The sequence below is a fragment of the Anabas testudineus genome, chromosome 9 (assembly GCF_900324465.2).
Source record: "Anabas testudineus chromosome 9, fAnaTes1.2, whole genome shotgun sequence".
NCBI classification, from domain to species: domain Eukaryota; kingdom Metazoa; phylum Chordata; class Actinopteri; order Anabantiformes; family Anabantidae; genus Anabas; species Anabas testudineus.
This window is the reverse complement of record NC_046618.1, coordinates 5690288-5824470: the sequence shown is the minus strand read 5'-3', so window position 1 is coordinate 5824470 and position 134183 is coordinate 5690288. Positions and strand designations below refer to the sequence as shown.

Sequence of the window (134183 nt, the reverse complement as noted above, 5' to 3'; positions counted from 1 at the left end):
GCAGTGCTGATTTATCCAGCGCTTTTTGATGAATGAGGGTAATATCACAGTTAACTACAAGATGAATGTGTTTCAGTGGCCTGGATGATTCGTATTACGCTTGAGGAATACTGATGAAGCTGGAGATCAGGGGAGGAAATTGTGATCACATTTATATTGTAATAGAGCCATGCTGACATTACAGCAGATACTGGATCTGTATTCCACTTATGTCTGACACAATTTGTGAGAACTATTTTGCCTGACAACGTTACATTTATGTGTTCTGACAGGGCTCTGATCTATTACTTAAAGTCTTTCTCTCAAGAAAATAAACGACTTGTTCATCTTATTGTATTTTCAGTTAATCTGGCACAGCAGGAGTAATTATGATAGGAATACATCTGCAGTGGGAATATTAGTCAGTTAAAGTTTCATTCGTGTTGGCTGTGACGGTTTTGTGCATCCTCATGCACAAACATAACGTGGGATCTGAGCACTCGCAGCTTCTTCTTACCGTGTGTGATAACCACTTGAAACCTGTTCAATTGAAGTGCCATGTTTGGCTTTGTGCCACTCACTGACAAACAGATTATAGAGGTGCGCAGGAAAAGCAGCCCAGTTTTCATATAAATGTCACAGAGTCATGTGACCCAGCCTGTTCTATAAGTGAAGTCTTAAGACTGTTGCTTATTGTGGTTGTCACAGCACAGCGCCGTGCACCACCTGTTTGTCCTGACTGGGGGTCAGGCCAGTTCACAGGGTCCTTTTTATGATTTAAAACTCCAGAATATAGAAGAATCTGTGTTAAGTTTGTGCAGAGTTTAGCTTATGGTGTTTAGTGTATAGCCCACAGAGTCTTACTGTTGCATGATTGATTTGCTGCAGGGTAGCCAAGCAATTTCCATGAGTTCCATCTACATGACACGAAGCTCTTACAAATTTCATAGGATAAAAAAAAAAAGCTACTGAAAAGATTTTTTTAACTCTGACACTCACATTTTTGTGATTGAGTTTTTTACCTAAAGGCAAATTCGGATTGTTGCTCGTACTTGGTTTTTCATTTGCTAAAAAAGCACACATGAGTGGAGATATTTACTGAATGCTGATTGAAAGCCACTGAACAGTGAAAGTGAAACAGGGTCAGGTTCTTCTAAAGTCCTGATTCCTCAACAGGTTTTATCATCCCACTACAACTGAATCCATTTTATTGGATTTTAAAAACAATGTGTTTAAGCGAATAATTTTTTTTTTTCACAAAGGATTTATATATTGAATACACTTATTTAACTTCCTGGTGCTTGTATTTAATAACCGAAAAGCTTACCAACATGAAATGAACTGTGAAGTGCAGTGGATGGAGCATCGTCATTCGTGTGCTGGTGCTTTGTAGAAGTTGAGTAATACAGCAGGAAAAATAACCTAAATAACAAAATAAATGTACTATAGAGTGCCTTTAAAAAAAGATCCACCATGTGAAGTGGTCCAGTCAGAGCTCAGACCTCACCCCAATAGAGATGCTGCGGACTGACGTCATGACAGTTATTACTACTAGACACCCTATAATATGTAAAAATAAAAAATCCTCCTAAACTTTATGCAGATCAAAGGCTGTATGTGCTTTTTTCATCAGCTGTTTAAATATTTAATGTCTGCAGGATTGCACATGTACTGTAACAGCTCATATTTTACAACAGAAAATTATAATAATTATTATAATTTATAATAAAAACAGGTAATTCAGGTTCACATACTTTTTCTTGCCACCTATGTTTACCTATGCACGTGGCACACCTTTAAAGATGGGACTGTTGAATAGCCGGTTGTACCACTCAACTGCTGCAGGATGGGTTGCCATGAAGTCTGACACATCAGCAGATCACAGTTGGTTTATTGTGTCCAGAGCTTGTGACCAAATACCTATAATACTCAAGACATGTGCCTGAGCCTCAGCTTTACTTTGGTTTAGCGCTATCTAGCGCATAGTGCAGGCTATACCTGCATGAAAACATCAATGTAGTTATAAACACAACACGTTGGCCTAGTTTATGAATCAACAATTAAAATAATTACTGTTTGTTAGTCTGTCACTGAAGCTTTGGGTCATTGTGATACTGTCCATGCCCTGGATAGAATTTATTAAGCACACACGAGGTTCAGTATTAACACTGAGGAACAAACCCTAACCCCAGACTAAGAGGTACTGTACTTTTTTGTGCCTGATATTCTAGTACAGAAACAGCCCCGTTTCTAGGGTAAAATACAGCATCTTTGTCCAAAATGTTTAATAACAAGCATAAGAACAATGCATGTTTAGAAAAATATATATGCAAATGTATCTTTCAGAATACACTATACATTCATTTAACCCCTAATCGATATTAAAAATGTACATTTCAGAAATTAATAGTTTCACTATTGAAGCACGGTAGAAAACAACACAGTGAGTTGCCTCTACATGAAGCTTGTTTCATTATGAACTTACATCAGGAGAAAGATGTAGGTAGACATTTTAAACATGTTAAAGCAGGCAACAACCTGAGATGTGTTTTAGGTATACCTGCTTTCAAGTCTAGTTTCCAATTGGTTATTAACCTGTCTGATGTACAAATAAACCATTCTGTCCACTTATTAACAAAATGCTTCCCCAGACAAAAATAAACTAAAAAAAAGACTAAAATAAATAAATGAAATACTACAAGTACTACATAGAAAACCTACAATCACTCCGATTCTTACCTAAGAACATTTCTTAGAATGACATGATCATTTGTCTAATGTTTGGTGCTTACGCCATTGTATTTAATATGTTGGATACTGTGTTATACTGTACATAAACAGGAGTCAAACTAGGTGCCACCTCTTACTTTACTTCAAAACACAGAGATAATGCCAAAAAGTAATGCTGTATATAATTGGGTTTCAATAAAAGAGGTATTGAAGTCACTAGAGTCATTTTTCCATGTTGGAGTAAAAGAAATTCATCTGAGAGGACTTCTGTCTGAGTCTCTGTAGTGTAAACACAGCTCGAGCCTTCAGTGCAGGAACCTTTGTGTTGTGGCTCTATCCCAGTGTCTTTTAGGAGACTGTCCAGACTGGGAGAAGCAGAGGAGGGCCTGAATGCACGCTCAGTATCCTGCTGGATAACCTCCTTTCCTGGGGTCAGACTCTGCACAGAGACGCTCTCCCTGTCGTACCACTGCTTGCACCACAGAGTCTGGAATCCTCAGCAGCTGTGTTACATGGTTCTTCTGGGCCAGACCCTCCAGAACACTCTGGTATCATAATAACACACACATACAAAAATATATAAAGTTTCTGGTCTTCAATGACAGTTGATAAAGATATAGATGTATTAAAAAGAACAGATTTTTTATATTGCATACCTCAGTCTATTCATTATACATCAGTATTAACATTTTTAATAGTTGTCTGATGAAATCTAGTTACTGACTTTGTTATTATCCCACGTCTTTGCGAATTCATATTCACACTGACTCTGAATCTTTAAAATCTTTTCAAAATACATGTTTGCCCGTGGGGTAGTTAATCAATCAAAGTGAAATCAACATCCAAGGCTGTTTAGCAATTTCATATATTCCATTGCAGATGTTGTTAAGCACCACAAGTTGTCCACGTGTGACCCACCTCTTCAAAGCCCTGCTCCACCACCGTCATATTAGGGTTGAGCTGATTGTGAAGTCGTGGTGCTGTCACAGCTTTCTTTAGGTCGTAGTTGAAGAACAAGGAGTTTAGGATGACCTGTTGTTTAGTCAATAAATAAATAAATAAGACGTCAAGTGTCACATTGTTAATGTGTGAGTCTACAGAAAGGAGGTACATGTCAGTGAATCAGACTTACTAAAGCAGTGGCTGTGGTGATCTTTGTGCCCCCAGATGCTCCTACAACCATTTTTACTCTGTTTTCTTGGTCAAAGATGATCGTGGGACACATGGAAGACAGCGGCCTCTTGCCTGCAACAAATAAACACAATGTGGCCACACCTGCGTTATGGATAAATGTTACCTTGAGGTTTAATGGTCCCCGTGCTGCATTTAATAGATAAAACTGCCACATTAATGCAACACATGTTTACAATGACTGGAAACTAACCAAAGAGTAGCACTGAACCATTGAGGGAAGTTAGGGATTAACCTTGTAGCTTTAAAATTAAGGAAGTTGATGCTGTTTGTGAGCTAAACCTATCATGGATCCTGACAGTGACAAATGCAGGAACCAGTGAAAGGCTGATGGAAACATCACCTCCGTGTCCTCCTCACTAGAGAAAAAGAGTCAAGTAACCTCCTCTTTCTTGTCTCTCAGTAATATAGAAAAACACCACTATCCATCAAAACAGACACGTGTTCAAAAGCCGTAACCTAAACTGGGGGTTTAAGTCATGCAGGTGTGAGAACTCAAACCATTCACACCTGGTTGAATGAAGTTGTTGGGAGAGGGAGGGACTCCAAACCCGTTGGTCACGTATGGAGAGCTGAAGTCGTTCATTTCATCGTTAAAGATTATTCCGGTGGATCGGGACATGACTTTGGAGCCAAAGCTGAGGAAATAAAACAGCTTTTTAATGATTAATTCAAAGTCACAGCTAATAGGCATCAAAATGGCTTCCTGCACGCTGGAAATGTATTTTATATTTAACTCTAAGGCTACATTTCAAATAGTTTTCAAATACTCTGACAGGTGGACTTCTTACTATAGATTAATGGTGCTTGTGGCCGCCACAGCACTTCCATCCTCAGCTATGACCGACAAGTGAGCTGTCCCGTGGTTTTCTGGGACAAAATAGTCCGGCTCATAATAGTTGTCTGGGTGCGTGGTGTCGTCTGTAATTTTACTTCTGATGCCATCAGCAAAGTAGTCTGAGGTCATGTTTTGGATGAGCTGAGGAGAACAAAAGAAGCAGCAGAGCCAACAGTGTGCCATGCAAATCATAAATGATGCGCCTCTCTTGGCCTTTGTGACAACACAGAAAATCCAACCTGAATTTTTCTAAATCAACATACAACAGTGATCAAGCTGAAATAAAATAACAAAAACATTAAGGCTTACGTCCGTAATATTGAGATAGCGTGGGTCCCCGAGTCTGCTCCTTTTGGCATAAGCAAAACGAAAAGCCTCTACGATGCGGTGGTATGTTAGAGTCTTTTTCTCTGCTGTAGAGACACTTGTGTCTGTGAAGTTGTACCCTGCAAAATATCCACAGGAAAAACATGTCTAGAGGAAATGAAAAATTCCATTTTCTTGGCCTAATCAGCTAATGAGGCTTCTCCATCATTGTGCTAAAAGCCCATTTCAGTCAGTGGCAGGTCATTAAACTCGAAGTCAAATAATAACACGAGCCCTTCCAGCAGATATAAATCTGTGAGAACGTGTTCCTCCAGAGTCATATATGAAGACATTAAATCTTATCCCTCATTTGAAATTAATGATGCCACTTTTTATTTAAAGCATGACTAAAGATTCTCTGCCTGAACAGATGGGGACTCAACAGTGAATTAAATCTGGCAAGCAGAACTGTTTTCTGCTTCCCAAACTGGCTGAGACACATTCCAGGGACGACCTGGGGAAACCTGACATCCTTTCTTCTGCATGGCTGCACAAGCACTTGGCCAGGCTGCTCACCATCCACTATGTTCAGTATGAGTGCCAGCACAGGGCCACTGGAGGGGGCGTCTGGGACATGCATGGTGTATTCCCCAACGTTGAGCTTCAGAGGGTTCTCATTCAGCACAGGCTGATACTCCAGCAGATCATCCAGGGTGATAATGCCACCTGGATCAAAGGCGGTAATGTAATAAGAAATTATTCTCACATGAATGTTTGCTTTATATTGAGGTATTTCTAGAAAAAAATACTTTGAAGTTGTTATCTATTCACTATTCACAAAGACAACAACGGACAAGAAAGGAAGTGGTACCTGCCGCCTGGATATCCTCCACGATGCTCTGTGCCAGTGACCCGTTGTAAAACACATCAGGCCCCTCCTCTGCTATTCTTTGATACGTGTTAGCTAGCTTTGGGAATCTAACAATATCATTTTCTTTCAGGATGTTTTTTTGGGAGTCACAAAACACCTCACTGGAAGAAGAGAAAAAAAGATAGATAAATATAGTCAAATGTAACATACTTAACCAAGTGAAGCTTTAAAGGTCTTGTTAAACTTATTTACTGTCATACAGAGATTTACAGGAGAAAATGTACACATGTAAACATGAAGCTGCTATGGATGGATTAAGAAATCTGGATTTGTCCCAGGGGCCACTCGAGGTACTACATCTATAACTTTCGAGGAGGCACAAAACACCACCAGAGAAAAGAGATGAGTTGACAAGACATCCATCTGCAATTATTACTCTGCTTTTCTTTTTAAAATACTAAGGTTTTGTATTCAAAATACTTTGCCTAGGAAAGTAGTTTTCATGTGTGTGTGATGTCATCCCAGTGTAAAATCTCCAGGGCTGAGCAGGTGGGGGTAGGGACATGTGAAGTGTATAACTGCACAGGTGTGAGGCAAACCAGGAAGCAAGGAAACCTTTTTCTGTTCATGCACTGGACAAGCAATTTTCAGTCAAATGAATGGGCACCGCTCTTCTCTTGTAATAAATCCATGATGGCTGTTTTCTGTCTTTCATCCTTTCCCATCATCACTTGACTCACCACATGTTGGCATCTCCTTGAATGGAGTCTTTGCTCTTGAAGATGGCATGAGCCAGCGCTTTTCCTATGGGAAAGCCGTCACGAGCCAAGGCGATGCTGGGCTCAAACAGCTCCCTCCACGGCAGCCTGCCATGCCTCTTGTGGGCCATCTCATAACCACGGATCTCCCCTGGAATTGCTATGGACAATCCACCTGTCAGGCAAAAACAGCAGTGCCACTATTTTGAATTTCACAAGCTCTTCTCTTCTCTGTCTAGTGTGTATGAAGGCCTACTAAAAGACACAGACACCCTGAGACATCTACACACACTGTAAACACAAAGAGGTATTTTGTATTTTACTTTTATGAACCAGCATGTTTAATATGAAAGAACTTCTGAGAGGAGCTGGTTGGATAGATTTAAGACTACACTATTTATCCTCTCTATATTCGTCTGTAGCTACACCGGTCATGGTAAAGTGGCTTCAACAGAATCACACAACACATAAAGTCAGATATGCCTCCAGTGAATCACTGTCACCCTCCTGTGCCTTGGAAATGTTCCAACAGCTCATATCTAGTTGCTACCTGTATGGGAAAGTTTGGTGTTGTTGCCAAACATGTCTTCCGTTGCGTTCATGGGTGCTGTCTCTCTTGCATCTATAGTTTCCACTTTTCCTGTTAAGCAGAAAATCAGAACAGATTGACAAGTTTTAAAATATATATAAATATTATTTTGCCTGTTTTACTTTGTTGAGAAGTTGTAGCTTCTTATGCACACACACCTGTGGATGCGTTATAGATGACGAAGAAGAGTCCTCCTCCGATGCCCATGCTGTGAGCGTTCAAAAGGCCAACACATAGCAAGGCAGCGATGGAAGCATCCACGGCTGAACCATTTCTCTTCAAAATGTCCCTGTATAGACAACAATCAGGCCATGTGATATCACAGTCTGTCACATGTGGAAAAGTCAAAGCAGGTCTAGAGTATGAGAGGCTCCTTACCTCCCCACTTCTGAACACTTTCCAGCATCAGCAGCCACAGCAGCCTTTGAATAGAAGTGGTCCGAGGGGGGAGGCGTGTTTTTCTTCCCCAAACCCATGAACACCCCAAGGAACAGACTCACTGCAGCCACCAGAAGGACCACCAGACCAGCAATCAGGGACTTCCCAACCATTTTCCTGCTTGGGAAAGTCAGCACACCTCACTGTGAGATCCTTCAGCTCAGACACAAGTGCCCTCTCCTCCATACATCAGCTATCAGAACTGCAGGTCGAACCTTTACACGGATTACGGTGTGGGGAAAAAAGGACATTAGATTTTTTTTAAGAGGGGAGAGCAGAAAATTCACTTACCTTTCAAAGAAAGATGGAAAAATAATAGACAAATAAGACTGAAGAGAGCTGGCCATTTATCGACTCTTGGTGTGTTAACAGTAATGACAAGGTGTTCAGTCGGCCCCGCATCAGTCATTGTGCAGAAACATGGTGTATTATTTGTGGTTTTTAGGTGTGACTTAGCGACTGGCGTTCTGATGAGCATTTTTAAAATAACAACCACGTGCTCGTTACGCAAATAGGCAAGAAATAGGGGCATACTATAACTAGTCTGAGTTTGAGTTTTGGCATCAGTCACAAAGGTTGTGAGGTTCGAAACTGAAAATTTGCTTTTAGAAAAATGTTTTAAACTAGACATCATATTGTCAAAGGACAGGTGCCTCCCTTTCCTCATACTGGAGTGTAGCTCTTGAGTATTTCTAGTCCTCCGTAACCTTCCATTTCACACTGATATCAATCTTGCCAAAGTGAAGGTGTGAGCGATCCGTTTACAGATGCAGGCTGCATTCAGCCCTGACTTGGGGGATCAGCGTGATTGGCTCAGCCGGCAGCGTTGCCATGCTCAGTAGCTGTGTCACAGACTGTTTGACTTATTCTGCAGGCATCCTCAAACCAATTGAGATGCCTGAGCCTTCACCAAGCAGCACAGGTTCGAGCTGGCAGTGACAGGAGTTTCTCAACAGCAAATACCCTTCTGTGGAACCTGAGCTAATCCACTGTGCACTCCTGTTGCTGGGCCAAGCTGATAAAGCACCATCAAAGGAGCCTGTGGGCTGCGCCTACTGCTGCGGCTGTGATTGTGTCTAAATCTAATCAGCGCTATCCTGTTCTGGATCTCCCAGGTTCAGAGCTGCCCTGAGGAGAAGAGTCTATTTAATGGACAGGGCTGATTTATGGCAGAAAAGGACAATTACGTATCTGTTTCCAATCACAAAAGCTTTTCCTTCAGCCTTTGTGCACACAGCACTGTCACTGAATGGCGATTGTTTTATGAAATATTAGCTCGAAGCATGTTCCTATTTGACCCTCAGGGCGAGTCACATGTTTCATTCTGACTTTGCTGAGAGGGACACACTCCTACCCACCAGGTTTCCCTCCAGTTGCTTCCTCACAATAAAAGGAAAAGTCTTGCAGCATATCAGATCCCACGAGGCTGTTGTTCGTGAGCGACAGGTGAAACACAGCCTACAGACACACAGAGGTGATGTCATGTGTTTTCACTGGCGGCTGCAGCTCTGTAATAATAGTTGTTGTTTCACAGGCAGACTCTGTTTGGAGTGCTGCGATTGGCACCTATCATTTAGTTGTATTATGTGATTCATCAACAAATGTTCCTTTATAGACATTTCAAACTCAGTTTTGTTTCACACACGTTGTGAAAATGAATTATTTCATCAGCATTGCCTGGAGAGGCAAAACACCGCCAAAGCAAATTAGTAACATGAGGATGATACATTAAATTAAGGCCAGCAGTCAGTCACAATTACGATCTCTAGGAAAATGTGCAGCAGGCTGATTCTTGTGAGAGTACAAAGCAGCCACGGGGAATGGTTATGAGAGAGCGGTAAACAACTGTAAATCATACCAACAAATGAGGTCAATACAGGATCAAAGTCCTTAAACCCACAGTGATGGGACATACAACACAAATCTCCATTTGATAACAGCAAATCCGGAGCACTCTGTGAAAAGCTACATGTATCATTACTGGGATATTTAATTTCCTGTAGGACAGGCGTTGAAGGTGCTGTGCATCTTAATTGGGAACTGTCTCTGATGTGGCTCAATGCACCCCTGGGTCCCCTATCACTGACGCCAGTGGGTCCCAGTACAAGATCCTCATGTGACAGGAGTGTACACTGGGACATGGCTGTGCCTCGATAGCTGACAAAGCTGTGGAGCTGAGACAGATGTAAACAGAGTTTGACAGCTCCTGCCTGGCAGACTGACAACACGACTGTCAAAAGGAAATAAAGTTTTTATGGAGCCGGCACAGATTTTTAATCAGAAGGACTCCCAGCTTTAAAGATACAGCTGAACCCCTCCCTCGGACTGTTCATCCCTGGAGACTGAAAACAACAAACACTTGTAAATGTGGAAAACTTCTGCCTGATTTATCACATCGGCCACATTGTTGCCTGCGACATTAAAAACTAAAGGGACAGCTCAAATGGTTTGCTCAGGAGAGACGCTCAGCGGGCACCAGATGCTGGGATTGGTCGGACGCTCCACGTTGCACAAACCCAAACAGCAGCGTAACGCAGAGACGGCTGGAGGATGAAGCAGCCGGAGCATCCTCTCCATTCGCGCCAGGCGGTGGGAGAAAGGGATCAAAACACTAATCTGTGACGGGCGCATCATATAATGGTGATATATTAGACTGTCGGGGGAAACTGGGGTTGTGCACAGACCTGCTGACAGCGAGGCAGCGACGCAGCAGCGCCAGACATCACGGCGCTGTTTTCTACCCTCCGAGTCTGCTGAGAGAACAACTGGGGCTAATCATGGGTTTGTCCTTTTGATTTTATTGTCTGATGTGCACCTGCAGAAATCAAATCTAACATGGGTTCCAGACTGAGCAGGCAGAGCAGCCTGGACAATGAGAATTTCTCCAAAAAGCGACGCAAGCTCTTAGACAGTACTGGAGAGGGCGACAGGGGCAGTCGGGGTGGCGGGGATTTTCTGTTCGCACTGATGCTGAAATCAGACAAGCTGCCTGGGATGCTGCGGAAGACCAACCACAGCCCGTACGTGAGGCGAGTGGCGTGGATCAAAGAGATACAGAAGCTGCTCCGTGACCGCAGGATAGAGCAGGCGACCGACGTGCTCAAACTGCTGAGGAAGGTGAGTAGGAAGAGCTCTCAGCCTCACAGCCTCACAGCCACACAGCCTCACAGCCTCACAGCCACACAGCCTCACAGCCCGGCCTGTGCACGGTAAGGTCACAGCTGTTTACACACATGTGCGCAGCGGCTGGGACGCGTCTTTGATGCAGATGCGACCAAATCCCAACATATCTCACAGCAACATATGAGCTGCTCATGTGTGTGTGTGTGTGTGTGTGTGTGAATATGTTGTGATGTGATGTGTTCTCCCTTTGCACTGGTGCCTCGTTGCCATCCTGTAGGCTCTGGTCTGTACGATGACCTCTGACCCCTCCCACCTCTCTCTTCTCTCCGCCCCCCTTTAGGGTGACTCTGCATTCTTTGTTTTCCTGCTTTGACCACTTTGATTTTGGAAAGTAGGCCACTCACAGAGCAGTGTACCTGTGACACACTGCTAGAGTGGCAGACAGCATGTGACTCACCACAGTGTGCACGCTCACTGTGGGTAAACACACTCTGTGCTGACATTTGATTTAAGAGGACAGCTGGCACCAAATGAGAAATCGGTCAAATGCACGTGTCATTGCATTAGCCCTATTTCATTGTCTTTGGAAGAGTGACACATAAACAAAGCTGCATCCCAGCTCCACCTCCCTCACTACATCTGTCCTCGCATCCATCCACTGTGACCAGTCTCACCTCTCTTGAGGCAGTTCCAACTCTGTGTGTGTGTGTGTGGTGTGTGTGTGATAGCCTGTGCTCCAACAGTAACAATGTAAGCCCTGGAGTCTAATGTTCCACAATACAAAACATTATTTTTCTCCAAAAGGCATTAGTAACTCTTACTTTGAGATAGAAGGTCACAGAAATGAAACTCCGGGGCCTTAGTAGTGTCCTCGTTGTTAAACATTGTCTTGTTTTTGGTGATTTTCATAGATTACGTGTTTTTACTGTGACAGTTTCTCTTGATGCAGTTTTCCAATGGGACATAGTTACGAGTAGGTATTATAGTTGTGACCTAGATTTCATAACATAACTTCCAGCTCCTCTAGACTGATGTTGGATCTTAAGTAAGTGACAATTTTCAAAGCCCTTTCCTCTCCTGCTGTGGAATATGTAGCATTAAAACGCGTAAAGCAATACGTAGGTGTATTGAAGATTAGTGATCTCATTTGTTTGCTTGCCCTCGGGCCCTCCTCTGTCTTTTAGCTGTCGGCCAATCTGGCATTAATTACTCTGAAGCCTTGACACAAGAGAGTGGAACCTCCTTAATCAAGCCGAGGAGATAAACTGGCTAGCCCAGGCTCCATGACAGCCACATCACAGGGGACATGGGCTCGCTTCCACTAAATGAGTTCCACTTTTATTAAACAAGCCCAACTTTATCTTTACTTGCAGCATTGCAAGCCAGATATCTGAGCGAATCTGTTCTCTGAATTTAAAAGGAGTTCGCGGCACAGTTAATTGGTGTGTAACAGTGAGCTCGGCTCCCGATATGAAGAAGATCTGAGCGTTGCTGCAGATAGGGGAAAGATTCATGGCTTCACGCCGCGCTTACACATGACAATTGATAGTGTCTGAATTCAGACGGGAGATATTTTTATACCTGTTTCCTCAGAAGGCCATAAGCAGCTTCTCCCGTGCCTTGGGCTGAGTCTGTGTTTACTGTTGCCCTTGTTAAAAGGGGAGCCAGTAATGTGGAGCTGCCAGCCTCCCACTCAAACTGTCTATTACAATCAATGCCGATTGTGTTGGAGAGAATTAAGAAATATGTGCACGCACCAGTGTGTGCGTAGTGTTTGTCTGTGAGGCTTCCTTCTCTCATTAAAGTTGCATGGGCTGCATAAGTGCTTGTCATCACGGTTTGCCTCATTAGGACCTTGAGGATGGACGTGTTGATGAAGGCAGAATGTCCAGTTCAGTACACACAGCTGCACTGCTGACTGTTGCTTGTCCCATCACAGTCAGAAGGTCACCTGAAATCATCCTCTTTTTTTTTTTTTTTTTAGTTGGTTTGATTTGCCTTTACTGCAGATGCTTCTGGATTTGTCATATTTAGGAGTGATCCAGCAGGACAGCTGTCTGTTTTGACCGCTGTGGACATGTGTTTGTGTGCTGCACAAATTTGTAAATCACATTAACTCAAAATCATTCTTAAGGGCCACTGCTGTGTTTCTATGAGGTTAAATATGATAAACCAGGGAAAATACTTTAATTGAAGTGAGGGAGATACATAGAGATGACATGCAGCTTGGGGATTAAACTTATTTTTTTGTTTGTTTTCCTCTGAGGGTTTGGAGTGAGCATGGATGGGGCATGCGTAAATCTTAAAGTGGTAGAAAAATTACCATAAAATATATAAAACTGGATCCAAGGATCAGGCAGTGTCAGGAGTGGTCTTGTTTGTGCCAACAGTCTGTGCTGTGCCGTGTCCGGATATGCACTGTTGCTTTCTGCAGTGGAGGTGTGATAATATATGCCCAAATACAGCGTTCCCTGCGACTCCCCCTAGAATTCACTTTTCTACTGTAGATGAAAAAGCTCCTGTCTCTTTTATGAATATTTTAAAGCAAAATGCTTCTTTTATCCTTCCATTTCGAGTCACATTGCAGAGGCCAAATTCCAATCCCTAATGCTTTGTTTTTTAGTTTCTCGAGTCCAGAGTCACACTGTTTAGTCATAATTATATTTAGATGTTGTTTACAACTTCATCTTGCTGTGATTGTGATTCCTGTCTTTCTTTTTCTGTGTGTCTGTGTGTGTGTTTTGTTTTTGTTTTTTTGTAGGATCTGGGATTGGAAGGCACCTCACTCAACGACATCTTGTACAAAAACGCCGCTTTCCTCAATCTTGTGGACCCGATCTCACACGAGCTGCTGCTCAGCCTGGCTCGAGAGATGCAGTGTCCTAAGAAGGTGGGCTTTTGCTTCGTTCTCCTCTCCATAACAACCGTACACATACAGTAGTGTCCAGAAAAGTTATTATTGTTAGTATGCTGCAACAGAAAGCCTTCTCCTAAAACAATTCCCCTGATGGTTCCCTTTTGGTAAGTAATGAGATTTCAAGATCAGTGAAAATCCTCTCTGAGTCATTGACTTCCATTTCCACAGAGGTGGAACGAAATGCTGCAGACACATGTGTAGTTTTGATGAGCTGCTCGGTGCAGGTTGTTCTTTTGTTCTTGATCTTGAAATCTCATACCTGAAAACTCATAAAGCTGGAGTAAATGTCAGCAAAATTATTATGTAGGCAGCGTAGGCAAGCACCAGCAGCTACAACATGGTTAATGAAGCGAATTGACCGGCAGCTGTGTTGAAACTCGGCTCTCTCCTGTGTACTTCCTGTGTTTCCCTCCCTACGATGCACACTGCAAAATTGTGTTTTGTTCAGGATTAGCTCAAGGCATCATGAATAATAACATCCTTTTTTTATGTTCAGGTGAAAGGTGTTACAGTTAGAAGACGAGGGGGAACGGTTTTTAAGGATTTAAAGCCTATTTTGAATTATAAAGATTGTTTTTTCTTGCGTACACAAGTAGAGAATCTGTTACTGAAAGATGCTGCATCACTGCTGTTAGGTTCTTCGTTCCATGTGCCATTACAAATGCACTTTCTGCTCTGCTCAACAGGATGCAGACACCATAAAGTCTTCGGATAAGATTTGCAGACAGCTGATCTACCACCTGACCCCGCACTCAAAGTGGTTGCGGCAGAGCATGTCCAGACGGAAATCCCAGGCCTGGTAAGCCCTTCTGTCCAGACGTCCAGTCTGTAATAAATCTGCAGCTCTGCACAACAGAGAACAGGGCTGGGCTCCATGTCGAACTGTAGAGCTTTCCATCTTTGTAGCTGACATTGAACTAGGACAGAGCTGGCCACTGGCTGACCCGATGGGAAATCCATGGTAACCACAGTTGTCAATCATCCTTCTTTTTAAGTGCTCAGGTCTGTGCGGTTGATGTGTGTTGCTACTGGCCTTTCTCTCTTCAAAAGTGGCACAGCAACATATTTGTCCATCTGTTTGCTGAAGAGGAGCTGGGAGGGATATTTTAAAAATATAACTGTCCTCATTTTGATGAAAGAACGAGTAGCTTTTGATGTGCAGATGATGAATAGAGAATTAGCTTGTGTACAAATAGGTTTTTTGTGTGGTAATCCTATTCACAAACAGGCTATCATAATTCCTTTTCAGTTAATTGCTTATTATGCAGCTGGCTAGATGCTTCAAATAATGCATTCATTTGCTGGAGATGAAAATAATAGCAGATGAGGCCAGTTTAATGTGAGTCAGTCAGAGGTATCAACACACAGAATCGGAGGAAAAAGCGAAGAGGTATTCACAGGGATCTGGCAGAAGCAGACGCTGCCCTGTCGAGCTGCACAAGTGGAGCTTTGTTGTGCTCGTGGATGTTTAATTCAACCCAGAAGAAGAAAGACACAGGATTTAACTGACACTGACAACATCTCTGAAAAAGTGCAGATACACCGGATTGCTAAGTTCCCATTGCTAAAGGGGCTTTTTTATTTTTTTTACTTAGTCATATTGTTGGCTTCAAAAACCTGCAGAGAGAGAGAGATGGTCTGACAGTGGCTGAGACAGCAGGAGAAGCATGAATCATTAAAACAAAAATCCACCCTAAAACAGAATATTAATACAGCAGATGCTGCGAGCTCTGACAGCTTTGCATGCCGTCGTGTTCATGAACAAACACCTGTCAAAGCTGCAAAGAGATGAGATGCAGCCAGTCTGCTGCTGACTGTGAGAAGGAAACTCACCTCACAAACTCAATTTCTGAAAATACATTTTCTACCCTATCACTTTTTACAAAAGCAGCTATGTTATAATTTCAGAATCCATGGAGCGCAAAGTTGGTTCTCCATTTATTGTTACTAAAGAAAGCAGCTCGGCTCAGGTTGTAGCGCATTGTGTTGTATCGTGGTCCTGTGAGGTCGTGAAGGTTCAGATGCTGTTTGTGTCAAAGAAACACTTCAGGAAATGCACATATTCGCCTTTTTGTCAAATGTTAGATGAGATGAGAACATTGATACTGTGAACGTGTGCCCAGCAGACTGTTAGCTCAGCTTAGCATGGAGTCTTAAAACAGGTTAATTATAACATGTAGGTGCTTTAATAAAAAAAACTTCAGAAGAACCGGCACTTTTTCTATCTTAATATTTATACTGTAGCCGTGTCCTGCACACAGACAGTGTAGTGTAGACAGGGAATGCCTGGAAAATCTTTGAGATTGAAATACAGTTGGATTTTTACAGGTGTTATTATCCGCCCACTTGTTAATACAGAGACTGATGAGCCACACATGGAAATATAGCACGCTCTCTGCTTGCTCCGTGGTTTAGTGGAGAAGGACTAATCATACAATGTAAATGTATGCAAATGTAACCTACTCATTACTGTAGGTAGTGCATCTTTATTACATTTGTTGATTGCGACTATACAAGTTTTTATTGTTATTTTGTGCCTGCTTCACCTGGAAAGCTGCCCCAACAGTTCTCAAAGAGTTTTCACATATGCTGACTGAACTAAAGCACAGACATCAAACTGAAGCACAGATTTCCAGTGCTCTGATGTCCATTCCTGTGCATCAATTCCATTATCAAGGCGTCATTCTTAGTAACAGTTGAATTTGAGATGTGTTCCTGCTACCTGTTTATATAGGAAATGTATTTGTATGTATTTATGGACTTTAGATGAGTAGGTGGATTTTATTCAACTTTGGTCAAAGTCAAACCAGCTGTTTCCTCCATTCTCAATACACAGGCATGTAAGCCGTATTGATCTTCTCATCTAACTCTGCAAAAAGCAATCAAGCATCTTTCTCAAAATGTTGAATCAGCATAAGGGATTTAATTGTCCACATTAAAATAAGTATGTCACAAATCTCATTTCAGAGCGGATTACACCTCCCTTTAACTGCAGGCAAACTGAACTGATCTCATCTGTCCAAAAATGCAGCAGCAGTCTCTCCACTGGGAGGTTTCTCTGTACTCAGAGGAAACAGAAGCAGCTCAGTCCTTTTTAATGCCACCGGGTTGTTCATCCCTTCATTATCCAGCATTAGCACTGCACACCAGTCGCTCTAAATACTGTACACACATTTCTGACTGAAATGCCACACTGAATGAATGTCTAAATCTCACTAATCCTGTTAATCTATCTAACTAGTTTATTTGGGTTTAGCTAGAAAGGGTTTTTTTTTTTTTTTATTTAATTAAAACCTTGACAACAGGCTAGATGGAGGCAGTGACCGAGAAATGGTGCACAGGCGCTCCCTCCTTAAGGGGTAATTTCATGTGAGTGTAAAAATTGGCAACACTTTTGTGGTATTTTTTCGCTTCAATTTTCACATCACTTTGTTCCTGTTCCTTCAGCCTTACTTGACCTCATAATATTTTTTTTGTCACCTAAATAACCAAAACTACCAGTCAGATGGTGCTGCAGTGATCTTATCTTCATCGAACACTCTTTCATTTATTTAGCATGTTCTCAAAATGGGTAATATGTATTGTATTCACCTTTATTTCGTATGGTTCTAGTTTAAAGAGACATGTGTACGAATAGTAGAAAACCAAATGCAATGCTACAGTTTCAGAAAGTACTGTTTTCTTTATTATTTAAACTCACACTTCAGCTCATCTCAGTAAGCATGGGCTTACCCTCCAGATATGAATATTTATGCTAATAAATGATAAGAGTGATTAGATTTACACTGAATGAATTCAAATGCCGCCTCATTATATTAAATCACTGACACACAGAGAGAGCGATGAGCCACACATGCAAACAAGAGATGCACTCTGCTTCCTCAGTGTAAAAGAGGGAGTGCTTAATAGACAGATTGATTATACTAAGTAAATTTGAACAATGACTTAATTATGTAATGGATATTTACTAGATTACTTGATTGTGAATATAGTTCGATAAGCGCTATTACTAAATTATTAATGGCATGTGTGTTATTCCTGACTTCCATTAAGTGTTTGTGCAGGAAGGGATTATTTTCTCTGGTTGCTGCTTTGGACATCTACACGTGTTGAATGTGATTTGATTCAGTCTGGAATATCACACCTCTGCACCATTTTTTTTTACATCTATTTTAATTACTTACATATAAACTGCCACTTAAACAGAGCCTTGCTCTCTGCTTTGTCGAGGAGGTTAAGACAACAAAAAGCAGTCTTCTCAATGTTATCTGAGACACTCCTGTTTTCTAGTCAGACTAATCTCAAGGAAGGATGAAAGACTCAGACATCCATTTTTTGTACTTGCTGAGCTCAAAGGGATGAATCTGTCTGAAAAGGAGGGAGTTGTGTGATCAAAACCCATTCACACCTGCAGGGGAGCCTCTGCCAGGCTACAGCCATTAGGACTTTTGTGCCTCTGGTGAAGATGAGTTTTCTGTCATACAAAAGGCTGCCAGGGCCAGACAATAGAGAGGGGAAGGACTGTGCCTTTACAAGACTTTGATGAAGATAAAGCAGCCTTGACAAACGTCATTATCTCATAGATTCTGTACTCAAAAGCTGATTAAACTTCCTTTTAGCCTGGCTTCACCAGTGGGTTTTATGCTTCTTTTTTTGAGTTTTCGCAATTAATACAAATGTTTCTGCTCATCAAGTATCACCTGCCTTAAAGAACTGGTATATGCTGCAAAGAGCACATTCATTTTCAGTTTGACCAAAGAGAAAAAAGAAAAAACACTTCATAAAGCATCACAAGTGACAGGTGCTACTGTGCACTTCACAGTAAGTCAGTGGGAGCCGGAAGATGCTGTAATTCACTCTGACACTGAATCAGCGTTACAGGCCACTTCTGTAACAGCCCAAGTTAAACACACTGAATCCTGGGGGGAGGCAAATGGGCACTGGTCAATGGGACTGACTGGAAACAAAAGAGCAAGGGCCTGTGTAATACGCCAATAATTTCAACTGCAAAAAAAGTAAAGCAAAGAAACAGCTAATGCTGCAAAACAAAGTAAGAGCATATAATTCATGTTCGGATTCAAATCATTCTTCTATTACACATTAGCCTTTAAAAAGCCTTACAATAAGGGACTCTGAATCATATACAAAGATTCTGAACCCCAAAAAGATCAGGTGATACCTGAGCTACAGTCTTTCAGAGTTAGGTTGTCAGTATTTCTTATTTTTAAGCCATGCAGCTCCATTTAAATGATGCAAAACGACCTCAGAGACGTTCAAAACTGTTTTAAAAACCCCAAACCTTAAGAGATAGTCATATTGCCAAAAATAGACACAAATTGAAAGCCCACAATATGACAGCTTCATTTGTAGGTGCTTTGTGTCTTATTTAGACTAAGGGGTCTCACAGGTACTTGGAGAGATGGGGGACTTTTACCTATCTGTGACATGCACTCTGCTTGGAAGGGTGACAGCTGACAGCAGCATACAGAACAGACAGAGAGACTCACATACTCATTCAGATCAGATGCTCTATCAGTTTTTCCCATCCCTAATAAATTAATTATAAAAGAAATTAGTTTATTATTATGTTCTAGAAACAGACTTAAATATAAAGGGCCTTTAAGACATTATCCACAACTATCCACAATAATCCTCTCACATACACTGTGAGAGGTGTGTGATATTGTCCCTAAAGGTGCCTCTTATGCACATCTTCCGTCAGCAGATAATCACATATCATCTTCTAGCAACCAGGCACTTTTCCATAAGTCAAAAACATGTCAGAGGCCACTATGTGAAACCATATATGTATGTGAAACAACTGTGGTGTGCAAAACATGCAGTGATAGCATCTAGTACAATGGGAGTAATGAAAGTCACACTCACGCAGGAGGGGACACTATCCTGGATCACTCAGTCAAAATACTCAGTCACAGTGTTAGTTAAGTTAGCAGCAAGGCATCAACTTAGTGCAAGGACCAGTGCTGCTGCCAGATACTATAGCTGGTACAATAGCTGATAGTTCCCCCAGAGGAAAATAAGTTATAAACAACAATAAAGTTATAAACTAAAGTTACACAAAGATAATATTCTGTCCAATAATGATGACTCTGAAAGTCATCTTTACAATAACAGGTTGGCAGCTGTTCAGTAAAAACTGCACCTCAGCACTGTACAATAGAAACAATGAAGCAACTGCTGACAACTCACAAGAGTAGATTTTATGTTTTGTGCATTTAGTTTTGCTGCTTTGAGTAACTTGTTTTAAAATGTCCAAACATCAGTGGTGGGAGAAGGACTGAGATCTTCTACTTAAGTTAAAGTATTATTACTGCAGTGGAGGAGCCATAGGGGACGAAGGGGGGGGGAGCTGCCCCACACTTGCTTCCTCAGTCCCGATCAGACTCACGCCTGTTAAGTTCTTATTAAATGTAATTATAAAATGACAAGGTTGTGAACAAGCTGTTTACATCACTGAAACAAACAAGAGAGAAAGAGAAAGTCAGTAATTATATTGTTACAAATTACCACAATACAGTATTTAAGTACATGTAGGAAGTGGCCAAAGCATTAATCTGCATTGAGCAGGGTAAAAAGCTAATGCTCACAATAACAAACAATTCAAATCACTCTCTGTTTTGGATCATTAATTAATGATATCACCTCACATTTACATCATACATTAATTTAGATGCTACTGCAGGAATCTGTTTATGTAGGAAAGAGCATATCCAGTCCCCCTTCGCGAGAGCACAAAACTATAATGTGAAAATGTTTTTAGGGAACTGGTGAACAGATGCAGTCATGCACATGTTGCTGCATCATTTATCAGTTAACTGGACAAACCACAGTCACATCCCTGATACTAACACACAGTTTTTATGTCTTGTGTGACTAAATTGTTTGTACTCTATATGTTTGAATGTTGGTTTATCAATAGGTATTATTGTTTTCTTTACTACACTCTTTGCTACATTGCCACAGAGGCTGTGCCAAAGCTTTTCTGTGGAAACAAATGTGGTACCACATTAGGATCAGGATTAGCATCAGAATTTGAAACGGAGGGTTTTTATTCCTCTCTAGGCATGAAAAAAACAATGCAATTTTATTTTTTTATGAACCTATTTTTCATGGAGTTACAAAAAAAGAAATAGCTGTCCACTGTAGTGACCACTATGCATGAAAGGGTTCATGTGTAAAGTTACTGTGTCTCACCATTTTTTAACTGATGATCCTCTGAGTTTTAATTACATAAAGTCAGTCATAAAGTCAAAATATATTAACACATTTTGGACATTGTTCAATTGGTGCATAAGCATATGCGTATGTTTTGTACCCCTATTGAGTGCGCTACAGATAATCATGCGTGAAAGATAATATTTAAATCAAAATTGCTGTAGTTTGTGAGAACTGTGTAAGAATTTCCCTGTTTAGCAATGTAAAACTATCCTGGTGTTTCATGGCCTATATTTCACTGGAATCTGGCACCAGGTTTTACAAACATCTTGCTAGCTATCTGACTAAAAAATAAAAATATAGAAGCCAGGCATCTTCTGTTCCAGTCTAATCTTTTTCTAAAATGCATCATCTTTTAAGCAGTAACCCATTCTGGTTCTGTGCTATAAGGAGTACTATGCTCCAAGCCCTCAGAGCTTTAAGCTCAAGCTGCTGGCTCGCTCTGATGTTTTGGCACTTCTGTTTACACTAGTAAATCCCCATGCTGGAGTCTCTGTGTCAGCCTTCCGCTCCAAGCCGGCCCAGATACCCCCTCTTTTATACAACACAGGAAACACAACATAAAACCAGTGCCTTGTTGCCAAGTCATAGATCGCAGAATCATTCACAGAACCATTCACCTTTAAAAGCTTAAATAGATGTGTGATTTAATGTCAAAGAACTATCAAAGTAATCTCACTGTCTCACTTTATCTTCATGTTCTCCAACAGCCTCAAGACAACCCTACAGAAAAAGCTGTCCAGTGACACTGTGGATTTGTCTGGCATCCCTCTGTCCACACGTGATGTGCGTCAAGTCGCTTTCTACCTCCAAAACAACAGGGACAGTGTAGTAGCTGTTGACATCAGCTTCACCGAACTCCAGGATGAGAACCTGAGGTTTCTCCTGCCTCTTCTCGCCTCATTGCCCAAACTCAGCACCCTGGCTCTGAACGGTAACCGCCTCACTCTGGCTATCCTCAAAGACCTTACCGAGATGCTCAAAGACCCCAAGAAGTTCTCCAGCCTGGCCTGGATCGACCTGGGCAACAACGTGGATATTTTCACCATGCCTCAGCCACTACTAGTGGCGTTGCGCCGTCGCTGTAGCCTGAAGAGCAGTCTACCAACCATCTACGAGTACACAGAGGGTCAGCCCTACAGCTACCACCTGGAAACTTCCATAGAGGAGCCCAGCCACTACGAGGAAGAAGAGGAGGAGGAGGAAGAGGCAGAAGATGACGAGGATGACGTGGGGAACAAATTTGAGCTCGAACCGTGGGGTTTAGGGGAGAAGCAGCTCTCCAAAGACTTCACCCTTCACTACTGTGAGAGGTGATGTGGTGTTTTCTCTCTGAGGCTCTTTGAACTGTGGTTGAAAAGTCGTCCCACAGCACTCCGTTACTTCCTCCGCCCTCTCGCCCTCACACCACGAGCCCAGTCACCCCTCCAAGGCACGAGGGAGACCAGTGCCCACAACGTGAACTTCTCGTCCTGACACAGCTACCAAGCTATTCCTAACCATCTCTAAGTTAACCCACGCAATATAGTGGCAGTCACATCGGCGGACTTACTGTGTTGGTGGATGGTGCTCTTCGGAACAAGGTGCGGTTTCATTGGAGGGGGGCTGGAAGAGTTAACAAACCAGTGCTCTCTCTCTGTCTCTCTCTCTTCCTCTCTATCTCTCTGTGTGTGTGATAGTGGCAGCTGAAGAGCCAATCCCAAGGAGATTTAGATCAGTTGGCTGGATGGAGGAGCAGCATCCCGGCGGTAGCTGAAGTGGAACTCGAGTTAGTTTAGAAAAAGTGGGTCCCTCTGGGTTCTCTACCAGGACTGAGACTATCTCTGGCAGGCAGGGCCTAGCTCCACATTGTGTGTTCTCTGTTAATCTCTCAACAAAAGCTATGACACAAGTTCAACAGACTATACAGCCGACGACCCGTCACGTGACGCCGGCAAAACTGCTAGGTCAAGACTTTTTGCATTTTTCCCCCCCTTTCCAAATGTCTACTTGTGAATACCCACGCAGCTCGTGTGTAGATGTAAATGAGGACACAAAACATGGCTCTGTTGTGTATCCACAGGCTATTTTGGTGCACGGTTGGTGAACAAAGCAATCTTAGAAGACAACAGGTAGGACTCAACAATGGAAAGCTGTCATTGATTGATTTTGTACCTGGCTGATAAATGCTGATATTCACCTCTTTGTAATCATTGTTGTGCTGTTGTAGTCATCGCCACAGTTTCAGTTATTACACTGTAGGTAACTATTAATATGGACCACTAAGCCTGAGCTGTGCCCAAACTGCCCTTTCCACTGCCATTTTCTCTACAGATACATGTTGTCATTTCCATTTACTGAAAATCTCTGGCCCTGTGTTTGTCATGAGACACAACCATGACTGTTATCTATTGGTTTATAGCCTTTCTCCAGTAGCACATAAATAAATTAGACTGACCGAAACACTGCAATGCACTTTAAGGCGCCATTCTTTTTGCATTTCGGTTTCTCCATAGCATATATTGTGTGTACACTGTTCATAAGTTGAAACATTTATAAAGCCGAAGCTGAAAGCAGCCATACCTCCTTAAGGTGAAATGGTGACCAAATTGCTCACGATTGTTAGAGAGATCATTAAAATCATGTTATATATAATAAATGTTTAAATGTGTGTTATATGTGTTTGCAAGAGTAAACTGTCTAATTGCTGTAATTATTTGTGTTATTGCTTTTGTGTTTGGTCTTTTGTCTGACTCTGTAATTCTAACTAATAATGACTATGAAACAGAGCAGTGACCTCCTGCTGTAAACTGCTACAATAAACAGCTGATGGGATTATACTACAAAGCAGAAACTAGTTCACTCGATGTGTTTTGCGATCAGAGCAGACATCTATGTCCAGTTAATCTGAGTGATAGCGAGTACCGTCCACTGGGTTTGTAGTTTATGTTTTGTGTGTCAATGTCAACCTCTTTGTGGCTTGTGTGTATTTGTCTCATGCCGAACACTGACTGCCAATAAAAGAATCAATCCAAACTGAGAAGTGATGCCTGGATTTGTTTGTTATTTTTATTTATTTTTTTTTTTTGTGAAGATCTCCAGAATAAAAAGAGTACTGTTGAACTATTGCCCCATCTGGGCCACAAGCAGAACCTGCAGCTGCGAAAAGAAACAGAGGATTTATTTCTACAGATTAGTCTGCAAATGGGGCAACATAAGAAAAAAAAAGCAGCTCAGGCTGGGCTGTTTGGAATTGGTTGTTTTAGCGCACTAATTGTTTCTGAGCCAGCAGATCATCTGTGCTGCTGGGTACTGTCAGGGAAACGCCTGTACTGCTGCCGTTTGCCAGGGTGGTCATCGCATGAGGCCCTACCCATGATCCCCTCCTGGCAACCTTTTGTTCCCGCTGCCAGACATGGTAATGTGGCATTTGCAACAGGTGGCTCCTATAAGGTCAGGGCACAGTGTGACTGTCACACCCCCCAAGGTCTAAATATCACGTGACAGGGCAACGGAGGCCAACCTAGAAATCACCAGGAAGTTATTATGTAACCTTTTCCTTTCAGGATTCATTTATATCTGCTGAACCTGAAGTGAACTAACAACTAAAATTTTCCATTTACTGGGTCAACTGAGAGTATATCTTATGTAGATGCTTGAACAGATGCAGGCATTGTGTCGTATTTGTTGAAAAACTTTTTATCAGGAAAATGCTCTCCTGCGTGTTATGACTCGCTTTTTGATCTGATTATCCTGCTCCAGCTGCTGCATGTTCACGCACAAAAAGGAAAAAGTGTTTATGAAAAACAGTAAAGACAAGTCACGTAGATTGTTGAGAATACATTACTGCACAGCGGATTGGATTTACAGAGTAGATTTCAATCGATCCAGGGTTAAGGCACTGGCCGACTATATTTATTTATTTATGTAGATTTCTTTTTTCTTTTCATTTAGAATATATAACGTGCATTTGTAGCCATTTATGAAGATAACTCTTCTCTTCTTCCTCTGCTAAAAGCCTTTACAGTGAAATCCAATTATCTTTATGTTGTAAATACAATTTAAGAATGGTATGGGTTTGGACATCCATGTGTTTTAATAACATTTATTCAAGTAATATTTCACATTTCATATAGTATTCATTATAGTATGTCAACATATTTCATTTGGACACTGAAAATCATACCCAGTATATTAGATAAACACCTTACATGGTAAAGGTGACTCTCTGTATTCCTCAGATATTAACAGCTCTGTCCAGAGACCAAGTGTTTGATTGCTGCATGTATCTGTGAATGTTTCAAGAAGTATTCAGTGTTTTATGATTGTCCAGTAGGACAAGTAACAACCTTTGCTGCTTTTGTAGCAGCAGGAAGGTCTCAGTAACCGTTAGGCCATCATGTATACCCACGTCACCGACTATTGGTCTCAATAACCAGCTGCTTCACCCTGTTTCCTGGCATCAGACACGGCACAGATACAGCCGTCCTCCTTCTTAACGGCGTTGACCACGTTGTAGAAATTTTTGCCATTTCCATGTTTGTGCCCCAATGCTTTAAGAGCCTCTATTACATTCTGAAGTAAAAAGACGAATGGACACTCAGATGAACCACACAAACAAAAAAAAAACATGATGTTTTGCTTGACTAACTATGTTTTCTGAATGTGTTACCTTATCAAAGTTGGGTTCAAACTTCAGTGCACTTTGAGAGTCAACAAAAACGACTGGCGCAGCAATCGCCTCCTTCAGGCTCTTTCCAAACCACAGGTGGTTCATGAGTGTCTAGAAGAGACAAACAGAGCAATAATAGGAAAGTGATGATTACAGAAAGGATTACGGGCACCGAAGACAAACACAACAGTGACGGGCATTAGACCGGGGCAATTTATCTTAATGGCCCTTAGTGCGATTGCCACGGACGCGTACCGAAGTGATCCCAGTCGTGATCATACTCCCACCAGACGCTCCAATCACCAGCATCTTTGACGGAGACTTCAGCACAGCGGGGGCCATGGAGGAGGGAGGTTGCTCCCCTGCAAACATAACAAAAGCCTTGGCTGACAGGACAGATGGGTACAATTCAGACTTATCAATGCAAGAAGAACAAGAAGAAAATGATTTGAGTGCCAGGAATCACAAGCATGCATCAGAGGGTGAAGGGCATTTATTAAGTCCTGACACGTGCTTTTGTTCAAAGTAAGCTTAACCTTGTCTTTGGCTGAGATTAGCTGACTTCCTCATTGTTACAGATCCTACCCCTTATACTTCATTTTGACAGTAATTGGACTTGAACATTTTATGAAGGTTACAAAATATAGAACTCGCTACAAAGCTTTGCTACCAAAAAATGGAAATGTTTCATATTGAACTTGCTATTCATAAAGTATGTTATCCTACATTCAGATTATACTAGTAAAGAATAGTTTGAATAACTTATAAAACTCCAATAACAAACATCCAAATAGAATTGTTTTGGATTTCAACATAATGCATAAACACTACATTTAACAATAATAATACAATCAATCCATATTTTGCAGCTAGGGAGCTAGAGAACCAAAGGGACTGCATCAGCTCTAACAGTATGAAGGGCGACATCTTTGATACAGGTTAAAACAAAGATTAAAATAAGGCTTAGAGAAGCTGTATACAAGTTATGAAATATTAAGTTGGTTTAAATTAACTGTCTCATAAAGTAACTAGTGTCTAAAGTCTCTGACACCATGAAAAATCCATACTGTCAATTGGTCTATTCCCTCCTGCATCTCCTCCTCCTCCAATCCTGGTTAAACTAGGAACAGTATTTTTTCTAAGAATATGAAAACCAATACCTGCATTACTTGTTTTTGTCAAGTGTTAAATGAAAGCAGGAAATCCTGCAGCTCAGTTACCAGAAAATATGTTTTCGACTCTACCGCAGAAGTCATACAGCTGGTCATTGAGGATGACTCCGGTGCTCGGAGACAACAGCTTGGAGCCAAATCTGTGAAGAAAAAACAGTGCGTTAGATCGGTATTTGATTGAGTGACATTCTGACAGTCTGTTAAATCTTCTGTATCCTCCACTTTGAAACCGACAGTAATATTTGGTTGATGATTTCTCACGGTGAGGCAACACTCTTCAGAGACTGACATGTGGTTGATGGTGCTGGTGACAGACACGGCAGATCCATCCTCAGCCAGCACAGACACATGCGAGGTGCCCATGGTGTCCAGATACGGGGTGATGTTGTAATACTGGGGATCATGAGTCCTGTCGCTGCTGATCAAGCTCCGTATGTGTTCGGCAAAGCTGTCCTCTATGAATTTCTTTGCCATCTGTGAAAAGTGCAGTGAATTAATAAAAAAAGACATTACATCACTAAAACACAAATTTGAAATGTTGCTTCAAGATCATATTTCAGTTTCCTATTTTTCGTACTACGTCTACATCTTTGTCCTAAACTCTCATTTGTGTCTTTCTTTTTTTAGAATAACCAGACACATATGGAAATGAAGGAACAATCGGTGTGAAAAGTTCACCTAGATAGATCTAGATGTAGAATATATCGATGGCTAGAAACGTCTATCTGTATGCCTCTGTATGTACCTGGTCTAACCTGTAACATAATTCAAAGTTGCTTGTACTCAACAGGCTCAACAGGTTTCAACTCCTGTGCCTCCCCCCACTTCACCCGACCTAATGCATTGTACACATGGTGCCTGCGTCAACATAACATCACAAGAACGTGTGCCAGCCAAGTGTGGCAGCTCATTTTATTCATGAGCACTGTTGACACTGACTGACAGTGAGATGAAAGTCAGTTAACTCAGTGTAACGTGGGTGAAAAACCTGTATTTCACTGGGTCTGATTGGCTGAACACAGACTAGTTAGGAGACTGTTTTACTAATGGTGGAAAGTAATAAAGTACTTTTACTCATGTAGTAATACTCTACTACATTTCAGATGAAGATATTGTAATTTTTACTCTACTGAGTGCTCGATACCTTGCAGATTTTTCACATAAAACATATGATGAATAAAACTAATCTAATGTATTTTTATAGATTATAATATCCTAAAAGCTAGTTACAATCAGTTTCACCAATAGAGCTATTCTGCAAAATAGTATTTAAACATTGAAAGCTTTATCTGAGTGTTTGTGCACTGTGAAATCTCTACTCAAATAAGGACTCTACATGTTGTTTCCACCACTGTAATAATAATAATAACTAAACCTTTGACACTGACATATTCAGTAATATTGTGATTGTGTAAATGTATGTACTTCTCAGGGGCCTCCTGTTGAAACGTACTTTTTCAGAGCCAAACTCTGGATCCCGTATGTGTTTCTTTAATCCATTGGCAAACTTAAAAGCTTCAATATAGCGATGATAAGCCAGAGTCTTCTGTTCATCTGTCAAAGATGCTGAGTTCAAGTGATATCCTGTAAACACAAACATTTGTTCAGTCTTTTTTCTTTTCAATTCCTATTTTATTCTGCTTCTGAAGCTCCATCTTGTCCCTGTCCTAGCATGAAACACAGACACTCTCAGTCACTCCACCTGACCAGCATGTGTTTGGATTTGGCTTCAGTATTCACAAATATGACTCATACAGTCTGTAACACAACCACCAGATAGGAATTTACTGTTTAACACATGGAAATAGCAATATGGCAAACACATCCTGTGATTTGAGAGTGTAGATGAGTAGCTCTGCGCTCTGTGTACAGCACAAACCTTCCATGATGTTAAGGATGAGACTGAGGATGATGCCTCCTGCAGGGGGTGGGGGTATGTACATCTGGTACTCTCCCAAAGGAACAGCCCACGCATCAGTCACTGTAACTCTATATGATGCCAAGTCCTGCATCGTGAGTGTTCCTCCTGAGCGAAAACATTTGAACAAATAGTTCTGCTAAGCCAAACAGAACATAATCAAGCCTTTTAATGGATACAGGCAGCTCACTGGACTCTGTGAGTGATGGCCGCAGTGCTTTACAGACCCAATTGATTTGTTCATTTGTAACTGGATTATTGTGCCAAGCAGAGACAGAAAATGGCTGGAAAAGAGAACGTGATGGGACCCATCTGACAATACCTGCCTCCTGTATGTCACGGACTAAATTCTCTGCAATTGTCCCAGTGTAGAAGGCGTCGGCGCCGTGATTTGCAATCATCTCAAGTGTATCAGCCAGTTTCTCAAACTTTACTATGTCACCTGTCTTCAGCAGGTTTCCATTTTTATCTGTATATAACTTCCTGAAAGACAAACACGATGAGAGAAAGCAAGCACACAATAGATGACATTTTATCTTGTTTTGCTTGTCAGTGTTGTCTTTGGGTAATGTATCTAGGGGTGCCTCTTGTACCGTAGTGACTGGGTGTTGTTTGTATCAATGAACGAGATGTATCGACCTTGGACTTGAGGCAAAGGGAACCCTTCTCTCGCCATCTGGATGGTCGGCTGGAAGAGGGTGGCCCACGGCAACTTCCCATAAAGTCTGTGTGCCTGTTCATAACCTCGAATTTCCCCTGGGACTCCAATCCACTGGCTACCTGAATGAAAAGACGAATTAATAGATCAGTGGTGGAGGATTATATTTAATCTTTTATTGTAAGGTATTAAACCAAACTGTACATAAAGTAGTAAATATTACCTCTACCTCAGCAGCTTTTTTGTACATTAATGCATCAATAACTTCTTTTACATAGCTTCTTTTAAATCCCCTCTGGGAGCATATTGCATTATTAAGTTGTTTGGTTTGTCTGGATGTGGGAATTTAAGTGTGTACACAGGATGGTTTATATAAGAAGTTCACTTGTCATGTTTCCAATGAGCTTTGTTTACTTTACTGCTAATAATATACTATAGAAACTCGGCTTACTTGTACAAGTACATACTGCAGCAGGGTTAATAGCTATAAGGACTGCTGTGTGTGGTCTCAGCTCAGAGCTTACAGTTAGTTCCTGTGTTGCATGTAAATAAAGCATGACATAGAATCTCTCTTGGAGTTTTGCATTCGAAGACAGAACAACTTTGTACATTCAGCTGAAAGTTTTCCAAAACTGAACCATAATAAAATAACCAGCGCTGGAGGAAGTATTCAGATCTTTTACATAAGTAAATAATACTATAATACCACACTGTGAAAGTCTGCATTTCAAAGTGATTATAGTGCCGGTAACAGTATGTAAGAATAATCAAGAAAATGTAGTTAAAGTATTCAAAGTAAACACACTAAGGGTTACTGTTGGTGAAAACACAGTGAAACCTTCCCAGTGCAAACTGAAATTATTTTTAACAATTTAACGATTGATGAAAAAAGTAATAAACCTTCATGTTCAAGAAGCTGAAACTTTGAAATAGTCTATTCGTATTTTTCATTAAACAAATGTTGTAAAAATCAAAGTAGTTTTTTTTTTTAAGTTATTTTCTTTAAAGACTGGAAAATACCAGTCACTTCAGTCCTACTTAGTGTTGACTATATTGACAAGGACGTATTGTTTAATAACCTTTGACCTCACTTATGAGAAAAGATTTTAAGTTGTAAAGTAACTAGTTATTAAATGTGGGGAAAGTGTAAGTAGGAAGTGGCATGATATAATTACTCAGGTATAATATGAGCTTCAATACCTCAAATTATTATATAAGTATAGAAGTTGTACTTAATTCGTTTAAATGTACTTGGTCACGTTCAACCACTGCAAATTTCTCAGTATAGAAGGAAGTAGGAACTTATCACTTCTTGACAAGTAACACAAAAGACAGAGCAGGAAAAACAGGAAGGCTTCATACAACAACAATCAGGAAACAATTGCTACTGAATCTTTTGAGTAATCTGATCTTTCAGAGCAGTACCTGGAATCACTCTGAAGGTGCTGGGACAAGACTTCAGCAGGTCAGAGTTAAACTTCCTGGGCACCGTCTCTCTGGAGTTAATGATTTTCACGTTCCCTTTGAGAAGAGGACATGTTATCAGTTAACTTTGTCTCCTCAGCGGGACAGGGGTTAGCTCTGCTGTAGCAAAAGCGAAATGACTTAATATTACCAGAGCTGTCCATCACTGTGAACATGGCCCCCCCGCCAATGCCCATGCTCTGTGGGTTAATGACGGAGGTGCACAGCAGCGCAGCAATGGCGCCATCTACCGCTGAGCCCCCTCTTTGAAGGATGTCCCTGAAAGAGTTCAAGCACGTCACCACACACGGCAATCTAAGTTATTTCAGCTATAATAATGTGTACAGCGCCTAATGTTATGTATCATGTGTCCGTTCCCTTCTGTTGAATTTGGTTCCACGAAGGGAATCAGAAGGGAGTCTTTATACATTAGCCTATGATGTGTTTTCGTTTGGTAAGTGTAAAGACAGAATCACCACAGTATTGCAATAACAAACACAGAAATAAATACAATTTAAACATGTATTTAAGGGTTTCAGGGTGAGGTTGAGCCCAAAAACGGTTTAAGCGCAACCGTTTGCCTATGAAAGAGAGCGCCTGTATCTGTGCGTAATGTGTGCGTAATTCCTGACCACACTGTGGACATTTGTCCAGGACAAATAAAAATGTTTATGTATCCTTAAGAAAAAAGACAAATACCACTCACCGTGCAACCTCTGAACATTTCCCAGAGTCTGCCGCCACTGCAGCATGTAAGAAAGTACCAGCTGGACACTTGCGCCTGGCAAAAACAGCAATACACACAATCACAGCAACCACGAGGAGCAGAGTCAGGGCGCAACAAGTGTACACCCTCGCCTTTGACCTCGCCATAGCTGATCACAGAGGGAGAGGGTTAGAGATGCTGCGTATGTCACTTTCACTTCCTCAGAATTATTACAACTTCACTGCTTCACTCGCCGCCAGGCCGGGAGCCCCATCAGGAGGGGCGTGCGAGAGAGTGGCTCCACCTCCTCCACTACTTCCAGTAGTGTTAGAGAAAGAAAGTTGTACAGTGAGCCACGCATGAACGGGTTTCACTTCAAAACATACCCAAGGTGCAAACACACCACACTGAACAAGAAATGTGATACATGGATAACATCAGAGTTTGGAACCAGCACTGGAGCATTGTGTTATGTCTTTGCTGGATTCATTTGACAGACATGTACCTTCTAATGATAGGCCAGTGTCCCTGCTTCTCCCGTCTTACAATAAAAGTATATTTATTCAAGTTAAGCACGTTTATAAAGAATTAAAAAGTTTCTATTCATACCCGCACATCAAGCGCACTGACACTTAGGGATTTAGAAGGACTTCCACAAATAGCTAAAAATAATGTGTGGTTTATCTTAATAAACAAAGAAAGCTTTTGAAGGTGTGAAGCTAGAGAGCTGCCACATGAGCACACACTGTGTGTTCTTTCATGATTTGTTATTAAGCTGTTCACGCCCCAGGTCAAGTGTCCAGCTGCACACTGTAGTGTTGGGGCCCCGGGTCTGGGAGCCAGTGGGAGGAGAGGACAGACCCCAGGGATGAAATCTGGACTTGGACCCTTCGAGGAAGAGTTTTTGGACATGTTTGGTTATGGTGTCACAAACAATCACCATCAAATTGTTGCTCTGTTACTGCTTTGGGAGAAATACCGGCGAGCAGCAGTGCATCCTGGGAAATGCTGTCAGCACTAACATCAAACAGCAGGCGCTGGGACAGACATACGGAAGAGGGAGGCTTTCAGCTGTCAGCTGAGTCAAGTCGCCATGAGGTAACGAGCGCAATCCCCGGATGTAAAGTTATTGTACCTTCAAAATAAAATCATACAAACGTCAAACTTGGAAAGCAGAATCTCCAGTAGTGCTGCATTTGTTTCCATTGTTGTTGTTTTTTTCTTAATCAGTATATCAATTATGTTTTCTATAAATTATCAGAAAGTTATGAAAAGGTCCAGAGCCTAGGTTGATGCTAAATCACAGCTGCTCTGACATTAAAAAACAAATAATCCTGTTGTTCTTTGAAACGTTTAATTTCTCTACCAGTTATGGGTTAGATGAGTATGTCATCACCCATCTTTGAATGTGTTTTAATAGTGTTAAAGTCACAGCCAAACTAGTCCTGCATGGATAAGCATTAATAAATGTGTGTCATGAAAATGTCGTGTTCACAAAACCCCATTTAAATGAGGATGTTGTCAGTACTGCATGCTTAAAGTGGAAACACCGTGGATTTCTCACATGAAGGTCATTTTGCTCGTTACTCAGCCTGTGAAAACAATCATCCTGTTTGGGAGGGGTGTTGGGGTTATTTTAAAATTGAGACTTATTGTGGATGAATGTATTTAGTAAGACAGTCGTACTGCGCCACTGTCCTGTAGGGAGAAGAGTTTTTTGCTCTTGCAGTCCGCTGTGCCGCTTATTATTTTGAAAGGTATGACCGGAAGTATGGTTGCATATGTCTGTGGTGACTTGACGCTGGGTGGTTTCCCTGGTGGAGCTTCAGTATTTACAACAATATTATCCGACGCTGCTGTCCACCACAGGCAGGCAGACAGGGAGTCAAACCGTCGGTAGGACAGTTTTCGTATTTTGTTTTCAGTATACGACGAGTGTCGGTTGTAGTTAGGACTTCTTTTGCTTATTTCGGGGATATTTGGTATAATGTTGGCGAGTGATGCCCGTCTACCTTGTGCACTGCAGTGGTGCGCAGCTTCGCCTGGAGAAACACCTGTGCGCCTCTCCTCTCCACCGGCCACAGTCATGAATGTTGAGTAGGTATGGATGCAAACCCGTGCACGAATCAACGCACCAAACATTCACGCTGTTCTTCTCAGAGGAAGCAGGAGCTCAGTTGGCGCTGTCTGCTGGCGCGCCGCAGCTTATTGAACGCTACAGCTCATCAATGTGTTGGTCATCAATTAGTATGGCGGCCTGGCCCTGGGCGGCAGCAGCTCTAATGGCCACATTTGATGGAAACAGTGGAGCACTGGAGGAGTGTGTATGTGTGTGTGTGTGTTTTCCGTGGCTCCATGGTTGGGTTTGATGGCCAGTGTAACCTGAAAGCAGCGGGAGTGTGTGGGGGATGTGGGGGCGTCTTGATGCTGTCAGACAGGATGTAGGGGAGGATCTATTGGAGCAGGATTACCCGACCATTTTTGGTGAGAGCGCATCGTGGAGTTCTGATCACAGTTGACGCATTGCACTCCTTGCGTTCTGGCTGCTGGTCCATTACCATTATGTAACCATACTCATGTAATCCAGTCTTTTATTTTACTTAGATAGCATACGATTTACCAGACTACAGCTCGCCCCCTCCCTCCCCCTGAGAATCCATTTATGCAGCTCCTGCTGAGAAGCCTATGAATTCCAATTAGAAATGTGGGTGGGTATCAACACTGTTTACGTTTATATAATTCAATGTTTAGTGTGTGTGTGTGTGTGTGTGTGTGTGTGTGTGTGTGTGTGTGGTGCGCAGAAATACAGAAGAAAGAGATTTGTGTTAAATGCAGCATTGTGCCCATGACTCATGGTTTTATACAGTGCAGTACAGGGCTGTGTGTGGAAAGCTGAAATCCAAATTCTCTTCAAACTCTGTGTGTGTGTGTGTGTGTGGGTGTGGGGGTGTGGGTGTGGGTGGGTGGGTGAGTGAGTTTCAGCAGGTGTGTTTAACATCTGGTGCATGCAAGATGGGACTTTGCAGTCAACCTGTGAGGTGGAAGATATGTTTCACAGAGACAAAGCAATGTGTAACCATATCCGAATCATACGAGCTCATTCTGCACACCAACACATTCGCAGCATCCTCCTTATATCAGTTACAGCATCCTGTTCTCATCGTATCCCTCATTCTCTCCTTCTGTCTTTGTTTTTCAGAGAGCAGATAACCCTAAGGCACGGTGTCTGTCTGCATTTGTCTGAAAGAACAAGAGAGGGAGCAGCACAAATACCGCACAACCAGACAGCATGCAAGGAGAAACCTTCCCTCGCTGCAGACTGCTGAAATGTTAGGACTGGAGCGCGAGAGTGTCCGATCAAATCAGCAGACTGTTTACATTAGGGGGGGCAAAAAGAGCTGCTTGACACTAGACTCACTAACACTCTGTGTGTGGTTTAAGGCCCCTTTCAATCACAATAAAAAAAAGACGTGTTAACTGATCTTTCATCAGCACTTTTTTTTATTTCCTTCAGATTCAGCAATCCAGTATTGAGCCAAGATGGAGTGGTCACTAGAGAGTGTGAGGGAGATGGTGGCTGGAGGGATGCAGTCTATCAGGGAGTGTGAGATCTGTGCTTTTGCCATAGCCATGTGTGTTCTGCTGCTGTTTATGTGGTATTGTTACAGAGTGGGCCGGGAGCATGGCTCCAGCCCCCTGCGTGGGAGGTACTTGGCCGGGTCCGGCCGGATTGGAGGCGTTGTGGGGGGCTTCATGAGTTCAGACTGTCGTGGCAGGGGGAAAGGGAAGCATGGGTCAATTCTGGAAGAGCAGAATGGCTTTGCTTTTTGCCAGTCCTCGGAGTGCTTTCGATGTACCAGCGCTGGAGAGAGTCTGAACCAAAGGCTCTATCACAGCCTGCAGGATTACGCCAAACGCTACACCTGGTCAGGTATGGGCAGGGTGCATAAAGGAGTTCGTGATCAAGGCCGATACCTTAACAGCAGACCCACCATCCAGCGGCCGGAGGTTTTCTTTCTTCCCGACCTACCGTCAGCCCCGTTCTTCTCCAGAGAAGTACAGAGACATGACGTGGAGCTGCTGGAGCAGAGCTTCCCCGCTCTTCTGGCCGAGTTTGAGAGCATCTACCACCAACCCCCAGCCCGCAGCGGCTCCTCCCTCCCACCAGGGTGGAAAGCTAACAACACTCCACGCGGGCAGTGGTGGACATACTACCTAGTCAACCAAGGCACACCTCTGGTTCTTAATGTCAGGAGATGTCCTCGGGCCTGGAGGGTGCTGGGCCAGCTCCGCACCTTCATCGCTAACAATGTGTTTGGAAACGCCTGCTTCTCTGTCCTGACGCCTGGAGCTCTGATCACTGAGCATTATGGTCCGACAAATGTGAGGCTGCGCTGCCACCTGGGTAAGAAAATAAAGTGAAATTCATTCTACCATGTGATGGGTATTTAACCCACTGACGTCAAACATTACACAGCACAGCAGCAGATGATTTCAATAAAAAGCACAGTTAACTAGAGCCCAGGAGCAGCCCAGTGAACCAGTTGCTGTAGTGCTTGGACTGAAATACTGAATCCTCTCGAGTCGTGGAGCCACATGGCTGAAATTTTGTACCTTATGCTAAAATGTTTTCACTGCACCTGATTTTTTTTTATCTATTTCCATCTGTACTTCTAAGATGGTTATAGATAGTGATGTTTGTCGTTGTGTAGGCAGGATCTTCCGTAGGATGCGTTAGGATGGCAGGCTATACTGTAATGATACAGAACAGTTTACTAAAAGAACATTTAGTGTGCAATATGTTTCACAGGAGTTGGTAAGCAAAAATATTTCACAGAGATGTTTTTTCCTACGGCAGGTCTCAGAGTGCCCCCTTCCTGTGAGCTTGTAGTTGGTGGAGAGCCGCAGTGCTGGTCTGAGGGCAGCTGTCTGCTTTTTGATGACTCCTTTCTCCACAGGGCGTTCCACGAGGGTAAGGAGGCACTGAAAGGCCTAAACGACATCAAACACATACGACATAATAACATAATCTGGTATCACTAAGGAAAGTGGAGCCTGTGGACACACAACAAAGTTATTTTTCCATTGCTGTTTCTGTGTGCATGTGTAGGTAGCCCAGAGGATGGCCCCAGGGTGGTCTTCATGGTGGACCTCTGGCACCCCAACGTGGCCGCCGCTGAGAGACAAGCCTTGGACTACATTTTTACTCCAGGCCGCTTGGAGGACAAAGAAGGAAAATAGGTGTGAGTGAGAAACCATGTCCAAGCAAGAGACAGATTGTATTTAGGGAGGTGTCTGTAGGATTGGGGAGCAACTGTTTTTCTGCCTCCGGACCAGCTCTCACATTCACTGTGTACATATTCTCCGGCTCTCACACTATCTCTCATAGCTGATGACCTAACATTGGGCCTCTTTTATCAATCGTTTTTCAGTGCTTACTTACATTAACATTTTCAGCACCAGTCACTCAGACATTTAATAATGTGTATTCAAACCATGACAGGGACATTTAAGGTCATTTGTCACTATCTTATTTTGAATAATTGAATGTTTAATGAATGATGCGACGGAACAGTAATCAGCTGAATCACATTTTCACTTCTCTCTAATGTCGGTACTATGTACAGCTCATCAGATTATTTTTGTTGTTGCTTGAGAAAGGTCAACAGTATGCTGACATGACAACAAAGCAAACAATCACGTGCCGCTCTTTTGATTTTAGCCTTCACAGCAAACATCCCCCTGTCCATATTCCAAATTATGATATCAGCTATATATGACCTATAGTCACTGACTTAATGTTAGTGGGCCCCAGTCCCTTCACTGGCATGGGAGGATACACTGCATAACACTTGGAAACATTTTGTGTAAAGTATTGATGCTATTACTTTACACTTTAACATCCACAGTAGCACATATTACTAAGTCTTTTACACGTACTGCAACACCTACATATATTTCCGGAAGGGCTAAGAAATGTGTTTATTTAACTTTTTATATCACTCATCATATCCAGTCACACGCACAAAATCCGATTTTGATCAGAAACGCCCACGGTCAAATGTGGGATGAGCTCTGGACTGTTTACATTTCTATGAATGACAGGACACGCTCCTGTTTGCAGAATGTTGACACATTTGACATGATTGTTGCATTTGTTACCATTTACATATATAAAACCATAGTCAAAGTAAAGCTATAGACACACTGATAAAGCCACAGTCATTGTTTAGTGATGATTCTTAAAATCTCGTTTTGAGCTTACTAACTTACAGGATGCACAGTTGGGACATTCTGGCTACATTTGCAGCTGCTTGTCTAATTTAATCAGAGCAAGAAGCAAGAACATTTCCTTTTTCATCTACATTTAGATAACTGAGGTCCAATGTTTGTCACGACGTGAATGTTTACAGATGCAGCTAATGTCTCTGTCATGACTCCTGCCGGTGTGGTAGTTTATTGTGCTCCCCTTTGAAAATCAATCCAGCTCTCACAAGACATGGTTAGATAAGCACATTTTTTCAGTCAAATCGTGTGAGTCGGCCTGTGCTGTAACACTGGAGATGAAGCGTTTTTGGTAACCTCTTGTAATTTGGTTGTATTTGATATCAGGTTTGTATTTCTGTAAATAGGGTTGAGGTTAAAAAAAAAAAGACAAAAAAAACAAAAAACGGAACGGTCTGAGATGTTTTGAAATGACTGTCTTCAATGCTATAACTATTGTATTGTCTTGATTTACAGCTGAAGTGATAGCATTTCATTTTCCATTCCAAAAAAAAAAAAAACTAAACAAAAAAAAAGTCAAACATGAAGTCATTTTGACAGATTTGTAGATTCTGTAAAATGTTAATGAGTTATGATCTCTGTTGTTCGGTGATGTTTTTTTATTTTTATCGGTCTGTAATTTTTTTTTATTTTATTTTATTTTTTTTTTGCTATGCCATATGGTATCCATTATTAAAGCCACAATCCTTAATTCTTCCACAGCACCTCATGGGTATATGTGAACAGTCCAATTTGATCTTGACAAGCTTTACTAGTCCTTTGCAATTCAAGATGAATCTAGTCAGTTCTAATGTTTACAAAAATGTGATCATTTACAAAGTGTTTACAACACCAGATCACAGCGACACTCACATTGAGCTGTCCTCAATTGGGTTTCCAATCAAGAGTGCTGTTAATCCACTTTAGAGTAGGAAAACTCATTCCCAAAGCATCTGCTTTACATACACAGTATCCTATGGGGCAACCATTTTGTTTACATTTGAAGTAGGAATTTGCCCTTTAACATATTCTTGTGTGGATTTTGAACAGTATTTCTGTACATTTAATAAATGGTCCGATATCTTATGTAACCACTTGTTGTCAGAGGTTTCACTTTTACACAGATATCACACACTTCACATTGTGTGAGTTTACTATGGCACACTGTGCTGATTGAACCATTTCAGGGGAATAAAGTCTTCCACAGCAGAGACGACACTATGGTATTGATTATACTGTACCTGTTACAGTATAAAGCAAGAGGGCAAAATACTTTGTGGTTGCCTCTCCTCAGCCAGATGCAGTTTTCTAGCAGCGGCACAGGGAGGCGTAGGCTCGCACTGATGTTGTCATTGCTCTGTTTTCTTATTATAAAAGCTGTTATTTCCTGCCAGACCTATACTGCCTCTGGAGGAAATGAAGCCAGAAGCACTACTAGGCTGAAACAGTAATATCGAGTTAAATAAAAACAGTGTGTCATCATTACTCATAAGTCTTCATGGGTTCATAGAGACACTGAACACAGGTTAATATTTCACCCTACATCTGTGTCCTTGGCTAAAGAAAAGGGTTCTTCACACAAATCGGCATCTTCGTTTCTTCTGTTCCACCGTGAGCGAGGGATCTGTTGATGCAAGTTTAAGGACAATAATCACAGTTTCTGTGTCCAGGATTGCTCAGAGTGTCTGTGTGTCGGAGAGAAAGCAGAATGCTGTTGCCTAGTAAGGAAAGCTGATATATGCACAAGGGCCATTCACATCACCAACTCCTTGAATTTCAAATAACAAGAGAAGCACAATGGGGCAGAAAGTGAAATTAAATGCGGCTCTCTGCGTGGGCTGATTAGTTATAGTGGTGTTTGGTGACAGTCTATGTTAATTTTTAGTTTTTGAGTTGATCTTGGAACATGAGGTGGTCTCTTCATAGGCTTGTAACTCCTGACAGATATAATATTATTGTTGGGACAGTTTACACTGATTTTCCAGGTGTCAAGCCATGTACCTACTGTACTGTACAGATTTTTATGTGGATCCCAATGGGGTACATCTTCATCTAACGGGGAGCGAGCGGTGTCATATGTGCAGTTAGTGTGCCTGTGTGTAATGCAAATGTTTGCGGACCACCTCACTACCGTCCTCACCCACGTCACTGCCAGATGCCAAAGACAAGCATCCACATCAATGAAAAGGTGACGCGCTTTGCAGCGACGTGTGTGCCCCTCGGTTCCGCCTGTGCGCGCTGCCGCACAGCAATCAGGTGGTGAAATGTAGCCTCACTGAACGCGGCTGCAATGTGCTGGAGAACATGGGTCGACAATGGCGAGAAAACGGCAAATGATGTCGACGATCGACCCGCCGAAAAACACTAGACCAGATCCGCAGCAATGAGCTCCACCTTTCCAAAATCTGAATCCACGACCTCTTTACTGAAATCATCCTCGGCCGCGAGGAAAGCGACACACCTCCCTGAACACACAGCCGACAGCCGGAGAAGTCAGCATCACCATCAGCACCAGCATCACCACCGTCCCGCCGCACTACAGAGCAGCACCAAAGCCGAGGAGACCTCCTGGTCGGCCGAATGCGACACCAGTGCCCGGAGACCCTTGTGCCACCCCTCCCTCATCGGCACCCAGGACGGTAGTAATAATGCAGTCACACGGGGCAAGTGTAAGTCACATGCCCCTCACAGCCAAGTTCCCGACCTCCAGGAGCCGAACGGCGAGGCGGGCCGAGGTGTGAGGGAGCGCTGCAGGTCATCCAAACCCACACACCGGCACCACCACCGTAGGAAGCACCACCGGGAGGACCGTCCCCCGGCAGCGGGACCCCCTGAACCTGAGCATCCCCGTCGCTGTCACGCCCACACCCGCCAGGTCCCCAGGGTGCCCTCTCTGTCGGACAGCAACGACGACAGGGCTCCTCTGTGTGAGTCGAGGGACCATAAGGGGTGTCTGACAAATAGTGGGGGTCAGGTCAGCAGCCAGTCCCCGTCTTTAGGATCCCTGGCCCCGCTGTCCAGTAGGTCCTCTCGTCGCTCCCGGAGGTCCAGCGCTGCGTCTTCTGCATCTGATGTCAATTTACGCACAATTCTCAATTCACTCTTCGGGCAGGTAAGGCCCTAAAAACACAGGAATGAACGTAGATCACTGTGGTTAAAAGCCTCTGAGGGGTTTGTAATGTGACAAGAACAGAGAGGGTCCTGGAAAATGTGAGGCTTTGCTATAGGATGGATTAACAAACTAATAGATAGATAGTTTTTATAACATACTCCACTGAGGGTATAACAGAGGATGAATGCTTTATGTTGAGGCTGAGTCCTGCAGGACTTCACTGAAACTGGTGCTTTGCCACTAGCCTGTTAACAGAAGTGGTTAACTGTGGCTTCAGACTTCACCGACTTCCTGTTCACAATCAATAGACACTAATGTGCTCTGTGATGCAGTCTGCAAACACTGTCACTGCCGGACCCACTATAGAAGAGAAAAAGCATCTACATTTTTCATTTCATATTTCTTATGTAATTTTCATTATACCTCCTACAGACCTTCTCAATCAGGCTGCCCTTTGTTTTTGAAGTGGATGTGCTGCGGTAGATAAAATGTGAGGTGGAAATCTCTGATGTGCTAATGTGTATTTGGTCAAAGACACAAATATATTTTCATTTCCTGCATCATTTACTTAGGAATACTGCAGTGATTGCTGTGTTTGGATGAAATTACTTTGATGTTCCTGATGTGTTGGAGGCTCTATTTTGAGCCAGTCGTACAAAAGATTCTTACTTGTGGTGTGATTTTGCACAATGTTCCCTCACAGCTCTAGTATGTTGAAGTAACTGGTTTTAGTTTTATGTTTAGATCCTTATAGAGCTCCACCTTGCTGTTTGAATATGTTTAATTCCCTGGTCCTGCTGACAGAAGTGAAAGTTTATTTGCTTCCCTTTACTGTGTTATTAGTTTTATCTTATCAGGAACTGATCAGTGGCTCATTTACATATGTGTCAGAATTAAGATAGATCACATATTGTGACTTAAAGAGAAAGGTCTTCTAGTGATAGTATGAAAGCGTGTTCCACTGTTCATGATTCAGTCAGCAGCAGCTCTATGAAAACATTGGTGTGACCTGGAAAAGGTTGATGAGACAGCCAGATGGAGAAGAGTTCAGTGATGAGCAGGAATATAATGTATGGTTTCTGAGATATACACAGTGCCTATGGCATTTTGTCTGACCAATGCATTGAAAGTTAACAGCTTATTTACTGCCCTGGCTGCAGTATAGTGTTTTTGACAGGCTTAAATAGAAATACACGTGAACAGATGGTGATAAGCCACCTGGGGATTAAATTTGTTTTAAACTTTCCATGAAGGGAAACTTTTTCTGTCAAAGGTCATGGTGGTGATGGAGCCAATCCCAGCTGCTATTGGGCAAGAGCCAGGGTACACCCTGGACAGGCCGCCAGTCTGTCACAGGGCTGATACATAGAGACAAATAACTATTTTCACCTATGGGCAATTTACAGTGACCAATTAATCTAAGTACATGTCTTTGGACTGTAGGAGAAAGCAAGAGTACGTGGAGAAAACTCACGTAGGCGTGGGGAGAACTGAAAGGCGTTCAGCCGGTCAGTGGAGTCCATCGCAGGTCCTTCTAGAGAAAAACTACCTCATTAAATATCTTTATTCTGATTTTTATAGCAATCTTTCTGCAGACACACACATACACTTGCACATCTACATGTAAGGACGAACTGTTGCTGCCGGCCTGAGTGTTTACGTGTTTCTTTTTGGTGCTACGACGATGCAGTAGGTCAGAGTGACCTTGTCTTTGCCTGCTGAGGGCAGAGGATGATGCGTGGGGGTGGTGAGCAAGACAAAGGCACATGCAGAAACACATGAATTTGAATGCAATCTCGAGGTTGCAAAAGCTGATTATTCCGAAAGCTTCTGAGCGTGCAGGTGAGGAGGGCAGAAAGGCTGGAAATAGAGCATTACACACAGTCTGTTCTTGTAAACTTGCCTGCTACAGACTTCCATAGCACAGACACAGCACCTGACACTACTGTATGTGTGTGTGACCCTGAAGCAAAGGTAAGGAGTCTTGTCAGGTGCAGGTTTGGATGTAAAGCTGGCGCCCCTTTCTACAATTTGTCTTTTTATTCTTAATGTTCGATGGCAGTGAATCTGTGTTGAATTATCTGTGTCGTTAACAGAAAGACTTTAACAGCCTGCTCTGTGTGACAGTTGGGTGAAATATCTCACACACAGTGGATCACCCTCTTTTCCTTTAATAGGCATAATACTGTTTCCCTCCATGGCCCACTTCCCTCTCATTTAATTTCTCACCCTCACTCTTATTTTTTCTCTCCCTCTCTCTCTCTCTCTCTACTTGTCTCTATCACCATGCCATTGGCACTCTTGCCTCTTCTACAGTCATTTACTCCACAGATTGCAGAACAGCACAGTTCAAAGTTTTTTCTATTTAGCTATAGTTTAGCTCCCCTGGCTTCATGGGTCTTGCTGAAACCAGAGTTTGCACTCCTCTCAAAACCCAAACTGCAAACTTAACAGAGAAAAAGTCCTCATGGTCCATTTTGGTTCCTCTTTTTTCCTTTGGTATGGGAAACTGTTTAGACGGGCCCGTGAGAATGGTAAGATAGTTGTCAGTTATATACATCTTTCACACATTGTTTAATGATGCTTTAAAAATCAGAATGGGTGAATTAAACATTTTCAGAAATTCTGTTTGTTGTGCACAACTGTCTACTTTTATGTTCTTTAACATTAATATACTGCCAAAACCCTATAGAAAATTCAGGGCCGTTTCTACCTTTATATGCCTTGTTGATGTGGGACATATCTTTAAAAAGACAAACAGTCATGGCTACAGGTTTCGAATATGTTCTCTAATATCAACGGTACCTAATGTTAGCGGTTTGATGGAGGTTTAATTATTCTGCCACTGCACTGTTTGTCTCTCGAGTGCATTTTGGAAAGCGTTTGTTAGATTAATGTGTTTAGACTTTGGCAGACTTCTGGTGTACAACAGCCACTGTTTTCTAACAAGTACCATATGTCCTACAAAGGAAAACGTGTCTTAATGTCTTCAGAACATAATGTCTTTGTGATTGTAACACATTTAAGCTGGTTTGTTGTGATCCGGCACATCTTTTCTGCGCTTCTGAGTTGTGTTTACTGTTCCTGTGACAGTGTATACTGTAGGTGTGAGGTACCAGTCTGTACAACACGCTACGTAAACTCTTATGAAGGATGAGTGGAAAGTTGGCAAAGTTGGTGTGTTGTTGATGACTTTACCTTTCTGTCAAGGTTTCATATTCTCAACATTGTTTCTCTCTCATACACAATTACATAACACACATATACATAATTACAGAAAAGTACAGTTATAGCCTATTTCCCTGAATATACAGAGAGCATAAAAATCCTCTCTTAATGTGTATCTTTATTCCAATCTGCTTGGGGTCCACAATGGATCTCTAACACTGTCTCTCCACCCCTCTGGAAAGATGCTCCAGGACGCTGAGAGGAGACTCAGGGGGGTGCTGTCCCTTGAAGAGATGGGCCAGGCAGGGTATCTTGGGCCTTATCAGGACTCCATTGTGTCCATGACGCAAAACTGCGTTCTCATGAGCAACATACTTGGGCAAACCTGTGTCTTCCTGAGTAAAGGCATGGCCAAGTGCAGACAGACTGTACGTAAGTCTGAACAAACATCCTTTTTTTTATCTATTTCTGTCTCTATTCATATGCGGTACAATCAGTACAGTCATATGCTGACACTCACAAGCCCTATTTTTCACTAGAGACTTATTTTTCCACTCTTGCTGCTTTTCAGCGCTATCCTGCCTTGTGCTAGTGGGAAACACACAGGTTTGGAAAATGAGCCCATAAGCTCAAAAATTAAATTAATGAAAATGATTACTACTAACATGTTTAGGATACTGTACATAAATGTAATGCAAAACTGGAGTCGATGACAGCACAACTGATTTTCAAACAGCAATGAGGTGAAATGAAAATGAAAATGTAACAAATCTCCCCACAAGTACCTCTAAAGCTCACTAATGTACATTATATGGATTGTTTGTTTAATCTGTTCAAAGACTGAAGGGCCAAAAAAAAGACACAGTGGTTTTTGTGATTTTCAGTGAACAACTATTTCTTGGCATGGGCCAAGTGATGAGATAGGGCTTGTTTACAGTCTTCATGCTAAGCTAAACTAAGATAACAATCTTCTCATCTAACTTTTAAAAAGCGGAATAAGCATATTTCCTAAGTATGTAAGGAACAACACCTTCCTGTGACTCGGTTAGAGCCCCATCAGTAATTCATACATCCATAATTATATGATGATATGATTACTGAACAATGGTGTGACAGTACTGACAGGTGCGCTGCATTAAGAGTGAGTGGCCGTTTTCATGTCTCAGTAAAAGCAGCGCTGTAATGGATGTTTTTGTTCAGCTCTGGAACATGTCAGAGCCAGTGATGATGGATGATGAACTGACAGTAATGGACAGAGGAAGTGCTGATGGTGCTGCATTAGATTGGTTTGGATTAGCTGGTCATGCTTCCTCCTATGTTTTCTATGTCAGGGGTTCCGGTCACACAGCTTTTTGGGCCTGACGTCAGCACTCAATATTGTGTTTAGACTTCTCGCTGCTCCTGCTGTTAACCCCTGAGCGCTCTGGGATATGTCTGCCTCTGTCTCTGCCCTTTAAAGGTTGTGTTCATTGTAAGCAAGCTCTGAAAAAATAGAAACAGTCACATTCTTCTGTGAACTTGAGGGTTATGGTTCCCAGTCACGCTTGATGGGATTCAGCCTATTTATTCTTGGAAGTTGTGTCATCAAGATGTGAGATAGATCCAGTCGACTGTTAACATCTTTTACCATTGGGTGTTTAGTTGAGGCTCATAAGAAGAACTATTATGGAGAAGATCGCTGATTTAGGTTTGGGCATCAATCGAATCACAGCGTCAGCGGTATGATTGCATGTAGCTCATAAACAAAAGACTGCGTTTGGTATGGTAGCATCTTTGTTTCCTACTGACCAATAATTAAATGTTATGTCTTAACAGGACAGAGAGCTACGTCCAGAAGAAATGGATGGTAGGTTACCCTTTTCTCACAATAGCTAATTACAAACACATTTTAAAACATATTAAATAACCCAGGTTCTTCAATGTATATTAATATGAATTAATGCTCAACAGAGCTGAGAGATGCCTTCAAAGAGTTTGACAAGGACAAGGATGGTTTCATCAGCTGTAAGGATTTAGGAAACTGTATGAGAACGATGGGATACATGCCCACTGAAATGGAGCTGATAGAACTGAGCCAGCAGATAAACATGAACCGTAAGGACTTAACTGTCTTTTTTTAACTGGAAATGTCACACGAGCGTATAGCTATATCCTCAACATGTATTGTGGTTTGAGTTTCTCTTCTCTTTTTTTTCTCAAGTGGGAGGTCATGTTGATTTTGAAGATTTTGTAGAGTTGATGGGTCCAAAACTCCTTGCCGAAACCGCAGACATGATTGGAATAAAAGAGTTAAAAGATGCATTTAGAGAGGTAAGAGTTTCTGGCCTTAAATTTACTGAATTGTTGGCTTGCATGCTGCAAGATTTAATGTTGTTTCTCCGTTTTTTGTTCTCAGTTTGACACTAATGGGGATGGTGCCATAAGCACATCTGAGCTTAGAGATGCAATGAGGAAGCTGTTGGGCCAACAGGTAAGATTTGAATCATAATATAATGAAGAGTTTCTTTAACAATCTGTGTTGGTGCCCAACTCAGTTATGCCATCCTTCTTTTTTTTCCAGGTGGGTCTAAAAGAAGTGGAAGATATCCTAAGGGATGTTGACTTGAATGGTGATGGGTTGGTTGATTTTGAGGGTAAAGAAACTTTCACCAACGTATTAAAGATATTCTATAGAGTGTGGTGCAATTGTAGCATCATGTCATCAACATCTTCTCTTTCAACAGAGTTTGTACGAATGATGTCTCACTAAGATTAGAAAAAGATCGGCCCTGAATGTGAAGCTGTGTTCTCCTCTATACTTGACCAAGTTCAAAAGAGGACGTGCTGGGATCTTCTGAGCCATCCAAATCTGAATGACACTGGAATTAAACCTCCTTGAATGTTACGGAGCGATGAGTCACCTCACACTTTCAATCAATAAGTGTTCTTCCTGAAAAGTCTCCAGTTCGACAACTGAGGCGGAATTTGCTGTAGCCTAGCTGAAGATTGTCCAACTTATGTTTTTGCACTTTAATTCTCACTAAATAACTTCCTGTGTGGATAGATTAATGGTGTCTTGTCGCAACATCTAAATATGTAAAGTGTCCCACAAAATGCTGCCTTTGATATACAACAAAGGCAGGATGAGAGAGTGAATGTCTGTAGAAAAGATGTAAAAGGTCAGTGCACTGTATGTTTTCACACAGTATGTGTTACATTAGAAACTGTAAGTGGAACGTCCTCCGTGTGACATTGGTGCTCCACCAACGAACCCATGTGGCAATATCACACCTGGATTGTAACTGTGTGACCATCTGTGATTTTACACTGTGCGAGTCCAGTCTGATACAAACATGTCTGCCTGACAAATACATGCAACGAATAAGCCAATCTCTGATATAAAAACAAACAAAAATCTGAGATAGATTTCCCATACATTATTTGTTATGGTCTTGGTTAATGACAGCTGAAAAGCTGTTTACAAAGATGCACAGTTCTCCTGCAAAGCCTAAAACCACATACTCCACACAGTGTGCTCACTGACACTAGCCTGCTGTGGTGAGCAGCATCCTACGTGCTGTCCATCAGTCCTCACAGGTTTGACTTACCAGTCTTTAGTCGAGCTTTGGGCAGACAAGTAATGTCTCTTTTTAAAATAATCAGTTTCTCCCTGAGACCAGAGAGTATGAATGACACATGTCAACTGTATTTACAGTGGATGTTATTATGTATCTGTGCTGTATGTCAATGTCAAAATGATTGTAAAGTTGTGGTAATGTCCCACACATCTGTGTTGTCAAAGCAATTTTATGCATGCCAAAGAGAGAAATTTGTTACATTTAGTATGCACATTTGCATTTGGTCTAACAATACAAACAAACAAAAAAATCGCCAAGGTAACTGTAGAAAAATAAAATGTGTTTACATTTGAGCCCCTTTTTTCTGTGGTGAAACTGTCAAAAAAAATACAGGAGCAATAGAGTAGAAAATGGTTTTCATTAAGTCAAACTACCTCTTAATCATTACTGTGTGTTTAATATTTCTGTTAAAATGTCATTTTCTGCATATTGGTATAGCACTGTGTGCTGTCACTGCATGTCTTGAGGACAAACCTCTTAATCATATCTATTATTTATACATGTCTTTGGTAAGACTGCAGGGTAGGTGTGTTTTCCCTGCAGAAACACTGCAGAACCATCACTGTGCAAGTCACCAATTGAATATAACTGTAAATAACTGTGCTGTGTCCCTGTGTGACCTTTGATTAATTCATTCATTTTACCTTTTGGCAGATCTGTTCTACTATAAACATGTAGCTACACATATACAAAATATATTAATATATATTAAATGTATCATACAGAGTTGCTCTTCTGCTTTATTTGGTCAGCAGTGGGAGAGTATTTACAAGCAACGTGTTTTACTGTGATGCTTCCACTGGAAGTATTTAGTAAAATATGAGGGGAAAAAAAGAAATTATAAGTTAAAACAACCACAAGAACATTGGCTCCAACATATTCTGAGCTAGTTTCTATTTTTATGTAGAAAGAATAGAAAAGATTGTTGCAGTACAGTAACGCCCACGTTGAAACCGGACTAGTACAGTACATGTAGCCTCTGGGCTCCTTCTCGAGTAAACACCGTGGCAAGCAGCAGCAACAAATGTTTTCAATGTGCTTAAAATTCATTTTTAGGGTTTTTTTGTGGATGTGTTGCAGATACCGATGCAACAATACACAGTAGTATGCTGTATGTATTTGTCGTGTTAAGGATATGAGTTGTCTCACCGTGTGTTTGGTAAAAAGTGATCACCTGCCGTGCGTGGAGGTAGGCCCACTGCTGTTGCCATAGCAGCCGTCTTCATTCATTCCTTCCTGGTCAGCTCTCGAGTGCACCGCGTGCGCGCTGCGTTGGACTCTCCTGATTGGACAAGACTCGGACCGTACCATGGCGGGAGGAGTGGGGAGAGAGCCTGTCTTACAACAATGCATACTGCATTTAAAATTGGAGCTATGATTCCTTGTTTCATTTAAGTTAATGGTTCACCTTTTTCTAATGACTCGTTAACACTGATTTTGTAAAACTTGGGTATTTGTTAGAATTTAACTGTGCTAAATTTGCTGATTTTTCTATATTCCTCTTTAACGCTTATTCTTATCTGTAGCTCCAACAATCTTTAGTTTGTGAATTAAACTGAGTTCCCCTCTTTACTTTTCTAAACTAAAAAAATATTTACTATTACTACTTTTTGCTCAAGCCATTGTTTTCTTTAGTGTACAATGCAGCTTTGTTTTATATTCATATAGGTTATGTTGTCAACTTCATTTTATAACTCATTGAGTCTTCCTCACTTGAATGCTGGTTTACTTGTTATTTCTTGAGTAAATGTGGAGATGTCAGCTCTGAAAGCAGATCTGAGTTTTAATATTAAAAGCCCCCAACATTTCTGATATTCTACTGATTTTTAAGCTAATCCAATGGTTTGTAGTTAGATCCTGGTTAATTGTTTTTAAATCATTGTGTCCTAACAAAAAGTTATTCAGTTTCCAATTACTTTTAGAGTCATGTTTGCAATGGGTCTGATCTAGATTTAGGTTAATGTTAATGGATTTGTGATCTGTCACGACTGCAAGAGGTAGATATGACTGAGAAATCTAAATCAGAGGATATTAACCAAAGGTCCAGTCATGACTAATTATTATTTTTTATTACTCCATGTAAATTGTTTATCCTTCAGGTTTATTTGTCTCAAAGTATCAATGATGTTCAGTCTGAAGCAAAACATTAAAAGCTGGCTAGTAGAGGCATACAGCATAGGAGGGAATCTATCAACAACACTGTTCATAACAGGTAACAAGTCACCACCAGCAATTATGTTACCTGAGGAATACACAGTATTACCAAAAGCTATAACTTATGATCAGTCTCCTTCATCAGAGCAATAGTGGATGTTCTGATACAGTACGCATATAGGATTATCACTTTATATGTAGTATAATATTATATGTAGTTTATATTTAATGTATGTTTTTATTACCCCAATTAGTGAGTGTCCTTTTGGGGTCATCTTTAGTATGTACAGTCCCACCTCTGAAGTCACCCCTGCAGAGTGTGTGCTTCCATGTACAGGCCACAAGGCCACGCCCCCTTGGCCTTCTGACGTCATCCTTGCAGGAGGAGGTGGTTTGGCAGAGTGGCTGTCACTCAATGGCAGGAGGAAACGTAGGTTAGGTAGCGCTGCTCCACCTCCTGCAAACTGGCAGCCACTGTAGCTAGCAGAGCTGATGATAGCTTGATGCACACATTGAATGAAAGTCAGTGAAACAGGCTGTGGATCACCAGCACACATTTATATGCACTGAGAATAGCTGCACGTAGTAAAGTCATCTTGAAGTGTAGAGCACATGGTCCTAGTGAGAGCGTGCCAGCAGGGATAAGCTTACACAAATTGGACAAAGATAGGTTGAAGAGACTGGTGAAAGGGGAAGGTAAGAGACATTTGTATGAGCGTTAGCCAGGGTCTCAGACACCAAGTATTTCTGGTTAGACAGGTACGTTAGCTAGCTAGCCCAACCGTCCAACGTCATTCGCTGCTAATATACTGCTACATTTGTGTTTACTTAATTTATACGGGGGTAAGTTGGTAATGTTAGCGCTGTGTTGTGCATTGTTAAGGTTAACCTTAGCGTACAGTTTCACTGTCATTTATGGCTCTCTGTGCTTATGCTACTGCCGGTATTACTGGTTTTGCCGTTAGCATACTGGCTAACTTACAGATTTCATGTTGCATGTCATTTAGCTCAGACAAGCTCCCTAGCGTTAGCTCCTCACACTAGCTACCAGTACGTGTTAAGTGTTACCACATGTGGAGGATAGGATGCCTTCCATGCAGAAAAGGAGTCTGTGCTTCATGCATGCAGAGGCCGACACTGTTTGTCTTTCTACGTCTAGGACCGGGCTGTGTGTGGCAATGCAGCGGGTCACGGCGCAGCTCGTCGCTGGGCTGGTCGCAGCGGTGCTGTCGCTGCTGGCAGACCAGTGTTGGGCGGACGGCGGGGGCCCCAGCCTCGCTGAACGGGTTATCTGGGCTGTAAATTCCGGGGGCGAATCGCACGTTGACGTGCACGGTATTCACTTCAAAAAGGACCCATTGGAAGGAAAAATTGGTAAAGGTGAGTTGATGGTGTCAACGCTAAACTGCTCTGAGTTTACGTGTCTTACTGGGGTTCACCCCTAAGATGCGGCCGACAGTGACATTGTTAAGGTAAAGGCTTAGACATTTCCAGAAGAAACCTCTGCATGGCCTGGCTTCCGCAAGTAACCATACACTAATGAGGAGTCAGCATAGTAGACTAGGGCTCCGCCTCTCTCAGCTTGTAGAGGAAGCAGGTGGTGACATGATCAACATGACTGTAGAGTCATCTTGGATCCACTTATGAGGCACAGATACAGTAATTGCAAGTTGGAGTGGGTATAATGTGGTAACTTGCCATTTGAAAGGGAAGAGGACTGTATTTCATTGAGTGCAGGAAAAGGTCATGGTTTTTGCAGTGTGGTGCTTAGCTTGACTTAAAACATGATCAGTTTTCCAACAATGCAGTTACTGTGGGGTTGTGAAGGAAGTGCCAGCTGAACCCAATGATATTCTTCTTTGTAGCATCTGATTATGGGATGCGTCTGCCAATACTGCGCTCCAGTCCAGAAGATCAGATTCTCTATCAAACGGAGCGCTACAACGAGGACACTTTTGGATATGATATTCCCATTCGTGAGGAAGGAGACTATATTCTAGTTATGAAGTATGCAGAAGTATACTTTGCCCAATCCCAGCAGAAGGTATGGCATGTGATAAATCAGACACATTCTAGCATCATCGGTTTATGTAATACAACTGTATTTTTTACAGTTACACTATTTTAAATTAAAAACTGTGTTTGCAATAAGTAAATTTTTTTAATTTATGTTTCATTTAAATGTGTTTATCTGCTACATTTTGACGTTTATATACTGGTATTTCCCACCAGTGAACTTTACTGATGGCTTATGGATAAGCAAACTGACCATTGCTGATTTGGCAATGTATTTTTGTAGGTGTTTGACGTCCGTCTAAATGGACACATCGTGGTTAAGGACCTGGATATTTTTGAGAGAGTGGGTCACAGCACTGCTCATGATGAGATCGTGCCTTTCTCTATTCGACGTGGCAAGCTGAGCGTGCAAGGAGAGGTGTCCACTTTCAACGGCAAGCTCACAGTGGAGTTTGTAAAGGTGAGCTGTTTTGTTTGAACCAACTGAGAAATGTTTTTCATTCTGAAAAGTTAAGTAATTTTGCTTTTTGACGTGTAAGAACGTGTAAATTGTAAATTCGTTTTTTCTTTCATTTCTCAGTTGAGAAAAGGAAGTGAAAACATCCAGAGTCACAGTTTTGCTGCAACAGTTGAGAGTTGATTTCATTTTAATTGGAAATTCTGATGTTGGTGTGTGAAAACATGGTGCTCTAGCTGTTTAGCTGTTATATTCTTTTTGGGGACGTTTTGGACAATCAGTAGCTATGAGCAATGAACGGTGACCAGTGGACTGAGCAAAAACTGTACTAAGGTTCTGTTAATGTATAATATTTTTTGTTGTATAAAGATGTCTATAAGAATTCCAAGTTTATTATAGTTCTCAGAATATAGCAAATTTCAGTGGGGACTTTTCTGAAAAAGCGCCTGGTGATTTACATAATGAACTTCATGTCTAAATAGGGCTGTGGGTGTGTGGGCCATGCAAATAACTGACAACAGTCCCAAGCTTGAGTGGCCTTTTGTCATATTTTTTCACTTGTCATGTACCGCAGCCTTTATTTTTGCTCTCTGCTTCTCACCAAACCGCTGTTCCCTGTGAATTTAGTTTTTTATTCTTCTCTGAGTATTCCTTCTACATGTTTGTAGTCTCTAGCCTTTGTTTTATTCTGATACAGATACTTGTCATGACTTAGAAAAGAACATTGTGATACTAAAAAACAGTTGTTTTATGGTTCATCAACTTTGGAGTTTGTGGCCTGGCTCTAACTAATGGCCACAAATCTATAATTTACAGCCAGTGAAAGCACCTGCTTTTGCTATCTTTGTGATGAGCTTAGTAATTGTTTCACTTCTTTCCCTTTCCCTATTGCCTGCAAAACATATTTGCAGGCAAAATCTACTAAGGTAGAGTGCCATTTTTCTGCAGTGATTTTTTTTGTTCTGTAAAGTATAATTAATTCAGCGTTTCAGCATTTCTCTGTTAATCAACTTCATCACTAATCCAGTTTATCCATTGTGCTACCAAACCACATTTTTTAATAAATATCTTATTATAACTATTTACTTACCTTAGTCACAGTTGGCTGTGTGTGCTAATCTGCTCTGTGTTTTAGGGTTATTATGACAACCCCAAGGTCTGCGCTCTCTATGTAATGAAGGGGACATTAGAAGGTGAGTTCTGAGACTGAATATTTTGTAACCTCTTGTATTTAGGATAAGTATACTGAGTAGTTTCCAGTCCATGAACTAACAACTGTTCCTTTAATATAGTCGGTTTAGGCTTGTCAAAGTTGTATATTGTAACAAAACGCAATCAGACTTTTCTTCCCATGATTTTTTTTTTTTTTTAAACAGATGTACCAAAACTTCAACCACACCCTGGCTTAGAAAAGCACGAGGAAGAAGAGGAAGAAGAGGAAGATCCTGATGGGGGCGAGGAAGGTGGGAAGAAAAAGGTTTTACCAGGTTCTAAGTACAGGGTCCAGTCGGGCCCGCGAACACCAAACCCATACGCAGCTGACAACAGCAGCTTAATGTTTCCCATCCTTGTGGCGTTTGGGGTGTTCATCCCGACACTGTTCTGCCTCTGTCGACTGTGAGCTGAAATTAGTGGTCGAGGAGACGTCAGGAGGACAAGACGGACCTGAGACTATATAGAGAGGGAGGGGAGAAGGGGGGGAGAAGTCAAGGTGACAACAGCAGCACAGGTAAAAGCATGAACAGAGGACAACTGGAGGCTTGGAGAAATCACAACTACGGAGGACACAAAGAGACAATAACTTTTTGGAAAGCCACTGCAAGATGAAACAAATGCTGCTGTCGAATCGTACTGTTGAGAAGAGGAGATGTAGGAAGTGTATGGTGTGCGCTTCTTTGTGAATGTGAATGTTCGCATCCACCTCTGCTGACCCTTTTGAACAATGTTAGTCATTTCCACTCAGAGACTGGGCAGGATTTACAGATACCAGTCTTCACTGTTTGAAACTACATTTGAGCAGCTATAAGATTGGTCTGGGTCTGTTTTATAACAAAAAGCATTGTTTTATACTGGGTGTGGCAAGGAAGCACACTCTGTTTATCGCTCCTGCTCAGCATCTGATCAAATTACCATCAAATTGGGAACGGGGCTGCCCAGAAATTGGTTATGCCAAATTGAAAATACAAGTCAGACAGTAAGTGGAAATACAGTTGCCATTTGAGAGGCTCCCATCCTTCTCAACTTGTTACATTTTTGTGTCTTCTCACTCAGTTCTAGCTAGTCCCACATTAATGTGCCATTATTTGCCATAAGATGTTGAAAGAGGAGCAGAACTGGTGTTGAACTACACCTTCAGCTGGGTCGATTATTTGTTGTCCAGGGTCTAAGTCGCTTTTACATAAATATAGGCTTGGTTTCACAAATTTGCTAGTGTCGTGTGCTGATGCGTGGACGTCTTTGGCATTGTTCCACCAAAATCTGATTCAGGGTCATTAAAAGTGTCCTCAACAGCGTAACACATTTAAAGTCCTTGTTGGAGTCGCTGTTCTTTTTTATTTTAAAAGGATGGATCCATTTTACACTTCAGATATTACAAGGTGAGAATGTTGAAACTTACGGCCATACCTGCATTTAGTGAGGGGTAAAGTTTATGCTGTGAAATGCTGAAGCTCAAGCGAGTCAGGATCTTTACATCGCTGTACTTTACATGATCTTTGCCTTTTCTATTCACTCGTTGATTCTGCATGTCTGCCTTTTTGTTTTGCTAAAGAATGTCTATTTTATTTTGTTGGAATAGGAAAACTTGGTGGCCTGTTTTATTTGATAAGTGGCTTGCTAATAAAAATATTCTGAGGTGATAATTTGAACTGGGGATAGTTGAGCCTATACTGCGTTCATCACCTAAAAGTAATAATAGTTGATTTACAAACTTGGTTTGTAGATTTTTCACTTTTTTGTTCATAAATGTGTGTTTTTGATTTCAATCAGAGTGTGTTCAATCTGATTAGGCCATGAACATCAGTTCTATATGTTCTCTGACTGAGAACTGGCAGCTGCAGCTTAATGTTAATAAAATGAATCTTGTTCATCTGTACCAGGCAGTGCACTTGTTTCATACAAAGTTGCTCTACAAGTTTATGAACCTGCAGCAAGAGACAAAAAAGCACAACATAGTATAGGAACATCAAATGTTGCTGCATTGTTTAAAAGGCCTTTTCAGATCTGTTGTCTTAAATGTTTTTCATGTGGTCTCAGTGTCTCCTTGCAGTGCATTTAAGCTACTTGTTCTGGAATGGATTTGACAAACTAGGGACAAAATCTAACGATATGTTGCTTTCACTTGTATTTTGGTCTCCGGTTTTAGACAGTGATATCCTTTTTTTCCTTCCCATGTGACGTGAAAAGCAGCTTTGTTCTTCATTTTCCTGGAGTTGTGTTGTGAACCCTCTTATTTATGTATCTAGTTACCTCCCATAAGTGCGTAGCTCTGCTCCAAGGGCAAATTTGTAACTTTGCCTGTTTCACTTAAAGCGTCTTAAATGTCCCCTAGTCTCCCCCTGCCAGTATTGCTGTTACCATATGCAGTACTTGAAAAACAGTTAATAATTCAGGTGTTGTGGATCCTTTCTCACTCCTCCATTCTTCCTGCCTGTTTTGATTGATGGTGAACAAGAATTGCCAGAAAATATTCCCAGGTGTTGGTGGTTTTAGGTTGTTTTTGCCGTTTTTCAGTTAGTTTTTTGTTTCTTTTGAAAACTCCACTCATGTTTACGACACAAGCACCCAACCTAACAGAAAGATGCAAAATGTTAATTGGGTTCAGCACCAAAGTCACCATGTCTGTCCCTCTGCAAGTCGACACAGTGGCGTGTGTATATATGGTACAAGATCATACTGTTTATTTTGTGGCAGGAGTTCGGTTTTCATCACTTTTGTGTTGTAGTTGAGGTGTTTGGGGTTTTTTAAAATGTCTCACGAGGAAGACTTTGTGGCCTTTCTTTTGGGCAGGAAACGGTTGTTAGAGTATAAAAAATTTAACAGACAGCCAGATGAACTGACTGTCAAAGTCAAATAAATGAGATTATGTCTGAAAATGTGGAATCTTCCAGTCTATTATATCTAATTTAAATCGGAGTGGGGCTGATCTGGAGATATTTTATATTATGCTTGGATTTGTATGTTCGAATTGTTTCCTCAGGATCTGTTTTGTTTTTTGAGTTTTTAAAACATGTTTTATTGGTGTGACATTTTGCACTGCCTAATGTATTGGAAAATCATTTTTTGTGTGTGTGTGTGTGTGTGTTTGTCTGTGTTGCCTTGAATTATTGAATACATTGTGCTTTACCATAACTGGCCTTGAGAAAACTGTTTTGTTTTGTTGTTTCTTTTTCTCTGTTAAATTCGGCTTTCAGGGCCAGATTTTCATTCCACACTTGTTTAGAGTAACGACGCCTGTCAGAAGAATGAATATCTCAAGTCTGTCGTCAACCTCAACTTTTCAAAGAGGAAATCCAGTCAGGGAAAGGTTGTCCAGCACTTGGTTTAAATGGACTTGTGTGTTTGACAATAGACTTGTCAGATATGTTACTGTCAGTACATCTCAGCTGAATGAACTGGAGTGGAATGAAGATCTGCTCTGAGTGTTATTAAAATAAAAAAATTTAAAAAATCTCCATATGGGAACCAAAGAATTGTTATTCCACCCACATTCTTAGTGTTGTAACATGACACTAAAGGTTCTTCTGTTTTCTTAATTAGCTTTTTTTTCTGGCCTGGTAAAGCAGTTAATAAATCAGGAAAAGAAAACGTCATAGGTTTTGTGTGTGTGTGTGTGTGTGTGTGTGTGTGTCCCTACTAATTATCCCTCCAACTATGACACCCAATCTTCTTGGAAATTTTTATTTTAAGAGTTGTTTCAATTGCTCTTCAATTAATGCAAATCTGAGATGATCATTTGCAGCTTGTTGCTTCTTTTCTCCTCCCTCATTTTCAAAAGCAGCCAAACACGTGAGTTGAATTTAAATTTGAACGGCTAAACATCCGACGTGCAGGCAGCAGGCCACAGACGTGAACAACAAAGTCTGCCACCGATCGGTGTGAGTGAATCCGTGCGTGTGCTTTACATATGAGTCGTTGTATAGATTTACATGTGTTGGATAAATAATTGTTCTGGGTGCTGTAGGCAGCAGCAGGTGACTGAGAAATGTAATCGAGACCCCTGATCTTACTCAGATGTGGTAAATATCTGCAAAATGGGAAATGCTGATGAATACTGTCTCTTTTTAATAAATGTGCTATTTTATCAGAATGTTACTGCTGTTTTTGTTTGACTCCATTTTTCAGTTATGTTTAGACGCCATAATACTCTAATGTAACAGCCCGAGTGGTGTCAACTAAGTTCAGCAGGGTCACAGCAAATGTGCATGCCCTGTGTTTGTCCAGGTGGTGTTTTGTTCCACCTTTTCCCACCAACTGTGAAAACTCGTATAAATAGAACCACATATCTCAAGGGACCAGAATATCCCAGCTGAACAAAGTAGACGTGTACTGACAGAGGTGACCACACACTTTGGTCGTGAGTCACTGTTTGGTCGAGTTTTAATAACCAAATAATGAATCCATAAACTTAACGTATATCATATTCACTATTTACATATTTAGATATATATTTCACACAAGATATTATTATAAATTAACACATTTGATAATGAAGTGCATAATTCCCTCCTGAATATTCAATATTAAAAAAAAAAAGAAAAAGTAATCCTGCATGCCAGGTGTTTTCAGTCCAGTCTCAGTGTGGCTTCATCTGTAGTACACAGCCAAGAAAGGTGTGTGTGAGAGATGAACGTCACCAGTTCTGCAGGACACCCCTGATCCAGCCCGACTGCAGTCCAGGACCAAGCCCAGCTCCGTAGCAGGCAGCATGTCGTCAACCCCATCCCCCCACACATCACCATCAGTGTCCTGCAGAGCATGAGGAGCGGGCTTTTCCCCTGGTGGATCCCCCCTGGAAGAAAACACCACCCGCCGCATGTTCATCAAGCCTGGACCCCTTCTGGCACCACCTGCCGCCTCCTGCAGACTCTGGAAGAGGAACAGCAAATCCACTCTCAGCTCCAGCGTGTTTCCTCGTGACCACAAACTGTACCTAAGACAGTCACAGAGAGAGAGCACGATTACAACATCACATCAAGGCTTTGTTAGTGGTCCTGAAGGCCTTTAGACTGATGACTGAAATCAAAAGTATAGATCAAAGGCATACAGTAGAGGTTTTTACCTTGTAGGAAGGTTGCGCTTCGCCATGAAAGGAAGCACTGGTCTGATGTCCAGATGTTGAGGGTTGTTAAGTTGCAGGTGAATCTCAGCTCTCATGACAGTCAATGATAAAATCTCCTTAGTGAGAAGAAACTCCACATCTGTGTCTGAGGAGGAGAAAGAGGAAAGGCAGTCAAGAGTGTGTCAGTCACAATGGGGTTTAAACCAACAGTTGCATTTCCTGTGACAGAGCGGCGCACACACACACACACACACACACACACACACATTCATGTCAGGTTCCATTCTGATAAATCCCACGGATCAGAAAAGAGCCTTCACCACAGAGGTGATGTTTTCACTCCTAATACCTTGTTAATCTGTCAGCAGGATAGCTCATCAATTCTTGGAGGGGACATTAAGCCAGCTAAAACTCATTTGTATGCAGATAACAGGGCCCTCTATACAGCTGCATTAATCAAGCCACTGAAGGGCTCCAAGCTGCTTTTCAAGCACATCAGCTTTCACCTCTACAGCTACAGTGCCAGAGGACGTTCCTGCACAGTGCCACTCCTTCAGCACCATTTTTCTTTGCATATGTCCACCCCCACCCCAAAAAACTTGCTATTTTGATAATTGATCATTGCAATTGTTCAGCAATCATCTGGACGGATAAACACCGTAATACAACCATGTCCACAGCTGAACTTTAAAAAAAAATAAACCATCTCTCTGCTTAATTGCACCTAAAGTTTTGAAGTCACTAAGCGGTGGAGCGTCTGCCAGGCCTTGTGGAGACATCACTTCTTTGGGTTATTGCCCTAAATAGAATTAACGTCACGGAAATAAACCTGCGATTCATCATAACCAGTGGATTAGTTCAGCTGGATGTAGCTGATTTAGTCTTACCTCCCCTCAAGCGGCCTTGAATCCCTTTTACGCTTCTGCAGCTCAGTCCTTCCTGGCAGCAGTGGTAAACCCGTCGGACAAAGTTGAAAAGAGGTTTTCCTGGAAAGACCAGGCCCTGAGACGCTCCACGGGAAAAGGGGCGAACGCGAAGCTGCAGCACTGTGGCGTTAACCTCCGGAGCACGTTGTGCGTTTTCCAGCCAGGGTGCAGCCAGCTCGGCGCATCGCTCCCGGTGGCTCTCCGCCATCCCGCGCCTCCAGCGCCTCGACGCGTCCGTGCGTAAAGTTGATCCAGAGGCTTCATCTGCAGTTCTCGTCAGGTGTGACACAAATGCCGGCGAGTTTACAGCGCGACCATATACTCCAATGTCAGCTGTCATCAAGGGAAGAACTAGAGCAATCCACACGCAATGCGAGGAGGCCATAGTGAGAGGTCTAAATCCTTAACTGTGCGTCTCCAGTGATGACAAGCGAGCAGCTTCACTTTGGTGCCAACTCTCCAAATTTTCCGTCCGGCGAGTTTGGTCGGCTTCCTTTAAACCCCACCGACAATGGGGACATCTTCCCACTTAGAATTTGAATCCTGACCCTCTTTACAGACCCGCCCCTCTTTTTGTCGGTGCCCATTGGCCCCCCGCTGCTTCCTTTCAATGCACCTGCATAATGAGGCGCCCCAAAGAGCGCCGACCCCGTCTATTCAAATTCAGCTACTTAGCTAATGACTCTAATTACTCCACATTTGGACCATCAAGAGCGATCTTATTTACAACACATGTGGCACAGAAGTGTTCAGACAAAACATTTTTATGGACACAGCCTGGCGCACGTCCTCGTTCAGTGGTCCCGAAACGAGGCATTAAGAGCTTTAGGCGAAAAAACAATGAGGATTTGCGGGGTCACATGCAGGCCGCTCATAAAGCCGTGCTCCTGTGGTTTTAAACAAGCATTTACAAAAGTCACATAAGACTCAAGGCTGACAGAATCATGTATTCATTTAATTTCCAGTACCAGTGCACTACAGTGTCTCAGTGAACCTCAGTAAAGCAAAGCTTTAAATACATTTTTCAACAAACCACATGAAAACAGCAGATCTATTGGTCAAACAGTTAAAGGCTCTCCTTGTTGATTTAAAATAAATATGCATCTTTATTTAAAAAAAAACAACAATATCAGATTGTTTTATATATGTGTGCAATAAACCAACAACGTTTTGCATCCTGTGCAGAAAAGACATAACTGTGTATAACTGCACTAAAATGATTTAATCTCGCTTTAGTCTCAACTTCCTATTAATTGACATATTTGCTGAATTAGGCATGTGACCTTACAGGAAATATCTGTGAAGTGGAAAGTTTGCGAATAGCTTGAGGCATGTAAAGAGAAAGTTAGAAGAGCAAAACATTACAGTAGTATATATAGTTACATTACATAGAAGCAAAAGATAGAGAAACGTGCAGTGTGTGGCAATAACTGAACCTGTGACTAAACCCCACTAACCTTCTGTCACAGCAAATCCATAGTTACAATAGAAATTTATGAAGATGCTAAATTCTGCTGTGAAGCAGAAGCTTTACATTTTCAGGTTACTCACAGGACCGCTCTTCATATTTTACCAAAATACAGTTCCTCACGTTGCTTTAGAGTCAGAGCAGATTAACTCCATGTTTCAGTAGTCTGTGTCTGGCCTTGCTGGGCAGAGAGAAAGCACTGTCCTGGTGGTTAGGGATGCCCGAGTTCCTCAGTGATCCCCCGTGCTGCTGGAAGTAAGTCTCGTGAGCCACGCTGCTGGTTCCATACACAGCAGCACCAGCACTCCTGCCATGAAAATGACACAGGTATTTACATTTCAAGCACGTGAAATGAAGGCACACAGCAGAAAAGATCCGAGTGACATCATAAAAAAAAAACAAAAAAAACAAGCACAGCAACAAGAGACAGGTTTTTTCTTTGTCAGTTGTTGGGAGTGTGATCTCTGCAGGCAGAGGAAGAACATGTAGCATTAGTGGCCTGTGATGACGATGAAGTAACAGATACAACCCCCACCCCCGACTCTTACTCGAGGAGCCATGAAAGACACGAGAAAACCCCCCAACCACCAAGTCGCTGCCATACTGACCTGATAATAGCCTCCTGCAGAGTTTCAGTGTTACAGAAATGCGAGTGAAGAAGTGATGTGGCTCTGACAAAAGGATGTTCTGGGGCTACTCCTGGTTGACCAGACAGGTTGGCTGCACAGACACACAACAGTGGCACATTAACCTAGACGGGCATGTCTGCTGCACAAAGGAATGCTGATCACAGCCTTACTAATTAGCCATTAGCTCATGCAAAGACAAGTTAGAGAGAGTCAAAGCAGACGTGAGTATTATGAGGTCCCTACTTGTCAATGTGCTCTGAATTCGGTCAAAATGGGCAAAGATGTAGGGTCCTGGAGCACCTGGGGCCCCTGGAGAGATGGTTCTTAGATGGGCCTCCAGTCCATTGAGCGATGCCAGGCTGCTGTGATACTGCGTACAAAAATGCAGAGCTGACAGGCTGACAACCATATATTAACATTACAAAGGCAAATTAGTGCACTCGTGTACTTATACACCAGGAGAACTGACTTGATTACTCTGTTGTTTTGGATTCAGATTCTAATGATGCTGGAATTAAGAGGTAGACATTGTAATGTATTACATGATCTGTGCCAGTGAGTTTCTTTTTGTTCTAGAGAAAACGTGTGACAATATAGCAAAGTTTAAAGAAGTTCGTTTTTTAGAAAAGTTACTTCTGGTTCTCACCACTTCCTCCATAGAAGCTGTGTCAGTCAAAAAGTGAGGCTCCACCAGCAGAGCCAGCACCAGGCTCTTCACCCTGTGGAGGTACAGCGTCATGGGGATGAGTGGACTCTCCTCTGGGTTGTCAAAAGCACCAGAGCAAAGAGTGGGATCTTGCTGCGGCTCGCAGCTTTGTGGACCCTCACAGCCAGCCGCACCATCTCCCACCTCCTCCTTACTGTCATGAGACTCCTCCTTTCCAGACTCAACCCCTCTGATGTCAAATGTCACCTCACAAGCTGCATCTCTATCTCCATCTCTTCCATCTCCGTTGAGGTGGAAATTGTCTTCACACACTGAACTGTCTTCTTCGCTACGTATCCGGCTGCCTCTTTCTGCACTGCTGTGAAAACTGTGATAATATGACTCCTCCAGTGCCTCTTCCTCAGCCTCCTGGGTGTTTTCTCCATTTGAGAACGAAGGCTCGACAGACTGTGGCAGGGGATTAAGTGGATCAGTGGTGCTCTGTGATGGAGCTGGGATAAACACCAAGTTATCTGATTCTGACAAGCAGGGGCTGAAGGATATCTTCTGAGGAGACTGGATGGAATCTGGATCAGTCGAATCCGACTCTGTGGAGACCATGTCAGATAAAGTTCTCGACAGCCGGGTGTTCTTTGGAGGAGCGCCTTTGTGTGGAGTAGAATGGGAACTGCAGGGTGAAAAAACAGTTTGAGATGGTTGGAATTTCCTGGAAATGTTACTCAAGACAATAAAGCTTCTTGACTTGACTTGACTCAAGCATGATGTTTTAAGAAGCGTTCACTAGTCGGTGTAGGTGAAGCTTAGGGAGGGAAAACACTACCTGAATTCTTTGTCAACAGCAGCAGACTGCAGGTACTGGAGTTCAGACACGGTCAGGAACACTGTAGTGGAGCTGACAGAACTGCCAAATGAGCTCGAGGTGCTTGGCCCATTTGAACTGTTGGACTAAATCGAAATGGAAAAAAAAAACTGTTCAATGTTTTGAGAAATATTTGTAGTGAGAGTTAAATGAGAAGATTAATTCCAATTCCAAAACTGTACATACAAAACTGTACTGAGGAGCACCTTAGTCTAAAAGAAAACAATAAATATTTGGGTAAAATACTTTCATTAGCAAGTCAAATTTTAATGATACTGTTGCAGAAAAAGGACCAACGGTTAATAATCGAGGCAAACTTATTAGAGGGAAAACTGAGCAATCTTAATAAACACACTCCTATCATGTGATTAAAATGTTTGAGGGGGAGGGGAGGTGAAAGTAGTTCAAATTAATGTGGGTTCAAGTTCTCATTAAAATAAAAGTTTTATTATTTCAATGATTTAGTTAAAGAAGTAGTTTAGTCATTTGGAGTAAATGTCACGTCCTACCTGGGAGTATGTTTCACTCTCATGAACCATGACCTTCATTGTGAGCTCTGGAGACATTTGCGTGCTTACAACTCTGTGAATAAAAAGTAGAAAAGTCTAGTTTGTGCTGTTTACAAAAATGATCCTGCTAAAAGGTGGAGGCTGTAGAAAAGTCAACCTAGCCTACCTCCCTCTGAAGAGAATACAGCCTGCTAACACTAGAGGGCAGCGCTGACAGGCCTGAAGAATGAGGGCAGCTTTTAGCAGCAGAAGTGGGTCAACCTGAGGAAAAAGGATCAATAAACTGTATTGTCAATTACATTGAATTGTATAATATTCAGTTTTTAAATATCTAAACTAAAATAACATGTTATAAAAACTTTATTAGTTCAATCCTTATACTAAGAACCATGTGAATGTTGCGATATCATATAAAGTGGTTATATCATCATCATGTAACAGACAATGGAATTTAACATGATGTAAAAAATAAAAATGTAGAACTGTTTTACACTGTAATGTAACTTTTCAGGTGGCTAATGGGACAAATTATCCAGCAATTACTTCAATCAGTTTTTACATGTTTAAATATATTCTTCAGGTACAATGAAGCAAGAAATAAAAAAAAATAAGCAGAAATATGCATATAGTGTTTGTTAAAACACAGGGCTTACACAACAGCACAGCACGTTGCAACATATCCTGTCTGTTACCACCTATCTGTAGTAGCAGCATTAGAAAGGCTGCTGCAGTTTGCTCAGACAACTGTTTGTACATACGTTAGTTGAGTCAATGGTTTTCAAGCAGCTGAAGATGTGCTGAAGCTCGGAGGATCCGGACTGCAGGTGTGAGAGGTACTGCGCCCATCGAGCAGCCAAAGTTTCCCGATTGTGAAGCTACAGAGCAAAACAAAGTTCAAATTACAGTTTGCAGGGAGACACATACTGTGTGACTGGATTCAAAACTTGTCATGCTATATTGTTTCTCTTTTATTGGCATGTTGGTTTTCACCTTGTGTTCACAAAACATTTGTAGTAAATATTCAGCACTACTTGTTACTTTTGTCTGTGTTTTGATGCCAACAAATGTCCTTCTTAAAAACTCTTGCAGGACATATCAGACTTACGTCTGAATATATGCAAGACTACTGCAGGAGTACGGACACAACTTCAGACTGTACCTGGTAGCTCTGTCGGACAGACCCATTGTAGAAACAAAAGAGGTTTATTAGCTGATCCAGGAGCTCGCAGACACTGATGGTGGGGACGTCCGCTGAGCAGCTCAGAGCCTGAAAGGGGCAGGAAAGGAACACAGCCCCAAAGATAACCATCAAGGTCTCATGTTCAGATCAAAACAAGACAGAAACATCTTGAAAAGCTGCTGTGAATGTGCTTACCCACAAGAAGTCATTTTCCATGTGGATTGCATATTTGCTGTGGCGTAGCCTCAGTATGCGAACAGGAGAGGAGGAAAGCTCAGAGACACAGCGGCTCACGCCAGCAAGCTGTCCACAGAGCAGCTCCTGCTTATCTAAAGGCGTCTGACCGAAATACACAGGAAAAGGGTTCACTTTAAAATATACACATGCAAACAAGCACCGGCTCATCAGTATCATACTCAACATACATCCACCCGCAATATGACCAAATTTCAAATAGCAAAACTTTGTGAGTTTGTGAGTGAGACCTCTTCAGGATAGAAGTAGCAGATTCCATCTCTGGTGGGGTCACCCTCTCCTCTGACCTTAGATCCATCATAGAGGAAGAAATAATGACACCTGCAAAATAAATACACAATTCAACAATTCAATGGCCAAAAGGGCTAAAATATGACCACAGATTTCAGGGCAGTATAATTGGTCTCCACAGACAGAAGAGTCATGAAGAGTTAATATAACTTAGTTATAAGACATACGAGTGTTGACTGTCTTAGATGATTCATATTCTATAAAAGTATCAATTCTGAATGAAGCACGTTGGGAACAGCAGGTTTAGTTAACAGTACAGCCATCTTAGGAGCTGGAGGACCTCAAGGATCTGACAGAGTAAATATAAGAATTTGCATTTGCAGCTACCAGCGCTCAGAGTTCACCTGTTTCTGCAGGAAACTGAACGAGGACTTGGTCTCAGCTGATCTCACCTTCTTGATTGCGGCGTCATATGGTCAGCCATCACACACAGAGAAAGAAAGATCCTCAGTTATCTGGGATCCATGTATTTCCACCTCAGCCGGCTGCAAAAGGGAGAACCGAGTATTTCAGCTGCGACTCCGCAGTAGACGCTTCAACACTTCCGCAGTTAGCATCGAGGAGCTTCACATATTAAACCAGGACGACGATGAGAGCTGTCTCAGCCACTGTTGATGTGCGTTTCACCAGTTCCAGGGTTTGACAGGGTCGCTGCCACTTGAGGAATGCAGGTCACACACGTAGTGGAAGTCATGTGAAAGTACGGCGAGCTCACTGGGACAAACTAGGTCAACATTCACAAGTACGACACAAAACCATCAGCCCGAAGGTGGTAAAAATACACAAATACACCGCCCGAGTACAAGTACTATTTAATTTGAGGCAGTTGATTTATTCAATCAACAGATTTACATACAGATCAAAAGTAAACAATTACAACAAATACAATTTATAGTAACTTATTTATCATTTAAACTAACTTAGGCTGTATAGTAACAGGTGGTTACTCCCTATACTACATAAGAAAGTATTAGTTAGTACTTATAAATGGACTAAATTAGGTATGTGATTAAGTAAAAAGTGATTTAAAATGGAAATACTCAAGTACTCTACTTAATTAGGCCTACAGTTACTTATTGCCACTTGTGATTTTAGTCAAGTAAAAGTGTCCCTAACTCGAGCAACTGTAGTGGTGTTGTAAGTCTGAAATGTCAGTGTCTAACATTAGACTGATGTAGTTTTACAGCTAAAGACAACTCAGGTGAACTACACCTGTAGGGGGGTGGAGCTATGCCACAGGTGCGCAGGGCGCGGGAAAAGGGACGAGGCTGCGTCCAATAGACAGCTAGGTGAAGCCTGCGCGTGAGGGTGTGTATCCCCCTGTTTCCTTTTTTTATAATTATAATGTGCATTCTAACTACTTTGTTAAATTTTAACTATTCAATCCTCAAAGTTGTGGCCTTAATTTTATGTATTTCATAAAAAAAAACGTGTAAAACAAATAGTACTTTCGTCTGTTGGCTCTTTGCTGGATATATTAGGAACCTGGACACAGTGTCCTACTGATATTGTGTTTTTATAGCAGGCTACATATTTTGCCCGTTATATTATATTTACATCACAAGAATTATAGTAATAAACTGCGAGGAAAGCACAATACAATGACACGAAAGTCATGTCATGGTGATATTAATGATCAATAGTATGCTTAAAAAAATCAAGCTTCACTGTTCGTTGGCTTTGTAAACAGAAATCCAGTTTTCGGTGCTCGATTGCTGATGGCTTCAGGTGCTGGCCGTGACCGCGCACATTCCCGCCAGCCAATGACTGCGTTAAAGCTCGGTCAAACTGGAGTCTGCTGCTCATCAGAGACATCTGGAGACATGTCCCATCTATTCTGAGGTCAGAGTACAGGTTTATATCCCGCATCAAATTTACTCTTTGAAAGAAAACGTGTACTGTAATAAATGGTGAGTCCCTCCGCCATTTTGAATGTATCCAGTCCTCCGTGCGTGAGGTGCGGACGAGGAGCGGGCACAGTTCAGATCAGGGTTTCTTTACTCTGGTGGCTTCATTGAACTACAAGACAAAGCGCATTCTTAAACAGATCCACGCTATTTCAGTCGGACGTTTTCAATAATCCACATTTCCACATGTTATCCACAACAGTTTTTTTTAAACACATCATTTACTAGTGTTTTATTGTTTGAATTTTAGTAGCTGTATACAAATAAAACTGAGAAATGTCTCCAAGACAAATAAAAAAATACAAATAACAAAGATGTAGTGGAATAAATAATAGATCAGAAGCAATATAAACATGATTAATCCCGAGGAGTTGACAGTTTAATTTTAGTATTACACCTTAATTTAAGCTGCGAAACTCAGTGCTGTTTCTCTTTCAAGTAGACAAATTGAAAAGAAACACAAAGCCGATCAATAAATACATTTAAGTTGTCCAACTGTCTCCTAAAAAATAAAAACACAACAATAAAACATTACTCATCTGATGCAGATGTAAGTGTGTGATGTCCTCAAATTACTGTAAAGTCATTTGATTCATTTCAAATCCAGTGTGTAGGAACACAGAGCAAACACAAACCAAAAGGTATGCAGAGAATCAACAGGGTCTCCATCCAGAAAATCAGTTTCACAAACCTCCTTTTGTGAATCCTCACTGTACCTTAAACCCACTTAGGGACATCTTACTTCTGGAAAAGTGTGAATGATGATGATGTAGATTTCAGTACTTGCACAGTCTGAGGATCACAGTAGCAGGCGTTCGTTGTGCTGTTGCATGTGTACAGTTGTACAGAGCTTTACTGCAACAGTGAGAAAAGGTCTGACATATTGTTTGCCATCTTACCCAACCTAATAGCAGAACTGCAATAACAAGAGACAGTGCTGCCACCACTGCTGTAAACAATACACACATCACCCCCCATGAGGTACAGGCAACAAGAGTCATTTTCATCATTTTTCATCATTTAACATTATAGTGATGTTGCATAGGGGGTGTTTTGTTCACTGTCAGTCAAATATTGCTTTCAGATAATATAATAGAAGGATAACTACATGATCACATCAGCTGCTTATCAAGTAACAGGATTTCTTTTTCTAACTTCCTTATTTTAAGTGCTCTGTATGCCATCTGTTGGTCACGGTTCTCTATCTCCTTTTTGAGGTAACAGCAGTAAAGGGTCCTTATGTCTTCTGTCTGTCTCTGCAAAAGAAATGGATGATAATATAATTAATTATGCAGTGCTTGGAAGGACACTCAAAGATGCGTTACATACATTTGAACAGTACATGTGCTCATATTGTCACCATAGCATCACTGACAGTGATGACATGCTGACCTCACCTCTGCACTTCTCCCACCAGCTGCAGCACATGCTGAGTTGGGTCTGTCCTGGAACGTGCTATTGTGCACATCCTACAGAAAAAAAAGTCCAAATCCTAAGTAATAAAAGACAAAAGCTTCCAAACTGCCTTTTTTTTACAAGCTCTTACCCCTTCAAAATGTGCATCGCTGACATCCGTCTCATCACTGCTCAAGCTCTCTGGTTCAGTCTTTGGAACAGGGAGGAGTAGGACCGGATGGCCCGACACTGTAGTGGTGGGAGAATAATCAAATAAAGCTACGTGATAAGTTCCACAAGAAGAAGAGAAGATTAAGAATACCTACACTTACCACTAATAAAAGAGTTGTCAGATCCTGTCACTGCAGGAATACAAGCAGCCCCAGGCAGGATCTCCATTCTCAGCCTGCTGTCTTTGTGCTGCAGCACATCCTCCTCAGCAGAGGTCAGCGATGGGGTTGCTGACCCCCCCTCATTCCTCATCACCTCAGCCTTTCTTCTTTTTGCTAAATAATGATCACAGATCACAGAATTAAAATACATCCCGGACATTGCACAATTGAAGACTTAGACTTGCAATAGTGAGGCTACCTGTTTGCACAATATTTTTATGTTTGACTTTTACTTGCTGCCACGTCCTTTTGTAGCCACTGTCCGAAACCCTGGAATATATTTTGAAAACATGTCAGCAAAGGCTGCATTATTATACAGTTAATTTATGTAGACATTTGAGTTTTAAGGTCAGTTAATTATGTTTGATTTATAAGCATATGTTTTCTTACGCATTTATTTTATCAGCAATCCTCTGCCAGGCCTCCTCTCTCAATTTAGAGGCGCTGGTAGTGTTGGATTTGGCTGTCAATATTTCTCTTTCCTCTTCATACAACTTCAAAATTAGTTCCTGCTCTTTAGAACTGAAAAAATGTGCCCTCTCGTGTTTCTTCATCATCTGGAAATCTATAAAAACGTAAAAAGACAGGAAGTGTACATTTAAAATAGTTCTGATTTGGTATAGTTTATTATGAACAAGGTCTCCTCACCTCTGTCTGTATTCATGAGCTGTGATCCGGTTATCGGCGTGCGATTGGTTTCTTCTTTATGACAAAGCGTGTGCACGCAGTTATCCGAGATGTTTCAATGCTAGATTTAGTAATCAAATCGTAATCTACGGCCGTGAAACGCAACAGACCCGAGTTTAATCAGTGCGTCAGCTGGTTACCACACGCGTCACGTATAAAAAACTGTCTAGGTGATGGAAACGAAGAAAAGATAACCGGTGTCAAGAAGCTGGATATCAGCGAGCTTTGTTAACCCAGGATTTTCTAATTCGGCTTAAAGCGCGTTCACATAAAAGGGGTGGAGTCTGTCACAGGGAGCGAGTGACGTGTAGCTCAGTGTCCCACCAGCTATTAACCTGTTGTACCGCTCAGTCTGCGCTCAGGTGCACTGACCGATGTTGTTTTGTGCAATAATACACAAGAGCGCGGTCTGTGTTCATGTTACAGCTGGGTCAACAAACATTAGAAACCTGGAAACATTTAGAGTTGACTGAAAGACATTCAATTTACTATAGCCCAGTTCTGTCAGCATCACTTGCTCTACTTGTGCTGTCATTTGATGACATCTTGCCAGTCTGTACCTGTATTTGTCCTTATATTATATTTCTCATACGTTTATGACTCCAGATGTTGTATTTTGTGTATTTTTCAAAGAATAATAAACTGAGGTCTAATGTCTTGAATAATGACTTCTGGTGATGTTAACATTTTCATTTGTTTAATAATCTTAAATACTTTGTACCCTTTGTCTAATATTATGTTCTGACTTTTTAACATCCATCCATGCACTGCTATCTAATCTAATTGTATTTTTCATGCCTGGCTTGAGAAATCTTTAAGAAGTCAAGTATGCTTTCATGGGTATAAGATGTGTCCTTTTCAAACAAGATATTTTGACATACAACAGTAAGAAATGCATGGATGTAAACAATATTAACAATGGTTCAATTTCAATTGGCTGCTTCAGTTTAAATGGCCAGTGAGACACCTACACAAGATAACTGAGAAATCATTATCAGTAACACCTGTGCCTTTTCTTTTATATAATGTTAAATGTTAAAATATCTGCCAAGGAAAAGGCATATTTTGCTTCAAGTGTTATGATCTTCTTTTATCAAGAATAGTTTTGTGTAATGATCAACAAAATATATAATTAGCATGGGATACAATACAGACTGTGGTGTGAGCTCATAGTAGTGAGAAAAAGCACTATGTGAATCACCTGTATGTTTGGACAAGGTCTGCAATACAAATCACATTACATCAACATACAGAAGAAAAAAAACATGAGGTAAGTTACTTTATTTAATTCAATTTAAGCAGACATTTTGTTTAATGGTCCAAAGTAAAGGAACTGTTGTTTAAGGTGCCCCATGTCAAGAGCACAGAGGTAAACACCAAAAATTAAAACAGTAAACTGTGAATGGGAGTGTGGTCCAGTAACAGCCGTTGAAGGAAGACTGGTCCCCGTGCCAGTTAGGAGGTCTGAAGAGAGAGTTTACTAATGATGACTCTCATAGCCGTCAGGAAGTGCATTCACATGTGGGTTGTGGAAAAGGGTTTTGTTTCCATCTCCCCAAGGGAAACGCTGTAAGAATTAACATGATAAATAAAGCATCACAAGTCAAACTACTGAATAATGTTGCACTTCAGACATTTCGGGAGGTGAATCATTTAAATTATATAAAAGTCAGACCTTGCTGCGAATGCGCAGGTGGGTGTAAGGGATGAACTCTGGCTGCTCGTGGCTATGCTCTTTCAAGAACGTGTTTAACATGCACACTGCAACGCCAGGCAAGGCAACCACAAAAGTGAGAATCTTCCATGTCTTGGCTGGAAGAGAAAGACAATAATGATTAGTGTATTAAACAAACCAATTATACATCCAAACAGGGACTGTTGGGGCAGGAATGAAATCGATCTTTAGGTGCAAGATTAAATTTCGAGAGTTTCGGTATCTGTTGTAAATCTAAACCCAACAAGATATTTATATATGTGGCTAGAAGACTTTGCACTACCACCTGAAGTTCAGCATATCTAAAATGTATAGATATCCGATCTAACTTACAGTTCCTACATAAAGTATGCAGAGGATTGAAGTATTGAGCTGATAACCTACACATTTTACAGCTGAGACTTGCTGTTAAAGTGTTGCCAATTATACTGTGATGGAGAGTTAGAGTCAATCTCTCACCTCCGAGTTAAAGCTGCAACAAATACGAGTAACATTACACCTCGAGCTGACTTCACACTGTACGTTTTAGTTTGCAGGTCGCCTTGTTAATGGCACTGCTTCACTTTAAATCAATGTAAATAACGAACTCTAGTAAAGTAAATCTTCACTAAAACCTAATAAGTTATTATATTAGCGTTGACAGGGTGAAATGTCAGGTTAATCAGTCTGAAGGACGACATTTTGGATAGCTTTTTCTTCGATCTCAATGACGTTAAGCTAATGCTAACACAGCTAACGCTAGCTCAGCAAGGTCACTGTTTCCAACATACCAAGCTGTCGAAAACAAACCCCGCACTAAATACGGCCGCCTTACGACGAGGTGCTTCAATTACCTGCATCCTCGCCGTGTCCCCGACCAGCCGCCGCAGAGAGCTGACGCCGGGTCTGGGTCAAAGCAGACCTCAGCAACACCTGAGAGAAGCGTCCGAGAGCCGCCATTTTCCTTTCTGAGAGACGCACAGACCGGAAGCACTTTGTAGAGAGGAGTCACGTGGGGGGCACACAGCGATGACGTCATTAGCGCGGGACGACCTCAGAAAACAAACCCGTCAAATAAACAACCAGCAAAACAGATCTGCTTCATTGTTTTGTTATTAACTCCACGTTGTTTCCTTTTTATGAATATTAACACACACCTTGAGTATTGTGCTGAAAAAACAGACGAGATCTCTGGAAAGTGCAAGTTATTTAAACAGCTGTGTTGGAAAGTTAGTAATTTCAGCTTGTATCTAAAGAAAAGCGAGAATTGACACAGAGTGAGCATTAATAGAGGATTAATACAGGATCATGAGGGTCAACATAGGAAAACCAATAAAATAGTTTTATTATATATTTATATATTATATTTTTTTCTTGATAAATAATGTAAAATCTTAAAGTATCTAAAATGTGTCCAAACTTTCTGATACCTGGTCACAGGAAGACACTCAAAATATACTGGGACCCACTCAGGGATGAAGAAGTCTGTTTTCACTTGCACACATATGCACTGACAAAATGACTGAAAGGAAAATAAATTAATTCTCCAGGTAAAGATCATGGTTAGAGAATAGGACAAACTCTCAAACGGTTTCCATCTCTTTTTATGGCAAACTAAACAGCTACAGATAGGTGAGAGAATAATTCAGCCGCTTATTAAAAACACCTGTGAGGTTGAAATTCTGAAGTGTTTCTCTTTAAAGGGGAGGACGTTCTGTCTTTTCATGGTCAGAGTCCAACCAAAAAGATTCAGAGATCTGCCAGATGAAGGTGAGTGATAAATGTGCACTTTATTAGCAGCACCTCTCTGTTTCTTCTTCAAATGTCTTTGTTATGTGACTTTCAGAATTTAGAGAATGTCTAGAAATGTGCATTTATCAGTGTGTTATGCATGTTCAAATTAATTATACAGTGAACAGTCAGGATATCAGAGACGACAATGCTTTTATGCTGTCATTTAAATGACAGCATTAAATTACAGTATTTGGTAAGACTGGCTCATATTTGTGTATTATACAGCATATAATGGCAGAAGTTTGTTTATTGAGTCATTAATCGTTAACATATTTGGTCTGAAAACAAATAAGGGAGATTTGAGTGCCCCCTTATTTGCCGTTGCACAATGAGACTCATAATTTGTCAGTGGATAATGAATGAATAGTTTAATTCTTAAGAATGAGCTTTTCTAGACTACAAATAAAAATTTCATATTAATGCAGTCAGAATGAATACAATTTAGCAACGGCAGCATAAAAGAGCATAGAAAAATCACTTCCTCCAGGTCAATGTGGTCTCTTTCAGTAATGGAACCTCAGTATCACCACTTTGGCTCGTCTGATAACATCTCCCATGAAGAGCGCAAAATAATGAAACAGCCAAGTAAGGCATGCAGATCATTTGATTTTAATTCCTGTTTCAGATTTTCGCCACAGAGTATCATAGACTGTGACTAAACATGTTTGTCAATGCTTGTAGCTATGAAGAGGCTGGTGGAGTTTGTCCTCTACAGCGTCCTGGTGCTGCTGTTGTTAATCCTGCTGATGGTCACTGGGATAAGATGTACGATTTTAGACATTAAAAAGTGATATTGATTTATTCTTACATGTTCATTCCCTCATCCTTCAGTGTAACCATTTTATTATTTAAGTCTCCCAATTAAACAAAGATATCACTGACATCAAGCTTCGCCTTGAGCAAGTCAGCAGTGGAGATAAAACACCATCGTCCAATCCAGGTAAGAATTATGCAATGATGCAACCATACAACTGAGGCCATCTATTAAAAGTGCTTTTTCCTTTTGGTTGTCTTCCCAAACTGAAGAGGCGGTAACTGCAAAGGAGGTCTACTTCCAGAAACTTGTTCCAGTTAGAGGTAAAAACTTCAGTATCAGTAGAAACAGAATCGGGTGCTTCTCCCAGGCAGCCTGTATCACTTCTTTTAATCTTCAATAAACCAGGAGCATGTAGGGACGGATGGGTATCTTTTCAGAGAAGCTGCTACTTGCTGTCCACCATCGCTCTGACTTGGAGCAAAGCGGAGGAGCAGTGTCGAACACATGGAGGACACCTGGTGGTTCTGAACAATGTGGAGGAGCTGGTGAGGTTTAGGTTTCCTCCACTTTGTTTCAGTGGATCCATCAACCGGCTATGATTGTACTCAGGACTGTGATAACAAGAGAATGAGAAGTCACAAAAGGCTTAATAATTATCAGTTGCTATTTTTATTTCTAGGATTATCTCTCAAAAATCGTTGAACTCAGATACAACTACTGGATTGGACTTGTGGAGCGAGAACATGAGGGGCACTGGAGCTGGGTGGATGGAACTGACTTCAATTCAACCCCAGTGTAAGACGAGCACAAAACAAATGTTTTAGAAGGGAAGTCATCACTGTGTGTGACACTGTGTACGTGACTTCTCCTCCTTCACCTGTTTGTGTACAGTTTCTGGGACAAAGGTCAGCCGGATGATTGGGACTACAGAGAGAACGGAGAGGACTGCGGACAGATACATGCTTCTGCTAGACGCAAACGCAAGATGTGGAACGATGCAGACTGTAACCTGGTGTACCAGTACATCTGTGAAACCAGGCTGTGAGAGACAGTGAACGCCTCTGAGTCGCTGAACCCCACGACAGCCTGGTTCAATTCAGACTAATTTCACTTTATATTCACAGTTAAAAGGGGCTAAAAGTTGCATAACCTGCACATTTGTGGTGTTGAAAATAAAACAATGCATGTAATTATACTGTTTTCCTATATAATAAAGACACACTGTTTAGCACACATATCATTGTGTCCCTCTGTTCACTTACCAAATAACGATAATCTATTATTTAATCTAAAATCTAAGAATAAAAAACATGAGTCCATCAGAATTTCCCAAAATCTCAGGTGTCATCTTTAAAGACATCAAGCAAATTTTCACATCTACAGAAGAAACTGGCTCCAGGGAATTTCAGGCCTTGCGCCTTGCGTCACAAAGAGACTTGAATTGTTAATTATTATTATTATTGCTGATTAATTTTCACTCACTAATGGATTTCAGCTCTAAAGATCAATTAACATAGAAAAACATATAACCCCATTACGAATGACGGCTTCACCACATGCTTTAGTGCATTGACCAGCACAAACAAAGACGCCCTTCACTTCCAAAGTTTGAGGTTTCTGAAAAACCTTAACAGATAAAGCTGAATGTATCTTCATGCTACTTTAGGCAAGTCCGAACACAAATTTTCATTGACATGGGGATGTACTGTGTTTGGGGACACGAAGATCAGCATATGCAACATTAACATAACTCTACAAATGCCAGCCCACTGCAGCGGCAGCTCTTCAGATCCGCTTTGCAGGTGAAGACGTGGCTAAAAGAGAGGCGGCTCATATTGATCAGTGGCCAAGAGTTACCCACTCTCTCCACATTATGCAATGTACATATATAAAAATCACACACACACTGTATACAACTGTGCATAACATAATAATATTTGCATAAGTATGCACATAAACAAATGCCTCTTCTACATATTTGGTTCATTTTTCTTCTCATGTTGTATGGGACACTGCTCCCTTTTGTCTTAAAATAAACATGCGCAGCAGCAACACATGGGAACTCTGCAAGTGTTTACACAGCTGTGTATTGGAGGGTTATTGTAATTTTTATTTATTTTTTCTTAAATAAATAAAAAAACGCACCTGGCTGGTTACAGAGAGATCAGTAAATATTTGATATGGGACATGTAAAAAGTCAAAACAAAAAGAAAAACTGAAAACACAAACATATCAATTATTGTAACGAAACGCAAATATATACTGTATATCTCATTAACAGAGAAACTGACAGAGGATTGAGATTGACAGTTCTTGACTGAGATATTTCACACCACTGGAATAATGTTGCTCTCACTCTGATTACATAATTGAGCAGCTACGCCTCACTTGAAGCTCACACCCCCTTGTTTTCCTCTTATCTCCAGTCTTCTTTAAAAGCAGACTGCGCAAAACCATTGGGTTCCTTTAACTGAAGCCATGAATCCGACAGCTCCTCTTCTGCTGCTGCTCCTCACAGGTAGGACTGTAAAAACCGTCGATATGTATCAATGCTTTACATTAAGTTACTGTAATAAATGCTTTGTGAGGTTTTCTTTAACCTTCCAGAGTACTGTTATGAGTTTGGCTGCCTCGCATGTCTTTATTAGCTGCTGTGGTTGGTGGTGCTCTGCTGCCAAAGGCCATGTGGCAGTTTGGGGAGACCATCCAGTGTGCCCAGCCTGGTGTTAACCCTCTACTCTATAACAATTACGGCTGCTGGTGCGGCCTGGGGGGATCAGGAACCCCTCGAGATGACGTGGACATGTAAGAAGCAATCAATGCCCCAATTTCAGTTTTCCAGTTGTCATTTTTTCAGTGAAAGAAATTTGGGATTTCCTTTTTTTTTCCAAATGTGCACCTTTTCCTCCTGTTTCCTTAGGTGCTGTAAAGTTCATGACAAATGCTACGAAACAAGCAGAAAGACTCCTGGATGCACAGCCGTCGCGGACCTTCCCTACGTCCTGGTTTATGCATTCACCTGCTCAAATCAAAAAGTGTCCTGCTCAGGTGAGATGGGGACTGAGATCATTTTTACACATCAAATTCATACTAACTTCAGAACTTTTCCTAGACAAGACCTGGATATGAAATGTTGACACTGGTCAAAACAATACAGCAGCACAGTTTAATGTTGATTGTGCCAATTTAAGACACCTCTGCACTGACACACACACACACACACACACACACACACACACACACACACACACACACACAAACACAGACACCATTTCAGTTGCCATTACTGAATGTAAAAATAGCTTATAATAATAACTTGTAGTCCAGTGTGTGTGTTGGTAGTCTTACACCTGTGTTTAGACTAAGAGACTAAGGTTTGGTTCCCACTTTGGCGTTCCTACTACAAACAAATACTGTTGTAGTACAGTGCCACTGGCACTTAGAGCATGATGCCATTTGCATGATGCTCCAAGTGTGCTTCACATTTTGCTAATATGCAGAAGTTATCCACTCATTCTCCGACTCCACTGTGTCTCTACAGCTGCCAACAACAAGTGCCAGGCTGCTGTGTGCGAGTGTGATCGGGTGGCAGCTCACTGCTTTGCTCAGACCAAATACAACCCTGAAAACAAGAACCTGGATCCCAAAGTCCATTGTGTCTGAACTGAAGTTATACATTCCTCTAAAAAATAAAACAGAGTGGTGCATTTGGAACAAATTTGTTTTCAATGTTTTTAATGCATCATTAGGATTCTTCAACAAAAGTCTGGTTTTGTGCACAAGCACCAGTTGATAATAAAGGAATTTGATTTGTAAAGTTGTGTTCTAGTTGAGTTTTAACCTCCACATGACCATGTGTGTGTTTGCTCCCATATGGAGAGTTTATATAATAGGGGCTGCTGGTGTGCTCACCTTACATAACATTTTTTTTTTCCATTCACAGTTTTCCATACAATCGACTAAATATGGAAAACATTTTAATTGTGCTGTCAAAAATCAGTTGACGGCTTTACTCAACCAGCGTCGACATCACCTGTTTACAAAACTGGATGAAGTAAAGTTACAATCACTTTATTTCTTTATTGGTCTCTTTTTTGTTGTTGTTTTCTGATATAAAGACAGAAGCTTAAGGTTGTAGTTATGTTATGTTTGGGACAGAAAGTGCCGACATTGTGCAGCAACTAAAGCATGTAAAACATAGACAGTAATAATACAGTTTTTTGTATTAGAGACTTGATCATGGCTTCGTGGATTATATGGGCTTGTACAGAAGAGTGGTCACATACTTCTTTTTGTAGCGGTGTGTTGCACTGAGAACCATGACGCCATCCTAAAACACAATTAGAACGATGGTATTTAGATACAGGTGTTAAATCAAAAAGCTCTTACCTAGCAGGAAGGTTAATTACCTTGATGGAGAGGGCGTACAGGTGATTGAGCATCACGTGGTTAGGCTCTGGGAGCAGCGTCGGATCACACTGACGAGGATTGAGAGAGACGGTGACTTTTACTAAACTGTATGCTGTGGTACACGGCGCAGGTATTTCAGCGTCAGGCCCGTACTTACAGAGACACCTGTGTCCTTGTTGAGCAGCACTTGCAGCAGATGAGGAGGTAAGATGGGAGGCTGTCTGATCTTGTCTTCTGACTTGATTACATATGCATCCTGCTGGTAGGGGCCGGGAGGGGAACTGGACAAGTCTGGGAATGATCACAGTTTTAACAGAGATTCATTTAAAAACAATAAAATAGACACAAGCCCTCGAGGTCCACATGTTAGCAAACGTCAGTCTACTTAAAAAGAAATTGTAACCGAAACTTTGGTCGTCTCAAAGCAGCTCTAAATGATTTCATGCGTGTGTGAGCACCTGAGAAGCCTGAATCCTGCGAGTCGACCTTGAGGGCATCAAAGACTTCAAAGTCAGTTCTCTTCACTTGGATAACATTATTGACTGTTCCCGTTTTAGACGTCATCACAGACTGCAGTGGCATGTAAAAAGAAGTTTGACTGAGTTATTAGAAAACACAGATATCCATTTGTAGCAGCAGTGTAAATAAGAGCACATCAGTGATACGGTTTCTCTCACCCCTGTAGGATCCAAAGTCCACTGACCATCTACACAAAACTTATACTGGTGCTCTCCCTCCGGCAGGTCCACTATAGCCACAAAGTTGTTTTGACTGGATTTGAGAGACAATTGTCACATATTCATCAGCAAACTCAGTTCAAGTAAGATCTTGCAAAGCATCCTGCGTCAGTCAAGCTACCTTCTGTTGAGCGGGATCTTGGTGGTCCAGTTGTTAAAAGAGCCCGAGACGAAGACGTCCTTGGCGGCTCCCGACCATCTGAACACAGTGGGTCTGGCCTGGGCTGGGTTTTTGCTGTTACTCTCCAGGTCCTGCTGCCAGGCCAGAAATTCCTGCATTTCCTGAGGAGCCTGGACATGATGATGTAATCACTGTATTGTTGCCATGTTAATGAGAACATCTTCAGCCTCTTCCTCTGTTCAACAACACAACACTTCCTGACTGGACAAAGTGAGCTGAAGATGGAGCTGACTGGTTTGTGTGCAGTTCTGGAAAATGTATGGTAGGTTTTTTACAAGCTCTCTCTGTCCATTGTATGTCAATATTAACAAGCAGCATATGTACAGATCTGAACCTGTCAGCTAAATATATTAGCTACAGCCAAGCTTTGGAAAATGTTCCTAGTAAGAAATTATTTGAAAACGGTTACACAGGGAATCATTAATTTAAAATAGTCATAATAGTTTAAGTTAATATGGATTCATGTTTAGTGTTTTATTGTAAGTGTGCGTTGCTGGATAAATGCTTAAACTGAGGCGTTTTGCTGCTACTAATTAAAAGAATCGTGTTCACACGAAGGAGTTTAGCTTCAAATATCTTTAATTCATTAATGAATTGAGGATTTAGGCTCAATTGAAATTTCAATTGACACCAAAAACTGGACGTCAGCCAGTAAAAATTTCTAGAGGCCAATTACGAGCTGTACTGTTGAAAACATGGTTTCAAGTGAGTCCTTATGGGAGGCTGATTTTTTTAATACTCCTGCTGAAAAGGGAGACGGGAAAGAAATAACAAGAAGCCTTCTTCATTACCTGATGTGCAGGACAGCATCACATCAGTTAAACCTACCACCAGCATCTGGACATGATGATTTGAGCAGTTTGTACTCTATTTACTCTAATTTAAGAAAGGAAAGCCGAACCTTTGTTTTCTGGAAACTACTGAAAGTCTGACTGTTTACTGAGAGGAGCTTCCAGTTCATCTATCTGCTGTGACCGCCAGCTGTTTTACTAATCATACCAAGTTTTACTTGAAAATGACTTTGCAGAGACTTTAAGCCTTTTCTTTGTGTGACACTGCAACTGCACAAAGGTGGAACTGTTTTGTAAACACTTCACCTCACTGCTTTCAGAAAACTAGGCGTTTTGTTTAAAGGAATTAAACAAATTACACATCACATTATCTTCTTTGAAAGACACGTTTGCTCTCTGTGTGTCCATGTTTTTTTATTTTTACATGATATGAAAATCCAATGCCCTTTTGCGTCTCTCAGATTTCACATAACAGTGCTTCATCTGAAAACATGCCACTGGTTTTAAATATTTATGGCTCATAAAAGCTCAGTGTGAGTGATTGTGATCTGTTGCTCATCAAGATTCAAATGTTCAAACCAAGTCTTGGTATCAACTTGTCGTTTTACCTTTGCGTCTTCTCTTTGGAAGAGGTCTGCGTCCTCCGTGCTGTCCATCAGGATCTTGGGACGTGCATCTTTCCCTCCTTGCTGTCCGTCTCTGTATGACCTCTCACCCTGACCCCCGCCGGACCTGTCGCTGCTGCTGTTCCCCATCCTGGTGGCAGCAAACACCGCTAGACACACAGCAAGATCGAGTCAGCATCCTTTTACGCACCGGAGGCGCCAGGGGGGTCCTTCAAAGAGTCCACTGCTCCGCTAGGAAACACGGACTGTGTATGCTGTGTGATTGTAAACAGTATTTAAGTCCACATGATGAACACCCACCTCTGTGTTGTCAGCTGAGGTTTATCACAGGGAGCTCTCTGCTCTAATGCGCATTTGTTTGTGGCGTCTGTCTGTGAAAGCGTCCGATCGTCGTCGCAGTTTCCGTCTTTGGACTGGAGAAGTTCTGGTCCCGGACTGAAACACACATGAGTCGGTGCAGTCACAGACCCACACACACACTAAACACACATTAAACACACACTAAACACACATTAAACACACACTAAACACACATTAAACACTGATGAACGGGGTTTCTTTCTGCGTCTCTGGGCTCAGATCCTCATTTAGTAGAAACCTCAGTAAACACACCTCTTCCGGCTCCTGTGTGCGCTCCTCGACCTCAGGCCGAGTTTTTAACCCGACTGTCGCCATCTAACGTTAATGAAATCACATGAGTATTAAAGCTGATGGAAACAGAGCATGGAGGAGGGAACTGGAGGAAACCAACCATTAAAGGACGAACAACGGTGGAAATGAAGCACAAAACACACGGGAACACACGAAAAAGTGAAAGTTGGAGTAATCAGTGGGGTTTAATACGAGGGTCGCGGTCCGCCAATCAGTCGCACGTTAAATACAAAGGTCCAGAAAAAAATAAACAGGAAAAGTAACTTATTTCCAACTGATAACATTATAGCTAAATATCATATTAACATAATGGCTCAGGTTCTCAGGTAGCTTATTTACTTGTGCCACCTTCTTCCATAAATTGTAAGGGTTTGTAAAAGTTGTGTTTAGTCCCTAAAGCAGCTGTTAAAACTCCCTGTGGTCCCAGGATCTACAGACTAACTCAGCTGAAAGTCCTAAAGAACTACATTACCCAGAATGCACTTCACCTCTGTATTAAAGTTTGAGCTCCTGTCACGGTTAGTGTGACTTCAGATGAGCTGAACCCACTGACAGCTATATTCTGGACTGGCTTATACCGGGTGACCTGACAGTGCCCTTGTGCTGTATCACATCTGATTTCTCTGAGGCGTTCCCACAGCCATTTGGTTTCACATAATTCAGATATCTGAAGCCTGTAACTCAAAATTACAAACCAGAGTCGTTCATTTATAGTAAGAACAGTCACTCTTTTACTACTTTACACAATTTTAGCCACATTATTCCTCCCTGAAAAGGCAGCAGTAGTGTACGGACTGTTCTTCAATGTGCCATGTCATCATTTATTGTCCATTAGTGACTACTACAGCTGTTTGTGCTCCTTTTCAAACCCATACACAATTGCGTCTAATTAAGTGCTTGGAAGCCATGATCATTATCTAAACCTAATTAGTTCTTCTGCCTTAACCTGGTATGCTCCTTGTCGTTGTAACCATGACAACAAAGGTCCTGTGCACCGTAACACACTACTTAGCTCGTGATAAGAGTCAACCAAACCGACTAGGAGGTGGAGTAAGGCCCTGGTAACCCCCAACTATAATCCTGATGAAAATGACCCATTATCAGGGAAACGACATGCACTCACTGTTACCATGGGTTTAGTATTTTCTTCATAGCGATGCAAGGCCTCGGTCTGCCAACATCTGTTAAACACAAAAAGAAACAAAACCGCATTTAAAACGCAGCAAAAAACATGGAACCATGGTTTAAACAACAAAAATATCAAACTTTCATTTTAAACGTGTTGTCTGTCTATCCAGTCATTTTCCACAGCTTGTTTATCTTCAGGTCAAAGTCCTGTTCCTAGCAACTGGGGTCACAAGGATCACAAGTCATGCGCTGAGGTCAAATGCAGGTACATGTAGGGAATTTAAAAACACTTTCACAAAGATAAGTTGATGATGCCATTTTCTCTATAACTGGGTTGCTGCATCACTGCCTGAACATTATATCATCTATTTTTACTCTCTTAACTGTGTTAATATTAAATATCCGAGTATATGATCCCTCAGACTCATCAAATTGCAACAGGTGTCAAAGACGGGTGTAAACTGCGGCCAGTTGGAATCAGATCTCCCACAAATATTGTCATGAAATAGTGTGTCGACCGCCATTTTGTATTATTATATTACTTATATACTAATTTTTACCAGACCATCCTATGTGAAAGTAGTAAAAGTACTATTTTTATTTGATATTTTATTTGTACAATATGCACAACAGATTTCAAAGAACCATGATTTATTAACAATTAATATTTGATATTAACGACACACTGTAGTGTAGCATACTGGCATGTCAATCTCACTTTTCATCAGTGAGATCACTGGTAGGATCCCCCAGACTCTGCCCCCACTTGACTGGCTGACCCAGTTTCACCTCCTCTACACTTCTGCCTCCTCCCTGTCCTCTAAAAGTCACACCGTGTCCTGTAACAGAAAATGTTTCTTGAAATGTTTTCATGGATCACATTTCTGGTGTGTTTATAGTCCTGCTCATCATAACTCTTTTGTGCCTATAGAGTGAATAGACGTCAATTCCCTTATCAATGAGAAACAGTGGATTTCTGTGCCCACATGTCTCATTATACACAGCTAGAATGAGGCAACAGCTGCTGTTGCTGCTCACATCACTTGAAGTATCTTCTGTTGTAGCTATTCAACACACATATGAAGAAACTCCAAGCCTCCACCATCCTATAACTCACCAGCAGAGAGAAAACCAGTGCCACCATATTGATGGGCCATGCTGACAGACGCAGGTGAACACGGCCAGACACAGATGGTTCCTCAGAGGGAGGATCTCCTGAGCCTCCCCGTTCTTCATGAGATCAGAGCTGCCGTCCAGCGAGGGCTTGGTGTTCACGACCGGCTGCAGCTTTCCCCCAAGACAGTGAAAGCAGAGAGGCGAAGCAACAGAGCCGAGACGCTGCGAGAGTGGAAGTGGAGGAAGGGGAGGGGAGGCAGTGGAGCGGTGATGATGGAAGAGAGAAATCAGCCAGCAGAGAGACATGAGGGGGACTCAGAGGCGGGCTGGTGAGAAGTCTGGAAAGACTGAAGGTTTAGGGCAGACAGACTGAAGGAAAGCTACAGTCACTTAGAAATGTAAAGGAACAAAGCATTAAAAAAATATTTCAGTAGAACATTTAGTCATTTAGTAAACCATTGAACGAAATCATGCGAAAGTGATAAAACTTCATAAAACTGTTAAAAAAAACCGCAATAATCTCTTCTCAAATGAACAAAAACATTCAGTGCAAACAAAAGTCAAACAGGACACATAAATGGAATGTTTTAAAATAATTTATTAGGAATTTTAAAAAGTTTTTTTTTTTTGTCAAAAGAATAAACATGACAGAAAAAAAAGAAAATCAGAAAAATGTTACAGTGTTGACAAGATTGTTATTTTTCAGCATCAGAGTATGAAGTACCGCAGCGGTCCACAGCAGCGTGAGTGAGTGTATCAAAGTGTCAGACCTGGTGTTGTGGAGATCAGGAGTGCTTTGTTCTTAAACATTCGAAGGAGAACACATTGCTTGTGATTTGCCAGTGCAACGTCCTAGTAGCTCTGAACATCATGGTTTTGGTCTAAAAGTAGCTGTCACATTGCTACAGTCTGTCACCTCCAGTGGATATGCAGTGATGGATTGTAGGGGTGACAGGTGAATGAGAGTTGATAAGAACCCCCCCCCCCAATTCTTCCTGATGGTAAAGCCACCTTTTTAAGAGGTTTAATTATTCACACTTATTAATGCAATAATAAAAAAGTCAGATTTAAGTTTCACATTTGCAGCTGAGGTACGCCCCCCCACCCAAAAAAAAACAAAACAAAAAACACAGCACATGGCACATTGGAAACCAATGTGTATAAAAATGATACGACGCGCTCACGCAAACAGCAACACGACGCGCAGAGTGAAACAGTCATAGACATGTTGACTGTGCGTGACTGCCCCTGCACACTAGTCCTTCATTTACCTTCACAAACAGTCATCGCATATTGAAAATCACAGTTCAAACAACAATATCACATAGTATGAAAATAGTGTGTGTGTGCTTTTTTTTAACATCCACACATCGCCAAAAATAAAGTGTTGTTCCAGACTCAGCCTCTCTCTGCTGTGTTTCAGCTGTGAGGCAGCTTCTGAACGCAGCAACGGACTCAAACGGCACATCATTCACGAATGTCTGGAGAGGAATAGAGCATACGGCTGGTCTTGAAATGACCGACAGACACGCCCACGCGTTCATGTGACAATATGATACGTAACAGTCAAGCTTTCCAACACAAGGATCGATGAAAGAAGCAATCGCTCTATTTCCCCAAAGTCTCCCACCCTCCAGACACAAAAATCAACGGAGTCCCCCGTCCCCAAGAAACCAGAGTCATATTTACAATATTTTACAAAATTGTACAGCTCACATAGGCCTATAATGTAACTACTTTTATCACCTGACCATTATTAGTCTAACAAGTTAAAAACCTACTAAGATATACAATTTGTGACACATTTTCAGGAAATAGTATTAATCACAAATGTTTTGTTAAAATTCAGTATGAACTAGTGACAAATATACAGTTTTCCAGTACAAAGTACAGCTCCTGACCAAACAGGTTTCACCTGGAGATTTAACTCCTCTCATCTCAGAGAGATCCGGTTCAGAGGTCAGATAATCCAATAACACGCAGCCAATACAGATAAAGAAACAACGTAACCATCACAAAACAAAAAACAGCAAAGTGAAACTTAACAAAACAAAAAAAGAAACAATAAAAAAAAAAAGAGAAACACTAAAAATACAGCATCTGCATGTGTTGCTATTACATGTAGCGATAAACTTTTTTGCTCCTTTTGTGAACTTTTTCTTCTTTTTTTCCTCAGGGAGTGGGTTTAGTGAGGCGTCAGTAGGGTCGGCTGGGCCCCGGCTGACACCAGGGTGGAAGAGGTGAAGGTTCAGCCGCCCCCCCCCAGGCTGGAGAGGTGGACTGGACAGAGACAGGCCAGATCAGCTCCAAAGCAGCTTCAACTCCTTCCAGCTCTCGGTCTACAGCTCTGCGCTGCCATAAAAAGAAGATTTATCATTCACAGCTTAGTCAAAACGATTTTCTGTTCCAGGTTCACAACAAGATAATGGCTGGGGGGGGGGGACTCACTCTCTCAGTGATATCCGTTAGTGAATGCCGTGGCGATCAAAGGGCCCTGTTGGAGCAAGCATACAGTTTTCAGTATTATGTGAGGGTTGATATGGAAGTAATGAATGCAAACATGTTTTTTTTCTTCAAATAAATCATGGCACTACTGGGCCTGCCCTCGTTTCTTCTATCTAAAACTGACCAGCTGCCAGCTGTAGTGCTACATTTAATAAAAATACTGTATTGAGCTCTTCATCTCTCAGTTCACATCATCTAGAGATGAGATCTTACCCCCAAACTATGGCTGAATCCAGTGCTTGGAGCAGGGCTCGCAGCACTGAGATAACTGCTCACAGCGGACTCCTGACTGGCTGTTCCGTAAAGGTCTGCCATCGGCCCCGGGCTGCTGGTACCCAAAAATCCAGCTGAGCGAGAGGGGGTGGAACCTAAAGGGGAAACAATATGAAGCAAGTTTGTGCTGTTAAAATATCCACTTCATCAAACTTAGCAAGCTGAATTCCCTACATATTGAAGTGAGACCACTTTATTTCACATGTCCAGGTGAATAAAAACCTACATTTGAATCTTATTTAGGTTTTTCAATATTCATACCTCTAACTACTGCTGCTGCTGCAGCCGCTGCTGCCATTGGTCCATACGCTGTGAGAGGAATGGCTAAAGAGACAGATAAGAAAATGTTCAGGTAAAATGTATTAGTGTGCAAACACGACAACTAAGCAAATAAGATTATTAGTTAAAGTCTCACTCCAGTGGCCTCAGGAAAATATCAGCCATGTCTCGTGAAACTGCTGATGAGGTCAGTGGAGGAAGACTTTAAAGGCAATAACGAAACCTTCCTCTTTACTGTCGGCAATCCTGCCTTCAGAGACCGGGACAAACACAAACATGCAAACTAAAGAGTGATCAAGTGTTGATGCAACGTGGCGTGTAGCAGACTGACAACATGCTGCTTGTAAAGTCCAGAGGAGGGACTGACTGACCTGTGAGCTCAGGGGGGTGGGGTGAAGTCAGAAGGGGAGTCCTCTCTAAGTGGAACTCTAAAACAGAAACATCAGAGTTGTGTTGAGACACACACCACCACCGCAGGCGACGTCAATACATTCGCACACAGCCAGGGAAACAGCAGGAGAGGTGAGGAAGCACACACATACACACAGGGTGTGAGGAACGCACACAGGAATTAACGCATGGAGGGATGTTTAAAGTCAAAAGAGTGGTGTTCGACTGATACATGGCCATCGTCATATCAAACAGCAAAAGAACGCACAGCAAGTGTTACAGCCTTCTCATACAAACGTTCAATTCAAAACTGTGTTTGGATTTTCATGATGTTTTCTGGCCTACGTCTAATTCTAGAGTCTACTCCCACTAGCTTAATAATATGCACGCACTCACAAACACTTACACAAGCTAAGCAGATGCAATTCCACTCCCTGATATTTACAAGCAGCCATTTACACTCGCAGTGGTTTCACGAGCTTGTATTGTATTTGTGACAGTGCGTCTACTTTCAAAATCACTGTGTTGTGCTTTGGGTATAATGCAGATAAAATATATTCACTGACACAAAAGTTTTTCCCTGACAAATCATTCTACACAGGACTAAATTGAAATCTGCTGCTCTGTAAATAATCAAATTTCTCATCAACATTACCTCTTATGGAAACAACTCAACTGACTTTGCTGCATGTAATCGTGGATGAATTACAAAATCAGCCCACAGGGCTGATTAAGAACATTTCAGTTCAGTTACAAGTTCTTTCTTCTTTCAACAGATGAATTTAGTGTTTTCAGTGTGAACTGGCTCCAAGAACGATTGTAGTGCGTGTGCTCCTGTTTCCTGTTAGCTTTTACGTTTTCACGCTTGCACCCGCTAACTAAACATAACCGTGTTTACTTCTCAGTAAGTGTGACAGTGTAGGCAGCAGGAAGTGTGCAGTGATTACCAGGGAACTGGTAGGTGTATCCAGGAGTGATGCCGGCATAGCTCCGGCTAGTGTAAGTGGCTGTCTGGAAACCTGGATAACCTGTGGAAACAAAAGAACTCTTAGCATCTGGATCACTACGAACATCAAAAAATGACAAAACTCTGACACGTGCAGGGTAACAAGTGTGTGTGTGTGCGTGTGTGTGTGTGTGTGTGTGTGTGGTTTTGCTGCCCCCTGAGATTGAAGTCTATTACAGCCTGTGACATGCAGGTGGGTGATATTCTACACCTGCGGTCTGGATTTCTTCACAAGGACAGGACTGAGCAGCTTACTGTCTTTGTCTTCTGTTTCACTCTCACATCACACAGAGATTTCCTTTGTATAAAACCTGCCACCTGAGGAACTGACTTCAGAAGAACGTTCACACCGACTGCAATAATACTACCTACTAATTATTAGCAGTAGTTGTAGCACAAGGTACCACAAGTATTTTTAGAGAGGTGGCGTCTCCTTTAATCTACATGATCTAATCAGAGCATTGAAACGCTGCAGGAAAAGGTGCAGTTCTCAAACTGAACAGCAGGCGGTAGTATGAGCGTGGAGAGTGTCACTTCAGATGCACAAACAGGTCCTGACTAAGTACATACAAGACAAATCTGTCAGTGAGTTGGTCCTTTAGTGATATATAATCTTCAAGGCAACGAGAAAATAAAAGAGAATGAAATGCAAAAGGGGCATTTAGCTAATTTTAGGATGGAAGATTATTGTTCATGAGGAGCACTACTCAGCTTGAGGTGAAAACAGTTGTCAATATAGGAATAAGCTTCCCCAAGTTTAAATTATGCTTTTAATAATTATGATGACACCATGGTGATGTTATCAGGGTTATCTTATTTTTAGTTTATCTTATTCATTTTAGTTCAGTGTTAGTTTCAGAATTGCTACACCCTTGCTGCCTATGTCACTTCTGTAAAAAATGATTAACTTTAATAAAATATGAACACTATGAAACTTTATCATAGCTACAAGTGTTACACGATTAAAACGGTCTAATTAGTAGAAAATAGTTTTCCTACAAAGCAGTACATTGTTTTCATTAGCAGGCCTTTTTTTGATCACTAATTCTCCGGCTGGAGAGTTTCAGGCTGAAGTATGCAGCTGACTTCAGTGGTCAGCTTTCTCCCCATGAGGCACCATGTGACCTTTACAGCAGCTGGGGAATAGTTATTGTCGTTCAGGTGTACAGCCACATCCTTCCTGTCCCGATCAATACCAACTTACCTAGCATACCAATGCCAAGCATGAAGGCGTCCATCCCATAGGGCATCACCCGAGAGCGCCCCCTGGCTGAGCCTGTGGGTGACATCACCTCTTTGGGCTGAGCTTTCTTACACTCCACCTGTTTCCACACAAACAAACAAGTCAGTACTTTTGGTGTGGAAACATCGTTTTGATGTTACAGTGTTCACTCACGAATCGAGACGCTCACCATTTTGTTGTTGATCTCGTGGAAGTGGATCTCACAGACTTTCTCCACCACATCCTCGTTCTCAAATGTCACGAAGCCGAACCCTGCGAGGACAAGGCAAGTGCATGAGTAGGAAATTTTCATACAGTGCGGTGGCTTTAGACAGTAGGCCTTTCTGTGTAGCAGTGCAGCTAATAATCTCAAGTAATCACCACTGTAATAGCCGCTTAACACATTTACCCCCTCCCCCCTTTTTCAATGCTTCTATTCTGCACTCATCCTTTCTTCACTCCCCTTCCTGGCCAGAAGGCCTGGGCAAAGCTGGTAGCCTGTCATAATCGATCAGGCCCAGGGTGGGGAGGAGGTGCTTAAGGAGGCTTTATCCTGATCCCGATTAACTGACTGGCTAATTAGACTAGCCCTGTTCGTCTCCTCCAGCTCAGCACACAGGAAGGAGGCCTGTGGGAGGGGGGGGGGATCAATAGATACCCAGGAAGAACTGGAGGAAGAGTAAATGGAGGAAGCGAAGGAGTGGAGCAGCAGAGATGTGGGGAATGGACAGACAGGGACAGGGTCAGTCCGTCTCACCTCTGTGCCTGTTGGTGGTCTTGTCGAACATGAGCATGGCATCATCAACCTGGGGGAGACAAACAACAGTTTTTTAACGTGGCGCTCTCTCTCTTGCCACGCGACATATTGCCTGACCTCAGCCCTTCTCAAGTTCTGCAGGGAGGTGCAGCAACAGATGGACAGAAGGGAGGGGGAAGAGGGAGACAGGCGACAGGTTACAGAGAGGAGCCCGAGGGGGCAGAGACGGAAAAATATGAAGAAATACTGTACGTGGGAAATTGACTTTATGGGTGGCGAGGAAAGCTGGAAGTTGTGTTTGCTGCTAAACTTCTCTGGTCACAATCCTTCTCACAGAGAGCCCATAATCCGCTCTCCTTCCTCCCCTCCGAAGTTTGACATTCCCATGGCAACTGTACAAAAAGTCCTTATACAAGAACTCGAGCCAACATCAAATATGCTTTATGAATAGTGGGAAAGTGCCAGTCAGACAAAGAGGGCTGCAAAGAGAGAAACACTGACACACACACACACACACACACACACACACACACACACACACAAAAAACTTTGCCAGTCACAGGCAGAAAGGTGAATCCTGTGAGCAGGTGGAGACTCGATGAGAGGGGAGAGCTGATAGCGAGAGAAATAGCGACAGGTGGAGATACGGTAAAAGAGGGCACAGAGAGTCCTGTAAGAGGGAGAAAGAAAAAAAGGATTGGGTCAAAGTGGAAAGGGAGGAGAATGAAGAAACAAAGGGAGAGGGAGAGAGAGAACAAAGAGGCCTGGAGGCTTTGTTTGTTGGCACAGTCAGCCATAATTCCTCCTCCTCTTCTCCCTTTGACCTCTCCCTCCGGCTCGACCTCCCTTTATAGAGCAAAGACACAGGTGTCTATTCTACACACACACACACACACACACCCAGAGCTTCTAATGTCAGAGTTATAGGACTCTTTTCTCTTCCTTTCTGTTTTTCTTCCTCCTTTCTCTCTCTCGTCATTAGCTGACATGTTTATACTGCAGTCCACACACAGGGGTCCAAATAAACATTTGGTAAATGAATCTGTGCTCTTGGTCTATAATAAGTTTACTGGATACCATCCATTGAATCATTTGTCATAGTCATATGCTAGGACACAGTGAGTGTGTGTGTGTGCGTTGTGTGTGTGTGTGTGTGTGTGTGTGTGTGTGTGTGTGTGTGGACCCCCAAAGGCAGTTTGCCTACAGAAAGGTCAAAGGTGAGTGAAGAGTGTCAGCCTGAAAGGGGACCTGTTGCCTGTCTTATGCCTCTCAAGTCACTGCTTCCTTCCAGATATTTGACTGTTTAACTTTGGATCTCGGGACTCATGAAACTCTTTCTCTTTACCATTTAGCTGACACTTGTTTCCTACTCGTGAGGGTAATTTTCAATGATCAAAAGCAAGAAGAAGAAGGCTCAAAACTCCTACAAACCACTAAACTAGACAAATATAAATACGCAGAATCCTACACAATCCCAACATTTGCCCTGGAGGATGCAATCAAAACATCACAGCAGTCAAACACCGCACACTGATCTATTGCACATGATTGCTCAACATTTCAAACGCCGGGCATTTTAATGGTGTGCTGCCAGACAATATTCCCTCTTATCCTCTTTTTTCACCTCTCATCTTCCCTGTTATCCCTCTGCCCATCCCTCTCCGCGTTCCTTTGTCCTCACCAGGATGGGACACAAAAGGTCCAGTGAGGCAGTCTAATCAGGAACTTCCATGGATGGCTGGAGCCTACGTTTCACTGTCCATCCCTCGATATCTCTCTCGGCAAAAATTCATCTAGATGTTATGATTGAGGAGGGAGCCCAGAGAAACTTGAGGCAGAACTTTCGGCTCAAAATAAAGTGCCACACAGCTGGAAGCGCGGCGGCTAAACCAGAGTTTCCACATGTGTGGCTTTGGAAAGTTTCAGGGGCTCGTGGCACTGGTTCACCTGTAATCTGCTGAAAAGTCTGGATGACTTTTTTCTTTAGTCTAATTTGTTTCACACATGAAGAAAAAAAAAAGTCACGTGCCACTGATGGTTGGTTTCACATTCTGAGTATGAATGATCCAGAAACGTTCAGTCTTCGCATAACTTTTGAACAAACTAACAAAATATTTGTCTAGCTTTGTGCGGCAGCATAATGGTCCTTGTAACCCCCACCCCTGTTTGCCCCAGTTGCCCCAGTTCCCTCTCTTATGCCTCCGCAAAGCTCTCTCAATCAGGCCCTTCCTCCCTCGCCGGTGCCTTTGTCAGCCCATCATCTATTCTGTGCCTCCCGCTTTTTCACAATATTCAACAAACTTGGGCCAAACTTCATGTCGAAATGTACTTTTAAAGACTGAAACATGTTAAGTAAATGTGATAAAGTGATAAAAGTTAAGGAAGAAGTTTGCAGGATTTTCTGAGCATTAATCAACTTGTATTTATTCTTACTAAACTCCTGAGTTAACCCCCTACCCAACACACACACATGCACGCACACTCACACACACACGCTCATGCTAACACCCCCGAACACCACCTCATCCCTCCTCCTCCAGAACAAAACCCCCTAACCCATAGAATTACTTGGGGACAATGGGCAAGCCAGGTCACCACGGTAACGGGCCAGGAGGGGGTTGTGGGTAGGAGCAGCTGTTACATCAGATTAATTCAGATTCTGATAATCCCTCCTCCTTCCTCACCATCTCCACACACTCACTACAAAACTTTTCTCCCCCCTCCTCCTCCTCTCTCTGTGCTCCCTCTTCTAGTCCCCATAATTTCGCCTGCTGCTCCCGGAGCCTTTCAGCCTCGTTATTTCTCTGTTCCTACCCTCTTCAAGTCTTTTCTCTCCCTCCTTTCTCGCCTTCCTCCTCCTCTCGCAGTAACTCCTTCGCTTCCAGGCGCTCGCTCGGCCCCAAGTGAAGTTTTTCTCAAAGAATTTGTGGTGAATCAGGCTCGGCAGAGCCGATGGTGTTGCGGTACAAAGTGTGTCTAAGCTGTCAGTTTGTTTCTGCACTGAGGCCACCGAGACAAACTTATGTGAATCCATTAGAGCTGACAGAGCAACCCTCGCTTTGGTTTCTGTTTGGTCATTATGACATTTTGACCACAGCCTGACACTGCAACAGCTTTAACGCGCTCTAAAACGTCACTCACCTTCCCAAACTGGTCGAAGTACTGCTTGACGTCCTCGATAGTTGTGTTCACTGACAGGCCTCCCACAAAGATCTTCTTGGTTCGAGTCACCAACTGTAAGAGGAGAAAAGGAACCGATGAACACTTGCAGCGGGCGTCCGTTACTGTTTTTGTACATTTTAAATCTAATTATATATTTGTTCAGATAACATGAGCATGATGTAAATTTAAATATTTGTCCAAAAAGTTAATGAACTATATAATTACATGCCCTTCCATGTGACTACTACTTAAGTGCTTTAAAACAAACTATTGGATTAGTAGTATCAAAAGTAGCTAAATGTATTTACTTTTTACAGTGGCTGCATTTACTAGCATCCTCAAAACAAACTAATTTACACATTCTAAGTGCAAAACAGGTTCACCCCCAAAATACAACTACACATTAACGTGCATTTAATATTTTCAGTATTGATTACTCTGCTATTTTTTTAATTGATCGAATCACCTGGACCAATAGTACAAATTATTTAGCTTATTTTCATGTCAGCAAATCGTCACGTTTGAACCATCAAATCTATCTGAGTATTCACAGACAGAAAATTATAATATCATTGTTCACAATGCCTTCCAATTTGCCAATGAATCCCCACAAAATAACAAATGATGTCATAACATTACTGTATTTTATTTTGAGCAAGTAACAAACTACAATTACCGTTTAAACACACACACACATACACATCACAATTTTAATTTCTATGTAATCCTGGGTTCATCATTGATGTTTAACGAATTGCTGCAAACAAACGATCTCACTGCTCGCTGCCGCAAAACACCTCACACGTCTAATTCTTTTGGTCTTTTGCATCATATCCATGTTCCTTCATGGCTTTTTTGTGACATGAAGGAGAAACACTGTGAGGTTTCTCAGTCACACAGAGACGGCAGACGAGCAGCACGTAACGGCACAGGTTTCACTCAGCGCTGGCTTTAAGTGCTTTAAGTGATTTCAGTAAACAGAGACCAACTCAAACAGCTGATAGCTATAAAACTGGCCATGTCTCAACTATACAGCAACACTACAAATTATAAATGACTTATTAATGTGGACAATGTTGTATTTTGTCATTTAACATAAAAAATACTCTTTTCTACTAACAGGATTTCATGATGACTTTAGATCACAACAGTAACATTAAATATTACTTGTATATTCGTTAGCCACCACTTAGCTTTTCTTAGACTTTCTTGGACAATGATATCCATAAAAATGCAACAAAATTTGTAAATCGAGCAATTTTTCTTTTTTTCCAACTTTTTTCTTCACATGTTGCAGTAGTTCAGCTGATCGGATCAGATGCAACAACCTGCGATGCAACCAGTTTTGCCAAATCTGTTGCATTTACGTAAATGTAATAAGGCCACACATGATTCTCTTTGTCCTCACTGGCTTATTTATTTGTGCCGCTTTTCTCATGAAGCTATTCTTTTTGTTTCCCAGCGTGATCTGGCCTCGCATCAGGACACAGCGTACTTGAAATACAATACTGACATTTAGGTGGGTTTAACATTACTGCGCATTTTCTAAAGTTGTGAAAGTTTTTTGTTAGCACACGATCACATAACAGCTCGGTGATGTCAGCACCGCTCGCGTTCATCAGATTACGATGCATTAGGCTCAGATAAGGGGCCGAAACAGTCAACACGCACTAACCTGCTGCAAACAATGCACACACTGCTAAGGGAGGAAGAAGACGACGGGACTCACCTTGGGCTGAGCTCTGCGAGGGAATGCAACCTTTGGATCAATCTACAGGGGAGAATAGAGAAAAAGAGAGGACGGGTTAGTGATATGTCGTGACACACATAAATCAGTCACCTGTCGCTTTTCCCTTTTCCCTGGTGCACTCTGACATCACACCCTCACCTTTCATTTTTTAATGAGTCTGCACTAAAGGTGTAAAACATCCATGTTCTCCTCCTCTTGGTCTGCCACAATACATTCACTGTTCCTAAATCAAATCAACATTGTCAAAGACTCCTGTGGTTTAAAGCCTATCAACCTCACTCAGCAGGAAAACAAAATGACACCGTTTAGAACTGTGAAGGAAACCCTAGATGAAGCTGACATCAACCATGCAATACGTACAGTATGTTCTGAAACCAATACAATCAAAAGATGACAGTTTCTAATTATAGCAGGATCTGACCAGGTCCTAGTCTAAACACACCACTGCTGTATGTTGATTTGTGTTGTGTGTGTGTGTGTTGAGTGTGTAAACCTGTGCCACCGGTGATGTAATAGTAGTACATATTATGTCATAGCAGTGAACCAGATCCTGTCGAATCAGACTCCAGTGTAGTTATACTTAATCTTTGATCAGTTTCTGATTCAAATCATGCTTTTGTCAAATTTAGACAGTACAGTATGTTTGATTTCAACTGTTTCTATTTGCCTGATGTTAGAAAAATATTTTTCTCAAAGGAGCATTTATTGTTTTCAAAAAATGACGATTCAGGTAGTGTGTCAGAAAATGTCAAACATTACTCAGCCTTAATAATGTTTCTGTATAATAGATCAGGATTTAGACTTTTCAATTAGGGCTGTAGCTAATGATTTATTTCAGAATCAACTAATCTTCTACCGTGTTTTCAATTATTTTTATGTTAATTAAAAAAAGAATTGCAAAGAATGTCCTGTAATGTGCCATATTTAAGGAGCTGAAACTGGTGAGTGTTGGAAAGTGCTGCTCAATAAACCCATCCAGGTTGTCAATTCATTTTGACTAATCGATTCATCGATTTATTAATACACTAAGATAAAACAGAAATAGAATGGCGTGCGAGCTGAATTGAGGTGAATGCCTGCTCGACTATCTTGAGTTGGATTTGTCAGTGCGCCTGTGTGTTTTTATTCCTCAGGTCTTTTTGTCTTTTTGTTTCCTGTTTCTAAATGGCGTACGCAAATACGTCTTGGACATATTCATACATGTAAATGCATGCATGTGCGTGTGTGTGTGTGTGTGTGTGCAACTACAGTGCCTAGGAATGTCCAGTGAACCCCTGCCTCTCTCGTCACCACCATGTGACATGTGATCTCCTGGAATCTCACACAGGCACTACAATCACAAACACACCTCACCTCGACGAGGAGAGCCCGAGAGGGAGCAGTGTGTCAGAGAGAGAGGGAGAGAGAGAGCGAGAGAGAGGGGGACAAGGAAGGGAGAGGGAGCTGTCAATCACACCACACTGACAGCAGATCCACCCAATTTTGTTTGTTTGTGTTTGTTTGTTTTTGCCTCCCTCTGCTTTTGACGGAAGTGATGACAACAACAGGGACCATTCATCATCCTGTACAGTTTCAGGTGATCCGGATCATCCTCTGCTCTGCGGTTCCTTACATTTACACCCAGGAAAAAGGACAAGCTTAGTTGGTTTTTTTTAGTATTATAACTCTGATATTAATCCTAATGCTACAACTACAAAAACAAAACAAACAAACAAAAAAAAACAATAGAAGCTTTTACATAATTTAGCCGAGCCCACTGAACGTCACCGAGGTTAAGATTGGAGAGAGAACCACACCATGCCATGAGGATGCAATCATAGAGAGGCTGTAAAATTGGAATTTGAGACCTCTATATTAGTCTAATCTGGTCTAATAGAGCTAGAGAACAACTAGACTACTCCACACTGTACTGCTGTTACACTAACAGATGGTGAGACAGTACAGCGCTAAGATTAGTCCGTAACCATGAGAGGGTAGAGTTGAACTACAGTAGAGAGCTAGAGCCTCTATGGTAAACCACATGCGTTTACCAGAGTGAGGGTAACAGTGTTGTTTCTAATTAGAGTTGACATCAACGGAAATTTGTTTATTCTTTTCTATATCTTTTTTTTTTTTTTTTTTTTTGTCTTTTCGTTCTAGACAGCAGAGTGAGAAGACTAAAGGCTAAGACTGGAGGACCAGATGCAGAGTCTACTGTTTAGTTTCTATGGTGGCTAGACTACTCTGATAGTCACCTCCGGTCACCAACCCTCTTGATGTCCAACACTCCTGTGCACATTCAAAAACAAACAAGACACACACACACACACACACACACAAACAAACAAAATCAAACACATGGCAGCACACAGCACATCCTTGGGGAGGAAATAGTGGACATTACACAGATAAAGTGGCTGTATTAATGGAAAGGGTTTGTTCATCGTGGTGAAGATGTACACCTCCGCTCGAAACTGTTTTTTGCTTATTGTGACTTCACTTAGACGTTTTACGCTTCACTGTGCAGGATTTGATTGTTTTCACACACATCTGTAGGACAAAGGGTGTTTCTTAGTACTTACCTAAAATCTGTGCAAGTGTGTGGCCATAGTTTTATGATTCACTAATGAAGTAACTTTTTTTGTGGGAAAAAAAAACACATCAGACACGACCGATGTTTATGATCCTTAACTTAAACAAACACTTTCTCCCATATTACGATGAGAAGTTACCTCAGAGGTGTTGTGAAGAAAGAGGCCTAACCTCTCACAGCGAGGTAACGAGAAAGAAGCTGAACGTAATTCCAAGAGAGCTTTAGGAAATCAGGGCAATCCCTTTTGACCAACTACATCCCAGCTATGCAACAGTTGGCCGAACACGCTGCTCGTCTCAGCCTGAGCTTGGAACACACTTAACACAACATGACGACTGGGCAGCCACGTCTTTGGGGAGCAACTCAAGCTTGTTGACTCCAATCCTATTAGTTAGGAGCAACACACTAATGACAGATGGAGCTATACTGCATCCCTCCCCTCTCCTACCCTGGTCAGCCTTGAAGATGTTAACGGGGGCCACATATACGCCTGATGCAACTCCGCAAAGAGCTGCGTCACTTTGTTGTAAAACTCTCCACTGCGTGTCCACCATGGAGCTGCAGATGGACGGAAACCTTTTTGGACAAAGGTGCAGTTTGCGGCGGCCATCACTAATTTTACAGATAGCAGGACACTGGGAGGGCACCCACGGGGGCCACTAACAGGGCAGAAGTTTCATAAATCTCAATGAAACCTGACTTTCCATACTGGTCAAAACCGGGCCTTCAACACAACAGTACCAATAAATTCCTGTGCTGCACTGTATTTGCTCTTTGGCCTCTCGGCTGTGCAAAGCTCCGTTAATTCCAGTGCCGGACTGGTTCAGTCGGTCACAGCATGGCACATTCTTGCTGTTGCCACTGGAGAACTTTTCTCTCCCCTCTCTAACAGGATAACCTGCCTGCGTGAGAGAGAGAGAGAGAGGGAGGGAGTGGGGGGTGCAGGGTACATAGTCTAAAAGGCCTACTCTGCTCACCATCCAACCCCTGTGGCTGATCACTGAGCCCTCTCCTCACCAAACACACAGTGTCTGCGGCTGCCACAGCCCCCACCGAGCACCACCGACGAACCCAACTGCCAGCCACAAGGGGCCCAGCCGCAGCCCACGGGGCTGCGCAGGGTTAACACGTGCACAAGTTGAGAGCAAAACTCAAATTAAACGAGAGATTCGCCATCTCTGGAGTCTGACCTGAATAAGCGTAATAAGTTTCTTATCAGAGCAGGCGGCGTGAGGATAAACTATCAGTATCATGACCTCCACTCTCTGTGTGACTGTTTATGCTGTCTTGATTTCTGGCATCCAAGAAATGATTGTAAATGATGCACATTGTTATCTTCCTCTTTTTTTCTTTTGTGACAGAGCCATTCTTCAACTGTGGAAGAGGGGGGGAGTCACTATGGAAACAAACCCCATGGCGAGTTAGTGGCGTCCAACCATGATGGCACTACTTGTCATAGCTGTCGTGCCTGCAAGTGACACTATAGCAGTAGGGCACTGGGGAAACCAAAAAGAATCCAAAAACCTAAATTCAGTTTGACTTTTCTATCAAACAACTTCCACCATTTTTTTTTTTTTTTTTTTTGATTGAGTGCAACGAAAAAAAAAATCTCATTTCCTCGTAACTTTATTCAGCAAACAACCTGTTTTGTTTCCCTTCTCCATTTCCTTCCTCAGCACCTCCACTTATCTTCCAAAGACTCGAGAAGGTGCATCACTCACAGCACAAAAGGGGAAAAAAAAAAGAAATAGCCTCCCCTCATTTCAATACAGTGACTAACCCGCAGCCATCACCACTCCCACTGAGGAGAGAGGCGGGGGCTGTGGTCCCTATGGCGACCAACGGGCCACATTGTTCCCAGACCAGCCCACATTCATTACTGACAAAAAGACACACACACACACACACACACACACTGCAACACAGGCGATTAATACATTTCAAGTTACAATTCACACAGGTGAAAAGGGGCCTGAATGTGTCGCGCTTGACTTTATCATCACCACATTCCCACTTTTATTCCACCAAAGTGTGAGGAGTTTGTTTGTTGCTGCTTTCACACCTTGATGGTTTCAGGTTGCATTCACTTGGTTCATTGAGAAACTTTTTCGGGCTCAGTTGTACCCCCTTGGGGATGTAAAAAAGAAAAAAGAAAAAGAAAAGCAGGAACAAAGTTCTGGGTTACTCCTCCTAGAGACCAAATCAAAGATTGGCAGTAAATGCAACCCCGTCTAGTTCCCCTTGTTTCTATGGAAATTGACACTGGGTGACATTTTCTTGCCTGTTTGGCTGAAGAGCGAAGAGAGAGAGAGAGAGAGAGCGCAGTCTCCCATGTGTCTCCACTGTGGACTACTGACTTTATCATGCAAAGTGCTCACATCTGAGGTGTGGCAGCGGACACAGACACGGTTTGAGAAAAACATCAGCACGGTGGAACCTCGGTAAACATACGAAAATGTAGCAATGTTACACCTCTCAAGCGGATTATTGGAAAATCCACTAATCAAACACTGAGCAATGGGATTAGCCGGTGGTGGGAAGTAAATACAGAGAACTCACTGTTTTGGAGTCCAACTCGTGTCTGGTTTGGGCCAAAACTTTATCCACGCCAGCCTGATCAACAAAGGTGACGAATCCAAACCCTCTGCAGACACCAGGGGAGGGGATGGGAGTATTAATGACACAGAAACTTATGTTGACATGTAATGATACGTTATGAGCAGCGAGGAATCACAGAGGTCAGATAAACTTTCAGCTCCGGCGGAGAATCCAAGCTCACAGCTCCCTCACCTCGAGCGCTTAGTAACCGGATCTCGCATCACCATACACTCCTTCACCTCGCCGTACTTGCAGAAGTACTCCTTCAAACCCTCTGGGGCACAAAACGAGGTGGTAAGAAGACATATTAACAGGTGAATAAAAAGTGTGTAGCTACAGAGTCTTCACCAAAGTTCAAGCATTTTATCAGTTAAACGTGTAAAATATAAAAAGATCAGTCACAAAGAGATGATAGCATAATTACGACCACAGTCTGTCATCTTTTTACAGCCTTCATCCTCAAATAATGAGCTTTTCAACGAGCGTTTAAGAACGAGTCATTTATTCTATGGTAGTTCTGAATGGGGGCATTCATTCTGAGCAGGTTTCAAATGTAAAAGTCCAAAACAGGAAAAACAAATAAACACATTCAATGTAAGCAAACAAACCTCAAGAAATAGCTTCTTCTTTTTTTTTTAAAATAAGGTTCTACTGGTTCCATCTAATCCATGAATTCCTGATTTGTAAAGACCCGGTGACATTATATGAGAGGAGTGGAAAAAGATTTACCTTGTGTTGTTTGCCAACTCAGTCCACCGATGAACATTTTGCTGCGGGAAAAAAAAAAAAAAGAGAGAGAAAATATTTGTATTTACATATTGGTTAAAGGAAGATTGTGTAAATTGAATGTGTGCGAGGATTAGACAAAGTTGTTATTGAGGTTCTGAAAGTGTGATCATGGACGTGAAGAGTGATTTGTCAGTGTAACATCTCTGATTCCTCCTGAAGCCTCTCTGTGTGGAGGTGTGCGCACTGGAGTCCCCCCGCAGGATACCACGTCTGTGTCGGAGGCAGGAGAGACTATTAGAAAAAGTTTTTCATTACCAGGGGTCGTGTGGGGAGTCCGTGTTGGACAGGCTGCTCTGGCTCCCTTCCGTCTCCATTCCGTGTCCTCCCGTCTGTGTCTCTGTGAGTGAGTGAGTGAGTGAGTGAGTGAGTGCCGTGTGCGTCCGGGCCGAGCCGTGCGGGAAAACAGGCGGAGAGTGAGTGAGAAGAGCTGGGCGGGTTTGGCCCGGGGTGACAGAGAGGGGAGCGGGCCAGATGCAGGCTGGGACAGACTCCACCTCCTCCTCCACTCAGTCAGTCAGTCTCTCTCTCTCTCTCTCTCTCTCTCTCTCTCATCCCACCACAGCGGCTCCAGCGTCAAAGCCTGCGCTTAACAGCCACTGCGCTTCCGGCAGAGCCTTTCAAAATAAAGGTAACACGAGGTAACAGGTGATCAAAGGCGCCGTTTTACCCAGGGATCGGGGGTTACTTGTAAAGTGATTGTAACAAAACGCAGACAGACTGAATCTCGATTGCTGACACTTATGAGAAGTGAAAGGCAATGAATGTGCTAAGTCCTCATGTATTCTATCCATCCATCCACTGTCTTAACCACTTGTCCTCATCTTCCTCACCTATCGCACGGCAGATATTAGATTTATACAATTTAGAGTCACCGAGTCATCTAACATGCATTTCTGTGTAAGTGGGAGGAAGTCGGAATAACAACACGAGGAGAACATACAGCCTCCTCACGGAAAGGCACCCTGCAGAGCCGGGGATTCAAACCCGCGTCCTTCTTGCTCTGAGCGAGACCTAGACCCATGAACCTTTATTGTGAAGACAGAGTCTCCTGACTTCCGGTAATCTTTGTTACTCATGTTGAGAAACTTGATGCAATTTCTATCGTTTAAATAGAAGTGTTAACAATTTACAGTCTGTGTGAAGATCTCATTTTGCTTTTCAGTAGCTTTCTTCAAACTTCAGCTATGATGACAGCTTTACTGTTAAAGTAAATTACACAGGATGGAAAAACTATGACACCCAACATATATTTTATGTCAGTAAATCACCGCAATGTCTCACTAAATTGGTCTAGTAACAAGTAATACAGACACAAAGTAATGATACAGACACAAAGTAATGATACAGACATGTAACAGAACATGTTGTCGACTTCTCTGTAAATGATGCATTGTCTTTACAGTGCAAAAGTCAAGCAACAAAGTGTATCGGTTTCACAACCATTGGCCAACAGTCAGTTATGAAATTAGTTACCACCATGTTTAGATGACACTGAGTCAACATGAAGCCAGCGTTTCTCTAGTATCGCTAGTCTAGTTTCTAGTATCATACTGATCCATTTATTTACCTATATAATGGTGTATCTGAGGTGAACGATCATTTTTTGGATTGTTCCATTTTCACCCTCCATAGTAACAGTGACATTAAATCATCTACTAAGTTTATTCACTTTTCCAATTGCTTCTTCTTAAGTAGAAACTGTTTGTCTGTCCTGCTAACATGCTCGTATAGTGTGGCTAAGCAGGACGTTTGAGAGCTGTGAGCTCATTCATTGCTGGAGTTTAAGTATTTAATTAGTACCAAAGCCAGCTCCAGCTAATCTTCTCAACACTGACTCAACATGTGACCTGGTAACCATCGTTAAGGCCGATCAATAGCCTGAGCAAGTTATGCAAAGACAATGACAGCTTTGACCTACAGTGGATATAAAATGGATGCAATCCGAGCTGAGTAGCAAAGTGTGGAAACAAGAAGGGTTATTTTTGTGTGTGTGTTTGCTGACACTGAAAGACATAAGAGAAAGCTAAATTATAGTTCTGGTTATGTCTCCACAATGAATCTATACTTCAGAGCAACACTACAAGCTCTGAGTGTGTCAAGCAGGATGTTTGGGCACAGATTTAGATTTGTGATTGTCTCCTCTAACACAGTTTATCCTCGCTGAGTGCTGCAGCCAGTGTCCTGCCCGCACACAGGCCTACTCTATCCTCTACAGATGAGCAGATGAAGGTCTGGAAGTGGGACAGGGGCTATTTGGACAGGAATTAAGGGGTGTGTTAAATTTCTGCATGCATGATCAATGGGGTTGAATGGCAGGGTTTGGGATGGGTGTGTGCAGGGGGTGGAGGGGGGTTGAGGGAACAGGAGAGAGAGCTAGCAGTGAGAAAACACACAGAGGCAGCCAGCAATGGCTCACTAATGAGAGATGGACAGTGTGGATTGTATCTCATTACCAATCAACATAGCTTTGAGTTCTCTGGAGAGGGAAAATGCAAGCTCTAATGTGTGCTGCATGTGGTCCTTTTTGATAAACCCAGCTTGTGTGGTGGAGCATTAGTCACAGCGGTATCTGAGCAGTTGAAAAACCACACACACTGCCCTCTGTCCGTTTCGGTGAGGAGTTTCCTCTGAATAGTACAATGGGACTTAATTACAGGTCAGTGGCATGTCTCAGGGAGATAGAGGGAGCTCTGTTACCCTTCCAAATACAGTATAATGCCATCTTCCCAAGGGTGGGGTGGGGTAACACGAGCTCCACACAAATAGGTGCTGATAGGCTGAACCTGAGAATGGTATAAGGTGATCCAGGCAGGGAAAGTGAGCATTTTACACTGAAAGAGAGAGGAAAAAAGATAAAGGGCTACATTAACTCTCAAAGGTTTTCTCCCATTCATTTTGCCCTTTTTCTTTTCCAGTCCAGTTCCAACTTATCATTCCTGTCAGCAGTCTTTGAAAAAAAAAAAAACAAGAGTGCAGATCAAAGACAGAAAATCTTGAATTTGGAGACAAAATTATCTGATTAAAACGACGTCTATGTAAAATGGTACAGCAGAAAACATTGCGTTCAGCAGCAACTGTCGAGGCCGTTGACTGAGCCATTACGACTAACGATTTATGAACATCAATTGTTTTATTAAAACAATTAGTCAGTTATAGTCTTTAAAAACAACTGTTGTACTAAAAAGGCCGATTTATGTTCTTTGACATTTCAACCTACAGTTAAACTTTACAAAATCATGAAACTAACAAGGCTTCAGTATCAACAGGTGAATAAATAACATTTAAACATTTGAGAACAGCAAACCAGTAACATAATTGCTTGTTATGCTGGTTTTCATTAAAAAAATAGAAAATATTACATATGATAATATACCGTTGTGATTGTGAAGTACATTTTGCGATATAACATCTGTTCTTTTACTTCATTAGGATTGTGAATGCAAGATTTTATCTTTTACATCACATTATAGTGGTAAAAACAGCTTTATACAATATACACTAACAACAAGATTCTGTTTTCAGTTGTCACAATGCTCATCTCCTCTCTTTTATTCTTACTAAGTGATGCAACTCATGCACAACATAGAAAGCACAACAGCAGCCAACCCTAAGTAACCTTTTGAACTGGAAAGATCTGATGTGTAGATGACACAACTGCGCTCTCTAGTGGCACGTTGGCCAGGTCAAGTCATGTGTCTGTTCAGTTCATCTAACACTGCTCTCTTCTTTTAGGATTTTAAATCTTGGCCTAAAATGAAAAAACAAAACAAAACATTTTTTAACCACATGCCTCAGCTTTGAAGTTTAAAGTATAACATTGAAGTTATACTCTCAGATAATAGGGTGTAAGTGTGTTTCACTGTGAAATCACAGCTATCTACACATGTGAACGCACCTTAAACTCTCTTCTCTTTACTTGTCGTCTCTTTATTGAGAGCTGAGCTGCTGCCTCTGTAGCCTGACTGTAACATCCCCTCACTTTTATTTATTGTTTTTAAAATGAACTTTGGTCACTGTTGGGGACTGAGGGAGCGGGGACAAAGTTCACAGGGCGCACGTAAGGAGGAGGGGGTGAAGAGGAGGAAGGTTAAAAAAAAGGAAAATTGACCTTTGAAAGCAAAACAGCAGGTGGAGAGCTAAAACCAGGCAGCTCAGGACACATCGGGAGGAAATTCAACACAGAGCAAAATGAAAGTATACATCTAGTTAGGCTGAAGAGGGGCTGCAGATATAATGAGGCCCAACGCTGGCTGACTGGCCGTCGTTTGAGTGTAGTAGTGCACATGATAGCATTGTTTGTTTGCGAGGCAGTGGCGAGGTAAGGCATCAGACTAATGGAGGGAGAGGAGAGGACCGAGGCAGGCAAAGCGAGGCCAAGCCGTCTCACTGCTCTTCAAGAGCAGTTGATCTGGGCCCTGCTGGGATCTGGACTGTCCCGGGACATCCTTATCCAAGCTGTAGGGGAACTGGAGCGGGACAGGGCAAATGCTGGCGCCGAGAGGGGGGAGAGGGTAGATGGAGAGAGCTCTGAGGAGGGAGAAATGGATTCCCCACCGCCTATATTCCGCGAGCTGGAGAAGCTTGCCCCAGAGGACGCGGCCAAGATGAGGGCCGAGGTCGACCAGCTACTGCAGTAAGTAGATCCCAGCACTTCTGCGGAAGCTCCATAGAGACAGAAAAATCACCTTAATCTCTCACTAACTGCTGTTGTCACGTAGCAGTTTGTCTGATCCTGTCAAAACTTGAAAATGCCTTGAGTCCCCACCTGTCTGCTCTACCTCCTGCACTGCCACAATAAAGTAGCTGAGAGTTGAAACAACAGTTTTACCTGTGAACTCCTCTATTCCTCTATTCTTCTTAAGCTTGGTTACAAATACCTCCCTCCTTCTCATGCTTCTCTGTCTCTCTCTCTGCAATCTGGCTTCTGAGGGGAATTTAAAGAGGGTTCCTCCTTTGCTAGTTACTAATTACCCACCCCATCATTATTCTCTGGCCATTTCTTAATAAATAAGCTACATGCATAGGTGAAGATTAATGGAGCAGGGCTGGTCATGTGAGGCTTTGTTTGCACAGCGCATGAGTGATATTTCTACATTTAGCTTTAACATCTGATTTAGAATATTAAGAATTCACTCTGTGTAGTTATTTGAACGTATTGAGAGGTACATTTTTAGGAAGTAAGAACATTTGACAGGCTGCTCATTATAATGTCCTTACATGTTACTATCGAATACAATATCTTAAACATTTCTAGGGTGAATGGTGAATAGGAATCTGTTAAAACTATGATTTTTATTTGCAGTTTTGTGCATTTTTACTGCTCCTAACTTAGCAGTTAGAAAGCGTTATATTAGGCTTCATAAAGCTTTTACACGTTTTCCCCTCCAGTGATCTGAAAGAGCTGGACTTTGCCCCGTGTGCTTTCCCTTATCTCTCTCTGTCAATAAACCTCTATCTACTTCCCTCTCAGTGGCCATGCATTATGTCTAATGTTGTGGCAAACTGCGTCTGAGCACTTTTCTAGCAGGGGCTTACTTGATAGAAAGACCCCCAAATATTGTGGTGGGGGAAATTGACTCGTTTAGTCAAATAAAAATACATATAAATATGTAGAAGACAAGCACACACAAATATGATGTCTTTCTCTAATAGGGAAGACCCCTGGCATGTTGCAAAAATTGTGAAAAGCTACATGCAGCAGCACAACCTCCCTCAGAGAGAGGTGGTGGAGTCCACAGGACTCAATCAGTCCCACCTCTCCCAGCACCTCAACAAAGGAACACCGATGAAGAACCAGAAGAGAGCTGCTCTGTACAGCTGGTACGTCAAGAAGCAGTGCGAGATCAGCCAGCGTGAGTACACGAGCCGCTGTGGGGCTGCAAAGACCCTCATTTCTGCTCCCGAATTTCAAATGTCACTTCTCTGGGAGACTGATATTGAAAGTACAAAAAAAAAAAAAAAAAACAAGAAAGAAAGAAAAACATATCACCATTTCCTTCCAGAATTTACCAATGCCAAACACGGCCTTGCATCTGTGGAGGAGCAGGGAGAGGACATCAAAAAAGGTCGAAGGAACAGGTTCAAGTGGGGTCCAGCGTCTCTGCAAATCCTCTTCCATGCCTACGAAAGGCAGAAGAACCCCAGCAAGGAGGAGAGAGAAGGGTTGGTGGAGGAGTGTAACAGGTGAGACACAGTGATGGTTCAGTGACCTGCTAACCTGCTATCTGATCTTCCTCATTTGTCTCTGACAAAACAAGTGTGACATTGAAGACAAAATAAGCAAGAATCAAAGAAAGAAATCTGGACTACAGAGGTGTGGTTTGATCATATTTACCTGTCACATTTTCCATTAAGTAAATGAGTGTTCTTCTTTTATCCATCAACATTTGCTGGTCTTTGTGTTTAGTGCTACAGATAATGAGAATTCTTAACATAAAGAAATGCACCAACTTGTACTACTGGTCTTCTTGACCAGTATCTATAATAGTGTGGGTTTTTAAATGTAAAGCCATGTATGAGCAAGTTCTTGCTGTCTCAGGGCCGAGTGTCTCCAGAGGGGAGTGTCCCCATCCCAGCTTGCCGGACTAGGCTCCAACCTGGTTACTGAGGTTCGGGTGTACAACTGGTTCGCCAACCGCCGCAAAGAAGAGGCCTTCCGTCACAAACTGGCCCTCGACACGCCTTTCAACAACCAATCTGCCTCATCATCTAACCCCAACCTTCCACCAAGTCCTGAGCACGGTAATGGCCTAAGGGTGAAAGGGTTAAAAGGACAACATATCAGTGCCAGACCATTAGACTGTCTTGTCTTTTTCATCCTTTGGGGCAAAACAATAACCAGCACGACCTTGTGGACACGACGGCACTGGTTCTCTCATGTTACTTGTCTTCCAGGTATGAAATACAGCCAGCAAATCACATGTGACACCATGAGCTCAGCCAGAGGCGGCGCAGGAGAGAGAGCGGGGCGTCTTGTGGCCAGTCCTGTCCAACTGGAGCCCAGCCACACACTCCTTGAGACCCACAACCCTAAAACAGTGAGAGCATGTGTGATAGTTCCTCACTGTTTGTACTGTGTACACTACCTTCTTGCACTGCTGCCATCATGACTATATCATCCTCTGGTCCCAGGTGTCCAGTGGTGGCCCACTGCCCCCTGTAAGCACGCTGACCTCCCTGCACAGTCTGTCTGCCTCCCCCTCCTCACAGGGCCTCATCATGGCCTCGCTGCCCAGCGTCATGAGTCTGGGGGAGTCCTCACTTCTCATTGGTAACACTGACTCTCTAGTTTACTTTGTTTTCTACAAATGAAAAGAAAAAGATCAGGGAGATTAGTGTGTTTGCCTGTCGATTCACAGGTTTAACCTCCACTCAGCCTCAGACTGTGCCTGTCATTAACAACATGGGGGCCGGTTTCACCACTCTGCAGCCAATCTCATTCCAGCAGCAGCTTCACGCCTCTCCTCAGCAGCCCATATCACAGCATCTGCAGAGCCACATGGGTGCCAGTCCTTTTATGGCAACCATGGCCCAGCTGCCATGTCACAGTAAGGTTACAGCAACAACGCAACGTGAGTTTAACACGTCACGTTGGGTAAGGATTAATTCATCTGTTGCTCGTTTTAGTGTACAAGTCGGACTCACCTCAGTACCATTCGTCCAGTTTGCTGTCTCAGGCCATGGTCATCACAGATAGCAGCAGTCTGGGAACTCTGACGAGCCTCGCTACCGTCAGACAGGTATTCAAAGTCGACAGGTTTGTTGATCTGTCAGGGCCTGAATAATTCTATTATAGTAAAACCTGCCCTGTATTTTGTTTTCGTTTAGATTCTAACAACGGATCCTGAGGATGACACAGACCCACCTTTACAAGAAGATTCTCTACACATGCAGCCGCACACACCTGTGCCAGGTGCACGTCTGTAAATACTACTTTACTCTTTGACATCAATATTTAACTAGCTTTCTGGGCTTTTTGTTTATATCATGTCTATTTATGCAAACTATCAAAGGGACCTCTTGTCTATGATAGATTTTTGACACTCAAGAGCAGACACCTAAAGACCTAACACAACAAATTAAGAAGCTAATTAAAAGTCTATATTATTGAGTGGTGATACAAATGTTCCATATTAAACCAATTACATTTTAGCAGTAAACGTTCACCAGATTATTACACATTAGAGTATAATTCAGTTGGATGTTGACTTATTTTATAAAGACGTTAAATGAGCACTTTCATAGTGAACAGACCGTTCTCAGTATCTTTAATACGTCAGTATTCCTGCCACACTTTTTGCATATGCTAAACATTTTTGACCTCAGCTTTACCCTAACTCTTGTGTCTGCATGTTCACACCTACACGATCTTAATAGGAAAAATATCCAAACTCCTGCTTTACAGCCTGAATAGGAGACTGTGGAGACTAGATGCTCTGCACAAAGCGATGTAGTCTTTTCATGATTAAAGGACTCCAACAAACTCTTGGTAGTATTAATGCCTCTGTGCTGGATTTTTTGAAGTTCAAATAAACCACTGATCTAATTGTTTTTCCCCCCAACAGCTTCCTCTGAGAGCCTGGAGCTGTATCCTGCCTCTCAGGCGACAGAAAGTCATCAGTCTCACCTCCTCTCACCTTCGCCGACAGACATCAGCTCGTACATGCCTTCACAAATGGTCTCAACTGCACAGTAGAAGTGCTCTGGCAACGCAGTGTCTCCTCACCATCAACTGGACTCAGGAGTGAGGGGAATATTTGAATCTGGTGTAAATGACCAGAGAAACCTGGAGTCAGAGGCCATGGAGACAGTTCAGCTTTGACATTTCAAGGCTGAGTGAAACTCTATTTCACCGTCATATGAACAAGGATCAACATTTGATAAGATTCACTCTTGATTCAACAGAGAATCAACCGATAATCAACACTTTTTTATTAATATGTTTTGTAATATTCAGAAAGTGTAAATTCCACTTGTAAAGCATATGTTATCTGCACGGTTTTTTAAACTCACTGTCACTAAAGGTTTTCTCACACTTTTGAGTATCTTGGATGACAGATGAAGTAAACACTATTTCAAGAAGAACCAATAGTATTAAAGCATTTTTTAATGAAAAAATGTGTCCTAAAACATCCTCTACATATTCTGGGAAATATGTCACCATCCCGTCATTTCAATCTTGCAGAGTGGACAAACATTGCATTAAAGTGAACATTTAACCACAGGAAGTTCAGTTCAAAGCTTCATCCTCTGTATTTTGTTTTCGCTTCTTTTTCTTCTTCCGCTTCACTTCGACTTGTGTGTGTTCCTGCTCCGAGCTCCCGTGTTCACTGCTGCTTTGAGTTTTAACAGCAGAACATGCAGAATCCACGTCTGCACCCTCTTCTTGATTCTGTTTCCTCCTTTTCTTTTTCTTAACAGCATGAGTCTCTACTCCCTCTGCTAGGTTTGTCTTTTCCTTTACTTTCCCTGAGGGACACTCTGTCGATGTAGAAGAGACTGCGGAGGGTAAGAGATCTTTGACTGAGACCGCAGCCTCTCTCAGCCTTGATTCCATCTCGCTGTCACTGTCACTATGACAAACACATGTATAATGTTACATCCAAGAGTATAAGAACTTAGCAATATTAAAAAGAAAATTAAGACTAAGAACCTTGAGCTGGGAATAGGCCGGCGCTTCACAGGGGCTGGAGCATCCTCAGCTGCCTGCCCTGGGACCGATGTCGTAAACAGGCGAAATCCTAACAGAAGGAAAAACGTGACTAGCCTTGCATTCAAAGAGATTAAGCTATATTACTATAAAAGCAAGCCCAGAGGAAAGTCAAACTTTACCTTCATCGTGATCATCGCATTTTGCTGATTCCACACAGGATGAAGTTTCAGTCTGCATCTCTGTAATGTAACTGACAGTGACATCTACAGTATAAATATGATGGAAAAATTGTATATCTTTACCTCACAAAATACAATAAACCTTAAAAAAAGGTTACAACTCCTAACCTGTCAAGAAGATGTCCCAGTTTTTTTGCAACATGTGTGCGAAACCCTTGGGTCACCTGCAGCTCATTGCCATCATGTTCATGATCATCTGCAACAACACTGTTTCACAGCAGATCAGATTTTCATGTTATTATCATGCATTGTTGTCACACTCAATCATTTTAGCACACATTACATATATTATCCAAACATGTAGCATTAGCAGAAATACTAATTATGTAGGCTGCTAACACTCCTATATGAGTGACATACAGCACACACACACACACACACACACACACACACACACACACACACACACACACCTCCGTGTTCTACACTGCAGATATGTAATGTTGACACATACCGTTTTGACTGTTTCACATTGTTGCCCTCACCTAAAATAAACAAAGATAATAGCAGTCAACAATACAAACAGAGTGCATTTTATCAAGTACTGCCAAGTTGACATGTATTGCACCAACATGTTAGAGGAGTGACGTTAAGTTAAAGCCACACTAGGAGGTGACTTTCAGCAGGATGTATTTCATTACAGTGACGCCGACCTTCGTTTCTTACTACAAACACCTTTATCACCTTGCTTTTTGTCACTTGGTGTTTCCCACACGGCCTCCTGACATCTTTTAAGCTGCTCGTCGTCACTGCTGCTGGAGGCGTCAGAAGCTCCCACCATCTTTTTAGCGCGGGCCGCCATGATGAAACACGTGCTGCGGCTGCTGTTGGTGTTGTGTTTTGAGCTGAGGATTCTGGGTAACGTAGTCCCTTCAACAACAATCCCCAGGTAATAACGATTTAGGAAGTTAAAATTAATTATTTAATTAAGATATTTGAATCTCGAAAAACACCAGCAGTGCAGATAATTTGACAGGTATGATTTTTTATAGTATGCCAATAAAAAAACACTGTAATAAGCTCAAGGCAACAGAGATCAAAATGAAATAAAATGAGTAGCAATCATGTCAGATTATCACCAAAGAATAACATCATCATGAGGTGTAACGTAGTATTTCTAGCAACTACCAAAAATTGTGTGTTTTTTAAAATGTCATGTTAATTTAATGAAAATATGCACATAGAAAATGTTATTTCCTTGGCTAGGCTTCATTCTCACTTTACCTGCTATGTTCACCGTTCATTTACATTTTGTGATGTCAGTTGGATGAGAGAAGAGTCCAAGAAATCCCAGTTAATGTATTGAGCACCAGATTTTCAGTGTTTTGTATTCAGCCATTTTTATTTACAGTTAATCTGATACAATGTATCACTAATATCAGCCAACTTAAAAGAAGGAGTCCATGCAACAGGTTACAGGGTGGATACATAAACCTTTTGTATTATGGTTCAGGATGAAATATCATTGACTTACACAGTTTGGCAAAACATGTGCAGTCTTCCCAGGTACTTCAACACCAGTGGTGCTAACCAGCAGTAAAACTGAGATACATCCACTGAGGACAGCTGACAAAACAGCTGAGGTTGTTTAGGGGCTGATGAGGTGTCACTGATCATTCTGATTCTGATCAAGTGTAAAAGGATGTGATATGGAGAGCTAAAATGTTTTCCCTTCTGCTTACTGGTTTAAAGAACTATTATATTGCAGTGTTTGCTTTGTAGGTGGATACAGCACACGGTTCTCATACATCAAGAAACACAATGACCACCTGAATAAAAGGCACATTCAATCGATGTTAAGACTGTACAGTAAATGGAAGCCCCTGTCATTTGTGCACTGCATTTGTGCAAGTTTGGTTTTGCTGTAGCTGATTCACGACAAATCAGGCATGTGTTACACCAATGCTGACCTTATACAAGGTTTAGAATTACTTCCCAGCATTTTTCAAATTATCCATTAATGGTACCAAACAATGGCACCAAAAACTCTCATAGTTCTGCTGACTTAGAAGACTTTAGGAACACCTTGGAAGAATTCAAAATAATATAACAGTATGACAACGTCCTGAATGACCCCACACAAAGTGTCAACAACAAAAGAGCACCATAAGCTCAAGTAAGGTAGGAAGAGTTTTTTTTTTTTTTGCTGGGCTACTGAAAAACTGCATTGGTCTACCCCAGTGACTCATTAAAAATTGATCAACTAGGAAGCTACATCCCTCTGTACTGTCATGTTGTGTGCCACAGTGGCATTTCATTGGTAGATTGAAAACCTGAGAGCAGAGCGGCAGAAGATGAACTACGCAACTAGTTTTAAACTGGTTACCACAATGTTTACTGGTTACCACAAATTATCCTCCTGTAGAGAGGGATTAACAGCGCTGTTATCCCTAATAAACTATGAAGACAGATTTCTTGAAATTTAATCTCTGTGTGATTACATACTGTGGTTGATAAAGACCCTATAAAATGTGTGTCCAGTAAATGCAGTAACTTACATTCAACTGCTTTTTGTATATCCTACGCCAGAGTCTGTTAGAACAAAAACTAGATTCCCAGCAAATGATGTAAAGTTTTTTGAAATAAAAATTTTAAACACTAAGCAGGATAAATAGTCCACTGGAAGCACGTCCCGTTCTTAAATTGAAAAAAAAAAAAAAGAAGAAAAAAAAAATCCTAAGGAAGAGATTGGTCAACCAACAATGTACACTTTAAAAAGGATCCCTAGCTTAAACATCTTACACAAACAGCTCCAATGTCTTACAACCAGCTAAGATATTTAAGGAAGTAAAATTCAAACAATGTTAACTATTGCTACATGATCATCTATAACTAACAATACTGTAAAACATCTAGTTAATGCTTGTTTTTCCATATATGAAAAACCCAATTGTCACTTGCAAAACGTAGGTACTCTCAACTGATAACATCTATATACTGAAGTAAATGTAGTTTTAGCTAACAATCTATGGGCTTTGCCATGAGAGGTCTGTGACTCAAAGTGTCCCTTTCCAGCAGAGACGGCAAGAGTAAAGCGAAAGTGTTTAAGCAGTAACATAATACTTGTATGAGCAAAAAGCAAAAGACAGAAGGAAAAAAAGCTTCAGTCAGATTTAACGGGGAGATATTTAACAGAACATTTGTCTCATTCCTAAAAACTAAGCTCCATGAGGTACTGATAAATGGACTGATAATTTAATCTGGAGGCAGATGTGGGCCACTGATTCTGAAGAATTTTGTCACATTCATAGGAGTGTCCATAAAGGAAAGAATACTTTTGCCTCCCGGAAAGACGCTTTTGGGTGTTTATAATCCAAGACATCCTTCCCTGTGGAGGTATTGCACACATTTTCCCTTCACATATTAAAGACCACCATTGTAGGCGTAGTCAGCCTTGTTGTGCATGATAAGTTTGTTGTCCACAAAATAGAAGCTGTCTGATCTGGTCTCATAGGGGTGCTCCACCATTTGGCGTACTAGAGGAGGGCAGAGATGGACAAAGAGAAAGGAAATGAAGATATGGATCATTACATAAAAATATAGTCTTTATAGAATTTATATTGGTGGCTGACCAAAATACACTGGGACTTACTGAGGTCTTCTGGAAGCTGTGGAAATTCATAAATGTGTTCACACGTGTTGCAGCTGTTGGGAATACAAAAGCCAAAGTCAAAGTCAAAGTTCTTGAGAAGGCGTCCCTGGAAGTAATGCCTCTCAATCATTCGAAAGCTGTTAATGGGCCGGTCTCCCACTGTGAACTCCACACTGTATTTTGGAAATACAAAGAACAAGGACAAAAAATTCAAATATCTGCATTTCAACTCAAAAGGTTGATTAGTACGCAGAAAGCCACAGTTTATTTGCTTACGTTGCACCAACAGTGCGCAGTTTTAGAAAGGCTGGTGTAAACTGGTATCTGACAAAACGTCCAGCACTGGTGTCTACATCTCCACTCTCCTCCTCACTCTCCACCGGACCTTAACACAGAAAACATGCATGTTTAGTTGACTGGCATCCAGTATGGACAGGGAAGGCAAACGTTACAATATTTAGTAGCATAAGCAGCATACTTGATGTTATTTCTCAGCATAATGTAAACATTTGTCATCACAAACAATTATATTATCATTCACCACATACTTTAAAGAAATCTGTCATTGCATTAACTGTCTGATGAATTTGACAGAATGTTAAGGAAACCCTGATGTTTCACAATTCTTTTTCTAAAATCCATGAAAAATGTGCTACTAGTACAAAGTTAGCAATAAAAAAGACAGATTGCTTAAGTAATCCCTGCAGCTGTGGGACTTAATAATGTAAACGCTTATTTCTACACACTATGGAGATAAAAGCTACCAAATGCATATGGAAAAGGTATAAAATCTATGCTTGGTTATTGTACATCAGGTACAATAATCAGGTATCAGGTAACACCATCACTCTGTCTCAATGGATAACACTCTAAACCCATTACAATTTGTATACTTGTCCAATACATCCACAGACGATGCCATCAACCACACCCAACACACTGCCCTCTCCCACTTGGGGCAGAGGAAATGGAAATAATTTTCTTGCTGTTTGTGGATTACAGCTCTTTAAAAGGTTCCTGGGGCTGAACTCCACTGTCGGTCAATGAAATCTGGACTTCCTGGCTAGAAGCCCCCAAATGGTCAGGATGGGAAAACACCTTCATCCATGCTCTCCTTAGTGTCCTACTTTACTCCCTTTACACAAGTGAATGCACAGCTAAACACAGATTTAACAAATTTGTAAAGTAAGTTGATGACACAGTTGTGACAGGTCTCATCACTAACTGCAATGAGAAGGCCTACTTTGAGGAGGTGGAGTTCTTCACTATATGATGTTAACATAACTCCCTAAACATCACTAAAACTTGCTGAGCAGTCAGGCTGTAAGAAAGTGAAAGCTTTAAAATACTTAAAATTACCCTGGCTGTAGAAGAAAAATATATTTAATTTCTGTGAGCTTCATGAACAGCTGCATCTATAAGGGAGCTCATAGTTTCTAAATTTCATTTAAGTCAGGCCAGCATTTGCAAAATATTAGGCTTTGTGGTGTCTCACAAGTTAGTAAGTCCCTTACCACTGTTAGGAGGTTTGGCAATCTCAAACAGCACTGTGCCCGTCTCCAGATCCCTGATTTTGAAACGAGTGAAGTCAATGTTGTAAATGTTGTCCTCTGGTTTGCAAAGATAGTCTGATGTGAAATAAAAGCATGAGATCATGTTAAGAGAAACACAAACATAGAGCAAGTAGGTTCGCTGCATCACAGTGAGCAGCCACCCATTAGCAAACAGAAATTCTTATGTCCAGTTTCATAAAACTGGTTCCTGCACCTTGCAGCAGCAGTGAGTAACACAGGCTCCAAACTTTTCAACAAAGTGAAGTGAGAAAGGGAGGAAGTAAAGCTATTGTTGTCTCGCCCGGGAAAAGACCAAAAACAATGAAAGGCATTGAACATTGGCTGCAACTGTGGTTGACTGGGTGTCCAACAACAGACAACAGACTAATTGTGCAGTCACTAGTGGAGTGGAAGGTGATGACAATTCTAAGGGGTCTGAGAGACAAATATTTGATTGGAATATTCAGTATTGCACTAGTCATATTCAAGGAATATGGATAATGTAAAATGGCTCACTAATAGTGACAAATCAGATCAGTTCCAAAGCATTTTAGCTTCAGTTTTAACTCACTGTTTTGGTTTTCCAGCCCAAACCGCTGCCCCCTCAGCCTTATTTCTAGCAGTGTCAGGTAGCTGTATTGTCAAACTAAATCTTCAGCTCTGAATGGCAAACATAGGAAGTCTCTGACTAACTGGTGCAGTAACTTTTCCTTTAAGAGTGGATAGAGATCAAGACAAAGGAAAAGTTTAATGAGTAGAGTCCTGTAACACACACACACACACACACACACACACACACACACACACACACACACACGAAGCAGAGTGGTTTCTTTACTCTATGTAGCTTTAAGGTCTGGGGACTCAAGACAATAATCCTCCTGGGGGCCAGGAATTCTAAGCTACGCCCCTGGAAACCTAATTATTACTTGACAAACGGAAAAAGAATTAAGATACCCATCTTAAAACATAGTTAGTCCCAGAAACTAATGCTGCCTGTTTAACTAACCTAACATTAGGCAGATTATTACAATTCTATAATTAGTTAGAGGACTAATTGGTTAACTGAAAATACTTAACTACAATTAACGTTAGCATGCGCTAAATAACGAGCAATGTGATTGTACTGAGTTTATTTAAGGCCATATTAACATTTAGAGACGTACCCTCCGTCACAGCCCGGAGACCCAGGACATGGTCCGGGGAAACGTCTCTTCCAAGAGCCCGGAGTTCATCCTCTGTGAACACAGGCCACTTATCCGTTTGACTGCGCCTCGACTTCAGCTTCTTCAGCATTCCTCCACCACTTTTTCGATCCCTGTGGTTCGTTTCCGAGCCGGCGTTTGCGCCCGTCTGTCCCTTGTTGAATTTTTGTGCCGGTTTGCTTCGAGAACCGTTCATACCGGACACTATAACAACAATGAAAAGAGTTGTTGTGCTTCTTAAATTCGGAGCGACTTCACAAACTGCGGCTGTAATTTCAAGATGGCGTAAACTGTGTACGGGACACGGAAAAGTCAGATTGTGATTGGCTGAGAGAGATGGAGGTTGTCATAGTTACCGACGGGGTATGAATGGTTTACGCCACAGCGCTTCCCGTTTCCTCCTCCCGACTGAGTGTTACAACAAACAACAACAACCAGACCATAATTACGAGCAATCTATTTCTCATGCTTTTCGTTACGTGATATCATAGTATTATTCACATTCGTTAGAAGAACATCGACTTGATGTGCAAATTACTACTAATTCGTCCAGTCTAGCGCATCCGTCGTTGCTACTCATGTCCAGCGTGCGGCGCTAGCACAACTCTCCGTGAGGCATTTAGTTGTTGACGGAAGTTTCCACAGAAGAAGAATGGACTGACGATGGTGCGAGTGAAGTCTAGGTAAAACGTGCTCTTCGTGTGTCATTTGATCACATTATGTCTGTTCATAATAATTACTGATGTTAAACCCTCTGTTGGTAGATACTTACTTTGCGAGGTCAACGTGTCAGACCGGAGCCTCCTGCTGCTGCTGGATGACCGAGCTATTGCAGCCGCGGTGAAGTCAGTGGTGGCCCGCATACACGGAGACTATGGGGCGGCTCTCTGCAGCATCCGATTCTCTGGTTAGTAGTAGTGACAGAAGTATTTTAGGAAAAGCTGATTCATAATTTTAAAACGCTTAATAACGTAACCTGCTTCATTCATATCAAAAATACAGGTTAATGAGAAAATGTGAACTTAAAGTACCCATGCAGTAGGATGACATAAGACTCCGATATGCTGTATTATTTTTAATTTTTTCTACTTGATTTATTAGTGATAATGCTGCATTAACGTGTTAACAACAATTTCATGTTGTCCAGTGTTGCAGGAAAAATATTTTTTTCCCCCAAACTCTATATTTCCCTAAATACATTTTGTAGTTGAATCTAATGCTGTCACAATGCTGTTGTTTTGAATGAGCTCTCTGTTCTCTGCTTTGTGTTTTTTTTTTTTTTAGTTAAATATCTGAACGCCCACACTGGAATAGTATTCCTGCGTTTCCCCAAAAGATGTTACAAACTCCTCTGGTCTGCATTGCCTTTTATTACCAGTGTTGAAAGTCGTGGGCAAAACATCCCATGTTTTCTGAACTGTTTGCATGTGGGAGGTAAGACGAGCACCAGCAAATATTCCATAATGAGTGGGAAATACATTTTAACAATCTTAAATTAATATGAATTATATAATATTATACATATTAATTATGCCATTAACTGCAGTGTTTTGTTTTTTTCTAGGAACCATTAGAACATGTCAGAAGTTTCTGGTCCGATACAACACCCAGCAGCTCCATCGAATGCTCCCTAAATGTAAAAACGAAGGTAAGGGATTTCATTGAATGCTATTTGATATTATTTGTAACTCTATATAGTAGTCACTTGATGCCCTTTTATTATTTTCTCATTTGTTTTTTGAACTATTAAGTAATAAAATCCTAATATTCACTAAACGTGAAAAGGAGTAATCTTACTGTATGTGGTCTTTTGAAGCAGCATTTAATTGGACTTTCCCTCAGAATTACATATTTCAGACTATATACTTTACTGAAGACCGGCAGACTAAATGAAAGATGAAAGAAAAATGCTATTTTGCTATTATTACTCTTTTTCATTTTCAGAAGAAAGACAAGAGGTTCGAAAAGCAATTCTGAACTGCTCTCTGACAAGACAAAACAAGGAAACATTTCAAGATGAAACAGAGAGTGAGGAAGACGAAGAAGAGTAATTTAATACTGTACCATACTGCAGTAAAAGGCGGCAGCTGTGTGATTGTCATTGGATGTTTGGTTTTGACTTTTTTGCTACAGGACTGATAAAAAGGATGAAGCATTTGGATAATTTTACTGTACAGCCATCTTTGAGGAACCATGGTTTAGTTCAGATGTTCACTGCATTTCTTACCAAAGGAAATGGTCTGACTTTGTCTTTCTATAGAGGGACACAGTACTTTATTTTTGTCAAATAAATACTTTCTGTTGGCTGAGTAGTCACTATAAATCTTTTAAAACTAAAATCACGTTTGATCTTTCTAACAGCTAATGTTTATTCTGAATAAGATACTGATACTGAATAAGACAATGACTGTTTCTTAAGAAACAGAGTTTGTTTTAATGAGTTTATTTTTATACTGTGTATTGCACCTTTCTGTATTTTGTTTGTAAATTAAAGAACTGTTCTTGAACCTCATACATTTGTTTGGTTCCCTTAAAAATAACTTTCACAGAATTTGTTGTATGCAGCGGTGTAAAGGGTTTTATTTAATATTCTTTTCTACTGTCAGCTGGTATAGCTTAAACCTTAACATTATTGGAACTGGTTCACTAAAAGGCTGGGAGAAAGACAAATTTTACTCAGAAATAGTAAACTTAAAGAGAAGCTGTCAAAGTGCCTTAAGTACTACATATCCCACAATCCCTAGCTGGCTCTGTGTACCAAACAGATTGCAGGCAGTATAAGAAACATCCGGGTCTCTCGGGTTCTTGTCTGGCGACCCGTCGCCATTAGTGCAAGCTCGCTGTAACGGATATATTTTTTAGGTCAAAATCTTTGCATTGACGCGTTTTCCAGCTTTTGGAAAACATTGAACGCCTTGTTAAGGCCACACTGTTTTCCTTAGCGAGAAAAAGACTTAAATCAGGGGGTCTTGGCCCCGCGTGGCGAGCCTTCGTTCTCACTTCCAACAGCCAGTTTAACTTGAGACGCCGAAATCGTGTCTCTGTTTTTTTCTCGGATTTGTTTTATTGTCAAGATGTCGCCGTGATGGGGTCTCCGCGTTTGACAGAAATGAATCAGGGCCTTCGTCGCCTGACCCGCACTCAGAGCAGTCCGCTTTCCCTTTTCGTTTTTCTGTTTGATGCTAAAGAGCTCGACGGCTCTCTGCCCGGAGCTCGGCCTCTGCACCGCTCACTACACGGAGACAGACATGGAGAAAAACCCCAACAGCAGCACCAGCACCAAGGTTCCGCCCCGTTCCAGCTCCACAGGTCCAGCAGCGGGCGAATCTAAACCCAAGACAGGTGGGAGCCCCCTGAACAACAGTAATATCTCTCACTGCTGGCAGCTCTCGGAGCTAAACACGCCGTGTGGCCTGCTGGGGCCTAGCAGTAGCGCAGAGGTTGTTTTTCTGGTACGGCTGACGTCGCTGTCAAACCCTTTGACCCAGCAGCAGTCTGAAGTGCAGCTGGTGTTAGCACAAAGCGCCGTATTTGTTATTTCCCCTGTATTTGTGCAGAGACGTAGACACTTCAACGATAAAATGATGCTGCTTTAAAAAGTTTTACTCTCCAACTGTTTGGGTCATTCCCGTGCCAACACAATTCACATATCCAAACGTGCAGTCCCTGAGTGCTTATAAAGGTAGTTTTTAACTATATTAACCTGGTGCATTTTTTTCCTTGTAAGTTTATCTCTAACATACCACTAAAATCATATTCCTTTACTTTTACAGACTTTAATTCATAATGGTGTGGTGAAGTTGTTGTTGTTTTGTTTTGTTTTTGTTTTTAACTAAGGGTGAACACCCCTACTTGAAACTAGTGTCTGTATTAATATGGATTAAATTGAAATCTACAAATAAAAGCTTTATGTGCGACACCAGTCCCACCAGATGGAGTGAAATTGCAGAGAGCAAAATTTGAAAGTTGTGTAAAAAAGTCATGCAAAGGCAGACTTACCTATTTCTGGCTAACAACCCGCAATACACATCTGCACAATGAAGATGCTTGTATTAAATCACGATACTCATGGGTTCTTGTAGCTAACACTTTTTTATTTTTTTTTATTTCAGAAGGTAAAAATAATGGAGGTTCCAAGCGGTACAACCGCAAGCGTGAGCCCTCCTTTCCTAAAACCGACAATTTCGCAGGCCCTCGTCGCACCAATTCACAGAAAAGCAAGAATTTTGACAAGAGACCCCCTCAGAGAGGTGGAGGACGACAGAATGGAGTTACAGGTGGAGGACGACGTGAGGAGGTTGGGTTTTTTTTTTTTCTCTCTCAAAGGACTTTGTTGTATTTAATGTGAAAAAGCATTTCAGCAGTGTGAGTAATTATGAAAACTAAAATTTACTCTCTACATTTCTGTCCACCTCTGCCTCTCCAGGTAGCAGAGACGCGCCGGGCCGAGTTTAGCCCGGCTCAGTTTTCTGGACCGAAAAAAATAAGCTTGAACCACCTGTTGAACTTCACTTTTGAACCTCGTGGAGGTAATGGTGGTGTTGGCGATGGAGGCCACTCCTGTTGGGGCCGCCGAAATAAATGGGGCCATAAGCATAAGCCCTTCAACAAGGAGCTTTTTCTGCAGGCCAAGTAAGCACCTCCTTAGACTGTTGAAAATATTAAATACAGAGGCTGCATGATGGGAGTCATCTCATTTTTGTGTTTTTCAGTTGCCAGTTTGTTGTGACTGATGACCAGGACTACAAGGCTCACTTCACTGATCCAGACACTCTGGTTAACTGGGACTGTGTGCAGCAAGTGGTGAGTGCTATTGAGCTGTGCTACCAGTACATAAACGTAAGGAATAAATTAATTGGCATTTTGAAGCACTTAATCACAATCCATTTGTGTATTTCTGCAGCGCATCTACAGCCATGAGGTGCCATCTTGTCCCATCTGCCTCTACCCCCCTGTGGCAGCCCGAATCACCCGGTGCGGCCACATCTTCTGCTGGCCGTGTATGCTGCACTATCTGTCTCTTAGTGATAAGAGCTGGTCCAAGTGCCCCATTTGCTATGAGGCCGTGCACACTGCAGACCTTAAGAGGTAAATGACAAATGAGAGAGTTGCACTTCTTCCACACTTCCACACAGATCCAGATAGTTTTGGGCTAATTTCAATTAATTTCATCATTAAGAAGAAAAAGCTAAATGACAAAAGACAGAAGAATTTGAACAGATTATCTTTTGAGTAAAGTTATTTTGGCAGCTTCTTATCATTTTATATTTTGTTGCAGTGTGGTTGCCATGGAGACCAGGCAGTATGCTGTTGGTGATGTAATCACCATGCGGCTGATGCGGAGGGAAAAGGGGTCTTTGGTGGCCATGCCTAGTTCTCATTGGGTAAAGGTGGAGGAGCCTGTTCGCTTTGGAGGTAAAGAAAAGCAGCTTTGTTGATTTATTTAGACATTTTTAAATTTCAAAAGAGTTGATGTACAAGAGCATATTATACACACTTAAGGTATTGACCAATCAACAAGTAAATAATGTGACAGGATTATTTATATATTTATCTTTGCATTGTCATTAAACCCTTTGGCTTTTTTTGAGAAAGATAATTTTTTTTGCATTTTAGCCTTTATTATATAGTTTGACAAAGGATGTACGTCAAATGTCCCCAACCAGACTCAAACTGCAGACATTGCTTTTCTGTGGCTGTGCACTAACCAGTAGGCTACCTGTGCACTACATTAAACCTGTGTTAATGTCTGTTTTTTAGACATGTGTCTTAGCCCCTACTCCAAGCTGCTGCTGACCTCTCCGGAACAGGTCCTGAGCCTGGTAGCAGAGGAGAAGGTGGTCCTGCAGACTCAACTTAGCCAGGAACAGGACGCCCATGGCTGCTTCATCCAGAGCGCCCTTTGTCTTTTGCAGGTAACTAAAACTACATGCCAAGCAATTAGGTTATTTTACCTGTATTCATAAATACATAATAAACAGTACAAAGTGAAGAAACATGATTCTATGATGGGAGTACATCTAAATGCATATCATCAATCAGGAATGAACAGAAATACTGCAAATACATTGGTAATAGCTGACAAGTGGGTATTTACAGTGTCACTGAATGTAGAATGATTGCATTTTTTACTGCTAGTCTCCCTGTGGATGTACACAAAATAAAACTAAAGAAACCTACACATTTAACATTCTGTTTGTATGTGTTCGTGATTAAGGAACAAGAGGAAATGCTTCTAAAGCAGCACAAAGGAAATGCAGGAGACAGCCTTGACCTGTCTTCTCTGACTCTGGAAGAACCTTCTTCTCCTGTGGAGGAAGTGGTGACTAACATCAGCTGTACCAGGGTGAGTCTGAAATGTATTATTGTTGCAACCTTTTTGTGTATAATGTATCTAAAGGTGTTGGGATCATACTGTGTTTTACTTGGGTTTTTTCTACTTTTATGTGGTGTACCTGGTTCAACCTATGCTCACCAAGAGGTGTTTCTATCCTTTCTAGCCTGTGCTGCAGTACTCCTCTGCATTTGATGATGAAGTGGCGGAGCTCCCAGAGGACACAGCTGCAGAGCTGCCAGAGATCGCTGAAGACATTATGCAGTGTGTGTTGGAGGAGCCTCCAGAGGCGATGGTGGATGCTGCTCCAAAGCCTCAGCTTGATGGGGAAACCCCTGCCAGTCAGTCACAGCCAGGCCGTCCCTCAGCCAGTGTGGTGCATGGACCCTACTACTATTTCTATCAAGGTGGGTAATTCCCTTGCTATCCAGCCTTTTGTGGGGTTTCCTACAAACTCAGATGAAGATGGTTTTAGCTTGGCTGCTATAATGAAGAAGTTACTTTTAGAAATCTGTAAAGAGAATGAGTAAAGCAAAACATGGAGTGACCCTGTTAAGTAACATTAAAAACCTTCAAATGTGGCTGCCCTGTACACAGTAGTCATAGAAATGTTGAAGGACTCTCTGGAGTCTGGCCATTAAAGTTCAGGATCCATGTTTGTCTTTACTCTTGGCTGTTAGTTTTATGTCCTTTTACATTTAAGTTTCGATGTTGACTCGACCTGTATCTCATCACCTTTTGTTCTCTTTCCTATGTTTCTCCCTCCAGCGGATGACTGCCAGCAGATGTTCCTGCATCCCGTGAATGTACGCTGTCTGTTGCGTGAATATGGCAGCTTGGAGGCCAGTCCTAACTCGATTACTGCCACAGTGGTAGAGGTAGTGGGACACACAGTCACTGAGGTCAGCAAACAAAGAAACACTGATCACAGCATGTAACAATTTTTGTAAAGTTTAAACCTAAATTGAAACATTTCACAAAATGCTAAAGTCAGTTGTTGATGATATCTGCATTTCCGCTGCAGGAGATTCGCCGTCGGCATCGCTACTTGGCTCATCTGCCGCTCACATGCGAGTTCAGCATCTGTGAGTTAGCTCTGCAGCCACCAATCCTGTCCCAAGAAACTCTGGACACCTTTGCAGGTTAGAACCATTTTTCCAGTTAAGGGATGTGAATTTGCTGTTGTATCAGACATTTCATTTCAGTTTTCTCAACAAACCTTTAGATGACCTGGAGAAAAGAAAACACCTGAGGCAGAAGAAAGCGAGAGATGAGAAGCGCAGAGAGAAACGAATTGAAATTGAGGAAAACAAGAAGCAGGGGAAATGTAAGTACAGCTGAGCACTTAAATAATGACAGCTAAAAACTATTTGTCTGGGAAAATGGATACAACTTCGCAGCTCCATGACAAAATATTTGAACTTGTGTCCCCACAGATCCTGAGGTGCATATTGGACTCGAGAACCTTCACCATTTCCCAGCATTCGGCTCTCCACCCCACAACAGCAGTCCTCCTATTCAGCCTGATGTCACTTTTCTCCCTCCATCACCCCTCAGCACCAGTCCCTCCTCTGGTAAGCTTGTTCTTCTGACATGTACTGTTCCATATTTTCACTCTCATCAGCTGTCAGCTGTGTCATTGCTCTTTTCTGCTGTCCTAGATGGGATGAGATTCCCGAGTCTGAATGGGCAAAGCCCTTCCCCCACTGTGGGTAGTGTGGAGGAAGACTCCCACTGCATGTCCTTTGCACAGGTGTGTATGGCAAATACATACACGTCTGTTGATTGTAACTACCCTTGCTACAAGGTTAAAACATAAGTGCAGTGCTAATGTTGTAGCGCATACTATACATATTTGACCAGGTGAAACCCTGACTTTCTTATGTAGATGCTAAGAGATGGGAAAGCCAGAGTTGATGCTGGGCCCAGGATCACTCCAAAGAAAGGTAGTGCAAGACTGCAGATTTTGTTGTCACTTGTAAAGTGTTTGACAGACATCACACAGTTTTGAAATTTTAAATGATTTAGATAATACATTTAGTATTGTCTCTGTTCAATATTTTATCAAATGTGTGCAGTAATGTTATATTTAATTTTACCCTTCCTTTGTCTCAGTTGAAAAGGTGGAATTAATATCCAGTGAACTCATTTGTTTACATTCTAATACCTGCATGAATCACATAAATGTACACGGTTTAATTGTTTTAATAACATCCCAATAAACAGTAGTGCATACTGGTTTGTGGTCAGGACCTGCAGCAGTTAAGAGGATTCACTGAAACACTTAATAGCAAGATTGTCAGTGTACTTTGTGGTGCCATGTGGTTTGGTCATATAGCTTTTAGTGGAAATGAGGATTAATTTTAAGTTTAATTGACTTTGGAAAGTATAGAACCTGCTTCACTTTTTGTATACTGGTATACATACTGTGTATACAAATCATGCTCTGTTCAGTAACTCATAATGACAAAGTGACGGTTGGCATTAGCCAGTTGATAAAAAATTTCTGTTCATCAACAGAGACAGAGTTTTGTGTTCTTGCCAAAAAGTCCTCCTTGTGGCAGGTTCTGCCATTTGTGCAGAGGACATATGAACCTCTGTTAGAATGACTCTTGGGATCTTATCACCTCCTCAGTCACAGCCCTTTTTGCCAGGTTAATCAGTTTGGCTCAAGAAAAAACTCTACCAAAAACTTGTTTAAATTATACATGTATAGTGGGGTGAAGATTATCAGAAACCTCTTTGTACTTGCAGGTGAGTGGGTTAAATTACTAGAGCTTTGTGTATTATTTCCTGTAAAACCGGTCTTACAGCTGTTGAACAGTCAAAATCCCTGGAGGCCTCATAACGTTAGAATTGTTTTGTGCCATACAGATAAGCTGTTAGCTCCCCCCGCAGCAGACAGTGATGGAGAGAGTGACGGGTCAGACCGTGTCCCAGTGCCCAGCTTCCAGAACTCCTTCAGCCAGGCTTTTGAGAAGGCACTTCTGCAGCTGGACAACGGTCCAGCTTCTCCTCCCCAACCTGTGGTTGAGCCAGGTCTGGAACCTATTAAGTCTATATTCACTGTGTTATAGTTAAGAAAAATGCTTCTTTCGTCTAAAGCCAACGGTTGTTCTTAGAATTGAATTCATACTTTGTGTTTTTTGTTTCAGATGAAAGAGGAGGAAAGAAGAAAAAGAAAAAGCAGAAGCTTCTGTTCAGCACATCTATGGTTCACACAAAATAGACAACACTGAAGTTCAATTAATTACACACTTTCTTGAATCCATCTTCCCTCTGCTTGTGTTTTTACTTCCATGCAGACCTTTCTTGGAACTTTAAATGATGGAAATAGGTTTTAGTATGTAGCCAAAGTTCATGCTGCTTTAGTCCTTGTTCCATAGGCTTGATCCAGCATTGAGGTGTTATGTGATTTGTTTGATTTACATTAATACAGCTAGATAAGAGCTTTGCAGCAACCCCCTTTCACACAATGAAAGCCTTGAGGGTTACATTTAGTTTGAAAGCTGAGTAAAACAAGGAATATAAGAAGCTGCTTTATGTGTACGTCAGGCTTTTCATTGCTTCCAAGATACCTGACTTACATCAAGTGGTTTTGTGATGGTCATGTTCATGAGTAATGTGGATAAGAGATGGGTGGTTTATATTAGAGAAGCAGTCAGCCAGCTGCAGGTCCATTGCACCTTTGACTCTTTCCAGGATACTCAGTGCTCAGACATTATCAACTCGACTTGAACCTTGAAAATGATGAAAACATTTATTCAGTGTTCATCATCAGGTAATAATTTGGTACTTCAAAACCCTTCAATAGGATGGATTCTGGGGCTTCCTGTAGTGACATCTGTCCTAATATTCCATAACAACATCAATGCATAATATCATTGTAAGGAAGTGGAAACACAGTATTGTATTAAAGAGATTAGATCTGTTTGAGCAGCATTCTAGTATATTCTGCCTGGTTAAACGATAAATACGCACTTTTTTTGCATTCAGTTTCTCCTCTGTCATCTTTTGTTGTAGAATGTTTTCTAACAACACAACTTCCCCAGTTTAATTTCAGTGTTGGAAATGTGTGATGTTGGAGAATCGCTGACATTTAAGGAATGCTTGTGAAACCTGAAGAAAAGTGGATTGAACTTTTTTTTTTTCTTTTCTTTTTTTTTGAGGTTCTATATTCACATTTAATTTTGAACAAGTTTATAGGCTAGTTAATGTTACTAGTCTGTTGCAATTAATAAACAATTATGCACAATCAAGGAACTTGTTGCATTCTGTTGATGGTTCAAGTCAAAGTCAATGCTTTAATGTTTTCAAAGGTCAAACACTAGCCACCAAAGTAGCACAGTGGCTGGTGTCATAGAGATGCAGTATTTACTGTTCTCCACCTGAGGGCTGTCTTACCAGGTAGAAGTAGTATAGTACAGTCAAGTTATCAGTTTTTCTTAGCTGCAGGACTAATATTTTGTATGTTCACAGTGCTAGTAAGAGATTCAGACGTTAATGAACTCCACCACGATACTGAACTACACTAATTATATGATCTGCTTGTTCATTTCATACAGACATACAATTAGCAATAATCTAATTTAATGTAGTTTTTAAATCTGGCAATAACTTTCAATTAGAAAATGAGCAGATAGACAACATGGCTGGGATGGGATCATTCTGGCCCAATCACATTATCCCTGCAGTTTAGGATCAAACTACTGACACGTCAAGTTGCTCTCATTTAGCTTAACGTTGACCGGAAGTCAGAGTGATATATATAAGTTGCCCCTATTGGTACGTTACTTACTCACCCGAGAATGATCACGTACATTATCATGTCCATTTTTCTATTCGTATAACATCTGTTTAAATCTAAAACCTCTTAAACCGATAATAACTTAGGTTATTATTTTGAAAGTGAGAACCGGAACAGGCGTGTCGCGCTGCCTCGCTTGACGCTGGCGGAGCTGCTAACCAGTCCGGCAGCTCGTTCAGCGTCTAGTCGATCCTGTCAACAACACTGCAACCTGACACGGGACAGCCAGCCAGTTGGCTAGCTAAGTAACCCAGCTAAGTTAGCTGTCCTGCTAGTCCCCGTATTAACCAGTGGTCACGTTTCGTCATTATTTTTTGCTAAGTTAACTCAAACGTTGTACTTGAAGTTGTTTCGACAAGTGAAGAGCAGCACGGACTTTCTCATTTGGTGAGTTGTCTCCAGTTCGGATCAAACGGGGACAGAAACACAGGTCCAGTGACTGTTACCATTTTGCGAGTCCAGCTTCTTCAGTTGTTAGCTTGTTGGTTGCTAGCCAGCAAGCTGTTGCGCTCTCATCTTATCTAAAGTCTCCGCACTTTGTAGACTGCTTGAACTTCACATTTGCCTTGAATATATGATACTCGGGCAATACTGGTGCACTAAATGTATTCCTGTTGTGAGCAGGCCAACTCTGTCCTTTGCTAGATTGGACCGGGTACTGTGCACGATACGTGGTGTTTTAGGTGAGCAAACGGAAACACAGGCGCTGGGTGTAAATTTCACACTGGGAAAGACTGATTTTAATGGGAAATGTCTTTATGGGGAATCACTACATAATCATAGCTCAGTGAATTAGCTTATGCTCAAAGACTATTTAGATTTCATAGCCGTAAAATAATCTATATTAACATTTCTCCGTCTAATCGACTATCTGTGGTGTGATTTGTATAACTTGAATCTAATCTTTTAACTTAGATGTTAATTGTGCTCTCCAGCTGTTTTTACTACAGTTCACCTTCATCCACTGGATCATGTGTATCAGTAATACCTATACATTTTATCCACCGAGTCCTCAGCTCACAGTTTCATGTTAAACACCGGGGATAGTTATTTAAAGCTTTCCTTAACACAGCGAAAACTCACTTTAGAAATAGCTACAGCACTTCTGTTAGTTGACATGAAGTTATCTGTTATCTGTATTGGGAAGTTTCCTCTGTATAACTGGCTTAACCAGGCTATTGACGTATATATTTTGTGCGTGCCACTCTGAGCTATAACACAACAAACACAATGCTGGTCTTGCCTTTGTCCTGCTCTATTTCTGTTGGCACTTCCTGATAGGAAACACGTCTGATTTATCCAAACTTAAAGCCAGTTGTTTTGAGTATGCAGCATATATGTGTATTATTGTACAGGAAATGCAGATGTTGGACTTGTTGTTGTTGTTTGTGGTTGTCCTGATGAGCTTTTCGTATGTCTAAAGCTATATAAGGAGTTCTAATCCCAGCTGTGCTGTTGGACCCACCATCCCAGCGAATGTTTGGCATTCCATCTTAGCAAAGGCCTTTCCTGTTAACATCTGAAATTCAAGTTTTCAGCCTTTAAGTTTCTGACTGCTGTGCACAATCCGCTGTGTTTTCTCAGCATCAGACTGTTTCTGTTTCTTTCCTTATTGCACGAATGTCCAGTAAATGCATGGATTGAAGTCACTTAATCAACAAAAAAGTAGTTGTACATGGAAGTTATCGACAGTTTGTGTACATAATGAGATGTGCGGGAAAGAGTAAACATGATAGGACAGCAAACACCAGAATTTATCGCTCCAACATTCACAGATTAATCTAAATAGATGTTTGGTGTCAAGTCTGGATGATAGCAGGTGACCGGCGATCAAGGACATAATAAAAATAAAACAGAAAAACCTAAAAAAAAAAAACATTGGGTTATTGACAATTGTTGTGCAGTTTGTTGTTCTTTTATGTCTGGACATATGTCATCAGCTCAAATGTATGGGTGTGACTATGTTGACTCAAGTCTGTGTCCATGCGAACATTATCATCTATTTGCTTCTGTGTGGAGGCGTGAGAACACCACAAACGCGTTTGAACAACCACATAGTAGCTCTGCTGTGATTTGTCAACCACTGGCTTCAGTGCACCAGTCTCAAGAAGGGAAAAGTTTATATGCTTTGTTGACACAGAGTACACTTCTCTTTATCTTCTTCAAGGCCCCTTCAGCTCCTTCTTCCTAAGTGCTATGACTTTGCTGCTTGGTTACAACAGAAGCCAGAGCTCTACAGCAGACGGTTGACTTCTGGTCAGGTAAGATATGCTGGAATTGTTTGCTGTTTTCATCCAGCATGTCATTTTCTGAAAGAACTATTGCACAACATGACAACATGTGGAAAGCATTATCGGATGTGATAAAGGAGCCTCTTAAAGGGCTAACCCAGAACTGCTTGAGTTACTGTGTTTTCTATCTGCGATCACACAATAGAAACAACGTCTGTATCTTAATATAATATATATTATATATCTACCAGAGTATGTCCCACACTCAGAGTCAGAATAATTTATCAGTGTTGCTTCTTTAGAGTCACTGAATCAGAAAGATAAACACATGAAGGTTTTTTAGAGGAGGAGCTCATTATTTAAGGGGAGTCTGGTGTGAGTTTGCAGTGGAATCCCCCAGTCTCTGTCTAAGTCTAATTTGTCTGTATCAGTGATCCACCTCAACGGGTACTCAGTCATGATCCCTGGTTCACTGATAATTCAGCTTAATGATGCACATAAATTGGTGTTTATTAAATATGTTCATCAGTGCACATATCAGATTGGCTAGTATAGATTTTATACCTCTTTCTTGCATTTTTTAACACAGTGCAACTGATATTAAAATATCCACTAAAACAATATACAAAGTAAGTAGCTAAACAAATGTAGTGTATGTAAAAATAAAATGTAAATAGCTCTCAGATAATGTATTGTAACTTGAACTTGTCACTGGCACAGCTGAAACCCATCAACATGCAAGCAGGGCTGAAGCTGTATTTTTTTTCCACATATGGCATTTTCACTTTTTTGATTAAAAATTACTGGTAATTAACAGTAATTACTGCATATCATTTAGTTTCAATAGTTCCAATCCACCTGTACATTTTCTGTTACAAGTCCAAATGTCTGCTATAAAAAAGACAATGGTAGTCCTGTTTCATAGAAGGCTTTTCAAGTCACTATAGCTGAGTTCTGTTCATGGGTTTCAGTAAGCCATGACATTGGGATAGCATGCACAAAACAGCCCCAGGACCCAGAAACAGTCAGGTTTTGTTAAATATATTGTTGACACTATTTTTCTTATCAAATTGTCTTGAGAGAAACAGTCCGTCCGATCAGTTTCAATATGAATGACAAAAAACACCCTTAGATTATCAACATGTGCATTCTAATCTGCAGAATGATCAATAATCTTGTGTGAATATCTTTGTCACTCGTGTATTTGTGCAGTATAAGGCACTCCCAAAGCAAAGTCCACAGTAATGGGGAGAGAGTGTGTGGTTAATTATGACTTGAATAGTGTATGATGTAGTGCTTTTTTTGAATATGTCAATAATAAAAAAATATTTTATCCATTTAAAGGTGCCGTTGAAAACAATGGCTGCTCAGGTGGAGGTTCAGACTGGGGAGGTAGGCAGGACAGTGACAGGAGGGCGACTTCATCTTAGTCCCCTAACTGACTCCAGCAACAAGAACCTCATTGAGATCCCCGCCATCAACCAGTCCCACATCATCACTCCAGAACCTAACAAATCCATCCCAGGCCCCAAGCCACGACTCACTCCCAAACCTTTTGTTGTGGATAAAAACCCCACTATTAAGCCCATACTTGCCCCTAAGCCTCAAACCAAGCCTCGACCAGAATCCACTCGTCTTGCAGGATACAAACCTGAGCTTCCAAGCAGTCCAAAACCACAGCAACCAGTTGCCACTGACAAACCTAGGCTGGTGTCAACCAACCCCAACCGTCCTGCCCCTACCACCTTTAAAACACTTAATAATTTTAACACTGGCCAAACAACGAAGCCAGCAATCCAGCTTTTTAAACCTTTAGACCTCAGTAAACCCACTCCTCCTGTGCCAGCAGAAAGGCAAAAATCTGGTTCAAAAAGCTTGGCCTACTCCAAGAGCCTTAAGAAACCTCCAGTTTCAGAATGGTCTGGAACTGCTAAAAAGGAAGACAAGAAGGACCAGGTGACATCCAGCAAATCTGGGGCACCCATTACCAGAGCCAAGTCCATGGGTTGTCTTGATCAGGTATGTCAAGAGGAGGAAGAAGAAATGGAAAAAGATAAAGCTGTGGCAGCTGTCCCACTGCGACCTCAGCCCAGAACCTCTAGGCCCAGACCTGTATCAGCCATTTTCTATGACAGTCCCACCAAGACGGAGGCACCAGTTCCTGCTCCTCGCTGGGGTGGGAGACGACCGCTTTCGGCTGATCTCACATCCAAGTTTGAGTCTATTGGCCTTTCTCTGCACCGTAAGACTCCTAAGACAAACACCAAGGAGAACATTTCAGAAGAGAAGGCACTGTCGCAGACGGGAGAGCTAGAGAAAACCCCTAAGAATATCACACCACAAAGTCCTGATGGCGCAGCTAAGCCTGGCATCTTAGAACAGAGTGACAAAACGACAGAAGACATAACAGTGAAAGAGACTGATGATAATAGGCGTGGAGGTAGCATCAAGTCACGCATCAGTCTCCTTTTCGATTCGTCCTCCTTTCCTGGAGCAGGTGCCACAGGCCAAGGTTCAGACCTTAACTCTCCAGTGCAGCTGGTCCCTGAAACCGAACCAACGGTGGGTGTTAAACAGCGCATCAAGCAGCTGACAGAGGATGCAACACCAACACAGAGTCCTGTCACAAAACCAGCACTGAAGCCCCGCCCCTTGCCCATAGACCTAACTAAAAGGTGAGAGCTTCTCTTAATGTCTCTGCGGTTTGTTTTTGTTCTATGTCTTTGTCCAGCAGTTCCATTGTCATGCATGGCTTTTGTCATGTGTCATGTATGTTCATCAGGTTTTCAACAGAGAGGTCACCAGACATTGGCAGTGCTTTCTTCAGTGAGGCCACAGAACACCATGAGATCAGCAAAGATCCTCAGAGGAGGGTAAGAGAGGGACGAATCTTCATAGGATCTGTTGGACTTGGTCTGTGTTTAGCAGGCAAATTAAAATAACAAAGTGTTTCATAGCTAGAGCTTGGAATGGCTTTTCAGTTACATTTCAGTGCATTTCCTGTCATGTCTTGTCAAAATATGATGACATGTTTAAAAAACAAAATGTATCAAAAATAATAAATTACAAAAGGAAAGAGTGCATAGGAACATTTGCGGACCAATAATGTTAATCTAAAATGATGCTGCTGTAAATGTTTTCATCAGGCAACAGGAAAATCATAGTAAAACACACCTTTCACAAAAAAGAGAGCTTATATTTCCTGCCGACCTCTGTCTGTGTGAGTTCAGAGGAAGATATCCCAAAGGAAATGGGGCATTTTACCAAAAATAATAGTCACTGAAATCAGATGTACAAAGCTATGAAACCTAAGACGACCAGCACATTAATCATCCCCGGTGGCAGCCAGGAAAATGCAGAAAAGAGATCACTGGGAAACACAGGCTTTGATTCCCACCTCTGCACCACACCCACTGTTACAAGGCTACCATGGAACAAGGGGATACCGTTTCTGTGCTGACATTTGTTCACTCAATCATGTGAACTCCTTTTTGTACAGTATTTTCTCTGTTTATAAGTTGTTTTTTAAAGCCTTTATTTCTTTCAAATGACGATGATGATGAATGAACAAGTGTTCATGTCTTAAATTTCTCAGACTGAAGAGG

The 134183-nt window shown here is 41.7% G+C and overlaps 20 protein-coding genes across 34 annotated transcripts in view; 10 read left to right on the top strand and 10 right to left on the bottom strand.

Moving 5' to 3' along the window:
- Positions 1–331, top strand: part of anapc5 (anaphase promoting complex subunit 5) — a 6307-nt gene extending 5976 nt beyond the window's left edge. For both annotated transcript variants that reach the window (XM_026344194.1, XM_026344193.1), the window contains exon 18: positions 1–331. This exon is cut by the window's left edge and continues 605 nt beyond it. The gene's annotated coding sequence lies outside the window, so the exon portion shown is untranslated.
- A 1429-nt stretch (positions 332–1760) lies between these two features.
- ggt1a (gamma-glutamyltransferase 1a) lies at positions 1761–9223 on the bottom strand. The gene is made up of 13 exons (XM_026342536.1): positions 7992–9223; positions 7641–7820; positions 7421–7551; positions 7224–7313; positions 6656–6848; positions 5916–6076; positions 5621–5770; positions 5048–5184; positions 4692–4879; positions 4411–4538; positions 3842–3954; positions 3628–3741; positions 1761–3254 (listed from the first exon to the last, which is right to left on the bottom strand). Exons 1-13 carry the CDS (start codon positions 8045–8047, stop codon positions 3108–3110), a joined length of 1788 nt encoding a protein of 595 aa, XP_026198321.1. The 5' UTR covers positions 8048–9223; the 3' UTR covers positions 1761–3107.
- Positions 9224–9400: 177 nt separating this feature from the next.
- Positions 9401–23978, top strand: lrrc75ba (leucine rich repeat containing 75Ba). The gene is made up of 4 exons (XM_026342408.1): positions 9401–10817; positions 13585–13713; positions 14427–14539; positions 21687–23978. Exons 1-4 carry the CDS (start codon positions 10536–10538, stop codon positions 22291–22293), a joined length of 1131 nt encoding a protein of 376 aa, XP_026198193.1. The 5' UTR covers positions 9401–10535; the 3' UTR covers positions 22294–23978.
- Positions 23979–25044: 1066 nt separating this feature from the next.
- Positions 25045–31712, bottom strand: ggt5a (gamma-glutamyltransferase 5a). The gene is made up of 12 exons (XM_026344159.1): positions 31546–31712; positions 30991–31118; positions 30801–30896; positions 29311–29497; positions 29040–29200; positions 28679–28825; positions 28253–28383; positions 27089–27273; positions 26848–26939; positions 25883–25989; positions 25628–25738; positions 25045–25530 (listed from the first exon to the last, which is right to left on the bottom strand). Exons 1-12 carry the CDS (start codon positions 31710–31712, stop codon positions 25384–25386), a joined length of 1659 nt encoding a protein of 552 aa, XP_026199944.1. The 3' UTR covers positions 25045–25383.
- Positions 31713–33345: 1633 nt separating this feature from the next.
- asphd2 (aspartate beta-hydroxylase domain containing 2) lies at positions 33346–38900 on the top strand. Of its 3 annotated transcripts, none has more exons than XM_026343455.1 (5): positions 33346–33441; positions 33572–33642; positions 34745–35950; positions 36404–36517; positions 36656–38900. In XM_026343455.1, exons 3-5 carry the CDS (start codon positions 35086–35088, stop codon positions 36784–36786), a joined length of 1110 nt encoding a protein of 369 aa, XP_026199240.1. In that variant the 5' UTR covers positions 33346–33441; positions 33572–33642; positions 34745–35085; the 3' UTR covers positions 36787–38900. The 3 variants fall into 3 exon arrangements, with proteins under 3 accessions (XP_026199240.1, XP_026199239.1, XP_026199241.1); XM_026343454.1 differs by having other exon boundaries at positions 33572–33646; XM_026343456.1 differs by lacking the exon at positions 33572–33642.
- Positions 38901–39618: 718 nt separating this feature from the next.
- Positions 39619–48306, top strand: cabp1a (calcium binding protein 1a). 5 transcript variants are annotated; one of them, XM_026343449.1, is made up of 8 exons: positions 39619–40921; positions 44332–44517; positions 45905–45935; positions 46040–46183; positions 46290–46399; positions 46485–46559; positions 46650–46722; positions 46813–48306. In XM_026343449.1, the coding sequence occupies exons 1-8, from the start codon at positions 40193–40195 to the stop codon at positions 46836–46838; spliced, it is 1374 nt and encodes a 457-aa protein (XP_026199234.1). In that variant the 5' UTR covers positions 39619–40192; the 3' UTR covers positions 46839–48306. The 5 variants fall into 5 exon arrangements, with proteins under 5 accessions (XP_026199234.1, XP_026199235.1, XP_026199236.1 ...); XM_026343451.1 differs by lacking the exon at positions 39619–40921 and adding an exon at positions 42935–43455; XM_026343450.1 differs by lacking the exon at positions 44332–44517 and having other exon boundaries at positions 39620–40921.
- Positions 48307–50237: 1931 nt separating this feature from the next.
- Positions 50238–57646, top strand: mlec (malectin). 2 transcript variants are annotated; one of them, XM_026343391.2, is made up of 6 exons: positions 50238–50556; positions 51020–51240; positions 51726–51904; positions 52160–52336; positions 53469–53526; positions 53710–57646. In XM_026343391.2, the coding sequence occupies exons 2-6, from the start codon at positions 51039–51041 to the stop codon at positions 53952–53954; spliced, it is 861 nt and encodes a 286-aa protein (XP_026199176.1). In that variant the 5' UTR covers positions 50238–50556; positions 51020–51038; the 3' UTR covers positions 53955–57646. The 2 variants fall into 2 exon arrangements, with proteins under 2 accessions (XP_026199176.1, XP_026199177.1); XM_026343392.2 differs by lacking the exon at positions 50238–50556 and adding an exon at positions 50578–50703.
- A 278-nt stretch (positions 57647–57924) lies between these two features.
- Positions 57925–60401, bottom strand: si:ch211-170d8.2 (uncharacterized protein LOC571755 homolog). The gene is made up of 3 exons (XM_026343939.1): positions 59501–60401; positions 58614–58758; positions 57925–58484 (listed from the first exon to the last, which is right to left on the bottom strand). The coding sequence occupies exons 1-3, from the start codon at positions 59922–59924 to the stop codon at positions 58139–58141; spliced, it is 915 nt and encodes a 304-aa protein (XP_026199724.1). The 5' UTR covers positions 59925–60401; the 3' UTR covers positions 57925–58138.
- Positions 60402–60473: 72 nt separating this feature from the next.
- On the bottom strand, positions 60474–66088 carry hps4 (HPS4 biogenesis of lysosomal organelles complex 3 subunit 2). The gene is made up of 12 exons (XM_026343937.1): positions 65790–66088; positions 65337–65427; positions 65047–65190; positions 64831–64938; positions 64430–64546; positions 63838–63932; positions 63672–63744; positions 63124–63248; positions 62283–62970; positions 61880–62006; positions 61616–61727; positions 60474–61314 (listed from the first exon to the last, which is right to left on the bottom strand). Exons 1-12 carry the CDS (start codon positions 65819–65821, stop codon positions 61143–61145), a joined length of 1884 nt encoding a protein of 627 aa, XP_026199722.1. The 5' UTR covers positions 65822–66088; the 3' UTR covers positions 60474–61142.
- A 993-nt stretch (positions 66089–67081) lies between these two features.
- On the bottom strand, positions 67082–70343 carry si:ch211-107p11.3. The gene is made up of 7 exons (XM_026342568.1): positions 69740–70343; positions 69482–69656; positions 69291–69361; positions 69032–69205; positions 68851–68948; positions 68702–68773; positions 67082–68560 (listed from the first exon to the last, which is right to left on the bottom strand). Exons 1-7 carry the CDS (start codon positions 69753–69755, stop codon positions 68417–68419), a joined length of 750 nt encoding a protein of 249 aa, XP_026198353.1. The 5' UTR covers positions 69756–70343; the 3' UTR covers positions 67082–68416.
- Positions 70344–71044: 701 nt separating this feature from the next.
- Positions 71045–72474, bottom strand: LOC113150141 (cytochrome c oxidase subunit 6A, mitochondrial). The gene is made up of 3 exons (XM_026342527.1): positions 72326–72474; positions 71454–71590; positions 71045–71345 (listed from the first exon to the last, which is right to left on the bottom strand). Exons 1-3 carry the CDS (start codon positions 72429–72431, stop codon positions 71259–71261), a joined length of 330 nt encoding a protein of 109 aa, XP_026198312.1. The 5' UTR covers positions 72432–72474; the 3' UTR covers positions 71045–71258.
- A 696-nt stretch (positions 72475–73170) lies between these two features.
- asgrl1 (asialoglycoprotein receptor-like 1) lies at positions 73171–75248 on the top strand. Of its 2 annotated transcripts, none has more exons than XM_026343542.1 (8): positions 73171–73241; positions 73753–73850; positions 73947–74030; positions 74119–74205; positions 74292–74342; positions 74428–74567; positions 74702–74817; positions 74914–75248. In XM_026343542.1, the coding sequence occupies exons 2-8, from the start codon at positions 73757–73759 to the stop codon at positions 75065–75067; spliced, it is 726 nt and encodes a 241-aa protein (XP_026199327.1). In that variant the 5' UTR covers positions 73171–73241; positions 73753–73756; the 3' UTR covers positions 75068–75248. The 2 variants fall into 2 exon arrangements, with proteins under 2 accessions (XP_026199327.1, XP_026199326.1); XM_026343541.1 differs by having other exon boundaries at positions 73185–73241; positions 73773–73850.
- Positions 75249–76462: 1214 nt separating this feature from the next.
- Positions 76463–77839, top strand: pla2g1b (phospholipase A2, group IB (pancreas)). Its single transcript, XM_026344070.1, has 4 exons — positions 76463–76540; positions 76671–76827; positions 76943–77070; positions 77564–77839. Exons 1-4 carry the CDS (start codon positions 76501–76503, stop codon positions 77683–77685), a joined length of 447 nt encoding a protein of 148 aa, XP_026199855.1. The 5' UTR covers positions 76463–76500; the 3' UTR covers positions 77686–77839.
- A 238-nt stretch (positions 77840–78077) lies between these two features.
- On the bottom strand, positions 78078–82565 carry prkab1b (protein kinase, AMP-activated, beta 1 non-catalytic subunit, b). 2 transcript variants are annotated; one of them, XM_026344068.1, is made up of 9 exons: positions 82548–82565; positions 81068–81202; positions 80750–80916; positions 79291–79460; positions 79110–79203; positions 78891–79002; positions 78590–78723; positions 78432–78500; positions 78078–78352 (listed from the first exon to the last, which is right to left on the bottom strand). In XM_026344068.1, the coding sequence occupies exons 3-9, from the start codon at positions 80894–80896 to the stop codon at positions 78275–78277; spliced, it is 804 nt and encodes a 267-aa protein (XP_026199853.1). In that variant the 5' UTR covers positions 80897–80916; positions 81068–81202; positions 82548–82565; the 3' UTR covers positions 78078–78274. The 2 variants fall into 2 exon arrangements, with proteins under 2 accessions (XP_026199853.1, XP_026199852.1); XM_026344067.1 differs by lacking the exon at positions 82548–82565 and adding an exon at positions 81301–81386.
- A 1684-nt stretch (positions 82566–84249) lies between these two features.
- msi1b (musashi RNA binding protein 1b) lies at positions 84250–101418 on the bottom strand. Of its 3 annotated transcripts, none has more exons than XM_026342541.1 (15): positions 101221–101415; positions 100906–100946; positions 100369–100450; positions 100138–100222; positions 94986–95027; positions 93236–93328; positions 90095–90143; positions 89528–89610; positions 89320–89437; positions 88057–88137; positions 87091–87147; positions 86702–86764; positions 86381–86535; positions 86111–86156; positions 84250–86014 (listed from the first exon to the last, which is right to left on the bottom strand). In XM_026342541.1, exons 1-14 carry the CDS (start codon positions 101277–101279, stop codon positions 86115–86117), a joined length of 1050 nt encoding a protein of 349 aa, XP_026198326.1. In that variant the 5' UTR covers positions 101280–101415; the 3' UTR covers positions 84250–86014; positions 86111–86114. The 3 variants fall into 3 exon arrangements, with proteins under 3 accessions (XP_026198326.1, XP_026198325.1, XP_026198327.1); XM_026342540.1 differs by having other exon boundaries at positions 84250–86009; XM_026342542.1 differs by lacking the exon at positions 87091–87147 and having other exon boundaries at positions 84250–86009; positions 101221–101418.
- Positions 101419–105075: 3657 nt separating this feature from the next.
- hnf1a (HNF1 homeobox a) lies at positions 105076–109681 on the top strand. 3 transcript variants are annotated; one of them, XM_026343544.1, is made up of 10 exons: positions 105076–105598; positions 106618–106817; positions 106968–107148; positions 107504–107706; positions 107860–108002; positions 108097–108235; positions 108324–108512; positions 108592–108704; positions 108793–108877; positions 109530–109681. In XM_026343544.1, the coding sequence occupies exons 1-10, from the start codon at positions 105300–105302 to the stop codon at positions 109658–109660; spliced, it is 1683 nt and encodes a 560-aa protein (XP_026199329.1). In that variant the 5' UTR covers positions 105076–105299; the 3' UTR covers positions 109661–109681. The 3 variants fall into 3 exon arrangements, with proteins under 3 accessions (XP_026199329.1, XP_026199328.1, XP_026199330.1); XM_026343543.1 differs by having other exon boundaries at positions 108793–108883; XM_026343545.1 differs by having other exon boundaries at positions 108793–108887; positions 109530–109662.
- Positions 109682–110159: 478 nt separating this feature from the next.
- c9h12orf43 (chromosome 9 C12orf43 homolog) lies at positions 110160–111688 on the bottom strand. The gene is made up of 6 exons (XM_026343546.1): positions 111541–111688; positions 111311–111341; positions 110965–111063; positions 110797–110867; positions 110618–110705; positions 110160–110537 (listed from the first exon to the last, which is right to left on the bottom strand). Exons 1-6 carry the CDS (start codon positions 111656–111658, stop codon positions 110195–110197), a joined length of 750 nt encoding a protein of 249 aa, XP_026199331.1. The 5' UTR covers positions 111659–111688; the 3' UTR covers positions 110160–110194.
- Positions 111689–112189: 501 nt separating this feature from the next.
- On the bottom strand, positions 112190–117513 carry unc119.1 (unc-119 homolog 1). Its single transcript, XM_026343547.1, has 5 exons — positions 117168–117513; positions 115963–116076; positions 114725–114833; positions 114449–114621; positions 112190–114332 (listed from the first exon to the last, which is right to left on the bottom strand). The coding sequence occupies exons 1-5, from the start codon at positions 117400–117402 to the stop codon at positions 114220–114222; spliced, it is 744 nt and encodes a 247-aa protein (XP_026199332.1). The 5' UTR covers positions 117403–117513; the 3' UTR covers positions 112190–114219.
- A 334-nt stretch (positions 117514–117847) lies between these two features.
- On the top strand, positions 117848–119718 carry pop5 (POP5 homolog, ribonuclease P/MRP subunit). Its single transcript, XM_026343259.1, has 5 exons — positions 117848–117889; positions 117971–118113; positions 118491–118640; positions 118771–118854; positions 119151–119718. The coding sequence occupies exons 1-5, from the start codon at positions 117870–117872 to the stop codon at positions 119255–119257; spliced, it is 504 nt and encodes a 167-aa protein (XP_026199044.1). The 5' UTR covers positions 117848–117869; the 3' UTR covers positions 119258–119718.
- A 278-nt stretch (positions 119719–119996) lies between these two features.
- On the top strand, positions 119997–127803 carry rnf10 (ring finger protein 10). The gene is made up of 17 exons (XM_026343258.2): positions 119997–120548; positions 121319–121503; positions 121633–121838; positions 121919–122009; positions 122110–122294; positions 122485–122621; positions 122967–123121; positions 123424–123552; positions 123707–123947; positions 124309–124442; positions 124565–124682; positions 124766–124867; positions 124977–125114; positions 125202–125293; positions 125429–125486; positions 126415–126579; positions 126696–127803. Exons 1-17 carry the CDS (start codon positions 120386–120388, stop codon positions 126767–126769), a joined length of 2373 nt encoding a protein of 790 aa, XP_026199043.1. The 5' UTR covers positions 119997–120385; the 3' UTR covers positions 126770–127803.
- The last annotated feature ends 6380 nt before the right edge of the window (positions 127804–134183 follow it).

Excerpts from the sequence above, each read along its gene's own strand:
- ggt1a (XM_026342536.1), bottom strand. The coding sequence starts at position 8,047 with ATGGCCAGCTCTCTTCAGTCTTATTTGTCTATTATTTTTCCATCTTTC. Across the intron at positions 7,552-7,640 it reads AAGTGTTCAGAAGTGGGGAG|GGACATTTTGAAGAGAAATG; the intron begins GTAAGGAGCCTC and ends TTGTCTATACAG. Across the intron at positions 5,771-5,915 it reads GGAGGATATCCAGGCGGCAG|GTGGCATTATCACCCTGGAT; the intron begins GTACCACTTCCT and ends CCTTTGATCCAG.
- lrrc75ba (XM_026342408.1), top strand. The coding sequence starts at position 10,536 with ATGGGTTCCAGACTGAGCAGGCAGAGCAGCCTGGACAATGAGAATTTC. Across the intron at positions 13,714-14,426 it reads AGATGCAGTGTCCTAAGAAG|GATGCAGACACCATAAAGTC; the intron begins GTGGGCTTTTGC and ends TCTGCTCAACAG. Across the intron at positions 14,540-21,686 it reads AGACGGAAATCCCAGGCCTG|CCTCAAGACAACCCTACAGA; the intron begins GTAAGCCCTTCT and ends GTTCTCCAACAG.
- ggt5a (XM_026344159.1), bottom strand. The coding sequence starts at position 31,712 with ATGGCGAGGTCAAAGGCGAGGGTGTACACTTGTTGCGCCCTGACTCTG. Across the intron at positions 27,274-28,252 it reads CAGAGTTTGGCTCTGAAAAA|ATGGCAAAGAAATTCATAGA; the intron begins GTACGTTTCAAC and ends CACTTTTCACAG. Across the intron at positions 25,990-26,847 it reads AGTCGAAAACATATTTTCTG|GGGAGCAACCTCCCTCCTCC; the intron begins GTAACTGAGCTG and ends TTATGTTTGCAG.
- asphd2 (XM_026343456.1), top strand. The coding sequence starts at position 35,086 with ATGGAGTGGTCACTAGAGAGTGTGAGGGAGATGGTGGCTGGAGGGATG. Across the intron at positions 35,951-36,403 it reads GAGGCTGCGCTGCCACCTGG|GTCTCAGAGTGCCCCCTTCC; the intron begins GTAAGAAAATAA and ends TTCCTACGGCAG. Across the intron at positions 36,518-36,655 it reads CCACAGGGCGTTCCACGAGG|GTAGCCCAGAGGATGGCCCC; the intron begins GTAAGGAGGCAC and ends GTGCATGTGTAG.
- cabp1a (XM_026343449.1), top strand. The coding sequence starts at position 40,193 with ATGAGCTCCACCTTTCCAAAATCTGAATCCACGACCTCTTTACTGAAA. Across the intron at positions 46,184-46,289 it reads CCAGCAGATAAACATGAACC|TGGGAGGTCATGTTGATTTT; the intron begins GTAAGGACTTAA and ends TTTTTTCTCAAG. Across the intron at positions 46,400-46,484 it reads TAAAAGATGCATTTAGAGAG|TTTGACACTAATGGGGATGG; the intron begins GTAAGAGTTTCT and ends TTTTGTTCTCAG.
- mlec (XM_026343391.2), top strand. The coding sequence starts at position 51,039 with ATGCAGCGGGTCACGGCGCAGCTCGTCGCTGGGCTGGTCGCAGCGGTG. Across the intron at positions 51,905-52,159 it reads TTGCCCAATCCCAGCAGAAG|GTGTTTGACGTCCGTCTAAA; the intron begins GTATGGCATGTG and ends GTATTTTTGTAG. Across the intron at positions 53,527-53,709 it reads AATGAAGGGGACATTAGAAG|ATGTACCAAAACTTCAACCA; the intron begins GTGAGTTCTGAG and ends TTTTTTAAACAG.
- si:ch211-170d8.2 (XM_026343939.1), bottom strand. The coding sequence starts at position 59,924 with ATGGCCTCCTCGCATTGCGTGTGGATTGCTCTAGTTCTTCCCTTGATG. Across the intron at positions 58,759-59,500 it reads TCAAGGCCGCTTGAGGGGAG|ACACAGATGTGGAGTTTCTT; the intron begins GTAAGACTAAAT and ends TCTCCTCCTCAG. Across the intron at positions 58,485-58,613 it reads AAGCGCAACCTTCCTACAAG|GTACAGTTTGTGGTCACGAG; the intron begins GTAAAAACCTCT and ends TGACTGTCTTAG.
- hps4 (XM_026343937.1), bottom strand. The coding sequence starts at position 65,821 with ATGGCTGACCATATGACGCCGCAATCAAGAAG. Across the intron at positions 64,547-64,830 it reads CTGTCCGACAGAGCTACCAG|CTTCACAATCGGGAAACTTT; the intron begins GTACAGTCTGAA and ends TTTGCTCTGTAG. Across the intron at positions 63,745-63,837 it reads TGTATTCTCTTCAGAGGGAG|AGTTGTAAGCACGCAAATGT; the intron begins GTAGGCTAGGTT and ends TTTTATTCACAG.
- si:ch211-107p11.3 (XM_026342568.1), bottom strand. Across the intron at positions 69,206-69,290 it reads TAAAAATATTGTGCAAACAG|CAAAAAGAAGAAAGGCTGAG; the intron begins GTAGCCTCACTA and ends ATCATTATTTAG. Across the intron at positions 68,774-68,850 it reads GCGATGCACATTTTGAAGGG|GATGTGCACAATAGCACGTT; the intron begins GTAAGAGCTTGT and ends TTTTTTCTGTAG.
- LOC113150141 (XM_026342527.1), bottom strand. The coding sequence starts at position 72,431 with ATGGCGGCTCTCGGACGCTTCTCTCAGGTGTTGCTGAGGTCTGCTTTG. Across the intron at positions 71,591-72,325 it reads GGGACACGGCGAGGATGCAG|CCAAGACATGGAAGATTCTC; the intron begins GTAATTGAAGCA and ends TTTCTCTTCCAG. Across the intron at positions 71,346-71,453 it reads ACCTGCGCATTCGCAGCAAG|CGTTTCCCTTGGGGAGATGG; the intron begins GTCTGACTTTTA and ends TAATTCTTACAG.
- asgrl1 (XM_026343541.1), top strand. The coding sequence starts at position 73,196 with ATGGTCAGAGTCCAACCAAAAAGATTCAGAGATCTGCCAGATGAAG. Across the intron at positions 73,851-73,946 it reads CAAAATAATGAAACAGCCAA|CTATGAAGAGGCTGGTGGAG; the intron begins GTAAGGCATGCA and ends CAATGCTTGTAG. Across the intron at positions 74,818-74,913 it reads GACTTCAATTCAACCCCAGT|TTTCTGGGACAAAGGTCAGC; the intron begins GTAAGACGAGCA and ends GTTTGTGTACAG.
- pla2g1b (XM_026344070.1), top strand. The coding sequence starts at position 76,501 with ATGAATCCGACAGCTCCTCTTCTGCTGCTGCTCCTCACAG. Across the intron at positions 76,541-76,670 it reads TCTGCTGCTGCTCCTCACAG|CTGCTGTGGTTGGTGGTGCT; the intron begins GTAGGACTGTAA and ends TGTCTTTATTAG. Across the intron at positions 76,828-76,942 it reads CCTCGAGATGACGTGGACAT|GTGCTGTAAAGTTCATGACA; the intron begins GTAAGAAGCAAT and ends CTGTTTCCTTAG.
- prkab1b (XM_026344068.1), bottom strand. The coding sequence starts at position 80,896 with ATGGGGAACAGCAGCAGCGACAGGTCCGGCGGGGGTCAGGGTGAGAGG. Across the intron at positions 79,461-80,749 it reads TCCAAAGAGAAGACGCAAAG|GCTCCTCAGGAAATGCAGGA; the intron begins GTAAAACGACAA and ends CATCATGTCCAG. Across the intron at positions 78,353-78,431 it reads TGTACGCCCTCTCCATCAAG|GATGGCGTCATGGTTCTCAG; the intron begins GTAATTAACCTT and ends ATTGTGTTTTAG.
- msi1b (XM_026342541.1), bottom strand. The coding sequence starts at position 101,279 with ATGGAGACGGAAGGGAGCCAGAGCAGCCTGTCCAACACGGACTCCCCA. Across the intron at positions 100,451-100,905 it reads GAGTTGGCAAACAACACAAG|AGGGTTTGAAGGAGTACTTC; the intron begins GTAAATCTTTTT and ends TTTGTGCCCCAG. Across the intron at positions 87,148-88,056 it reads ATACACCTACCAGTTCCCTG|AGTTCCACTTAGAGAGGACT; the intron begins GTAATCACTGCA and ends TTTCTGTTTTAG.
- hnf1a (XM_026343543.1), top strand. The coding sequence starts at position 105,300 with ATGGAGGGAGAGGAGAGGACCGAGGCAGGCAAAGCGAGGCCAAGCCGT. Across the intron at positions 108,236-108,323 it reads GGAGTCCTCACTTCTCATTG|GTTTAACCTCCACTCAGCCT; the intron begins GTAACACTGACT and ends GTCGATTCACAG. Across the intron at positions 108,705-108,792 it reads GCCTCGCTACCGTCAGACAG|ATTCTAACAACGGATCCTGA; the intron begins GTATTCAAAGTC and ends GTTTTCGTTTAG.
- c9h12orf43 (XM_026343546.1), bottom strand. The coding sequence starts at position 111,658 with ATGGCGGCCCGCGCTAAAAAGATGGTGGGAGCTTCTGACGCCTCCAGC. Across the intron at positions 111,064-111,310 it reads AATGTGAAACAGTCAAAACG|TGTTGTTGCAGATGATCATG; the intron begins GTATGTGTCAAC and ends GCTGTGAAACAG. Across the intron at positions 110,868-110,964 it reads CTGGGACATCTTCTTGACAG|TTACATTACAGAGATGCAGA; the intron begins GTTAGGAGTTGT and ends TGTCACTGTCAG.
- unc119.1 (XM_026343547.1), bottom strand. The coding sequence starts at position 117,402 with ATGAACGGTTCTCGAAGCAAACCGGCACAAAAATTCAACAAGGGACAG. Across the intron at positions 116,077-117,167 it reads TCTCCGGGCTGTGACGGAGG|ACTATCTTTGCAAACCAGAG; the intron begins GTACGTCTCTAA and ends ATTTCACATCAG. Across the intron at positions 114,333-114,448 it reads ACAGCTTCCAGAAGACCTCA|TACGCCAAATGGTGGAGCAC; the intron begins GTAAGTCCCAGT and ends GCCCTCCTCTAG.
- pop5 (XM_026343259.1), top strand. The coding sequence starts at position 117,870 with ATGGTGCGAGTGAAGTCTAG. Across the intron at positions 118,114-118,490 it reads CTGCAGCATCCGATTCTCTG|TTAAATATCTGAACGCCCAC; the intron begins GTTAGTAGTAGT and ends TTTTTTTTTTAG. Across the intron at positions 118,641-118,770 it reads GAACTGTTTGCATGTGGGAG|GAACCATTAGAACATGTCAG; the intron begins GTAAGACGAGCA and ends GTTTTTTTCTAG.
- rnf10 (XM_026343258.2), top strand. The coding sequence starts at position 120,386 with ATGCTAAAGAGCTCGACGGCTCTCTGCCCGGAGCTCGGCCTCTGCACC. Across the intron at positions 124,683-124,765 it reads AACTCTGGACACCTTTGCAG|ATGACCTGGAGAAAAGAAAA; the intron begins GTTAGAACCATT and ends ACAAACCTTTAG. Across the intron at positions 125,115-125,201 it reads CAGCACCAGTCCCTCCTCTG|ATGGGATGAGATTCCCGAGT; the intron begins GTAAGCTTGTTC and ends CTGCTGTCCTAG.